The sequence below is a fragment of the Lepus europaeus genome, chromosome 13 (genome assembly GCF_033115175.1).
Source record: "Lepus europaeus isolate LE1 chromosome 13, mLepTim1.pri, whole genome shotgun sequence".
Taxonomy (NCBI): Eukaryota; Metazoa; Chordata; class Mammalia; order Lagomorpha; family Leporidae; genus Lepus; species Lepus europaeus.
Genome location: NC_084839.1, coordinates 56515520 through 56657768, shown reverse-complemented (window position 1 = coordinate 56657768; position 142249 = coordinate 56515520). Strand labels below are relative to the sequence as shown.

Genomic DNA, 142249 nt, shown 5'->3' with positions numbered 1-142249 from the left:
GTCATTGTTTCCTTAACAATACAGCATCACAACTATGTATTGACATGACATTTGCATTGCATTAGGTATGCTAAATAATCTAGACAGGATTTAAAATATACAGGAGGATGTGCCTGGGTTATATGCAAAATCCCCATTTTCTGGAAGGGACTTGCCTGTCTGTGGAGTTTGGTAATATGAGGGCATCCTGCAACCAATCCCCCCGCAGCTACCTGCGGACAATTGTACATGCCTGTCGCCTGGACAGCTTCTCTCAGGAAGTGGACTCCTTACTGTTGCTAGTTCCTACCCCATCAGAAGCAGGGGCCTTGGTAATCAAGGCAGGTCCAAGAGAGACCTCATGGAGGGCTAGAGACCATGGGAGGATGGATGCATCTACCCTGAGTTCTAAGGAAAAAAGAGAAAAGCCTGCAAACCCACCTCATGCCACGCAGTTCTTGGATACACCTGTGCTTCCCTCTCTTGCTGGGAAGGAAATGCTGGACAGGTTCTCCCTGCCCCGCCCACCTCTCCTACCTGTGATACAGAGATTTCTCAACAATCCAGGGCAAGGGCTGGGGTTAGATCCCATGGTTTTGGGACTTGTGTCTGGGCATGGCCGCAAAACAGTGAAGACTGTTTTACTGAAGAAGCTCCCATTCACCTTATGCCTGAATCAGACTCTGCTCCAGGCTGGTGGGCAAAGCGGGGTCCCCAAGTACTCGCCATACACTCATGCCTCTGAGCACTAGTGTGTACACACACACACACTCCCCTCTTCTCAGCCCAAGGCCTTGCCTTCCCAGCCCTCATTGCGCTCCTTGCTGCAGGACTCCAGCTGTGCTAACTTAGCTTGCAGGTTAAATCTTCATGATCAGGAGAGACTTTCAGGTAGGTCCTGGGGCCTAGGCTTGTACCAGCTCAACGGGATGCTGAAATTCCTGCCTCATCATTTTCTGTGACCCGCAGAGCACCTCCGGGGTAGGGACAAGTGCAGAGCTCAGTGATTACCATGTCAGGCACCCGTGCAGGCTGGTGGCGGGGTCCCTGCCTGGAGGAGCTCCACTGATCCAGTGCATTTTGCCTTGAATTAATGCTCCCGGGGCCATGCATAACCAGGCCCATCTTACAAAGCCCAGCTCTGAGAATACGTCACAGATCTAGGTTCAGGCAAGAGGCTTGAATGTAACGAATTCTAACTTGCTCAAGTGGTCTTGTAGGTTAAATTGGTTAGAATGCTTCGGAGCTGCTGGAAGACAGGGCTGGGTGGTTAGGAGGGGAGGCTGGCTTAGAAGGAGATGGAGCATCATTTCTGAGAGCTGCTGCTATATTTTGGTTTTAAAAATAAGCCAGACAGTAAATGCTTCTTTTGCTTATCTTCTCTGGGTAAGCATTTTCTGGAACAAAAACCATACCCAGAGCAGTTTGGTCAACAAAGTGAGGACACAAACATATTTTCCACCCTCTCTAAGACTGCAAGAGCCTTGCATGCTAAACAGGGTGATTTGAGCTAGAAAAACCTCTTTCGACCGACATGGTAGGAAGTACGGTCTCAATCCATCTCTGTAACTGGTCAGCTTGTTGGTGGACTCAGGGTCCCTGGGGCATGGGCCCCACATGTTTATTTACCTGTTCTTGGCTCCAGCCACAGCTCCACACAATGCACACCGCGGGAACATTTTACTGAAGATATATTTCAATTACTCAACACTTTCCTTTTGAGCAAGTAATACACATAACAGTGCACAAAGTTAAAAGGACCAGGAGACAGCCTCCTGCCCCTGTGGTCCTCCTGGGCTTAGGTCCCCGGTGCAGGGACAGTAAGCAGTTTCTTTTGTGACGTCCCAGAGATGTTCCCTGCATAGGCAAGCGGCTATATTAATACATATTCTTGATCACTGCTATATGGTGGTTTTTATTCGTTATCCGTAGACAGATATGTCGACTTTTTCTCCTGGCGTTGCTCAGTTGCCTTGATCAGAAGTGGGCTGTGTCTCTGCCTAACACACAGCACACCTAACAGCATGCATCGTAAGCAAAGCGGTTGCAGCTGCGTTGACACCAGGGTCCCCGCGAAGATCCAGAGCCCAGCTCGGCGGTTCGCCGAGCGTTGCCTCGGGGGCCGCAGTGCCGGGCTCGGGCCGCACGATGGCGCCCGCTTCCTGCGGACCCGGCGCGCCGCGGCAGCGTAGACAAAGGCGGGCGCCGAGCCTCCCCAGCGGGGCGGTGGAAGCGGCGGGCGCCCCGGGTGGCCGCGGCCGCCCCAGCGCGCCAAGCTGGGCAGCTGCCGCGGAAGCCTTTGTCCTGTGCTGCCCGCCCTCGTGCTGGGAGACAAGGCGAGAGAACGCTGGGTCCGGGCGGCCGCAGCCGGGCTCTCCTACTCCAAAGCCCGGCTCGCGCGCGCTTGGCTGGAAAACAAGAGGCTGGCAGCCCCACAGGGGGAAGGGCCCCGGACGCCTGCCCAGGAAGCTTCCATCCCTTGCCACCCCTTGGCAAAGACTTTGCTCCAGGATCCCGGCCCGTGGGGACTTTTCAGCACGGAAAGGCTCTGTCCTGTCCAGCAGTCCCGTAGAACTTTCTGTCATGATGGGAATGTGCTGTGTGCTCCGTGGCCCAGAGGGTAGCCGCCGCCGCCTGAAATGGGGCCTAAGGACAGACTTCTTCATTGTATTTCATTGTAATGAACTTGCCTGTAAGTAGCCACACAACTGCTACGTGGCTAAGCGGCTATATATAGTATGGGACCCCCAAGCCTTAAAGGGCTCAAGTTGACCTGAGCAGTTGAACATGTAGTTAAGTCGGTGGCAGCAAAATTTTATAAAGATTCACTGAAACATGGAGCATGTGCCTGTTGCAACTGGTGGTGGTGTCAGCTGTCTCTGCTTTTGGCCCTTGGAGGAGAGGGGTAGGGGTGCCCTATGTGGGCTAAGGTAGCCTGCGAGAGGAGATAACTTCTTAGAAGCTCTGGCTATCCCTGCAAATGGGACTGCCTGGCTCTTCGGTCTGTCTTTAGAGAAAGGTTGGCACATGATCATCGGTATCTGTCCAGTGGCCAAGTGTGCACATGCCACGTGCTGGGTTTCTTGGGACAAGATAATCAGGCCCAGAAACAGCATTGTTTGGACTTGACCTTCTGTGTGCTAGGGAACTGCGGGGAGGAGGGCCTGTGTCTGCATCAGCTCTGAGCCAGGCTGGGGTTACCTCCCTGCCGTTTCCTCTAGACATGTGATAAGGGTTAAACCAAGGCACTATCACTGTGTGTCAGAGGGCAGATTGTGGTGGGATAGACACAGTTGTGGGTAGGAGACCCAAAGCTTAGCGGTGTTTTTGCCTGGATCAGAACGTCTCTGGTGGCAAGCTGGCTTCCCGTCATCCGAGCAGAAGTTGAGAGGGAAGCTCACAAAATACCTGGGGCAGTGACCGACAGATTTCCCAGTGACGTGTCTCCTCCAGGACTGTAAACTGACCAACCACTTCCGATACTTCTATTGGGAATACACGTGTATGCTGTCTGTAGGTTCTTTAGTCTAGTGTCACTTAGTTCCCAGTATGCAACACCACTGTATGGTTGTTCTCCGGAGTCTATGATGGACACTCCCTTTTGATTCTGCACTACGTTTTCTGGCTGGTGCGGTGGTAGAAGTCAGTGGTGGGAAAGGGGCAAAGAGGGACCAGGAAATCTTGTATGATCCTTGCAGATTCAGCATACCCTTTTGCTTCCTCTGAAGTGTCCAGAAATAGACCTGTGAAGGCTGACATCTTGTTTGAGCTAAAGCTGACGGAGGCCACAGTAGGCATTCAATAAATATTTGGTGAGTTTTAAGTGAGAAGGGAAAGTGGGCCATGATTCCATCTGCAAGCTGTCTTTGCGGGCTGTCCACCCCTTTGTGTTTCTTCCCCTGGAGATGTTCCCGATCACAAATAAAGAACAAGGGGGAAAATAGTTAAGCACACCTAGAGCTGCGTCCAAACAAAAGAGGAAAGAGACTAAACAAACCCAAGGTTTTCTATTTCTCCCTGAGCCAAGTAATCCCTTTGATTACATCTAATACCTGCCAAAACCCAGATGGTGTGCCCACCCATCTCCCGTGTGATAATGCCACATTGTGAAATCTACCCATTAATATTAATTGTCAGCTAGAGGATCCGTCTGAACTACTAAAGCTTGAGATTGCCTTGAGAAAGCAGGCCCTGCGTTAGCAGGGATTTTAAGATAATTCTCATTCTTTCATTCTGTATCTCACATATGTAGAATGTTAAATAATAGCCCGAGAACGCTTTGCTAATTTCAGCACATGCCTGCCTCTTACAATCCAGGTCTTAAGCCACTGTTCATTTGGGGTCTACACCTGCTGACCAAAATATTACCTTAAACTGCTGTGGGCTTGCCAGTGACATGCAGGCACACACTGCTCACCATACAGAGAGAATTTTAACTCCCTGGGAGCTGTTTGAATTGAATGTGCCCTAGCTCACGACGACGCTCACTCAACTATTTCCTTTTTCTTTTTCTCCATCTCAGTAATTGACTTGGTAATCCTTGAAAAGTATTACAAAATCTCAGGTTTTTTTTTTTTTGTTTTTTGTTTTAAGTATTGTGTGGGCCTGCTAGAGGCAGGACAGAAAAAGGCCTGGGAAGAGAACTTGAGGTCCATGTTAAGATGCCGGGCGCTGGGCCACAGACCCTGCTGGGGTGCAGCTCCTGGCTGGTTATCCCGGCCATGAGGTAGAGGTGGACTGTGGTCCTAAACAAGCCTGGATCAGCCCTGCCGCTGAGCTGTGTCTCCAGACTCTGCAGAGAAATGTCTCAGCCTTGCCATTGCTTCTGTGTTCCCTGAACTTTTTTTTTTTTTTTTCCCAAAGCCACAAAATTTTAGAATCCACTTACTCCTGAACTGGAGATGAAAGTTTAGTAGGTATGAGATTGAGTTTTTCCTACGGAGTCTCCCCCTTTTATTGTCAGGGGTTCAGGCACAATCGCCTTTTGACAGTTTTTCTAAGAGCCAACACCTTAAGCTTGATGAGTAAATGCAGAATCCAGCCTACACGCTGTCTTTGTTTTTGCCAGGAGTATACAGGGCTGGTAAAATGAAGTCGAGATTCTATGTTCCTTGTTCAAGGAGATGGCACTTTGTCATCTTGAACTTGATGTCCAGCTGTGGCCAGAGCTGCAGCCCTGCTAGATGACTGACTGACTGGGACGGAGGGACACTGTGCAAATAAAAACGAAATACTGTGTTCTTTTGGGGACATAATTGACTGTTTACTTCAAAGTCTTGACAGTTATTTTATTAGCAAATATTAATTTTGATTTAAAAAATCAGAAGACCTTGCTGGTGCGGCACGTTTAAATAGACACTGAGATAATTTTAAAAACACCTATTGGTATGTAAAGCAAGCTTCCTCATGAAAAGAAGCAACTGCACAAGTGGCAGAAGCCAGTTTATACAGCTAAATATTTTGATTATTTAATTTATTCCCATTATTTTACAAAGTGTAGAAAAAAAGCAATGGAAATGCAATTTTGCTCCCACTCCTGGCCAGCTTTGCAATTCTGTTTTCTATGAGTGCTGCTTTTGGAAAGAGGTGAGGAATGAGACACTAAATGGCTGGCTGCAGAGGGAGAGGTAGATGCTCTTAGCCACATAGCCTTCTGGGTGTGTAGGGTGGGCCCAGGTGAGTGTGACGGTGGGTGTGCCCCGTAGGAGCTGTGGAATGGTAGTGCACTGTACTTCTGTCCCGCCCATGGGTCTTTGCTAATCGTTTTTCTTGACCTCCATCAAGGACAGTGGCAGAGCAGAGGCATATATGGGGGGGACCTGGCACCCCCTTTGCTTGCCTCCCCTCTCACTGGAAAGTTGCTTTAGAATGCCAAAGGTGGGGACGTGTTGCTCTAAGGGCACTCGGCAGGCAGAAGTTGGTGCTTTTAAACTGCAGGTGAATCATGTGTCTTTCTGCTTCCAGCACTTCTGTTCAACCACTAAAAAGACCAAAAGTCACTTTTAAACACACCCATTTTAGGCACAAATAAGAGTGGGAGGTGCACTGGATCATTTTGTAAAGCAAAATCCCTCTGGGAGTTTCTGTTTGATGAGTGTGTGTTTTTTGGTGATCCCAAATCAGGTTATTGTGGTGTTCAAAGGAGTTCGCTTGAAGAATGAGACCTTACCATTCCAAGTCAAGCTCTGAGCAAATTTTTCATGACTGGTTGAGAGACCTTGGAAAAATGCACTTCATTATAACAGGGCAGCACTGTGCAGACATGCCAGGGTGCTGTTTACACTGCCTCATTCTTATCAGTTAGAAGAAACAACAAAAATATTAAAGAGCAAACAAGCCAAAATCAGAAAAGAGATGAAATTGGGCTTAATTGAAAAAAAGAGACTGCATGTGAAAATACTGTAGAAATTTCAAAATATCACCGCACATAGGTCATCTTTCCATTATCATAATTATCTCCAATCCTTAAAAGATAGCACAGCTCCAGTAAAACCATTTCCTAGTGTGCTGGAGCTGTCTGATGTTTCGTGTATTTCTATATTTAAGTTGCTGGGTAGTGAGCCGCCCTAAACCTCCATGTCAGCTGGTTTCTGCCTTCTCTTCAATCTGTGTTACCTCCAGGGAAACTGCAGAAACCTACAAACGTGTCCAGTGTTCCTCAGGAGCTCTCTGTCTGTCGAAGTCAGACTAGAATCACAGGTAGCTCCAACTAAACACTCATTCTCAAGGAATAGTGTAACTTTGGAGATGATAAGATCAATTTAAAAAACAGTATGGGGCGATATGAGGGTACTTCAAAAAGTTTATGAAAAATGAAATTAAAGATAGTTTATTTTGGTGCAAGAAAATGAACATGCATACAAAGAGGCTTCAAAACATTAATGCAAAGTGTGTCATGAAAAACAATATGGGTTTCAAGCAATTTTCATATCCAAATAAATGTATTGTTTGATTCTTTTTTCCCATGAACTTTTGGAACTGCCCTCATGTACAGTACCAGAGTCGGTGTAATTCCTGAGTCCATGGGTATCATTTAAGCACCTTCCCCCCAGGCTAGATTGCTTCAACCTATGGGGGTTACCTACCTTGAGGCAAGACTAACCCCTGGGGCCGGTACTATGGCTTAGTGGGCTAGGCCTCTGCCTGTGGCACCAGCATCCCATATAGGTGCCAGTTCAAGTCCCGGCTACTCCACTTTTGATCCAGTTCCCTGCTGATAGCCTGGGAAAGCAGTGAAGGATGGTCCAAGTGTTTAGATCCCTGCACCCACATGGTGGACCCAGAGGAGGCTCCTGGCTCCTGACTCCGGCAGTTGGGGAGTGAACCAGTGGATGGAAGACCTCTCTTTCCATGTCTCTCCCTCTCTCTGTCTGTAACTCTGCCTTTCAAATAAATATTTAAACAGCAACAGCAACAACAAAAGACTAACCCTTGCTCACCTCCACCTGCTGCCCTGAAGCCAGAATCCAAGTAGCAAAAGTCAGTGTGCTTGGAGGCCTTGAGTCTTGAACTGGGTTCCTTGCACTTCCCAGTCAGGTTGAGGAAGAACCCAGACACTCTGAGATGACAACCTAGGGGCTCCAGGGGCTCACCCCTCCAGCTCTGAGCTGCTGCTACCTTCTTATAAACACAGATGGAAAGGAATCTCTTTGGTGTCTAATCTGTAGTATCTGAAACCAAGTTCCCCTTTGTATGAATAAATAGGGGAGTAAAAACTTTGAAAATAACCTACTTCTTCTCAAATCAGAAAAACAAACAGACATGAAACAGACGTCTAGATTTCATTGCCTAGGACCTTGAACATTTTAATTGGCTAGCAGAAAGTTATTTAAAAATAACGGGCAGGGCAAAATAAATGTGTACTTTGATAGCCTGTTAGCAATTCCTTCTACTTATCACAAGCAGAACATTTTCTAATTTTCCCTTTGATTGTAAATAGGAATCTAGTTTATTAAGCAGAAACATAGATTATTAATACATAAACCACTTGATGCCTGTAAAGCACTTTGAGGGTGAAAAGCCCCTACTAAATGGTAAATATTATTATTTTTATTACAAGCTAACGGGAGGAAACTAAGCTAATGAATGCTTACAGAGCTGGGAAGTAGTCATCAGACTGAAATTGCCACATACAGTAAACTATTAAACTTGTTTCGTAGATGGAGATGCGTTTACATTTTCAGTTGATACTTTTTAATTTTTGCCAAGGATGAAAAGCGACAGCGCTTATGGGTCTGTAATTTAAGTAAAAATAACTCAAGGGAATAATCAGTTTTTACATTTAACTAGAAGTTGCCTAAAAAGATAAAACATTTTTTGAAAGTATGGCTAAGAAAAACAGAAAATGAAAAGACCAAGATGAGTTTTCTGAGTTAAACCTTCACTGAGAATATAGCTATTTATAAGTTTCACTTCCCTTGAATAATATCACATCCATACACCAATCTGCATTAAAATGATACCCTAACCAGATAAAGAGGCTCCTGACACTTTACGACTGGGCTGACAGCTTTCTTATGCTGGAACTCTTTGGCACTTGGCCTTGACACTGTGGTATGTGTATGAATGAAATCTTTTTCTGATATTTGAAGTAGGTAACAATACAAAAATAATACCAAGTCATAATGGAATAATTAAGAATGGAAGTAAGGATTTAAGTCTAATTTCCTATCATTTTAAAAAGACCATAAGTATTCAATTCTTGTTAAGGAAAACATACTGCATATTTCCACGTATTGTGAAATTTGCTATTACTCATGTGAATTATATAAATGGAATCCATACTTTTTCCTCATTTTTATTGAGAGATTTTATTTAAACCCAAATAATTCAAGAGAGAAATAGGTAACAATGGTAAACAGAATGATAGGAACAACTTTGATTAAATCTCACATAAATGTGTACATTTTCACTAAATCATAAAATATCTGAGAAATGCATGAGTTTACCTGTGATTTGCCTCATTAGGAATGTCAAAACAGTCTTCCTGCTCAAGACAAGTTGGTTCTGATCTGGGATCACAGCTAAGGTGTGCTGAGAAGAAAACATTTAAGGTCAATTTTCCTGTCCCCCCTTCCCCACTGTCCTCCCCCTCTGACATACATATGCATTCCAGGCATTTAGAAATGACACTGTTGTGCTCCATGTCCAAGGCTAGAAAACAAAGTCTCCTCCTGTTCGACAAGATTCAGCCTGCAGTGGTTTTAGCAGCCAAGATACAAGATTTTTAAATTAGGGCCCTCAGAATGGAATATTAGCAGATCCGTATGAAAACAATGCTGGCAGCCCTTATGATGATGCAGGGTAATTTTCTAATTAGCAGAAGGCTATTTGAAATGCAGCATAGTGTCCCATTTTTCATACTGTTATTTTCTACTGGATGGAACTAGAGAAATAAAACGAAAGCCATGAAATCTCATAGTTAAAGTTCTGTAAGTTGATCTCTCCAATGTGTAAAGACAGCATCTATCTCTAAAGGGTTAAAAGTTAGCTCTGTTGCCCCAGATGTGTGAGGCTACCCACCAGCTCGTTATCTAACCAGTTAATAAATCACAATTGCTACCCTTCAGGAATTTGATTTTAGATTATATTTTAAAAATGTAGAATGGTATGTTTTATTTGTCCATTTTAAAAAGATTTATTTATGTATTTGAAAGGCAGAGTTGCAGATAGTGAGGGAGAGACAGAGAGAAAGGTCTTCTCCCCAAATGCCTACAACCTCCTGAGCTGGGCCAATCTGAAGCCAGGACCCAGGAACTTCTTCATCTCCCACATGGGTGCGGGGCCTAAGCACTTGGGCCATCTTCTACTGCTTTACTAGCCATTAGCAGAGAGCTGGATTGGAAGAGGAGCTGTCAGGACACAAACTGGCACCCATATGGGATGCCAGTGCTGCAGGTGGCAGCTTTACCCTCAATGCTACAGCATTGGCCCCCTGTTTTCTTTTCTTTTCTTAATATTTTATTTATTTATTTGAGAGGTAGAGTTACAGACAGTGAGAGAAAGAGACAGAGAGAAAGGTCTTCCATTCACTGATTCACTCACCAAATGGCTGCAATGGCAAGAGCTGGGCTGATCCAAAGCCAGGAGCCAGGATCTTCCTCTGGGTCTCCCACACAGGTGCAGGGGCCCATGCACTTGGGCCGTTTTCCACTGCTTTCCCAGGCCATAGCAGGAGCTGGATCAGAAGTGGAGCAAGGGGAACTAGAACCTACACCCACATGGGATGCCAGCACTGCAGGCAGAGTATTAACCTACTGCGCCACAGCGCCGGCCCTATGTTTTCTTAATACCTATTTTGGGTTTAGTGAAGAACTGTGTATATAGTGAATACTGAATAAAGGTGATTATACACTAGAGTTAGAAGGCTTAGGTATCTTCAAGGGTTTGTTCTTAGAGGAATAAAGAGAGAAGAAAGGTTTCCTTCATGAATTTGGATCTTCTCTTTTGGCAATTTGGGTTAAGGGAAGGGGTGAGGGTTGGAGGTCAGAACTTTTGGGACCCACCCAGAGAAGGAAGAGTTAGGTTCTTAAGCATGAAAATTCCAAATAGAGACGCATTTGAAGGGCTGACTTGATATGTGACGATTCCGAAAGCCAGCCACCCTGTGATGTAAATAGGAATCACTGTCAGAAGCATCATCTTCCATCATGAAGGGGAAAGCAATGAATATTCCATCCCTGGTAAGGTCCAAGTCGCTTCATTTGCACATGGACCACTTTTTCTGCAGATTGGCAAACAGAAAAATAGGTTGAATGGCAGAACACAACTTGCTTCAAGCCATCCTCCCAACTGTCTTCAGGTTTTGTTTTTTAAAGAGCATATGATCCACCTCCCCTGTTCAAAAACCTCAAATGATTTTCCATGGCCTACAGAGTCAGGCAGGACTGTGAGCATGAGATTAAGAATGTCAATCTCCCTCTCCAGACATCTTCCTGTCATCCCATTCTGAGCTTTAGCGACACCAGGCAGCTTGTAGCCCCCAAGTCCCCAAACTTGGTGCTGTCACCAGTCTTGTCTCAGGCCAGCACTTCCCCCTTGAGTGCTCTTCACACGGTTCCCATCCAGTCCAGCGCTGCCTGTCCTTTCGTTCTTTCCCGGCAGCTTACTGCCATCCTCCCGTCTGACTTGTGTTGTAACCAGGTGTATCTGAGTCCCTGCCCTGGACGCTGATCCTCCAATTTACAGACCCTTCTGTTGCTGCAGAGAGAGAGAGAGAGGTCTTCCGTCTGCTGGCTCACTCCCCAGATGGCTGCAAAGGCCAGAGCTGCACCAATCTGAAGCCTGGAGCTTCTTCCGGGTCTCCCACATGGGTGCAGGGGCCCAAGGACTTGGGCCGTTTTCTACTTCTCTCTCAGGCTGGGACTTGAAGCAGTGTCCATATGGGATGTCAACACTGCAGGCAGCAGCTTTACCTGCTATGCTGCAGCACCACCTCCCCACCTTGGCTTTAAAAAAAAATTGTATTTGGCTGGCGCCTCAGCTCACTAGGCTAATCCTCCGCCTGCGGTGCCGACACCCTGGGTTCTAGTCCTGGTTGGGGCGCCGGTTCTGTCCTGGTTGCTCCTCTTCCAGTCCAGCTCTCTGTTGTGGCCCGGGAAGGCAGTGGAGGATGGCCCAAGTCCTTGAGCCCTGCACCCGCATGGGAGACCAGGAGGAAGCACCTGGCTCCTGGCTTCAGATCGGCCATGACGGCCATTTGGGGGGTGAACCAACAGAAGGAAGACCTTTCTCTCTGTCTCTCTCTCTCTCACTGTCTAACTCTGCCTGTCAAAATAAATAAATAAATAAATAAATAAATAAATAAAAATTGTATTTACTCCGGTCGGGGCGCCGGATTCTATCCCGGTTGCCCCTCTTCCAGGCCAGCTCTCTGCTGTGGCCCGGGAAGGCAGTGGAGGATGGCCCAAGTCCTTGGGCCCTGCACCCGCATGGGAGACCAGGAGAAGCACCTGGCTCCTGGCTTCGGATCAGCGCGATGTGCTGGCCGTGGTGGCCATTGGAGGGTGAACCAACGGCAAAAAGGAAGACCTTTCTCTCTGTCTCTCTCCCTCACCGTCCACTCTGCCTGGCAAAAAAAAAAAAAAAATTGTATTTACTTATTTTCATTTTATTTGAAGGGGGTGGATAGGAGAGAGACAGAGAGACAGATCAAATGATCTTCCATCCTCTAGTTTACTCCCCAAATGCCTACGACAGCTAGGGTTGAGCCATGTCAAAACTGGGAGCCTGGAACTCCATCCAGATCTCCTGCATGGATGGCAGGGATCCAAGTACTTGAACCATCATCACTTGCTGCCTCCTAGGTTATGTATTAGCAGAAAGCTGGAGGTGGAGGCAGAACCAGGACTCAGATCCAGGTGCTCCAGTATGATGGGCATCCCAAACGGTGTCAACTCCTGCACCAAACACCTGCCTCAAGTTTTAGCTTTTTGATCATAGTACCAGTGTCTCTTTACTCAATAAATCAATAAATCATTAAATCAAGGTACTGCTCCACTTTCCAGCACAGTCAGGCTTTTAAAAAAGAAAAGAAGGGGGCCAGTGCTGTGGCACAGCGGGTTGTGCTGCCCCCTGCGGCACTGGCCTCCCATATGGGCGCAGGTTTGGTTTTGAGTCCCTGTTGCTCCACTTCTGACCAAGCTCCCTGCTAATGTGCCTGGAAAAGCAGCAGAAGTTGGCCCAAGTTCCTGGGCCCCTGCTAACCACATGGGAGACCCATAAGAAGCTCCTGGCTCCTGGCTTTGACCTGGTGCAACCCTCATCTTTGCCGCCATTTGGGGAGTGAACCAGCAGATGGAAAAGTGTGCACTGTCTCTCTCTTTCCTTCTCACTGTGTAACTTAATATTTAAGAAAACAAGAAAGACAAAAATGCATCTTATTATTCTGTGATTAATAGAATTAGATTTCTTCATTCTTAGAATGATTGAAAATCATTTGGTTTATCTCCCATGTCCAAGCCTGGGATGTAGTTTAAAAAGAAGTACAATTGACTCTCTATTGGATCTCCTATTAGACTCCTTACACTGCTGGCTTCTCATCTTTGCTGTGTGAATGCCAGTGATTTAGTGCACTCTAGATAAATTTTCAGTGTTTCTGTTGGAGGAATAGTAAATGCCACTGGATCTTGATACCAGGCCATCAGCCGCTGCTTACCCTAGCCATGTATGGTGGACCCATCTACCTACTTTCTTTCCCACAAAAGATAAAGCAAAATGGTTAATTAGAATTTTTTTTTATATCTTTGGATACTGTGTGTCTGTTAGTGGGTTCTGCGTTTTCCTCCAAGTCTGGATTCATAGAGATATTTTTTCTTTTTAATCTCCAGAGTATTCTCTGAGTGTTCTTTCAGGTTTCTGACAGAGTTGACATACAGGATGAAGTTAGGGTTATTGCACGATACAGTCTACATTATTATATCAACACAGGGGCTTATAGTGTGAATAGACAGCACTAAACAGATTTGCACAATACACAGGAAATGCACTAGGATCTGAATCTTTTGCTAGCACATATGTAAGTAATTAAGAAAAAAATAATTGCACGTTTGAGAAGGTGGACTCACCAAGCAGTTGTTGCACTATAAAAATGCATTACATATAATCAGTTTCTTTTTTTAATTATTCAGGAATGTTGTTTATGTTATCATGAAAAAAAAGAGGTGAGAAAATATATTCGGCAATTTCTGGTTTTTCCTCCATTTGAGCAGATGGCAATTCGTAGTTCAAAATTTGTAACTCAAATTATTTCACATTTTTATTAATCAGTACAATATGTTTTTAAAACAACAAACTGCACTTAGAAATATCAGTGTAAGTTCCCCAATTTGCCTAGCCCCATCAGAGAGCAGTTTGGGGATGAGAGATTTTGCTAGCAATATTGGGAAGCAGGGCCTTCCAGCTCAGAATTTCAGTAGTAATTATTTTTATTCTAGTGTTCAAAGTATCGCATCTGAGGGAGGGGGCAGTTGAAAATAGTACAGAAAATTGCAATGGGGAGCTGTAAAATGCTGGGAGAAACTGTTTCAAGATGTTTGCTTTTTTTGGTAGAACAAAAAGTGCATTTTGTTAGAGACAAATATTTTTGTGATAAAAAATGTTTGATGTGAAGTGTAGATTGGACTTTTAATATAAAAAAGAAATGTTAAACCATGCTATTTTAGGAAGGTTTGGCGTCTTAGAGTGAAAGCTGTTAGAACTGCATATATTGGAATGTTCTCACAACTGTTCTCCTCCTATGTCCCTCTCCAAACCTGTTAAATTACATGAGTGTAGAAAGAAGGGAGCTTTTTTATTATTATTAATTGACACTCATCTTTAGCTGGCATGTGCTGGCAGGTCTTTTCCAGACAAACCTCATACGGTATGAGGCAGAGCTTCAATCTGTAAGTTTGGGGAGTATTCTAAAGCTCTGTAATATGGAAGCTAGGAAGTGTAATATTAAAGTGATAAACATCTTATATTCAGTGTAATTCGCAGTTTCTTTCATTCTTTTTACTATCTATAGATCTAAATCAAAACAAATTCCATAAAAGAGGGGGTTATTTTCAAGCACATTTTTCTTCAGAGCTCTTGAATATTTTATCATATCTATTTCTATACATATGCTATACATTTCTAGATCCCTGTTGAACAAAATCCAAGGTGATGATAAAAAAAAAAAACCAACAACAACAACAACAAAAACCCACACAAGACTATGACATTAGAATTCCAAGGGGATATAAAGTTAGCCCTTGTAAATGAAATAAACTTTGTCTTGGCAATTAAGGAAAGCACAGAGATATTAAGTCAAAGAACTATATGTCTGAACTATTAAATTGTTTTTTTCAGGAGGTTATTAAAAATGTATTTCAAATTACCAGAGTGGCAGAAAAAATAACAAATAATAACTTAAAAGCAGTTCCATATTCCTAGGCTCCTGAGAAGGCATATTGGATTTCCTACAATGTGATTTCCAAGGAGAGTGATGGTGAGCACCAAAGATCCGTGGTAGGACGTGTCAGCCGCTCAGCGCTCAGCCCCTTCCCGAGGGGGGCACCTTTGAGCCCGTTACTGGGGCAAGCTGTGAATGGGTGAGCGCCTCCACTGTCCCGGGGCGGTGGGAGCAAGTGGATTCTCCGGCTGTCCGTCCAGCGGCGCAGAACCCGGAGATGGAGACAAGCTCTTCACGAGGTCGAGCAAAAATCAGACCCGGATCCCGGCGCTGCCCAGGAGCGAGCGGGGGCAGGAGGTGTACGCTGATGGTGCCAGGAGGCAGCCTCTGCTGTCTGTGTGACAGCGCCACAGACCTCAAATGGTTAATCCCCTCAGGCTGTCATATTGCATAAACAGATCCTCCTTTAATAAAATTAATTAGGTTCTGAGCTTTATAGGGTGATGCCCACTGACCCTTTACATGCCTATTGTTCCCAGATCCAAGGGAAAGCAAAAAAAGAGAGGCTGCCCAGTGGAAGAGAGAGAGGGGGAGAGAGAGAGAGAGAGAAAGAGACACCAAGTTGAAAGATTTGAAAGCCCAAGTAGGTGACGAGAGAGGGCGTGGAGGAAGCTAGGTAGTGTTTGCTTCCGCACAGAACTTAAGGGGGGAAAAAACACACACACAGAAAAACCAACAGCGCGGTGGTGGTGGGGTTTTGTTAATTTCGCTCTTTTGCATGCGCCACGGAATTCTGGCAGCGCGAGCTCCTGAGAGTCATCAGAGTAATTGCAGATCGCAGGGACGCACGGCTCCAGTTCAGAAAAGACCCGAGGCTCAGGGGCAGGGTGAGGTGGAGGGCAGCAGAGGTCCGCGAGAGGAGAGCCGGCACCTGCCGGCCCGCAGAGGTCCCCGCCACGTCCCTCCCTTCTCTTCGGGCTGCCCACCCAGCGCCACCAGGGCCATTTCACGGCACACGTTGCTTCTGGTATTCTTTTTTAAGTTTGCTAAGGGCATTCCTCGAGGGTGGGAGCTGGGCCGGGGCCGGGACCGCAGACCCGAGGACCCTGGTCTTTCCCGTTTTTTCTTGATCACAAGGGGCTTGAAGTCTCCGTCCCGGGGACTACGTGAGTGCATCCCGGGCGCCTCTTGTCGTTGGAAGTCTGAGGCACGACAGCAAATACTGCCCGGTTTTGTTAGGAAAAAAAATGTTTTAAAGGAGAAAGAAAAGGAAGAAAGAAAAAAAAAAAAAAAAACACCGTCAACCGGATGTTTCCAATTACAGGGGAACCAGGGAGCAGAAAGTTGGGGGTGGGGGCGGCTGGAGAGGACTGGGCATGGTTTGGAGAGGGTGTAGGTTGAAGGTGGGAAGGGACAGGGCAGGGCAAAATGCAAGGAATGCGACTTGTGCGAGGAGCAGGGGAAAATAGGAAAATGAAGCAGAACTAGAAAAATGACAAAGTGTTGAGTGCTGATTTATTGCGGAAGCCTCTGGTCATTTCCATATATTGAAATGCGCCCAAGCGGCCAGTCAGTCAATTTCCTTGGAGCTGCCGCCGCTGCCGCTGCCCACGGGCTGCCCACGTGACTCCCCCTCAGTCAGCCTCTTCACCACCCAGCCCCTGGTAGCAGAGGGAAAAGGGGGGGTGAAGAGAGGGAGCGAGGCAGGGGAGGCATCTGTGCGCTCTCCTGGGTGACTTGGAGAAGGAGACGCCGGGGTGGGTCCTCTGGAGAGGAGGAGGAGAGCGCTGGGTTCCAAGCTGCAGCCCAGTGTCGCCTCCGTCGCTCTGTCTGGCATCTTTCCATCTGTCTCTCCACCCCCCCCCCCGCCCCCACCTTACTCTCTTCTTAGCCTCTTTATCTCTCCCCTTTTCGTGATTAAGAAAGGGGACAGAATACAGAGATAGAAAAACTGATCTGTCTACAGAGACATAATGGGGACATAATGGGGATGGGTGTGGAGATGTAGGCTATTCGTCAGATTTTATTTTGGTATCTTTGATACTATCCATTGCTTTGGTAGATTTTTCTTAAAGAAAGGCACACGTGAACACACACACACACACACAAATCCTAGATAAAAGCCAGTGGGTTGTTAAAAATGAATTTGCAGCATTAGAGCTGTTAGCATCATTCAGCAAGCAGCAAGCTTGATAATTTCCAGGTGTTGGGGAAAGCCGTTGTCCAGGAGCTCTTACAGAGCTTATAAATCCCTGTTGGGAGGGAGGAAAAATCTTTGGAGGTGAATGAAATATCAAATCACAAGACTCCTATGTAGATTTATGATTGCATAAGAGGCTTGATCATTTCCATATACTGAGATGTGCTGTCCTCCTGAGTCGGCCCAGCCCTTCCAGGAGACGAAGCGCTCCGTTCTGCCTTGATCAATGTTGACTATGAAGCAAGAAAGGAGGGGGGGGTGGAGTGGAAAGCAGGCTGGCACCAGATGGAGCGGGGTCTCGGGAAAGGTCAAGGTTAGCCCAGGCTGCTATTGAGTCGGTAGCAGCCTCACAGATAGATCTCTGCCTCGAAGGCACCCACTGGGGCTTCTCAAAATCAAATCTAATAGAAAAGGCAGTCACAGAATGAAATCGCTTCATCTGAATGCTAAAATTGTTATTAGGCTACATTAGAGAGATATCAGGCACGTGGTTACCAAAAAAGGGAGCATGCCCAGCGGTTTGTGTCTGAAAGAAAAGCTATGAATATGTTGATAACATCAGTAATGGGCAAGTAGAAGAGATGGATATATCTTTTCTTCATTTTTGTCAGAAGACCAGATTAACATATTAAATGAACATTTTATTTTTCCTTCTTTAGCAGGACTATACTTTGAATTGCTTATACTCCTCTGGGGTAGAGGGGTGAAAAATCATTCATTCCAGAAATAGGTGATTCCTTATTGATCTGGAAGTTGGACTCAAGGAATTTGGGAGTGTTGGTCCCCCCCCCCCCCATTACCACCACCAGATGTGTGCCTTTGGACATTTATTCTTCAGGCATTACATTCAGGGGTTGACACTGCCTTGGAAATTGGTCTTCCTAGCTTTAGACCACTGGAAAGCTGTCAGAGGGTCGTGTCGTCGTCGTCGTGGTGTCGTCCCCCCCCCCCCCCCCCCCCGCTTTCTCCCTTTGCATTATTTTTAGAGACAGAGCTGTTTCTGGAGAACACTTCATTTCGCAGGCAAACCTCAGCCTAGCAGAGTGCCTGGGACCAGACGTATGTAACCTGTTAGGGTAGCCACACTAGCATTTTTCTGACAGTCTCTCCCCCAATTATCATAATGAAACCCATATTAGCTGTTTTTAACCTACAGCACTACCATATCTGAAAGAAGGATGTAGTCTTGTAAAATAAATGTGGGCTACACTAGATTAAACATGATGACTGCACTCCAAGGGTTAATAAATTTAGAATTAACAGATCATCCCAGCTTGATACAGCTACTATAGATGATTTAATATGCAGCCTAAGCAGGTTGACAGTCAGCTCACAGATGCAGATAAGATCAAACAGTCTCTTGATTCAATAGATTGAATGGTTGTACTGAGAGTCTGGAAGGTGAGTGACAGAACATATATGGTAGGGGTTCTGGGGAGAGGAGCCTCCATGCTCAACTGCTGTTTTGTGCACTGATTTTTCTTTTTCTAACAGTTTGCCTTCTGTGGCAATAAAACCTGGAGTGGGTGTTTTAACAGTTCCCCTCATCATAAGGGTGACGGGTGCTTGTTTAAGTTTTGAGTGATGAAGAGATGGATACCTTTAATATCAAGATATATTTCTAATTAGTTCTGCCTGGTAAATAGTATCCAGCAGGCCCCTCTCCCTCTGCTTCCTCCTGGGCTCCCAGGTCAGAGCTCCACAGACAGGGAGCAGGATTCCTGGATGATGCAGAGAACGGCAGTCTCACTGCTCAGATTATATACAATTTCCTCAGTTCTCTATTTTGCTCTAGCTGTGCAGATCCGAACATGGAAAGGAGGTGCAGAGACAGCTGAAATTCCAACCCCAGTACACAGCCACTGAGAAACGTCTACCCGAGGAGCGAGCTTGCCTTTCTGAAAGTGATGTTAAAAAATAGCAAAACTGGGGGCTTGTGACATTGGGGAAGATTGGGGAAAGTCCAACAGAAAAAGTTCAGAGTGTCTGCCATCAAGATTTGCTGGTGGCTCTGATCTAGAGTTCCTAAAAGTCTACCTGGCTGAAGTTTTTCTTTTCTTTTTGTCTTTTTTTTTTTTTTTTGTAGGTCTAAGTTCCTTTTATCCATTTCAACTTCAGTATTTAACCAGAAAACAAAAAAACAATTTTGATAGAAGTGTGTGTGATTTGATGTGATAGATAAGTTTATAACAGTTTTTATGATCTGATCAAGAGCAAGGGTTCCTCCTAAACCCATTAGATTCTGCCATGTGAATATATATTCAGGCAATTAAAAATGCATATTATGTACTCAATAGACCGTCACGGGCCTGAATCATATCAAGTCATTCTGTCCTATCAGCTCCCTCCCATCCCAGTCTTAATATGAAAATCTGTGCTAGAGTGACTAGAGAGCTACGATAACCAGTCTCCCCATGTTCCCAACTTGGTTGTTTCATTTATTTATTGAATTTCATTTTATTTTGAATACCAAAATGTCCAGTCCACACTATGGGATAATGGCCCATAAAAATTTTCTTTAATAAATAAAGCCATTTAAAACTGGGTAATAGCTCTACACACTGTTAAGACAAACTTTTCCCTTTCCACTCAGATATCCTGGGGAGTAGCAGGATATTCTTCTAATTCAGAACTTATTATCATCAGGTAACCACTAGGAAATTCTGAAAACATCTTCTTTAAAAGGCTGTTCCTCATCTTCTGAGGTGTATTTTTTTGAGAAAACTCTGTCTATGTAACCTGCTTATTTAAAGGTTTGGAGATGAAGTCCAAGCGTTCCAGGAGGAGGGTGAGTAAAGTGGAATTGTGGCAGGCAGGAGGATTGCTGAACTCGGCCATGACTATTCCTGAAGCAGGGTAGCGGGCCTTAATTTCTCATATTAACCAGATCTAAATGCTCCCGAATTTTATTCTCCCTTTCTTGGACAACCTGTGATTGCAGCAGGGGGCACCACCAACATACGAATTACTCGGAGGTAGGCAGTGCTGCCTCTCCTGTTTCCTTACTACTTGGAGGCATAACCACTGAAAACAGTTATCTCTCAGAAATTTGCATATTTATGGTGCCTCCTGCAGGTTCTTGTGATTGCTTTACAGTCAGGAAAGGTAACAGAAAAATATATATCCTCCTTTAAAACATGAAAAAAGATCATATAGGAACAGTGACTTTAATGGGAGACTAATCCTTGCAAAGCCCATGGCATGACATTTGTTTCCTGAACATTTTTGCTTTGGTTTTGTTTTAGGATTTGAAGGGAATGTTTTGCAAGTTACAAGGCTACATCCCTGATTGCTTGAAAATAAATACAGGAAAATAGTTAGTGTTTGAGGGGGCAAAAAATAATCAGCAGAGACTTCCTTATTCATTGAGTGACTGCCTCTACAGATCAGAAAATTCCTTACAGGCAAGGAAAAGCCACCCAATCGATCATTTCAAAGCCTTGTTCCATGGCACATATATTTTGTTAGTCCTCATCTTAAGCAATGAACAAATGTGCAGTGCACCTTTGGGTATAAAAGTTAATTAGGTCTCAGAAGAGAATAGTTTCATTTTTATTGGCTCTGAGTTCCAAGGATACTGTTGGTGCTCCTTTGCTTCTAGCCCTTTTTGACCTTCTTTGTGGAAACTACATGGTCCCGATGTTCAGCTTGTTTGGTTCTGGATGCCGGATTTCTGTTCCTCTGCTCGTTCTTCTGAAAAGCACTCCACTGAAGTCAGCATCATAATGGAAATTACACCCCCCAAAAAAATCCAGTCTCATCTCTAACTCAGGCCCAAGATGCAGTTCTTGTACTGTTTTATCAAGGGGGGTTTAGTTTAGGGAGAGATTTCCTGTACTTGTGAGATGGTGATACCTGAACGCAGGAATAGTCCGGAAAGATGGGGACTGATGCATTCGTTCTGAGTCGTGCTGCGTCCCTGTATCTTCATCAGCACCTCATCCTTATTCTATCACAAGACTATTGCACTTAGTGTCCTTTCCTCTTCAAAGGACAGTCTGCAGGGTTCACAGGGTTTGGATCTGTACCCATCAGCAAACATGCTTAGTGACCCTGGTATTCTGTAATGCACAGCCTTGTCTGTATCGCACCCTTTCTGTGGTGATGCCTATCAAAATCCAAAGGATAAAAATAATTTTGCCTGCAATTAGACTTTATGTAATAAAGACACCATGTAGTAAAAATAATACGTGCTATCAATAATACATGGTGACATAAATGCCCAAACTGTGAGCAGAGGATTCTCTCATCATGTATTAGTCATCACAGCAGTGTGTGAACGTGTATACTACCTTTCAGTGTAACATTAGGTGATATATCTGTTTGTTATTCTGGCTGGGGAAAATTCTCATTAAAATAATTGCTGCCATCATCTTAAATTTCAGAGCAAGTTAGTTTATTCACAACGTTTAGGCATTTGGTCTTATGCTAACATGTATATATGCTTCAGGATTAATATTTATTTCCTTGCTGCTCTCTCATCTCTAAAAAATGAGGAAAAGATATCAACTGAAACCAGGGGCTCTTTTACCCATTTTAACTCCCATTGTGAAAATCTGCTTCCTTCTGGAATGTTTAAAAATCAGAAGTAACAAATCACAACTTTTTAGCATTGTCCTAACGGTATTAATTTTAGATATTTCTACAAGACAGATATCATATCAGTCTTACTGAAGGTAAAATATCTGAAAACACAAACCTGGACCCTTTGTCATGGGAATTTTAAGAGACTGAAACCCTTAAAAGGGGGGGAATAAACAACCCATCTCAAAATTCTAAAGAGATTGCTAAAGCCAAAGTCGCGTCAGTGTTAAAAAGAGTAGTTCCTTCTGGGTTTGAGGCTGCTTCTCAGTTTGATTTACTTATGCTAAAACAAGAGGAAAATTGAGAGTTACAAGTTCCTATTAAGGAGAGTTGACTTGTAAAACATATGTTTTAAAATGAGCGTGTTTAAAATTTCTAGAACGTTTAAATCAACACATGCAAAAGATAGGAAATCTTTAGCAAAACTTCTTTATGTGCCTAATGTCAAGCAATTAATGTATATGCTTACCCTCTCGATTTACAGTCAGAAACTGGGTTAATTTTAAAAATCCACAAATTTCATGTGTTCTACGAATAAGCTCTGAGTTCAAGATTCACTACTTTGAGAAGAGAGAGTCGTGACTCCTTTCCCATTGTATTTGAAGAGCGTAGACTGATATGCCTCTTCCACGCGGAGCCAGGCCACAGAAATCACTGTTTGGGGATGGAGGGGAGGGGGGTTGCCTCCCCTATGTGCTCTGTGAGCTTTTCTTGCTTCAAAGGAGAGCCTACCAGAACAGGCCTTGATATTTAAAGGAGGTAGTGTCTGGAGAATCAGGCTCCAGAATTAATCTCTCAGAGTTACTCTGGGGTACAATGTACTTGGAATTTGACTGTTTGAAAACTTTATTGCATTTCAGAATCTGAGGATTGAAAACAATAAAAAGGAGATTTTACCAATGGCAGATAGGATTTAGAAGTTTCTGGAAACCTAAGAGGTTTACTGTGTAAGTCTTTATCCATGTATCAGACATTTTCCTAATGTCCTACTCTGTGCTGAGGGGAAACGGGATGCAAATGACAGAGGTGTGCCCCATAGGCACCACCATCTCAGGATATGGGTAATGTGGCAGGTTTCATGACATAAGTTGCTAAATGAAATATACACAGAAAGGAAAGCAATTGCTTCTGCCTGATGCTAACGGACATGCAGTCTGTGTCAGAGAGTAGTGCAGGTGACCATACTTCTTCACTACTTGGAAGTGAAATAATATAATTTTCTATTATGTGAGTAGTTAATGCATTAGTGAGAAGACATAAATACCTTTTTCACCAACAGTAGAAACTGAAAATTCATTCGCCGAATTGATTCCTTGGTTCCACAAATGTAGTAAATGCCTACTATGTGTTCAGGAAATGAGACAATGTCATTTTAAGCATGATACATTCGTACACGCATGCTAGACTTTGTCTGGAAGAAGACTATACATCAAATGGTAATACCAAAAGCTCCTTTCTCAAAAGTAACTGTTAAGCTATTTGATAATATTACAAAAACTGAGAAGATACTAGATGATCATAGATATCCATGATCAAATTACTTGTTACTATTCTCACTTCTGGGAAACTAAGTTTTTTCTTTTGAGAAAAAGAAAAAAAAATCTAGTGTGAGAAATGACCTGGGCTGTGTTGCCTCACCCAGACCCTGGTCACAGGCTGAGAACCCTTCAGCTCAGCCAGGGAAGCCTAGGCTCTGCAAGGCAAGGGGAGCAATGTGCACCGTGGTGGCCTTTGGCATAAGTAACTCTGAACTTTACGTGATGTGTTCGTATATGTGTGTTTTGGTGCCTTAAACATAAAAAAAATCCAAAAGCAGGGACCATGTCTCATATTTTCTCAGTGGGCTGCTCCATAAAGAAAGAAGAAATAACAGTTCTTCGTTTTATAGGAATCTGGAGAGTTAGATAACTGACCTTGTACAAGGAGTTGCTTTAAAAAAGGAGGAAAAAAAAAAACCCAGGCAAATTACACATAAAAAAGAATAGAATAGAGAAATTTGCTTATTCATCACCAAGCTGCCAAAGAAAGATGAGAAAAGAGGAGGCATTTTCTATCAGAAAAGGTTCCCTTGCTGAATCTGACAGGAAGGGGAAAAAGAAAACCAATGTAACTGATGATTTATCAGGGGAAAAAGGTGTTTTTATCTCTGGAAAAGGGAGCAGAGTAGCCCCAGCTATTAAGAGCCCTCTGGGCATGACTGGCATCTGCCTGGCTGGTCGTGGGGCCAGCCATGGTGAAATTTAGGAGGTGCTGGCACAGAAAGAACTTGAGCTGGGTGACATGACTTTTGTCACCCAGCTAATTCCAGAGGAGAACAGCTGAAGCTATTGTGATGTTAGAATTATCAAAGCTGGGCCAGCGCCATGGCTCACTTGGTTAATCCTCCGCCTGCAGTGCCGGCATCCCATATGGGCGCCAGGTTCTAGTCCCGGTTGCTCCTCTTCCAGTCCAGCTCTCTGCTGTGGCCTGGGAAGGCAGTGGAGGATGGCCCAAGTGCCTGGGCCCCTGTACCCGCATGGGAGACCGTGAAGAAGCACCTGGTTCCTGGCTTTGGATCAGCGCAGCGCCAGCTGTGGCAGCCATTTGGGGAGTGAACCAGCAGAGAAAAGACCTTTCTCTCTGTCTCTCTCTCACTGTCTGTAACTCTACCTGTCAGATAAATAAATAAATAAAAATATTAAAAAATAAATGGGAGCTGAGATAAAAAAAAAAGAATTATCAAAGCCTTATGATACTTAGTGGTCTGATCCCAGTGAGGGAGAACAGAGAAAAGGAACTGTTCCTCTGGAATTGAAACGGTTTCTAAATAGAGATGTGGTTGCTGCACAGCTCAGGGCGCATCTGTGGAAGTCAGTGACCTTAGGGTCTGTCAACAATGCCCAGCCAAGGCTGTATCTTGAGGCAGGGGATAGGGAGAGGGGTGCACTGCAAGGGGCTGCATGCATTTGAAAACTTCTCTTTATCTCGTCTTCCACTTGATTTTAAAGGAATGTTCTTTCTAAAGTGGCAGAAGTTGGAGAAGCAAGTGTTTGAGCTTCTTACCTTACTCTACCTTTCATCCTATTTCTACTGCCCTCTAGTGGTCATGTTAATTAGAGAAATCACCACCACCATTACCACTATCATCACCACCATCACCAGCACCATTCATGTTTTCCTCAGGCACAGAATCAACATCAGCCACATCATCACTAATAAACATTAATTACATGTTATGGTGGTGACAGACCAGGTTAATTGTACATATTCCAAAACTCTGGTCCAGGGGGTATTTGGCTTAGCAGTTAAGACACAGCTTGGGACACCCTCATCCCACTATCAGCCTGGGTTTGAGTCCCGGCTTTGCTGCTCATTCCAGCTTCCTGCTAATGAAGAGGCGTATGTGACGGTTCAAGTGTTTGGGAGGCGTAGGTGATGGTTCAAGTACTTGGGTCCTTGCCAGCCATGTGGGAGACCTGGACTGAATTCTAGGCTTCTGGCTTTGGCTTGATCCATCCCTGGCTGTTGTGGACATGCAGGGAGTGAACTAGTGGATAGATCTCTGTCTGTCTGTCTCTCTGTGTCTTTCCGCTTTTCAAGTAAATAAATAAACAAAAATTATTAAAGAAAACTCTGGCCCATTAGATAATCCAAGGTAAATTCTTCATCCGTTTGTCAACAATTGAAGCCAAGTAGAGCAATCTCTGACATTGTTGTACAAGCGCTGGGTAGTTTGGTACACACTGTACCATGCTAGCTGTCGCTTTCTTAGCATTCTAAGTGATGTGAGCACAGTACAGCTTTTATGAAGTAAGCTGTTAATACCAATTCTTTTATTTCAGCTTCACACTTGACAAACAAGATGTGGAAGTTGGGAGGTGCTTTATTTCTCTGCTTTTATAAATTCATACTTTTCCATCAGAATGTAACACACTTGTATGTGTGTATGAGGTTGCAACATTTCCTGGCGTACAGTCTTGATGTTTAAATTGTTTCTTCCTCTGTGTGTGCCTGTATGCATATACACACACACATATACACACACACCCCATATATACACACTCCAAGATAATAGAACAATAAAAACTTATAATAATAGTAAGGAGTACTTGTCTAAATAAAGGACTAACTGCCTATAAAATTTCCTTTTAGACAGTGAAGTCATAGCTAGAAGTTGGCAATACGACCATCTGAAACCACTAAAAATCATTTCTGCAGTGCTCTCTAGCAGAGAGAGGGAGCGCTCCCCAAAGCTTCCTCAGCGGAGTTATTCTGCCTTGTATAACACAACCTCACATCTGGACTGATAACTTGAATTCCACCCAGTGCCATTTAAATAGCCCAAGTTATAAACCTCTTAAACTTGGGGTTTATAATAGAAACACTGACAGACCCTTAACTATAGTGCCTCTATAGTAATGAAAGCACAACTATTTCATTATAGCAGTGTCTGGCAAGGCTGCTATAATTAAGAGTCTGTCAGCGTTTCCATTATAAACCCAAATTTTAAGAGGTTTTTAAACTCACATTGTTTTAAATCACATTGAGCTGAAACTGGCTGTACAAAATGTCAGACCAGATGTGTGTGCGTGTGTGTGTGTTGCTTTCCCTTTTATTTACAAAAAAAAAAAAAAAAAAAAAAAAGCAAATAGGTGAAGGTTGTTTTTAAGATTGGGAGAAACAAGTATTGAAAAAATTACTCCCTTGCTCAAAGCCCAAGATTCATGGTGGTGGGTGGGCATGCGGTGGGGGCACAGAGAATGAAGTTTGAGATATCTTTTATTTTTGATTGTGCTGATTGCATTTTTTTCTTGAGAAGTGCTCTCATGTAGGAAAGCAGGTTTATACATATGCAAAAAGCAATGTTGAAAACGTGAATCATTTGATACTGAGTTCTTGATATTGGCTTATTTGGAAGCTATATGATGATGTAGGCTGCTGGGGATATGGAAATACCTTGCACTGTGTTGTTAATGGTTCAGCTGCTCTGGTATTTGGGATCATCTGTTTTGAGCTCACCATCCTTGGTGGGAACTAGTTTTGGGTTTAAGTGCACTGTTAGAATTGGGTTTCCAGACCAAAGTGTTACTAGGGCAATGGATAGCATTTGGATGGTTATGTTGGCTTCATGTATATGAGGATAGGGTCTATTTATTCAAGGACCATTTATTGAGCATCTACTGTGTACTCAGCATTGCACTGAGAAGTCTCTAATGCAGTACACTCATTGGGCAGGGAGCTGATCCCAGCACCTATGTGTCTTTGATGTCAGTGTTAGGAAGCTAAATTAAGTATTTCACCCAGCAGTGTTCTAACTGGATTCCAGTCTCTTCAAAGGGGCCCCTTAAGCGGTGAGACTGCAGTTCCTCCCTCCCCATACATTATAGAGGCAGTACACAGCAGCTGGGGCTAGAGGCAGGCAGAGACTTGCCTAGAGCACAAGCAGCCCTCCCTGCTGCCCTCCCTGCTGCCCTTCCTTCCTTCCTTCCTTCCTCCCTCCCTCCCTCCCTCCCTCCCTCCCTCTCTCCTTCCTCCCCTCTTTCTCTCTCTCCTTCCTTCCCTCCCTCCCTCTCTCCTTCCTTCCTCCATTCTCCTCTCCCTCCCTCCCTCCCTTTTTTCTTGCCTGCCTTTCTTTTGGATGGGTCCATCCAGGCATGGGAAGCAGCCAGCTAAAGGCCCAGGGAGCCTCTAAGGCATCACCCAGGAACCACCTTGGGGGAAGTTTGTGCCTTGCCAGCGGTATAGACTCTGTCCTCCAGGGGCCTCCCCAGGTGCCAGGCTCTGGGCCAGCGCTGGGACTGGAGGAGGAAGCAGCCTGCCCCTTTCTTCCAGTACAGCCCCCTGCTTTTGAATTCACTTTCCATCCTCTTAACACCCCAGCACCCCTACTCCCAAGAACTCTAGATGCCAAGTGCAGACCTCAGTTTTATTTTTATGAAGCTCAGTCTGCATCCTTGATTTTCTGATTACCGATTAGGAAAAATTAAAAATAAGAAAGAAAAGAGAGGAAAAGGATGAAAAAGTGGAACTGATTGTGTTTTTAATCATTCATTCATTCATTTATTTATCTTTAAGTCTAGAACAGCATTTCCCCCTTAAGGCAGACAGTGAATATTTTATTTTAATCTGTAGTTTCCATCGAGACAGACCTTTTAACCCTTCCTTCTCCAGCTCAGCCAGGAGATCCCGGCTCCAGGGCTGGGGCTACATCGAGTCTCCCTCTTGGAGCTGTTTGTTGACCACATTCACGTTCAGAGCCTGGAGCCAAAAGCACTTTACACCATAAAATAAAAGCACTGTCTTTTTTTCTAAAAGGTTACGTCTGGAGGCCACGCGGCTCATACTTCATACCGAAAACTACTGAAAGGACTATGAAATCCTCTATGATTTACACTCTCTTGCTGCATTAGGGTATAGATCTACTCGACTCTAAAAATACGGTGGGTTTCTAACCGACGTGAATATATGTGCATTATTTCAGAAAGTCTGTTAGAAAACTTGTCAACACATTATAAAGCATAAACCAGGACTTGGCTATTAAGTACGGAGATCAGAGGCGCATTATATACAGCAGGAAGTCCTGGGGAGGCTCCTCAGCGGGTAAGATAAAGAGGCGAGGCGGGGAGGGCAGGGGGCGTCTGCTGGCCTGCAGCTTGCTTGCGGTGTGGTCACCAAAGCTTCGGGAAGGAGCCCCGGAGCGTCTTCGCCCTTCCCCGTAGAAGCAGCCAAGGGTCCACAGCCCCCAAACGAAGTTAACTGCATGGCCACAAAATCATTTCGACGTGGTCATAATTTATGACTTTCTAAAAGCCACTTCTGGAAAGGTAAATATACTTATTGTGTAGCCAAGTGTGCGCGTTTCCAGTGACCTTTCACCCCGTCCACAAAACCACCTGCATCATTAATCAATACTTAGGTAATATTTTCAAATCTCCTAAAACAACACTTTTTAAGAAATTTTCTTTACACACACACACACATACACACAGATCTCCCCTCCCCCACGTGGGGCTTTTCCGAGAGCATCCCGCGGGGATGAGGGAGGGGGGCATCCCTGTGGGCAAGGGCGTGGGGACCAGGGAGGGTCCGTGCCGGGTGGGGCTCAAATGCCGAAGCCTCGGGTTCCAGGTCTGGGTGAAATCTGGCTGGGGGAGGGGCAAGGGTGGAGGGCAGTTCCCATTCCACCCTGGGCATTTTATGATGGCGAAATTAAATATATGTTAATGCTGCTTCCCTCTGCATGGGCACCCAGGGAAAGCAGCTGCAAAACTGGCTTTTTAATGTATGTTTTAAGATGTGGTTTCGGAAGGAACCCCCCTGGAATCTGAAACAAGTGCAGTAACATAGCAGACCTACTTGTAACTAAGTGCTTAATTTCCTATGATTTTTTTAAAAAGAAAATCAATAAAATGTTGCCAGTTATTTATTGGAAATAACCACAGATAGCGGCCCTGATAGGGTGCCGGTTTTAGAGAGCACACAATTGTGTAATGAATTGTAATTCAGAAGACTGTTAAATGTGAACCACAGAACCTTTCAGAGGCAATAAAGTCATTACCTTTTACACTACAGGCAACCCTGAAAAGCTTTATACACGCCATTCTATATAAATCATGCGCATCTAGTATATATTTCCACAACCCAAGTCGTCCACTTAGATTTCTTCCCCGTCCGTGGACGGCTGTGGATGGATGGGGACACTCCTGAAACCCGCAAAGCCCGGTTCCGAGAGGATCCGGCTCACTATTGTTACCTGCAGGAGCCTTGATTTCATTATTTATTCTCCAAGGCCTCCTCCCGGTCGCACTGTCTTCCTCCCTCTCCTCACCTTCCCTCAGAGCCCCCACCCCCACCCCCGCCGACCCGCCCCGCCCCTCCCCCGCGGGGACACTCATTCAGTTGGTGGCTCCGAGGCTGGTTGAACACGACAAAAACCAGACCGTGGTGGCGGAGCGCTGACCTGCTCCGAGGAACTCGATGAAAAGGGGAAATGGTGTCACGCACACGCTACAGCGCTCAACTGCAAGGGAATCTTCCTGGCTCCCAGACAGAATTTGAGCTTCTCACCCCCCCTTTAACGGGGCAGGGGGCTTGGGGGGGGGGGAGACCATCACCACCACAACAGACCCATTTCCACGAACCCAGGCCAGCCCGCCCCTCTCCCGACGTTGAGCATCCAAGCCCTCCCTGCCTTGCTGAGAGGGGCCCGAAGCTGCGCCGAGCGAGCGAGCGAGCCAGCCACTCATTTTCGAATGGGTCTGAAACTTTGCTGAGACCACCCCGGGCTAAACAGCCGCTGGCCGGCGGGGCTGGGCGGTGGGTGAGCGCGCGCACGCCCGGGGCCCTGGCTTAAAACAATGAGGCACCCCCCAGCCCCGGACGGGCAGATGAAATTTGCGGACACCGGGCCCCTTGGCCCGCGAAGGGGCCGTGCAGCCGCGCGAGGGGAGCGCGGCTCGGGCTCGCAGATCCACACTCACGCACGTCCACCTGCAGCGCGGCGACTGGCGGTCGGGCCGGCTCACCCAGCGCCCTGCGCGCAGCGCGCAGCCCCGGGTGCACGTCCGCCCCCCGCACCCGGCCCTTCCCGCTCGGGATGGCAGCGCAGTCTCCCCCGGCGGCGGCGGCGGCGGCGGCGGCGGCGGCAGGGTGGCGCAGGCAGGCGGGGAGGCTGGGAGGCGGGAGCCGCCCGGGGACTTTGCAGGCACGTTTCTGAATAAACTTTCCAATCGCAGGGGGTGCTGTTGCTGTACATTTTACGTAAAACTGAAAGTATCCCACGCCAGAGTGAAGCCCGCTTTTTGACAGCGGCAGCGCGCGCGTGTGTGCTTGTGTGCATTAAAGAGACAGGGGTTTATTTCCAACAGGTCTTCCCCTAATTTCCAGGGAACCTGGGCAGACAGGCGAGAGGGGGCTGCGGGCTCCGGGCTGCGCGCCCCGGCCGCGGGCACTGACCCCGGGGCGGTCAGCTCACCGCCGTGGCCTCCGCTCTGTTCCTGCGGAGCCGGCCGCTCGCTTTCCTTTCCCCATTTTTTCCTTCCCCGGGTAACAACGCAGGAACAGTTGGGCTCTGCCCGTAGGAAACATTTTCTTTCCGCCCTTCTGTACGTTCACGGTGGCTCTGGAGTGGGAGGGGGGTGTGTCCCTCCCCGGGACCGGAGTCGGGGACCTCCTGCGGCCCCAGGAACAGCTTCCCAGGGGCCGGGACTCCCGGGACTGCCCGCGCTTTGTCCTTCGGCCCTCGGCCGCTCGGAGAGGTGGACCTCTCCGCGCCTCCCTCGCCCCAGCCCCCGGCGCCCCCCTCTCGGGGCTGGATCGAGCCCTGACTCCGGCTCCCCGTCCTTTATTCCTCGGCCTCTCTCTCTTTCTTTCGGCGACCCCGGGGGAGCCGGGGACCCGGTGCTTCCAGTTACATTCAGACCCCGCCGCTTGTAGGGGCGCTTAGATCCCTGATCCCAGGCTCGGCTTTGGGGGCGCCCTCTCGGCCCTCGGGCCCGGGCCTGCGCCGCCTCCCTCGTCCCAGCTCCCTCTCTCTAGGTTGCTCTGGCTCCAGGGAGGCCCGGGCGCTGCCCTTCCGGACCCTCAACCCTCTAAACTTGGGCTGGATCGCGCCTCGCCGCGCGCTCCCTCTTGTCTCCCCTCGCCCGCTGCGGAGCTCCAACTTGGAGGCTCAGCTCTCAACTTCGGGTGATTTTTCTCTGCTAGCTTCTCCTCCGGCAAAGTTTCCTGAGCGCAGCCGCGGGCTCGGGGCTTTCACTGGGGCCCCGGGAGTCTGCACGCGGGGCGCGAGCGCGGCGGCGGGGAGGGGAAGTGGGTGTGCGCACGGAGGAGGGTGTCCGAGAGCAACTCTACCTGGCTTCCCTCCGCCCGCGCTTCCCCGGCCCCGGGCTGCAGCCTCCTGGTGCACTCCTTTTATTATTTTTTCTTTCTTTCTTTTAAAAATAATCTTTCTTTTGGGATCCGCGTATGGGGGGGGAGCAGGGCGCACGTCTTGCTCCCCCCTACTCCTCCCTCCCACCCCCGCCGCCCCTTTCTTCTCTCCCGGCCACGCCACCGCCGCGGCGCTCGCTGTGGCCACTGGTGAGCCAGCGGCCCCAAAGCCCCCTCCCCTCTGCCCGCCCCTCCCCCAGGGGCCGCGTCTGGCGTCTGCAGAGCCCCCCGCCCCGCACCTCCCCCGCCCCGCACTGGCCATTGGCTTGTCCTGGTCTCTTTTTCATGTCCAGCCCCTGATGTGTGTCCATTGGTGTGAGCTTCCCCTTCCCTCCTCCCCTTCTCTCCTGCTCGCCCTGCCCATGTTTTGTGTGTCTCTGTCCATCCAGACTCCTGACGTTCAAGTTCGCAGGGACGTCACGTCCGCACTTGAACTTGCAGCTCAGGGGGGCTTTTGCCATTTTTTTCATCTCTCTCTCTCTCTCCCTCTATCTCTCTTCTCTCTCTCTCTCTCTTTTTTTTTTTTTTTTGCTTTAAAAAAAAAGCCATGACGGCTCTCCCACAATTCATCTTCCCTGCGCCATCTTTGTATTATTTCTAATTTATTTTGGATGTCAAAAGGCACTGATGAAGATATTTTCTCTGGAGTCTCCTTCTTTCTAACCCGGCTCTCCCGATGTGAACCGAGCCGTCGTCCGCCCGCCGCCGCCGCCGCCGCCGCCGCCGCCCGCCCGCCCCGCAGCTCACCATGTCTCGCCGCAAGCAAGGCAAACCCCAGCACTTAAGCAAACGGGAATTCTCGCGTAAGTAACCCAATAATAGTAATAATAATTATTAATAATCACGAGAGTGCGCAGGACGAGGAGCAAGAGCAAGGGGGAGAGAGGGGTGTGTGCATGCATTTTTAAATTTTAACGAGAAAAACCTCTGAGAGTCGAGTAAAAGAGATTAAAAGGGGGGGGACCCCTCATCCGATCTCGAAACAGAGCTGTGTGTGCACTTTTGAGGTAGCACATACCTTTTACATTTTATTTAATTTTACAAAAATGGGGCTCCTCCTCCTTTCCGCCGCTTTATTTCTTTTCGAAAGGGAATGAAATGATCCCTCCCTCCCCAGTTTTGCAAAAATAATGAACAATGCTAAGGATGCGGACAACTCACATGCAAACCTGGAGGTGGAAGCTGGGGGGGGGGGGGGAAGGGGGTTGCTTCCACTCGCCGCAGGAAAATGGAGGGGTCCGAGTGAGTTCAAGTCTCACAAACAATTCCTGGGGAGAGAAGTGCGACTGGCCCTTGCACACCAGCGCGCTCACTGGCGAGTGTGCACGGGGAGCAAAGTAGTCATCCCCACAATAGTGAGAAAGTGGGACTGAGCGAAGGGCCTCCGGAGCTCCCGAGTCTGCCGAGTCGGGAGAGGGGCCGCGGTCGCGGCCGCGGGGAGAACGGGGTGACCGGGAAGCACGGGGGAGGCGGCCGGCGCTGCCGCCTTTTGTTCCGGCCTGAGGTGGGTGTTTGTCCCGCTTGCCTTTTGTGCCGGCTCCTCGAGCTGGCCCTCCTGCGCCGCCGCCGCCGCCGGCGAAGGGCAGGAGCAAGGGCCAGGGGAGGAGGCGGCCAGGGGCACGCGGGAGCTGGAGAGAGCGAGCCCGGGCCACCGCCGCCCGGGTGGCCACTGCCCGCCCCTCCCCGCCGAACCCCAGAGGTGGCGAGAAGGCATGCAAAATAAACAAACAAAATAAAGAAAAAATAGAAAAAAAAAAAAAAAAAGGCAAGAGAATGTAGTTTCTTGCTCCCAAACAGATGCCAGACGCTCCGCCAGTCCTCCTGCAACGCTTTCCTCTTTGACTCCCCCCCAAAAAATCTTGCAATCTCTGATTGAGGAAAAAAAAAAAACACCCCTTTCCCCAAACCCTCTCAGTTGCAAACTTAGAGCGCCAGCGGCGCAGAGAGGGAGCGAGGAACTCCCTCCTCTTACTATTTTTTGGAAGATTTTCAAAAAAAGTGGAAGTGGATTTTGATTGGGAAAAATCTCGTGTCTGAATGTTTACAAGCACCGCGTGTGCGGTAGCCTCCTGCCAACAAACAGACAGAGGACCGAGCGCGGCACGGCAGCCCCGGAGCAGGCGGCCGCGGCGGCCCGGCCTCGCCCGGGCCTCGCCCGACCTCGCCGCGCCCAGCCCAGCCCGGGATCGCCCACCGGGCACCCGCCGCCCACCCGCGGGGCACAGCAGCAGGCCGCGCTGCGACTCCCGCGCCAGCCTGGCCCGCGGTCGGAGTCCGCCCCAGCACAATGCCCAGGGCTCCATCCCGACCTCGCAGGCTGGGAGATCTGCTGGGTGAAACTCGGCTTTGGAAAGCATTTTTTTTTTTTTTTTAATTTTGCAAAGCAGCTGTAGAAGCACGTTCGCGCCCCCTCCCCTCGGCCCAGGGTACTCTCAGACTCCTCTTGTCCACGGCTCGGGACGGCCGGGAGGTCACCACGTGCTTTCCCGCCCCCACCCCCACCCCACCCCGGCCAGCTGCCCACAGCTTCGGACTTCGGCCAGGCCAGGTAAGGGGGGGGGGGCGCAGAGAAGTGTGTTCGAGTATGCATTTTAGGAGCGCTGGTTCCTGACACCCCACGCACCCCACTCCAGTATTCTTGTCCTTTACCCTGGGCCTGGCTCGGTCAGAGGTCCTTGCGAGTCTATATAAGGGGTAGTGGCTACGGTGGCTGTCCGGACGAGCGCGCCTGGAATGGCGAGCGGTGGGCACTTGGGAAAGTTTGTCCTCCAGGGAGAGAAAGGCGTGAGAGGGCCCGCATTGACCCCCCCCCCATTCATGACTGTTATTCTAGTTTTTGATGCAATTTTTAAGGACCACCTATACTCAATTCTGTATTTCTTTTTTTAAAGGGGGAGGGTGGGCACAGAGGAGCGAATTTTTCACTGGGCCCTGGAACTTGTCACACACTTCCGAAGCTCCCCCGCCCCGGCACATCGCGGGGCCCTCCCTCTCCCCACCCCCGCGCATCCCTCCCTCGCCGCTCTTCCCCGCCCCCCACTCCCCCGGCCGCGCCGGATGCGGAGCAGACGCGGCGCTCGGCGGTGTGAAGTTACAGCCCGGCCAGGTACCGGCGGGAAGGAAGGGCAGTGTTCGCAGGACTCGGGAAAGCCCGGCCCTTCTTGCGAAGGATGCACTGGGGGCTCGAAGGACAGACGGGCGCGCAGTGCGGGCTGCTCGCTCTGCTCCCTTGTCCATCTCGGGACACTCCGGGCTGGGAGGGTTAGCGGCCCCCTTCCCACCCCCCCCACCCCCCGGCCTGCCCCGGGCTCTGGGTGCGGGCACCGGGAGGGCAGAGGTCACTGCTTGCCTCGTTTTCTGGATGCGCAGAGGGGGGCGGGAGCCATCCTGTGCCTCGGGACCCCCCACCCCCACCCCCTGCTTTCGCTACGTGGGCTGAATGAGCCGTTCGGTCGCTAGGAGGCAGAACAAGATCAAGAAAGCTCAGCGAACTTGAACCTGTACCAGAACCCCCCCCCCCAACCCCCCGCTCGGCTTTTCTCGGCCAGGGAGGGACCAACGTTGCGAGGGTGGGGGTGGGGGGGAAGCGAACGGTTAGGCAGAATTCCCTCCCCTCCATCACCCCTTATGTCTTTGTTCTTCATTTTGACTTTTAAAATGCGCCTGGCCAGGGCCGCGGAGAAGCGCCCGGGCGCGCGGCCGGCACCCCCGCGCTCCAGCCGAGGGGAGCCGTGCGCTCCTGGAGCGGCTCGGGGTGCAGTTGTCGCTGGCTTTCGGGCAGGCGTTTTGGGGAGGGCGGGCGCGCGCTCGGGCGTCCGGGCACGGCCGAAGGCAAGGCTGTGGCAAGTTTGCACTTGGTCTCCAGGTTCACTTCCTGCACCACCTCACCCCCGCGCCAAAGCACAGACTTCGGCGGCCGCCGAGGGCTCGGCGAGCGGCTCTCGCTGCGCGGCCACCCCTCCCCTCCCCGCCTCCCGCCGCTGTGCCTGCGAGTCCGAAATCACAACAATAGTAATAGTTATCATCATAATGATGCGGGCAAGCAGCGTCATTAATAATGGATAACCGCAGCCGCCGCGCGCACGCCGGCGCCCGGGATTGCGGGGAGACTCATTGGCACAGATTCCCTAAAGTAAAAGGGGTAAGCGTGTGGACACAGAGTGGGTCTCAGGACCCGCGCCCGGGGTGCACGCGGTGATACCAAGACTGCAAGCCCGCTGAACCAGCCGAGTTTCCCACAACCTCACTTCCTTTTTCACCAACTGGCGGGCCCGGCGCGCCGTCCTCCCGCGGCCGGGCTGGATGGGCGTGGAGGCCCCTGGCTGCCCGCCGCCTCCGGGCCCCGGAACCCAAGGCCCCGCGGCCGCTGCTGCACGTGCTCGCAGCCGGCGCAGCCCGAGTCTGCAGCCCGCAAGCCGCTCGCTTTGTGCTGCACGAGTCCCGGCGCCCAACTTCACTTTGGGCACGGCGCACCCCCGCCCGGACCCCTGCCCCGAGCCTGCAGCCCCCTGGCTTCGCTTTTGTCTCCTGGCTCCCCCCTCCCCCCGCGCATTTCAGCCTGCGGTGGCTCCTTTGCCGCGCGCTCAGACTATCCAGGGGAAGCACTTGCGAAGCAAACTTGGAGACCCATCTCCGGTACCCTCCCCTCCCCCACCCCTGCAGCTCGCACTTCCCCTGCTCCTTCCCCACACGTCTTATAAGGTTGTTTTTTTGTTTGTTTGTTTTGTTTTTTTGTTTTTTTTTTAAATAATTCTTTTGCAACTACGGAGAGAGGAAAGGGATCTCAGGCTGCCTCTGGGACGCTGAGACCTTTCAGGCTGTCTTGCTATGAGAACGCAGAAGCGTTTTGTTTTCTGTTTCTTCCTCCCCTGGTGGAGAGGATTCGCGGCTAATTATTCTGATGATTTGCCCACTCCCTTCCACTTCAATGGAGCCCTCCCCGCTTTGTAGCCGGAGTTTAGGCCGAAGCTCAGAAATGATGGTGGTGTTGGGGGCGAGGGCGGCTGGAGTTGAATTGAGGGGAGGGGGTAAAATGGCTGAGGCCAGGAATGTTTTTAGGGGAGGAGGAATTTGCATTAAAATACCGAGAAATTATCAGATGCCCAGAAAGGCAGTGCTGACTGCCACCGAGAAGAGATGTCACTGCACCTCGGCGGGCTGCACCCAGAGAACTGTGTTTTCATATTTCCTTTGTGCCTCACTTCGTCTGATTTTTAATAATGGAGCAGCAGCAGGAGAAACACATTTCGGTATTTCTCGGAACACCACTAGCAAATGTTTTGCAAGGAGGACGATGTTACACGTATTTCATACATTAGGATATAATTCTTGTTAATTAGCAATAATTTACGTTAAGAGCATAGAAAATGTTGAGGTTACAGGTTTTATATCTGTACATTTGATCATCTTGTTATTTTCAAGAACTTTGCCTCCTATAAAATTAATTAGGTGAAGTGTGGAGGTGTAATCAGTAACCTCTGAATTACCACTTCATTTCCTGGTTGTGAGTGTAAATCACTTCAGTCACTACATCTACGAGACTTTAACCAAGTCTGTTTTGTACAGAATTTCCTTTAACTATTGGAAACCTAGGCATTTCCTTTTGCTCCTAAGTAATATTCCCACTTTGAGACATGTGTCAGGCCTTGGGAATAAATGAGAGAGATGGAATTTTAACGGTGGAATTTATAAAAATGTTTTTGAAAATGTTCCATGTACTATTAACTTTAATAAAATAAAATATTTTTTCTTGGGTCTTCTTTCGATGCATAAACCTAAGAACTTGTAGTTCATGCTAAACAAAAAAAAATTCCACGTTTGTCAATATGTACTTAAAATCCTTAATTCAAATAGTGTAAAGAGATCTTGGAGAATGACTTCCCTGTTCAATTTCTCACTTGGGCAAAACGAAAGCAAATGTAGGAGAAACAAATGACATTTAGGTACAATGCAGAAGCACTTCCGTTTGTCTCCATTTATTTGAAAGTATGCTTGTGTATTCTGTATTTATCTTTTGGTCAGAATGTTGGGCAAAGAAACAAGTGCTTACTTTGCTGTCTTTATTAGTAGGGATATAACCTTCATATTCCTGTGGTGACCTTATGTTAAATTAGGAGGAGGACCAGAGGCTAGAAATTATGACATGTCCTATTTGAGCACAGGTGCAGCTAGGCAGGGCTCTCTCAATATTATTTCACCCAGCACATCTGGGAGTTACTCCAGATCTTCCCCCTCAATATGCAGCCTGGGTAGGGTTGAAATAAATTTAACCTGAGTTCACTGGATTTTTGCACTTTATCAAAATCTGTTCCAATATTCTACACTCAAATTAAAATCTATTTTTTGATTCTCTGTGGCTTTAAGTTCATTAAATGTGAAATTGGCAGCTTGCTAAAGAAGGTCAGACTGATTAACTGTTTAAGACTTGTACATTTTCTGCTTCAGTTTTATTAACTGGCAGCATCCTGGAGGTGTTTTGTATTTTGTGATTTTTTTTTTTTTTTTGGATGGAGTAAGCAAAAGGTTTATGAGCAAAGCCTTTTCAACTCCCTTTTTCCCTTTGGGAGGTTAAAAAAGGATAGAAGCTGTTCAGATAGATGCTGGAGTATTTTGGTGCAAAGTTTTTAAAAAAGCAGAACAGGGAAGAAAGACATGTCTACCTTGTTTTACCATGCGCTGGTGGCTGTGTGCAGAAATAGTCCCATAATGAAGCGTTTTGGAGCTCATTCAGAAAATTAGTCAACTTTGACAACATTAGGCCAAGTATTTCCAATCTAAAGAAAGGATTTCTCAGTCTGGTTCTGAAAGGTGCTGTTGGCCTGACCATTTTGATTTTTATGTCCTGGATGCCACCAAGTGCAAACATGTTTAGAATATTTTAGGCATTCCTGTCTTGAGAATGAAAAAATGACTAATTGGCTTATTTTCTTAAGTACTCAGAAGTATCCTATTTAGTTAATGTGTCTGAGAAGAATTGCCAGTGAATTTGGTATTTCTTTGATTTTTGTGGCACTGCGGAGTGTGAGCTCAGAAAGGGTTTTGCTTGTGTGAATTATGCTGCGTTATGATGATTATTTAGATCCGTTTCACAGGTGAATGCAGGGGTTTTCTTGTTACAGTGGTGTAAATGGGGCACATTTGCTGTGTGATGTGGTAGCTTTCTAATTTATGAAGCTGTGTGTGTACAGTTAGGATGTCTGCAGTCACACACAAAGGGTGTGTGTTTATTCACATCTCCTTTTATTGTTTGGCACAATAGACAACTTAGTGTATAGGAAAAAAGGAAACAATTTTGGTTTTAATCCATGTTTTCATCAGGTTGCTCTGTAGTTCTTATTTAAGCTTTCTTATTGTCCCCTGCCTTAACTATTTAAGTCACATTCTTTCTGAAGTTACAAATCAGGCATATTTATAATGTGTGTGTGTGTGTGTGTGCGTGCTTATGTATCTCTGGAGTTAGGCAGGTCAGTTTTCTAAAAATACTCAACAATTCGCCTCATTGACAAATGCGCCTTTTTGTGGACAACCTGCACATCCTCACACACGCTGTGTGCTCACATTTTCTGGGTGTTAACACTGAGAAGCCTAGAACTGCTCTCTACAATATGGTGGGATGGGGTGAGGTGGAGAGTGTGGCTCCCCCTTTTCTTGCCTCGCTGGCATTCTAATAATTGTGCTTTTGTTTCTCCAACCACAGCCGAACCTCTTGAAGCCATTCTTACAGATGATGAACCAGACCACGGCCCGTTGGGAGCTCCGGAAGGGGACCATGACCTCCTCACCTGTGGGCAGTGCCAGATGAACTTCCCATTGGGGGACATTCTTATTTTTATCGAGCACAAACGGAAACAATGCAATGGCAGCCTCTGCTTAGAAAAAGCTGTGGATAAGCCACCTTCCCCTTCACCCATCGAGATGAAAAAAGCATCCAATCCCGTGGAGGTTGGCATCCAGGTCACGCCAGAGGATGACGATTGTTTATCAACGTCATCTAGAGGAATTTGCCCCAAACAGGAACACATAGCAGGTAAATGAGAAGCGAGGAGGAAAGCTGTTTGCATGTTTTCTTTTCATTTTCAGAGGCGTTGGAGCCCAGCAGTAAGGAGTGGCGAAGTGCTTTCTGTATTTCTCCATGGGGCTGTCATGTTAAAATAATCATGCCTATTGCTTACGTCCAGAATAGAGAAGAATAAATATTTCCCATCCCTCGGAGTCAGCTGTAGGCGGAGTAGGTACACACACCTGACAGCCCCTCTCTGGCTCTCCTGGGTCTGAATTTCTTCCCTCTCCTGACCTGCTCGTTTGAAAGTGTTGAACCTGACTACACCTAGCCCGGTTTCCAGTGCCCACTTTCAGCCTTGGTGATGTGTCAGAGGCAAAGCGGCCTTCCTGGTCAGCAGGGTACCTGTTCTACTCGGAGTCCCTGGCCAGGCCTTCCCAGAGGTGCAGTTAGTTCTGCAGGCTTCCTTGGAGTGAGGTGGCCTGATAGGGTGGTCTGGAGGAGGTGGAAGGAGTTAACTGAGCTTCGGGGCTAGCCTTGGATCCATATTGGCTGTCAGCCCATATGGGGCTGTAATTAAACACAGCCCCGCGGTGGGATGACACTGTGACCTTGACTTTAAGATGCCATTTTCGACTGGCCAGGCCAGAGTAGAGAGGGCAGTTGCTGAAGCGCACAGACATGCTTACTCGAAAAGTTTAAGGGCATGTTGGAAATTTCAAAAGGTTGGTTTGACAGGAACGGCTGCTCCCTGCAGCCTGCCGCTTCAGCTAAATGATAAATGCTCTCCATGCTCTCTCTTGTCTCTGATGTGGTTTTGACAGATGTATCTCGATTTTGTTTGTGGTTTACACAACCACATGTCACCCTTACAAATGTCCAGTCCAGGCTCCTCTGTTGCTGCTTTAACACTAGGTGCAAGTTGTCCTGCAACGATGGGTGTGCATCCAGAGCAGCGCTCCTTCCTGGGGTTCCTCAGAGCAGGGAGGGAGCGGGGTATGTGGGTTCCTTGGTTGCTCAAGGGAACAGGCATTGAAGGCCACCAGAGGGACTTAGGTCCTCCACTCCGAGTGATAAACAGCAGCGCTGGGTGCTGACTCTCCCCACGGCTTCTGATTGAACACTCGACACAGTGAGCACGGATTCTGCGGTGTGGCACTGCTGGGCCCGGCAGTGGGTGCGTTCCTCCCGCGTCTCCCTGAGCCCCTGACGGGCAGGTTGGCTGGGTTTTGGGGAAGGCACTGCCTAGAATCCATTGATTCTTTGGAACTTGTTTCTCCAACTGAGTCTGTTCACAAAGTTGAACCGTAGTAGGTCAGTTGTCCAGAGGGGATTAAATGTCATATTATTTCTCCTTACCCCCTCTGGAATTTGATCATTAAAATCAAATGTGACATTTTCTTCCTTTTTTTTTTTTTTTAAACCGCTTCCTGTAATACCCTTCAGATACTTTTCCTTTAGTGAAATGAGAGATCTGCCACCAACAAAGGCGTTTGCCAAGTCTTAGCCTGCGCCCCCACCTTTGGCTTCTGGGCGGCAGGCGAAGGTTTTTATCTTCCCCAGCTCAGGAGCAGGACATGGCAGTGACCATTTCCATGTGCTGTCTTGTGGCTGGAAGGAAAACGAACAGAAGTGTAAGGCGTGATTAATGAAGCAAGAGCAGGCGGAAGGGGATTTGTCCTCTTGCTAAATCACCAAATATGGAGTAACACTTGCGTGATGTAACATCGTATTTACATATCGGGCTGCTCTCGTTTAAAAGACAAAACACAGTGTCTGTCAAGCAGGAATTAAAACCACACTTCTTGCTGAGGTCCCAGATAGGTTATTCAGGCTCAGATTAACCAGCTCTGTGCATAGAGGAGGGATCTAAAAGCTGGGGGAATACCTCATACAAGCAGTTAAGTTGCAGCTGGGAATCTACATAGGGAAAGACCTTAGCTCCCTGATGGGCATAAGGGTCCTATTATTATTATTATTATTATTTTTAAAGAACGAGGACAAGAGCAGAGCCTAGGGATGCAAAAGCAAAGCAAAAACAAACAACAAATTTTAAACACATTTTATGGGTGAATGCTAGATCAGTTCACTGAGATGAAAAGCTATCTAAGGTGGCTAAGCAACCTGGTGGGTGCATAAGGGCCACGACCCAGGTGAGGCAGACCTTTCATGCACGGATAATTACAAAGTCTTGATTCCTTTCATTGTGTTTAATCACCTGTTCCCACCCTGGAATTGACTGAACATAAATAGCCTGGTCACATCTCAAAGCGAGATGTCAGTAACTAGAATCACGACTTCTCATAATTCACAGTAATGAATTAAGAGTTTCCTATGGTGAAATTAACATTCTACCGTTGCACGTAAATTATGATGCCGCGGCCCTCAGGTGCGCCTGAAGCGGTTCCGGAAGACGGCGGTTGTAGTCCCAGCCCGCTGCTCCAAAGCACACATCTCCACAATTCCAAGTCTGCTTTCCTTTTTTTTTTTTTTTTTTTTTTTTTTTTTATATGATGAGGAAGGAAACAATAACAGTCGTCATTCAATAGATATTTGAATGGTGGCAAAAAGAAAGGGGAAGCACTGCTCTGTATCGGGAAAGAGATATATTGAGGAATCTCTAGGAGGGTGCGTTTGGTGACCACATAAGACGTAGTTATTTAAGCGTGCTGGGTTGGAAAGGCTTTGTTAAAGTGATGTAAGTTGGGTTTGAGTTCACTGAGTGCTCCGTGCCATTTTACAGGCAGGGAGCAGGAATGAAACAGTGACAGATCCTCCTAAGAGAAATAGAGCTTAGAATTTGGGGCCTTCCAAATAAAGTCGAGCTCTTTGCATGAGCAGTAAAATGGTGTGCATTGCACTGTGCATAGCACCCCCACCCCCACCCGGAGCTGAGCAGTTTTCAGAGATGGTTCTTACCTGGAAAACGGATGAGTCTGTGTGCCTGCACTTCATCAATGGATGTGTGGTGATTAGACACATAAGACATCGATCAGGTTGGTTCTTCCACCTTATTCAAAATACGGTGTGATTGTGGTCTGTTGAGACCACTGAAATAGTATTAATTTGACTGGAAATTAGCAACTTACATTGTCTGAGCCCAGTGTATCAAGATGTGTGTCAAACACCCACTCCTGGATGTGAGCAGCCTTTGACTGCAAGTCAGAGCATTCCACAAGGGTTGTGTTTTGTTTTCTAGTCTCATATTCGATGTGTGGGGGGAGAATATTCATGGAAGATTCCTGCTGTTCCTTTATAGGAAAAGGCAAAAATGTGATCCCACAGTGTCAGATTTGAGGTTTAGGGTGCCTTGCACATAGGGACTCTTTAAATCAGGGTTGTGCTATCCTAAAGTGAGTGTGTTGAGAGAATGAGGAAGAATATGACAGGTCCTATAAAATGTAGTCAAGTCTGCTGCTGTGGACACATAACTTTGTTCTCCTTGAAATCATGGACCCAGACATTGATATCCAGGTACTTAAATGTTTTTTGTCTAGATAATACAGTGCAAATCCAGATAATGATATGTAAGGCAGATTCCCTAATGAAGGGAGCAATGGTAATTCACAATGGAAATCCATGAGCGTGTTACAGGGAAATCAAGGATAACATGCTTATGCTTTTCATAATTTAGAAAGTCAACTTGCCTTTTCCTTTTGTACCCATTCTCATTCTCTCTTAGACTGAACTGGAGGATGTGTTTGTGTACGCTATGCTGTAACTGTCAGTGAGACTGTAAATTAGAGTATCCTATTATGACTACCTGTTTTTCATTTCTCTTTATCTGTGTGATTCTGAATAAAAACTACTGACCTCTGAAGCGAATTCTCAGCGTAGCAGCTGAAACAAAACAAAACAAAAACCCGTTACCACCAAGAGAAACAATATACTGATGAACATTCTGTTATCTCCAGAATCCTCAAAGTAGAAAAGTATCGTTTCTCTAATAAATACCTAGGATTTTCCTCCAGAGCCTGTGTTTGCCAGGCCATGACGCAAAGACTCATGTGCATGAAAGTGGGAGTCCTATATACAAGCTGTATTTGTAAATAAGACAGAGAAAGGTTGTGAACTGGCAGCTTGGATGTTTTGTCAAAGTACAATGTCAGAGAAACTCTTTCTAAGACAAATTGTAAATAGAACTGTCACAGTGATTGCATGATGGGGCCGCAGAAGTGTCCTACAATTGTTGGCATTGTCAGAGGACTTTTGAAAGCTTAATTAAACACCATGGCCCGCATGACTGCTAAATTTACTTCGGAAAGCCAAAAAGGAAAAAAAAAAAGAAAGAGAGAGAGAGATCTAAAAAACCTAAAATGTAGAGGATCCCAAGGATCCTAAAGTTAGCCTTTTGGTGACACAGAAAGAAGGCATTGTGCCGCCTTTTATAAATAATGGTTGTGAGAATAGGTCCACGTGGTATGAAGAGCATCCTGTGTGTGATGTGGAGATTGTGTTAGTTTTTCTGTCTCCTGCTGTTACAGACAGTTAATGTAAAAATGGCCTTTTATTGGAAACACAAATATGTATTCACTTCAAGAACAGGAGCCGAGGGGGACAGAGTTTCCCTCCCATTCTCTGTGTTTATTCTGTGAAAGCTTAAAAAAACAGAGCTGTCATTTCTGAAATCACTCCATTCCTTGTGGTGTGGGAAGTTGTGCCTTTGACTTTAAGGGACCTGAACCCTGTTTTGCACACCCTTCTGCTGGTGGAGGTGGCACTTAACTGAGGCTGCCCGTGGGCTGGAAAGGCGACTGGGTGGAGACAGGGTCAGGACCGGCAGCCTTCAGCTCAGGGAGGAGGCCAGTGGGATGCATATTAATGGCACATGCTAGCCTCCTGGAAAATCATTAATTTCACACGGCAGCCTCCACGTCGTTGGGCTGATCTGGGAGGGCTGAATTGGGAGACATTTTTCGGATTTTCAGGATTTCTTAATTGAAAGTGTTTAATAAGGGCAACGGGTGAAGGGTGGCTTCGGCAGTATTCCTCAGTGAGCCAGGAAGAAAGTTTGGCTTTCCTTTGGGGGAGAATATGAAATTTAACCAAAGTAGTAGGCACAGCTAGGGAGATGCACCGAGCCTGCTTGCGTCACTGGGTGTTGGTTTCATCTACTTTGGTTGGTCTGTTCACACCCTTATTGCACAAAGAAATCACTGGACAGAATTTACCCTAAGCCCAGATCTGTTTCTAACATAGAGTAGTACAAGCTCTGTGCAGTAGAAAGCACTTAGCATCAGGCTGGGCCCAGCCTGGCATCTTGCCACTTTTTTAGCATGAGATTTAATCACCAAGGATCTTTAGTACCTGTCTGCTTGTTCAGATTTCATTTGGGTCATGACTGTGTCAGCAGTGTTGTTATTTCAAGAATTAAAAAGGGGGGAAAAAAGATTTCTAACTTAGGGCCTGTTTTGACATTAGTTCAGAGCAAGCAGGTTTTTTATTTTATGTGTCAGTTTGGAGGACATTGTGTAAAGTTCATAAAATATGTGCAGACTATATAATTCAATGGCTGATATTGATATTTGTAGTACAAACAGAAAATTGACCACTGTATCCCTCCTCCTTCTCCTCTTCTTTCCCAGCCAGATAAATAAGCATCCTTAAACTGCTTCTCCCCTTCTCTGCCAGGGGAGAGAGCACTGGCCAGTATCAGCACATTTACCTCTGTAATTTGCCATGTAGTTTTTACAACAATGACCTAATTAATTTGAGCACGAACCATATTATTGCTACTGAAGTCATTTTCCGTCACAAACTTAATTTCCAGGAAATGCAACCTGACGAATAAGAATTCTTTAACTCTCCCAATGTGCTCCTAGAGACCAAAGGCAGATTTAAAATAATAATAATAATAATAATAATAAAATGCTAGCATTATTAAAGCCAGTATGCCTGATGCCAGAGTCCATTGGAAGCCAGTAAACACGGGGCTTTCTCATCAGTTCTAGACTGTAACGTACTCCATATTGGGTTCACTGGAATTTGTGCTCCTGCATTTTACTGGCCAGCTGCACTGCCTATGCATTTTTAAAACATTTCAGCAAAGCCTTTTGCTGTCCTTAGCAGGGTGAGTAACTTGAGGTCTATTTCTGAGCTCATTCGTCATTCTGCAGTGGCACGGAGTTAGGTTGGCAAGGGAAGGATTTGAGGCATGGGGGGTGGCGAGGTCACTTGTGATCCCAGCAGGGAATAGGTGAGCTTCATTTGCCTTTACAATAGGCGCACAGTCCCTGCACCTTGGAGGAGCTCTCCGGTGCCGCTCAGATGGGCGCATGTAAATGCCCTGTCAGATGCAGAGCCCAGTAGTCATGCTTCTTCCAGCACCGCTCAGTAATAAAGCTGTACACGGCGAGCTTAATATGCAGCCAGTCTGGGGAATTGTATAAACGTAGATAGCCCAGTGTGAAAGACAGCAGTGGAAAAGTGCTTGCTAGGCCACACTTCCCATCCTTGTTCTCTTTTGATCAATAGCAGAATGAAAACATCATTCTTTCCTTCTCTTGGAGTAGTCTCCCCAACTCTGCCACCTCCAATCCACTGGCAGGATTTTTTTTTTTTTGCATGTGCCTGTATGAAGAAATGCGCCATAATTTGTTTCATATGGTTAATTACAGGCGTTTGAATATTTAAAATTTTAAATAGCCACAGTTCCAGCTTTTCCTGTTAAAAGTATGTGATATGAACAAAGGGATTACAGTGTAAATATTTGTGGTGATTTGCAGCACTCCTCTTTCCCCATTCAACACACACACACACACACACTGACATTTGGTTTAAATCCAGTGCTGACTTGAAGGGCCTTGTTGTACCTTCGTTTGTACTTCTATTTATTTTTTTTAAGCAACTCTTCACTGGAACTCCATTAAAATATTTTTCCATTATATTTTTGAGTTCACTGTTGCTAGAGGTTTTAAACAGGATTTTTATAATGTGTTCATTTAACAGAATCAACAGCTGTCAGATCCAGTTGTGGTAAATCCACACAAACGTACACAGAAAAAAAAAAATACACTCGTTTTCTGAAGCAAAAACACTTGGAGAAATGAGCTGCCAAGAACTGGCGAGTGAGAAGTTTGCAGACGGGCAGGCAAAGCGTCTCCCACCTGGGTTCACCCCAGAGACTGATCGGTGAGGATCTGATGCAATAAGGCCGCTGGCAGGGCCACCTGAGCGGGTGTGCTGCACCTGAGCGGCCTGGGCCCCAGCCCACTCCCTCTTCCCCTCTCCTTTTCTCAGTTCCATCTCCTGAGATAGATAAACCGCCAGGTTCTTGGAGTGCTAAAGGACAAGTTCCATCCACCTACAGGTGAGCTGATCAGGTTGAAACTTCCTGTGAGAGAGCTGAGAAGGAGCCTGGCACGCCCTCTCCCAGATAGGCTTGGCCGAACGCAGTAGCTCTCCGCCAGGAAATTCCCACCGGGGCCCTGGAGCAGGGCTGCTGATGAAGGGGATACCTGGGGACCTTTGGTCACTCACAATGAGTTTTTGTTTGTATCCTTGCTGTTGTTAGCGCTGCCGCTGAACAATTACACCTACAATTTGATCTTCGTTTTAGATAGCGGTGGATCCACTGATTAAAAACTCCCATGAAAATAAAGAATGGAATTATTGTGGGACTTGCAGAGGGGCTTTCAGACAGAACACAGGTGCTGCTGTGTACCCCCTGCCCTTGCTGTTTTCTTTTTGGACTTTCTGGAAAAACAAGGCAGCCGCCTGCCAGGCATCAGGGCATTTGTATTTCTGTCCATCAGTTGTTCATTTTCTTAAATGTAGTGATGCATTGAGAAAGCTGCAGAAAAACCAGTCACCTCTGTTAATTGGCAGGGAAATAAGATAAAGTGTGGGTTCTTACCTTAGCTGGAGCACAAGGCTCCACGTGCCAAGTCTGATCTTTTATGTTTTAAATGTGGAGTTTCTCTTTGGGCAAAACAAAAAAACCCCATACAAACAACCGCCCCCCCCCCAAAAAAAAAAAAAAAAAGAAAAGAAAAGGAAGAAACCTGAAGCATTTCCCCTCACCAGCTCAAGGTATATGAGGATCTCATGACAGAGTTCCTGTTAGGGGCATGTCTACAATGTGTAGCCATGTGCTGCCCATGCCAACTCCCCCATTGCAAATCCTCTGAGTTCACAGTTAAAACAATGCATTAACCCATGTTAAATTTTAAATCTCCTGAGTTTCTCTCCCCTACTTCATCCCACCCTGAGATTTTTTTTAATTATTCCTTTACATTTAAAAGTGAACATTGGCTACTGAAGAACGATTGAAAGGCTGAAAAAATTTTAATAATACATCGTAACCTTCTCATGTTATGTTTTTGTTATGTTAAGGGGAAAAAATCAATAAGGAAAAATTTAATTCTGATAAAGATACTCTTGGATCTTTGAAAACAACTGCTGTCCTTTTAACTAAAACATTTGAGCAGCTTCAAAGACCATGTATTTCTTCTGATCTTGGAGCTGTGTGACTGGTAGCAAGAAAGAAAAAAAATTCTTATTCTACATACAAGTGGATTGCTTAACAAGTCAGCACAGACACGTACTTGTTTGTACAATAGAGATAAAAATTCCTGTATAAAAATAAGTCAGCTGTTGACAGCAGGCATTGTTGTTGGACCTGTCTTTTGTGCTAGTCCCAGCTCCCGGGCCTCCTCCCCTCCTATCTGCTTGGGGCAGCCTGCTGCCTGCAGACTCCTGACCAGAAGTTAATTGCTGGATATTAAATCTATAGGTATTGCATTTAAAGAGGAGCGTCCCAAGCCTTCGTGCACTCTGCTTTCTGCCGTGCCAGCAGGGGGGTGCCAGGCAGCTGCTCTAATGGGGAGAACGACTTGAAGGCAGTTAGGGGGAAATTTGGCCTTCAGGTCCCATTTGCTCTGCAGTGTAGCATCGGCTTCTAAACTTTTGTTTTTAATCTAATTCTGATCTACCCTGTCACATCCCATATCAACCCTCATTGAACCCTGCTCATGGGGAGTAACATTAGTGTCAGATGGAATCCGTCCAGACTGTGGGGCTGTGGCTCCTGCAGGTGGTGCTGGATGTGGGCTTCGTGCAGCTCTGCACCCCATCCTTCTTCATAAAGCGAGAATGTGGCACATATCTGAGCAGAGAGGGAGGCCACAGCCATAGCACCTGAAGTTCCCTCCCCTCCCTCTCTGCCCCCTTCCCACTTCCACCCACGTTTCAGGTAAGATCCGCTGCCACAGAAAGTCCCAGGCTTCGGAGGTGGAGGGGCAGGAGTGTGGCAGCGAGAAGTCACTAGGATATATTACTGTGAGAGTTTCAGCAGAATCCCTCTAGCAGGGAGCCTTGGGCCCAGCAGTGCAGCAGGAAGCACTGACACGTGGCCCTCCAAGCTGTTATCCTCGGTCCGACTTGTTCTCCAGCTGGGATCCGACTTCCCTGTGCTTTTGTGCTTTCACCTGGGTGCTTGGGGTGGGGGGACGGGAGGGGTTCATTGGGAATTCTGTCCCTGGAATTTTTAACACGGTCAGGTTAGTAAGGTGCCAGTTAGCATTCAGGGGAAGGCTGCTGCTGCAGACTGGCAACTGGGAAGCGTGAAAGCCCCAATTCCCAGGATACTCTAATAACTGAGATGGGATGATGGTGTGTGTGTAGGGGGTGGGCGCCACAACTTTCTTAGCCTCAGCTGATGTCTGCACGGCCCCTTCCTCTTGGACTCCTCACTGTCGGTGCAGAATGGGGGCCATCAGAAAGACACACCAAGGTCAGGCCCCTCCCTCCTCAGACCTCACTCCCCGGCCTGCTGTGCCTCTCCTGTCTTGCTCTTTTTCCCTTCGTGCCCATGAAAAAGCTGTTTTTATACCACAGTGGATGTTTACACGGGAGAGGCAACTTGAGGGGAGAAAGGCTCTTTTTGGGGGGTGGAGGGGTGTTAATCTGTTCTGTTGGAGGGCTGTGCAGTGCTGCCTGCAAGCAACCCTGGGCTGTTTTTGATAAATTACCATGTTTAGAGATAGGTTTGGCTCTTAAGGGCTTAGTTTTATGAACAAAGTCCGTAACGATGTTTGCAGCCTCTGTTTGTCTGCGTCGCCCCTTTGGCTTGACTGGAAGCTCTATGTTTAGTTTAAGCTCAGTCTGGAAGATATAACAATTTTGCATTAAAAAAATGAGGAAATCATAGGAAGAAAAACCCTTTGCTTTTTGGATGAATCTTACTGATAATTTGCTAAAGCTCATTTGAATTTTAAGCACTTCTTTAATCTTCAAAGGCTAAATTGCTTTATGAATATGCATGGTGTGGGCAGACTTCAGTTCATTACCTAGTTGTAAATTCTAATGACCATTAGGTCCTTCCAGTAATTGCGAATTGTTTTGCATTTTTGATTGGCCTATTAACATGTACATTCGGTGCACATCAGGCCGGCCTGTCAGCCTGCTGAAGGAGAAAAAAAAGGTGAAAATTGTTTATAGCACCAAGATTCTTAGATTTTCAATCTTGCAAAATTGATGATGTAAAAAAATTAAAGCAGTGTTTTTTCTTCTCAAGATTGAAAGTTCACCAAGAGATTTGACATATTTAATTTACATGATGACTTTGCACTCCTTCATTAATGCAATTTGCATATGAAGCTGTTGTTAATCACTTTTGATCATGTTTTGTGTATTAGCTGCCTCAGTGGCTCTCCTCCTCAGATGCCCCAGTAGAAAGGAGCAAAATGAGGCATCTTCTTGCCAAGTTTCCTTTAGTGAATTGAGGAATTAGAAGTCTAACCTTGAGTAATTACATATGTTTTATCCGTTTTCTTTTAACGTTAAGTACAGTTTGTGGACGTGTTGGCTGGAAACCGTTCTCATTTGGGGAGAAGACTGTGAAACTGAAGCCTGGGAGTGAGGCATATCCAGAGACGGACAGAGGTCTGGGTCGCCTGTCTCTTAGGTTCCCCCACGAGCACTGCTGGGCACTCTCATTGTTCGCAGGCTGATGGCAGGGAGGCTTGGATATTCCGGAGTATTAAGACATCAGGCTCCCGCTCTGGAGGAGAGAAGGCTACAGAATTAACAAATCTTTCCAACAATGGCTAAGGCTGCCTCTCTCGCTGTAGGGTTAGCACCTGAATGTCCTGGGCCAGGGTCTGGCTGCCTTGTTTGTTGTTGAGATCAAGCAAGTTTTTCTGTTCAGCTCCAGCTCTAAGCTACTCAGCATCCTCCTCTGGGCATTAAAGCAAACCGCCCCGCTCCCAGGGCCTCCCTCCAGGTACAGGAGTGCCCTGCTTGTGGAAACAAGGTGCTAACTCACTGTTTCCGATTTTTGAGAGCCTGTGATTTGGTGTTTGCCTTTGCTGTTGAATAGCCTGTGCTGTATTATTGATGTTCGTCTTCGGTTTATGGGTTTATCACTGGTTAACAAGCAGAATCAGAACACTGAAACTGATGTTCTGATTAAAAGGAATGTTTAATGAAAGAAAATAAATTGTGATGGCAACTGAACAGTGTGTAAGAAACATAACTATAATTTTAACCTCCGAGGGACCTAGCGTTGCCCTACCGTGACTTCCATCCATACCATGCTAAAAGCATGCTTCAGTTCAAAGTTGTTAATATTCAGCTGGGAAACAGTATCCAGAACACAAATAAATTATTAAGTGCATGAACTTTTTAGGCAGTAAGATGAACTGATGGGGTCCATCTGTGAGATCCAGGGGCTTTTTATTTGTGTGTGTCGAGCGGTTCTGCCCTCTCCGACTTCACAGCCTTTGGTCTCTGGCCAACTGCATGCATAATTGATTCCACACGCACTATCATTTTCTTGATGTAATTGCTTTACTAAGATATGATGAAATCTAATGGATAATTTGCTATTTGAAAATGGGCAAAAATATCTTCATACTTTATATTGGGGGGTGGGTGGGGAATGGAGAAGGGGGTATTCAGATGGCCTGGTATTTGAACACAGAGAGCAAAACAGGCAGGACTAACCTGGACAAGGCTGCTTCAATTGTGTGGACTGTGGCTAGGAAGGCCTTTGTGACATATGGAGACCAGTGTATAAATCTCTCTCTCTCCCTCTCCCCCTCTCTCTCTCTCTGTCCGTCTCTATCTCTTCTCATCCTCCTATGTTCCTTCTCTGTCTCTCCCCCAAACTTTACGAGGAAGGGATCCTAACAAGGTAAAAAGTAAACAGTTTCATCATCACAAGCCTTATTATTCAGTCTATCCAGGAGTTTTGCCATGTCGGTTTATTTAACTTCCAGGAATGTAAACACTGACACAGCCCTTAGAAGCAGCAAGAAAGATTACAGTATTAGAGTTAAAAACGTGAGCATGGAGTAGCTGTGCTTCGTCCTCAGCTATAATAACACTGCACAGCAAAACATAATGGTAAGTCAAAACCCACTGGCAACTTCTGCTTATATGAAGTGCAAATTTCCTTCTAATAGATTGGCATAATCTAGTGTACCCAGGGTGGATTGTTATATAATGGAGAAACTGTATAAATGTCAAGTACACAAATAATTCTGCAGGAAGTAAATGAAAAGTATTAGAATTTCTTAAATCACCATTAAATTTTGTTGGTGGGACAATCTCATTAGTTCCCTCAAAATCATGTGTGGCTTTGCATAAGTCTGGAAAATGTACTTTGAGGGAATTTACACACGTTGAAGCATTGTTTTAATCCAAACCAGCTCATGCTTTCCATGCACCTTAAAAAAATGATAATGTTTTTTCAAAGTCCTTAAAGGGAGTGAAGGGGTAGGCAGAGAAAGTGAATCCATCTCACTGTGGCACGCTGTTTCTCAGGGAAAGTCATAATAATGAACAACACATGATCTGAAATTTGATCAGCAAACATATACTTATGCCAAGGAATTTTCTTTCTTTTCCTTTTCTTTTCTTTGCCATTCACATACCAGGGTTCTGTAAATCAGTAAACCAGGCAGACTAACTCTTCCAAGGGGAGCCAGATCCTCACGCACAGAATGGCACAGAGCTGTCTTTTAGAAGTCACACTAGCCACCTCTGCCACAACCCACAAAAAACCCTCCTTACAAAGCTGGAAATGACAGAAGAGTTTTAAAGGACGGGGGAGCCCCACCTTCTGACTCCCAACTTCCAACTATTAGCAGACCACCAGTGAGAGAGACTGTCTTTGTGCCTTGAAATGCAAAATGAGGGAAATAATTAGCAGAGGAACAAAATTCTGGAAATTTGAAGAACTTCTGTGATTACTGGGTGTGCAGTGCAAAGAAAATGCAGATTTCTTTCTGATCTTAATGAGATTGAATTGTGCGGTGGCTGCCTTGGACTTGGTGGGCAGGGTGGGGCAGGGGGTACTGGAGGAGTGGCGACAGCGGCTGGGGGCGCCGGGACAGGTGGGCAGGGGCCTGGCCGGCCGGCGGGAACAAAAGCGCGTTCCAGCGCTGGTGCTGGTGTGCGGGGTGATGTCTTAACCCAGATGCTGGGGGTGCCGGAATGCCGAGCCCTTGGGAGTCGCCTGGGCTCCTTTCCCATTTGGGGCTGGGGGTTTTAATTTGTCCTGTGAGGGGCGGGACGGAGACGCTGACAAAACCTCCCCGGCTGGCCTAGAATGGGGAGGCAGCCTGTGGCGAACTTTTGCCGGCCCCACGGGAAAGCCCGGGCGGGGGTGGGGGGCGGTGAACACTAAGGACCCGCGGCCCGGGGCTGCCTGTGGCCCCGCCGCCTGCACGGAGCCGGTCCCCCGGGCCACGGCCAGGCCCGATCTTGAGTGGTGGTTTGGTCAGGGTCCTGCCAAAGTGTGTGCAGCAAGTTTCCTTGGCTGGAGTTCCGCTCGCGTGAAATAATAAAAGCCCTGGCCAAGGCTTAGGAATCTATTTTTGTTTCATTAATATTATTTATTATGTATTTTATTAATATTTTTAGGAGGGACTGTGCTCTCATTTGACCATTTGTAGTTATAATTAATACATTCCGTACGGGTTGTAAAAAGTGTACTTGCATTTAATTGCAAGTCAGGATAAATTAATGGATCTGATTTAAAACAAAACTCACTTAAAATATTCTTGCAGGGAGCAAAGGAGGGGGCAGCCCCTGCATTTCATTTGTTTCTCTGGGTGAGTGTCTGCGGGTGTGGGGGTGGAAGGGATCCTGGGGGTCTAAGGGAATCAGGTTGTGGGTGTGCAGGACCAAGAGGGGGCAATGGGGGGTGGGGGGGGGGGAGGGGGCGTGTGCAGGAGGGAGGGGCAGCCGGGAGCCCTTTTCTTTAATTTCTGAGCTTGCCAGGAGGGACTTCAGCAAAGTGGTCAAGTCCATCTGCTCCGGAGAAGGTGGTAAAGAAAAGAGGTTAGTGGCAAGAGGGAAGGAGCACAAAGGGAAAATTGTACGTTGGGAGTGTTGCTCTCCCTGGCCGTGGTGTAGCCAGACTGGTTTAGCAGACAGAATGATAGATTGTTTTGTCAAGGGTCCCAGGGTGCGCCCTGAACTTGAAGCACTTTGTTTATCTTGAATAGAAAGGGAAAAGCCCAGACATAATCGATGTCTAGTTTTTAGGAGCTGGAAAGAGGTAGGAGAACAGAGAAGACTTGGGGAGGGGCCGGGGAGGTGGGGGAGGGGCAGGCCCTGGTTGTGGCTGTCCATTAACAGATGAACTTGGCGGAGGGCCAGGCTTTAGATGGGAGCGTGGCAGGCTCCAGTGCAGCCAGGCCTTTTCAGTGTTTTTTTTTGTTTTGTTTTGTTTTTGTTAGTTTGTTTTGTTTTCCCTCATTTTTCTTCTATTTTTTACAAAGTACCTGCTGACTATACATCAAATACTCCCAGGTCTTTTGGCTAAAGGCAAAAATAATAAAAAGACACACACAGTTCAATTTTTTCCCCCCTTTGAGCCAGTTGAGGCCAATCTTTCGGCTGCAGATGCGGGTTCTATCATCTTTCCTGGCGTGCCATTGGGGAGAGGAGAAGACTTGTGACAATAACGCCAGTCACCCAGGGCCCCTCGGGGTGGGCAGGTGAGGGCTGCCAGGTGTCCAGGAGGCCAGCCTCTGAGCCCCTGGGTGCAGCTGGCTGGGGCATGGTTAGGGGGCCTGCTGTGCAGGTAGGAAATCTGGGGAAATTTTTTTTTTTAAACGGCTGAAGTTTAACTTGTTGGAAAGGGCCTGTGAGTTAATGTGTTGGTGGCTGAGAGAGATTATGTGTAGGAAAAGCAGGGGTGGGCAGGAGGCACCCTTGGTTTGGGGGAAGCACAGCCTTTCCCCTGCAGGGCTGATGGCAAGCCCCTGTGTTTGGGCTTGTTTTGTTCTCGATTATCTTCTGTTCTCGGGTCTGTGCGTGCGCGCTTTCTGTGTTTTCTAGTTTATTGTGACATTATGCATTCACATACGAGTGTTGGCAAGCAGGAGTCATCAGCCCAGGAACTTCCTGACATTTTTAGTTCTTTTAATGTGCCGGCTTTGCCCTTCTGCCATAAGTGGCCAGGTAATTGAATTTCCCTGTTACTTCCTGGCAGGAGGCATGTTCTGGTTCCCACCAGAGGGGCTGCTGGGGCTAGAGCCAGGTGCATAGCATTGCACCTGGGGGACAAGAGGGCTTCCAAGTGGTTTGAGGCGCTGTCTACAACGCGATTCACACACTAACACATTTTCCCCCACCATAGTCTTCAAAAGCTGCCGTTGAGAACATCCGTACACAAGGGGAAAAATCACGCTTACTTCTCCAGGCTGGAGCCTCATCAGGGAGCTGGGTTTTCTTCCTCCTAATCTGGTAGCAAAGAGAAACTGAGAAAATTTGGGGTCCTCTGATCTGCAAGTAAATTACACAACTAAGCCGAGCTTTCATTTAAAACGTTTTTTATTTCTTTTCATTGAAAGGCAGAGAGACAGGGGAGACACACACATACACACACACAGATCCTCCCATCTGCTGGTTCACTCTCCAAATGCTCACAACAACCGGAGCTGGACCAGGCCAACGCTAGAAGCCTGGAACTCAATCCAGGTCTCCCACATGGGTGGTAGAGACTAAAGTATTTGAGCCATCACCCACTGCCTCCTGGGGTGTGCATCAGCAGGAGGCTGGAATCAGAAGCAGGACCAGGACTCCAATCAGGAATTCCCCTGATATGGGAGGGGGGGTGTCCCAGGTGGGAACTTAACCACTGTGCCGAGTGCTGGCCTCCTCCTAGCATGATTAATGCAGTCATCTCCTTCACATAGGTGTTTATAACTTGAGCTGCTGAGAAAGGGAAGAGGGGCTATAACTGTGGAATTATGCCCTTGAAAAGGTGTTTTATACTCTGTCTTTGGCTCTTCAGCCTCCAACTACATGGAATGCGACGGTTTTGGCTGAAGGTTAAGAGGTAGTGCTATTTCTAGTTGTGCAAACTTGGGCAGATTTCATGTCTAAGCCTCAGTTTCCTCATCTGTAAAGTGGGAGGAGTCCTAAGCCCCTCCCTTCCCCCCACAGGGCCTTGAGCCTCAGATGAGAGCACTTGGTGCCTGCAGCTCACTGCTGGACACGAGGTAAGCATCCAACCAAAGCCAGTTACTGTTAGGGCTGTGACAGCTGGCTTGGAGCTTTCTTCTCCTGGAAGAACTGAGGTCTCAGTGTGGTGCCCTTGTGTGTGGGGGGAGTGGGTTGGGATGAGAGGAGAGCTCAGTCTCTATGTCTCAGAGTGGGCTTCTTCCTGTCTGAGCCAGAGTGGGGTGTGCGGGGTGCATGGGTAGAGAGATCTGGGGAGGTGGGGTGATTGGGGCTGGCTGGCAGCTCCTGGGATTGCCCTCTCCCCATAGCTGCCCCCTGCCCCAGGAGTGTGTTCCTGGGTGCATGATGTAGTCACTCTGGTTTCAGATTGCTGCCTCACCACTACCTGGTTGGTGGAGGTTGGGGCAGTCATTTAACTCTGTGGAGTGGAGGCAGCCCAAGGCCTCTGCCTTCCAGGATGGAGGGAGGCAGCACCGAAGTCACTTGCCACACAGGGTGTGAGGGTTGCTGTCATCGTTCTTGGGTGTCTGGCGTGTTCTTACTCCATTCCTCCATAACCCCAGGAGGGAAATACCCCCACAGTGGAGGTGGAAATTGAGGTTCAGGAAGGGCTAAATAACTTTCTGAGTGTCCACGGTTGTTAAGGATTCAGGCCTTCAGCCGCCAGCATCCCCTTCTGCTACCTCGTCAAAAGATTTGCTGCTTTCTGTGTTGGGGCTGGGCACCGATTGGGCAGGAACCTGTGGCGCTGGACAGCAGTCCCTCTCGTGAGTTCTGCGGTCAGATTCTTGAGTAGTCTGGGAGAGAAGAATGTTCCCATCGAGCCCCTGGGCAGTTCTGGGCATATTGGAGGAGGCTGGGAGCTTTGGAACAGTTACAGTGTAAGGGATCCTGCTTTGCACGTAGTCACTTCCCCATCTGTTCTCCAGGAGCCAGAGACTAGGCATGGGTCTCGTGAAGAAGAGGGAGGAGGTGTGACTTGGAGAGAGCAGTGGGCTGAGCAGGAGACCAGGAGAAGAACAGTGGGCTGAGCAGGAGACCAGGCCAAGGCTTTGAAGGGCTGGGCAGGGCTGGGCTGGCTTCCCACAGCTCTGTGTGCTTCTCTGGCCACACCTGTCAAGGGTGGGGTTGAGTCCCAGGATGAGTGTGTTGGGGACGAAGGGTGCCAGGGGTCGGGATCTGTTTTCATTTCTGACCGAGCAAGCCCTGTGGTGAGGCGGGTCTGGAAGGGGCAGGAGACTCGGGAGTGTGGCGTCTACAACTCCTTAGGAACCACATGTGGCTTTCCCAGGGGCGAGTTTTCAGCCACTGGCCTCCCACAGCACCCCCACCTCCACTCCCGCCCCCGGGCTGACACTGGTGACATTTGCTGCATCAAGACCTGAGGGTCGTTGCTGAGGGACTACATCAGGGGCCCCCATACCAAATGTCCCTCCCTCCCACACCCAGTCCTCGTCCTTTCCAGCTGGCCAGCTCCGCCCACCGCAGACACAGCTTCAGGGGTTAGGAAGGCCCTTACTGTGTGCAGAGGTGTCAGGAGGAGCCAGGCCGCTTGGGGCCACCACCGAGAGACTGGCCATGGCGTGGGGCCAGCAGGTTTCCGGCCTGCAGGTGGCCGCTGGGAAGACAAGCAAAGAGCTAGAGACCTTCAGTTCCCATGCTGCCCCGGACATGCGTGTCCAGCGTATGTCCACCTCCGCGGATTTTGTTCAGGACCTAGCCTTCTCCTTCCCTCCTTCCCCTCTGACTCTGCCCCGTGTCTCTCCGTACCCCTGGTTTGAGATCTCCCTGGAAGAGAACTCTTGGTTTCGATTGCTGGGACTCCCGGACCCGGAAGCTGACATGATAAAAGGAACACCATTGCTTTAGAACCCTTATGTGTCTCTCTTTCCCTGCGTTTTCCTTCTGTTCCCTTGAAAATCAGGCCAGCTCTCTGATGGTGGCCTTTTGTTTCTTTTTCTGGTTCTGCCTTCGTTAAGGTAAGCAGGAATTTAATGTCCCAGGGGGCAGGCTGGTGACCCTTCAGTCCAAGTGCCTGGATGTGGCAAAGCTACAATAAATATCGAATGGTGAGAGCAATGGGAATTTAACAAAGCCATGACTGAGGAGACCTCCGAGGGCCAGCCGACTGGTTAAGAGGCTGTTGGATGAGCTGGGTAGTATTTCTACTTCAACCTGATTGAAATGTCGACTAAAAATCAATGCTGTTGACTAGTGATAATTTACAGCGTTGCCGGTGCTAAGTAGATCTCCGCTTAGGAATGCCTTGGCTGGGCAGAGATTAGTGTAGGGAGCTGTGTGTGTCACAATGAGTCAGACGCATTATGGGTCAGCCCTTTATTTGTTTCATCATGACTTTTACACAGTTGTCATGTAATTTATGGCTGCTTTCACGTTGTCAAACATTTTCATTGCGTCTTCTTCTTTAGCACACTCCTGCCACGGACACGCTGCCTTTGAAGGCTTGGCATTGTTTGCTAATCCGAGAAGAAGCCTGTAAACCATCAAATTACACTATCTCCAGGCTAATCTAAGCGTGCTGCAGATTAGAATCAGGGCTCATTTGTCCCTGATGCCAGTTATTAAGTTCTCATTATAAATATCCATTTAATTACCCCATACATTTTTATTTTGGGGACCCTTTTGAGCACGGCTGTCTGGAATGGCCGGGAGGGGGGCGGGATGCCTAGGAGACAATCCATGGCAGTTAATGTACACTTCCCAAATGGTAAAGGGTAAACACATGCTGCTTTGTTTGTCTGGTTGATTGATTGATGGATTGGTTAGACGTATAGAGACTTTGGCATTGGCACAGTCCAAAGTTGAAATCTTTTTAAATGTGAAAACTATTTCAAAATCTTTTTTGGGGGGTTGGGAGGAAAGAGCCAAAATATAGCCAACCAAGAGCTTCCTGCCAGAAATTATCATCCTGAACTGTGCGGTTCTGAATGCACTCAGATCGCCACTGAATTTGGGGAGATTCAGACTTGGCACAAGTTAAGGGGGAAAGGACTCAGACCTGTTTTGTACCTAGGATGTGAAGTAGTTCTTGCAGAGAATACCTAATGGTGTTGGAGAAAAATTGCATCCTTTTTCCTAGCCCTGCTGTCAGTGCCTACTAGAACATCCGCCTATATGTGAAGACTGAGCGTTATGATAAACTGTTACTTATCAAGCAGTAAAATAAAAATTAGTACGGGCCTTACAGCTAGATATTTACCTTTCCATGGGAGAAGTAGAAAAATTACCCAGATTGGTTGGGAGGAGTTGAGGGCTTTTGGGGTATTACAGAATTTGCTAGAACCAAACTGTGACTTTGAATGACAGCGAAAAGGCACGTGGTCTGAGAACCAAGGTGCCTGGGTTGTGACCCTGACTGCGTTGGGCTGTGAGACCTTCACGTGTTGGCATGTTGGTTTCCTCATCTGTAAAACAGATCAGACAGGTAGCCTGGCCTGGGCGGGTCTCTGAGCTCCCGCCGTGTATCAGTGTACTGTCAGCACCTCGGCCCCCTTCCACTTTGCTCTCCCAGGAACCTGCTGGCCAAATGGGGCTCACCTGCAAAGAAAGCAGGGTAATTGTTTTTTTATTTGCTTCAAACATGGCAGCTGTGGTGGAGATAACTAGGCTGGGCTCATGGTCCCCTGCAGAAAGCTTAACGAAGTCTTGCAAATTGCTGGAAGCAAAGTTGAAGCGCAGTATAATGGAATGGTGATGCTTCACAGGCGTTTCAAGCCTTACGAGATTTCTCCATCTTTTAATTGTCGCAAGCTGTTTTTTTGATAAACTCCAAAAAATGTAATGTGTATTTTTCTCCCAGCTTGCTTTTTTTGGGCAACTGTAACTATGTCAAAATAGAAATATGTTTGAAAAAGAAATCGGTTGGATTCCAACACCCAGGTATTTTAAATTCAAGTAACTGACCAAACGCAGTGATATTTTCCGCCTGCCTCCTCCCCAGAGCTGGTTTCCCGGTCTGGACGTAGCGTGCATATGCCGAGTTCGTGGAGTTACCGATCCCTGCTTGTCACAGGCATCCGAGGCAGCATGTTTAGGAGAGCTCTCCCTCTGTTAGTGTTGAAGACGGCATAAATTGAGGGGAAGCGTTCTTTTTTTATTCGTCATGTAGGTAAAAGCATATGGCCTCTTCTGGGACATGCAGTCTTTGCAATCCATGTTCTAAACTTGGTGTTTACCATGGACTTTGAGCACGGAAGTTTCTGTTTTCCTCACCGTCCGGCAGATACCATTTATATGCGGCGTTAAATTAGATGATGTTCTGAGAAGCATACTGAAAAAGAGCATTCACAGTTACTCCAGGGATAATGATTGTCTAAAACTTTCTTTTATTATCCCATGGGCTCCGAGTAAGGGGAAAATGAATCATGTGTTCCTTGTAGGACACAGGCACTCTTGAGATCTATAGCTTCAATAAAAAAGTAATTTATTTAAATTACTGCCTCTTTAATTTATAATGTTTTGGGGATTTTTATTAGGAGTGCTCTATCAGGGCACTGATAATCAGCTGTTTCAGACTTTGGATGTTCTTCTCTCACTGGCGAAAATAAGAGCCCTCCCAAATAGGAAAGCACAAGGAAAGCTTAGCCCCCACCCAACCCAAATGAAGACGACGGACAGACCGAATGAGTGGCAGCCACCAGAGGTTCTGCCTGAAATCAGAGTTTGGAGATGAAGTAGGTGCGCAGACATGAAGTTTAGGATTTCCTAGCCAGATATTCCCCAGCCCCTTGGCATTGTGCTAATGTATCAGCCTTTGTATTGTTAATGTGTGGTGGGAAGCCGCTGCCCGGACAGTCGTGGCTCACTAATGGGGTCAGCCGTGTCACCATGTGATATATGGATTATGTTTACCGTGGCGTATTTTGTTTGTGAGCTGGGCTGTGAGATGGGAGCAGATGATAAATGAGGATACCCTACAGTTTTCACACTCGTTCCTGTGATCCCCAGTCTTTAAAACAATGAGGCAGCCCTGATAACGAAGAGGTGGTTATGGCTATGTAATTTACTGAAGTTTTAGATCCCTGGCCGAAGTTTCAGATGTGAATGTCCGTTATATTAATATCTTTGCCTGAAGCTCCTGTTTGACTTAAATAAATTATTTAGGGCTTCTTGCTAAAACCTTGGTAAATTCGTGAGCCTTCAGGCTAAGTAACTTTCCAGTGGCTTTCTGTGCCTTGGTACTCCATTCGCTTGAGCCCCTGTGTGTTTGTATGTTTTTATATTTACTTCTCAAGTATCTCCTGGCTAAGAATGATTTTTCTTACTAGCGTATTATGTGGCACACAAATAAAAGGCGTATTATCTCTTTTCAAAAAAAAAAAGAAACTTCAGCATGCCAGCACTGTCATTGTTAAGATACAGCACACACACACACACATATCCATACAGATAGGAATAGACCGCTACTATCTATAGACACACATGGATGTATAATGTATAGATGTGTAAGTATATATGCATACATACTGAGAGATAGAGAATAGGAAAATATTTAGCATTTAGCATGATTCCATTAATTCACTGTAGAAGCTTAAAAAAAATTGTCCGTGTACAAGGGGTCCACAAAATGCTCATGGAAAACGTGTACTGCGAAAAAACTATACATGGATTTCAATTTTTTTTGGCCCCAATATAAACTCTGTCAATTGTATTTTCCACAAACTTTCTGAAGGGCCCTAGCAGATACTATTTTTTGTCAGATCACCATCGACTCCCTCTTGGCCAGATCTGACCGACCGTCTGCTCCTCCCACAGCCCCGGGCAGTGGCCTGTGCTCCGTGCCTTCCCTGAGCCGAGCGGGCTCCTCCGGGTTCCTTCTTCGCTGCTTCCCTCCTGTAACGGTCCACCATGACTGTGCTTCCTGTGAGCCGCCCCTGCATCTGGTTAAGTGAACTTCAGTAACCTGTCCACTGCTCCTTCTTACTTGTTGTATATCCTGAAAGATATTAAGTCCAACAAGCTTTTTACCCACCGAATCTGCAGAGAAAACGGCCAGGCAATTTTTGTTTCAATCTCTGTGTCTCTCTGGAGCACTAGTTCCAGAGACTGATCAATAGGTTTTATTGTAGACCTCACTGTCTCTAAAAGCTATGTGACCTTATCCTGTCTAAAAATAGTATTTGCTCTTGCCTGCAGAACCTTGACCTGTGAAAACCCATTTGGAACATAACTGACATATCTAGTCAGCTGTATATCCAAGACATGCTCTTTGAATGAAATTCTGTGCAGAGCCGTCCAGGAGAACGCTTGCTTGGAAGAAAAATAAATACCAGTTCTGAACACTGGGAGTGCACCTGCCCATCCTGGGTGGTCATGGGCCATGTGGTGGGGAGTGGGGAAGGCTTGGGACCTGCCAGGAAGTCCAGAAGTGTGAGGACTGTCTCAGAGGACTCCCAGAGGGTGCATTTGGCCCTAAATAGGACAAAGCCCGCTGCAAGGGGCAGGAGCTAGGGCTGAGTGCGGAGTGGCTTCCCATGAGGTCCACGGCCCCGCCAGGGCATGTGCTTCTCTGAGGCTGTCCTTGGCAGCCGCAGTCTTGAAGGAGAGACCTGGAGGAGAGGAAGAGTTGTCCCCACCCCCAAAGCATGGCCCAAAGGGAAGAAGCATTTCTGAGTTTAAAGTCACTCTCCGATTTGATGATAAGACATTATTGTCATTGTATATTTTCTTAGGTGTGATAATAGTTTTGCGGTTGTGCTTAAGAGGGGAAAAAAAGGAGTTCTTATCTTTTTGAAATACATACTGAAGTATTTACTGATGAAATGATAGGATGTCTGGGATCAGCTTAAATAATGTAGTGGGCAGCGGAGGCGATAGGGTGATAGATAAGAGTGGCTGAGTTGCTGGTGGTTGAAGCTGTGTTATGTGTGCTGGGGGATGGATTTTAAACATACTCTCCTTCTGTATATATTTGAGATCTTTCCAGAAAATAACGATACTGTGTGATGGGTCAAGAGCGAATGGCCTTGTCCAGTGGGAGCTGTTTTCTTTCCCAAGGGTTCAGCTGGGAGGGAGTGAGGAGATCCATGGACATCCTGTGGGGAAGAAAGTTCCCGAGTGCTTAGGCATTGGATCGGCAAGGCTTCTGGTCAAGGGAATCGTTGCAAGGTCTGTATGGTGCACCGTACTTTGCTCTCCTAGAAGAGGAGGTCCTGTGACTTTCTCAGTGTGTGAGGAAGAGTTGGAGAGGGGAGATTGGTGCTTCTTTTGGGGGGTGTGGGTGTTGGGAAGAAGCAGGAGGGAGACACCCACTTGGCCGAGGGTGTCGATGGAGACATGGTCATTTGGGCTCTGTGCCTTGAAGGAAGATGACTACCTGAGAAGATGCCGGCCACCCTCTGAAAACGAAGGCGCAAAGAACACAGTTGGGATAACACAGGGTCTCCTCCAGTGGACAACTGGAGCACAGCCCAGGCAGAGGAAAGGGAGCTGTGCAGCCGTGGCTGAGCTGGAGAAGGGCATGGTGTTCTCCTGGTGGCCAAGGCCAAGGCCAGGGCCACCCTTGGGCTTTGCACAGCTATGTCCTGGGAGCCTGTGGGCCTGGTGTCTGCCAGAGCTGCCGCCTAGAAGCTGAGACTCTGGGTTCCCAAAATGTCTGCTCCGTTCGCTTCCTGCAGGGGCTATTATTAGCAAGTGTCACTCAGTTATCTGAGAGTGTTGCTTTTTAGCTGCCATCTAAGTGTCTGACACTGGGGCTTACAGCGGATTAAATTAAATTCTAGGTTGGTTTAGCTTCACTGGTAGTAGACAGTAGGAGCAGCTGTTGTGGGAATGGAAGCTGGCACCTCCAGGATCAGTGTGAGTGTGTATGTGCGTGGACACACATGTGTGAGTGTGTGTGTGTGTGCACATGCTTGCATCTGGGAGTTGTGAGCCTGCAGGTGACTTTCGAGAGATTAGGGAGCTGTCTAAGCAGCTACTCACCAGTTCCTCTGTTGTGGCAGTGGGGAAGGCACCATTGTCTGGGCATGACCACTAGGCCACATCTCCTGGCGTCTCTTCTCCTGGTGTCATTCCTTCCTTAGATTTGCTCTGGTGACTTGCTTCTCAACTTGGCTTCATCATGCCTGGTTGACAAAGGAAGTGTACAAAGCTGGAGTCATTCTTCCTTCTTTTATTCTTTGTGCGTCCATGTCAGTGCTTTTCTGCCAAGGAGGGTTAACTTGCATGAAAAACACCAATGGAATCCAGTTGGAGGAAGGTGTAGACGGTTTGGCTCCGGGCTGTGTGGCCACCGAGTTGATGTGATGGTGGTGCTGGTGGACACACCTCCAGGTTCATCAGGCAGACACAAGGAGGAAATGGAGATGGGCTGCCCTTTCGGATGCAAATATCTGCACTGGCCTTGGAGCTCCGTGCCTTTCTGCCTTACCGGGTTGAGTCAGAGCAAAGCAGTGCACATCAAAGGCTACTGATTTAAAATTCTTCAGAAAACTCGGGGTACTTTCTCCTTCTTATAAATGGAATGCAAATGTGGGCATTATTCCACCAAAGGGCGATGCTCTTTACTTTTCTAATCGAGATTTTTAGAAATTTCTGTGGCACCTGATTTCAGTTCCTCAGATTCCAGAATTTATACTCACTGATTAGTAATGCATTATGCAAATCATTCAGTTTACATATCCAAATACTGTTTTGCATCATTCACACCTCATGTCTTGGAAAAAAAAGTGAAATGTTTCCTCAAAATAAACAAAACCTGTAGAAGAGTTTATTGTAAGGGTGAAATTAAAGAGGCACCCATTTGCCTGGGAACTTTTGAGGAAATTTTTAATATTCCTACATAAGTAATTGTGCAAGGCTTTTTTTTTTTTTTTTTTTTTTTTTGGCTTCTACCCATAGGACATGCCATTCAAGCTATATTATATTATCTTTGGCCTTCTGAATTTTTCAAGTTTTTTGAAAAAAGAAACTAACACCATGTTCTATACACATTTGTGAGCAATAAATTAAAATCCAGGCTGGGTTATTTGAAGAGGGTCTCATGATTGTTTACCAGTGACGTGATCCTCTTGCCAGGGAGGGGCAGGAGTTAGCAGGTGGAAACCCAGCTCTGTGTTGAGAGTGAGCCAAGCCAGGAATTCTTAAGCTGCAAGCTGGCAAATGGCAGTGCCCTAGGAAAAGCCTCTCTTTCCTCTCAGTGGGTTATTTATTTAACTATCAGAGAGGCAGAGCAAGAAAGAAACAGAGCTCAGTGTCTTATTTATTTATGTTAGGGACAAGGAGAGGGAGGGAGGTAGGGAAGGAGAGAGAGAGTGAGAGAGAGAGTACTCGAGCAAGCTTCCATCTGCTGGTTCACTCCCCAGATTGCCTGCAATAGCTGGGACTGAGCCAAACCACAGCTGGGAGCTTGGGAACTCCATCCAGGTCTCCCACGTGGGAGGCAGGGACCCAACTCCTTGGCTGTCACCTGCTGCCTCCCAGGGTGTGCATTAGCAGGAAGCTGGAATGAGGAGCAGAGCCAGGACTCATATACCTAGATACCGGGGTGTGGGATGTGCCCACCCCTACAGTGGGTTTTTGTTGTCACTGGAGTGTTGCTGGAGAATACAGGATGCGACTGGAGCCCTTGTGTGAGTGAGCGTGCTCCCGTGCCCATGTGCAGGCCCGCACCAGCGGCCCCCCACTCTTGTGTGAAAGCAGAATTGGCCTCCGGAATCTGCACAGGATTCCGGTGGTTCCAGCCCCCGTCTCTGGAGCGGTCGACCTTACTACTGGTGCAGAGCATGTAAGATTTCAGGAGCAATTTCCCTCAGGAGGAAGGAAGGAAGGGAGAAGGAAGGAAGGGAAGAAAGCCAAGTGAGGACCTTCTGTCTCTCCGCGGCAAGTGCAGGCGTCTTTCTCGTTCGCTGCTCCACACCCATCTCTCCTTACAGGTTCTGGACACATTTTTGGCACGGCATGAAGTAAGCGTTCCAACATGTTTTTAATCTTTAGCTTTCACATCATTAAAAGTCTGATGTACTGACTTTCAGCTGCCTGGAGACAGTTCAGGGCGCAGCACCTGACAGGTGTAATGGTCTGTGTTTTATGTTTCTCAATATGGAGGTTATAGAATCAAAAAGGCCGCAAAATGCCTTAAAGATGTTGATAGCATAGATGGAGCAAGCGTGGTCGGCAGGTCTCCCTCCTCGCTCCCCTTTCACACTTTCTTCTCCTCCTTCCCCTTCTCCCCCTTCTCTCCTCCTCCTCCTCCACTCCCCTCACCCCCCGCTACTTGTAGCACCTGTATTTGAAAGGAGCCATTGGTATACTTGAGCAAAAAGAAACTTCCTGCCTTGGTACTACCCACTACGGCACCCTGCCTCCTGCTAGGGTCAAGACTGAACATTTCCACTTCTCTTCCTTTTTCTCTCGCGCCTTGAGAGATGTGTATTGTAGCTCTTTTAAAGAATGAGCTCCCCTTTTGCTGTGGATGGTAGGGAGACAGGTTTGTTGCTTACTGTGACTTCAAGTCCCAACTTGAATGACAGGCAGCCCCAGGAAATTCAGCTGTGAGTGACTGCGTGTTGATCTTCGCCCATGAAACAGCTTCACTTGAACTGCCTGGGTCCTTAGAATGGCCCCTCCCCCAGAAAATCTTGTGACACCCTCTCTGACATTCTGATGATTTTAAAATAATTTATGTAATTCAAAGAGAGAGGGATAGAGAGAAAGAGAGAAAGCGAGGGAGCAAGAGGGCGAGATCTCCCATCTGCTGGTGCACTCTCCAGATCCCTGCAGCAGCTAGGGCTGGACCAGGCCGAAGCCAGGAACTCAGCCCAGGCCTCTCATGGAGGCGACAGGGACTCAACTACTTGAGCCATCAGCTGCTGCCTCTCGGTGCTGGCTCTCGGCGTACACATTAGCAGGAAGCTGAAATTGGGAGTGGAGCCAGGACTCAAACCCAGGTGCTCCAGTACGGGCTGTGGGTGTCCCAAGTGGCGTCTTAACTCCTGTGCCAAGTGTCTGTCCCACATTCTAATTTTAGAGGGACTTTGAGGGGAACTCTGTGATGACGAGTAGGCTCTCAAAACCCAGATGTCCTCAACTCTGTCTGTTGGGTTTGTGTGCTAAGCCTGGGCCTCTCTGGGTGGAGTGATTCTCAGGTCTCTACGAAGCTTCTTGCCCTTGCCCCTGTGCCCATGCACGTAAGGAGCTGGCAGTGGCCGGTGCATTGCTGTTCCCTGGGCAGCTTTTGCTCAGTGCCCCTCTCTTACTTCCCAACCCAGCAAGCTCCCTGCAGTTCAGGTGTGGAGGTGTGTTGGGATGTCATGTACTCTAACACAGACATTGAAAAAGCAAGTAGTTGTCAAGCCGCAGCCCTGAGCTGCCACAGCGCTCTGCGGGTCCACTTGAGGACAGGCCATCCCACGCTGGGGTGGATCCGTGGACCGATTTGCTGCCTCCTTCCGCAGTGATGTTTTCTGGAGGGTGGGAGTTAGCAGTGACTAGGGGAGCCAGGCAAGAGGATTTCAGCCCTGGGCTTGTTGGAGAGAATCTGAATCCAGAAAAAAACAGAGCCTAATTCTTTTACATTAAGATAGCTAAATCTCAGTATAACTAAAGAGTCTTTCTTCCCCTAAAATGGACTTTTAGGGTGAGGCTCTTGTCTGACAAGAGCTATCTGAGGGATCGCAGAAGATAGAATAGGTCTCTGAACAGAGGCACTGTCCTTTGTGGGAGAGCAGAGGACGTTGGTATTGGGAATCTTCTGTAGGCAGAACCCGGAAGTCCTGTCGTTGACCCTCTCATTTTACAGGTGAGAAGGGTTGAGGCTGGGGAGAAACCGTGTGCCAGGGGCCACTTGCTAGGCTGTGACAGAATTGGCCCCGAGCCTGGGGCTCCACACTTCCACTCCTGGGTGGCTGTGCCAGCTCTCACAGCCTCCCCTGGCCAGCAGGGACCAGGGTGCCCTTTGGGGCTGTGCTGGTGAGTGTGTGCCAGTATTTGGACGTGTGATGGCCGGGTCCTTCTCCAAGTGGGAGCTTTGCTGATACAGAGCATGGGGCTCTCGCAGTGTGCTGACCTCAGAGCCGCCTCTGCTGTTGCCCTTGGCCCAGGCCTTCATTGTCCTGTCTTCGAGCCTCTTGTGGGGCTTCCATCCTGCCGCAGGCCTGAGGCTTGCAGTGGATGGTGTGCCTTTTGGATCCAGCTAACCTGACGTTTGGGGTAAACGGAGCCAGCGGGGTGGAGCAACCTGTACCTTCTCAGGGGCAGACTGACAAGTCCTGAGACTTGGCCAGCCCAACCTCTTGCACACCACACGGGTTCTATTTTTAAAGACGGCTCTCAATCGCAGGAAATCCTTCCTTTCGTCTATCTTCAATCCCTCGTGCTTCAGTTTAAACCCATTTCCTCTTCATTGCAGAAAAGACAAAGTATCCCATTACCAACTTTGGGCTAAAACTCCTCAGATTTTGGAATTCTTTGCTCTGCCACTGCCTCCTGAATAACCTCTCTTCCCTGAACTTGAACTGATGGATCTATTCTCTGGGCCCCCTTAGCGTTTCTGTGCCCCTCTTTAGAACCTGCTGGTTTCCCAGATTCTTCCCTCATAATCGCTAGCCTGATTAGCAGAGGACAATGGCAAGATACTTCCATGTTTTCCACCTTCCTCACTCTTCTCTCTGCACCCCTCTGTCCTGCTGGCCTTTTAACAAAAACAGTGCTTCTTTGGTGACTGCTGCTTGGATTGAGGTCCACTGGGAATCCTAGATCTTCTTCGGCCAGGTTGAGTGCAGTTCAGTTGTCACTCCCAGCTGCAACGATGCCACATGGCTCCCCAGACGTCCCTCTCTGTCCTTGTCCATCTTGGACACAAGTTCCCCGACTCTGTCTCTCCCCTTCACTGGGTGATGGAGAGTTACGATCCCATCTCCAAAGGTGCCTCCTTCCTCTTGGCTCTTTGCCCAGTGACAACTTTCTAGAGGCTGAGAAATGCAGTAAGTGGCCTATCTTGCCTCACTTACTGCTCAGTAACTTAGCTCGGGGGTTGAGGGCGGCGGTGTGGCGAGCTGTTCATAACTTTCCTCTGACATCTGGAGAACAAAGGTTTTGGAGGAGCGGAGCCCAGATTCCCCGCGAGCCAGCAGGGCCAAGTCTTTTTGAGTTTCCGAAAACCTGTGTTAAAATGCTAGCAGTTGGTCATTGTGTTTAACAGTACAGCAGAACCCGCGTGCATGTAATAAGCACATCCTTTCTGTGTGCCGGGGTGAGGAGAGGTGACAGCGAGTGTGTAGGACGATCTGAAAAGCATTGCAGACATGGAAAAGCATTTCACAGAACACCAATGTGGCATGAGTAATCACAGGCTCATAGCCACAGGCTAGATTTCCAGTCCCTGCCTCCTTTTTTTTTTTTTTTTTTTGTACTCCTTAGTGAAGACTTTGCAGTGGTGAGATGGGGGGCCACCTGCCCTTGAGAACCCAAGGTGTTTGCACCCCCAGGACCCCTTCCTTGTGGTGTTGGCCCAGCAGTGCCCAGACGACAACCCTGCTTGCTCCTCTCTCAGACTGGCCTGCTCACTCCCCATCCTGCCCAGCCCAGCGGCCACTTGGTAATCCCCACAGTGTGACCTCACGTTGGGCTGGGGTGATGGGAACTTCTGCCTCAAGTCTCAGGTCAGGAGCAGAAATGGGGAAGCTGGGGAATTGGACGATCAAGAGTCATTAGGAAACCCCTGTGTCTATGTCAGACCTTGCTTACGCCTGCCCCCTGCCTGAGAGCTTGGGGCTGTGTTTCAAAGAGGTACCCGGCTGGGGCTGGATGCTTGGTGAGTGGTTAAGATGCTGCTTGGGGCACTGGCCTCCCGTATCTGAGTGCCTGGGTTTGAGTCCTAGATCCTCCACTTCCAATCCGGCATCCTGCTAATGTGCACCCTAGGAAGCAGCAGGTGGTGGCTCAAGTACGTGGGTACCTTCCACCCATGTGGGAGACCCGGTTTAAGTGCCAGGCTCCTGGTTTCAGCCTGATCCAGCCCTGGCCATTGCAGGCATTTGGAGAGTAGATTAGTGGCTGGGAGATCTCTGTCTCTCCTCCATTCAAATAAAGTGGAAAAATAAAATTCAAAGAGGTACCTCATCCCAAAGACATTTATTAAATGCTTGCTTCTATATAAAGATACTTCAAAAAGTTCATGGAAAATGGAATTAAAAGCTAAGTTTATTTTGGTGCATAAAGTTTTGAAATGTATGCCTGAGAGGGGTCTTCTAAAGGTTCATAGGAAATATGTGGCATGAAAAAATTATGCATGGATTTAAAAAATGTTCTGCACCAGACTGCACTCCCGGTATCTCCTGGTGGGCCAGATCTCCCCAGGCTATTTGTCTAGGTGACTGAGAGTCTCTGGGTGGTGGCCCAGCCAAGGCCTGACTCTGCCAGCACGTTGCTTCCTTAGGAGGGGTGTCACTCTGGGACTAGTGAAAGGGGCTCAGTGGTGGTCAGGTGGCCTCGGGGCTGCTGATATTTTCTGCTTCCAAAACGATAACCTTTTTGAGGGTGAGGGTCACAGTGTGTTTATTGTATCTTCATGGTGTCCACTATACGCACGTTGATATGGGTTGGGCTGGCTTTGGATCCGAGTCCCTGGCTCTGTGTCCTGGGGAGGTGGGGGGCTGTGAGTTGATTTCCCTCCTTTCTCCTGGTGGAGAAGACAGCCGGGTGGAGGGGTGGGGTATGGGGCGAGGATGGGACACGTCCTTTGTGATCTGTCCTCCGTGGCCAGGCAGGGAGCTCGCCTGTAGCTTCTGCCCTTCTCACCTGGAAGTCGGTGTGGGGGAGGCTCCTCAGTGCTGGGCAGACACTAGGGAGCAGGGGATCCCCTGGGGTGCGGGAAGCTGGGAGCAGCATCCCGTGAACAGCCCAGAACCTGTCTCAGTGGAGGGAATGTGGCCAGGTGCAGGAGGGTTTATGTCTTTTCATTTCTTTCCAAGGAAAAGCCACCCAAACTTCATGTATATGTACGTGGCTTCTCCCCTGGGTCCCAGGACTGCCGTCCAGTAGTGCCTAGGGTGGCCCACAGCTATGACCTTTTCTGCTTCCACTTCTTTCCAAGCTGGAGGTGGCCCCAAGCCTTGTGCAATAGCTCTTAACTCAGCCCAAGCCCTGGCCAGCCAGCTTCCCACCTGCCCTCTTGTGAGCCTGTGCTCCCTCTTGGAGACTTGGGAGTTGGAGGACCACGGGCTTAGGAATTCAAGATGGTGGAGCTGGAGAACAAGGCTCTTGACATGGCCCAGGTGTTCTGCCCCGCGCAGGCCAGGAAGTAGCTTTTCTCCCCATGGAGGTGCCTGCGTGCAGAAAGGGGGCCACTGCCCTTCACACCCCTGTGTTTGTGTATTTGTAGCCTCACACCCCATGGCAGGTTGGCACGTGCCATAGCTCTAGAGTTCCACCGGCAGCGCTCGGTTCTCATCTCGCGGATGGTGAGGCCGTGGCAGCGTTCGTTGTGGCAGAAGCCTTTTCCTGGCCAGAGATGAGTCGGACCTATTGGGGGTGGGAATGGGGAGACCGAGCAGGCAATTCGGCCCCTGGAGAAGTGGGAGGTCCCAGAAGGGAGAAGGAAAGACAGAGAAGATCCTGGCAGGACGTGAACGCGTGCTCCAAAAAGAGTAGAGCAGGAGTGGCGCTCAGGGCTTACCCAGTACCACACCTGGCGAGAGTGCGTGCACGCTGATTGGCTGCAGAGCACCTGGGCTCTGGCCCCTGCTGCACGCAGCCTCGTGCGGGCGTGGACACGGCTTCTCCTTCACCACCTGGCACTGGCAGCCCCTGCGGAGTGCAGGCACCCACCAGGGCAAGGACCCCATGTAGTGCCACTCCTGGGACTGAATTCCTTGTCCCACGACCCACCGGCTTGGGGCAGTGTCAGCGGCAGAGACAATGGGCTGAGCTGGGGTGTGATAGGGGTGTACTGGGAACCCAGCTGGTGCCTGAGTCCCCTGGTCTGTTCATCCCTTTCTCAGGGGGAGCCGTGGCGGGTGGTGTGGCCCAGTGTGACCTGTCTGTCACATGTTGCCCTGGGTGTCTGTGTCAGGGTCAAGTTCATCTCTGAGATGTCCGAGGTAAAACTCCTTTCTGCAAATGGACGCCATGTGGGGGTGAAGATCTTTTCATCCGTTTGAGGCGTATCACATAGTAAAACCTGCCTGTTCCCGCACCCCTTGTCAAAGATGACTCACAGCCGAGAAACTGAAAGGGAGTGAACTGTCTTTGCCAGACTGTGAGCCAGCATCAAGTACTGCAGGGAAGCCCCGGTATTTGCACCGTTGAAGCCATCTTAAGTGACAAGCACATAAGCAAAACGGTACTTCCTGGGGGCCTTGGTTTCCTTTAGACCAGAGGATTTAGAGCTGAAGGGAAGACACCATCTAATCTCACTTTTGAAAAAACTTCAGCATGTGTTTGTTGAGTCTTTACTCTGTGCCGGGCCCCTGATGGGTGTTGGAAAGGAGGTGAGGGTGGCGAGGCAGCTCACTTTCTCATCTGAGACGTGGGTGGGTGGGGTAGCAGGGGTGGGTGGAAGGAGAGAAAGACCTGGAGGTGGGAAAGCCAAAGGACCCAGGCCAAGGTGCCACCCAGCTGCCTGGCAGAGCTTGGGCACAAACCCATGTAAATTTTTCTGAGTCCCAGAGCTATGCTTTTTTTTTCTTTCTTTCTTTTTTTTTTAGATTTATTTATTTATATGAACGGCAGAGTTACAGAGAGACAGAGAGAGAAGTGTCCTCCATCTACTGGTTCACTCCCCAGATGGCCATGATGGCTGGAGCCATGTTGATCTGAAACCAGGAGCTTCTTCTGGGTCTCCTGCGTGGGTGCAGGGGCCACAAGGACTTGGGTCATCTTCCACTGCTTTCCCAGGCCATAGCAGAGAGCTGGTTTGGAAGTGGAGCAGCCGAGACTTGAACCAGTGCCTATAGGGGATGCCGGCACTGCAGGTGGTGGCTTTACCTGCTGCGTCACAGCACCGGCCCCAGAGCTCTGGGTTTTTCTAGCACATCAGGCAGCTACTTGGAGCAGCTCCATAGAACTTGTAGGCAGGGCTTTAGGTGGCTTCTGAGTTGTCCCCTTTCAAAAACTCCAGGTAAGCAGACTTGCTGTCCAGGGCTGGTGGAGACACACAGATCCTTTCTGGTGCCCCAGCTTCAGTGTTTCTTAGCCCCGCAGCTTGCTAGAATAAAGTTGGAGCTGCCATGGAGATGTGTGACACTTGCATTCCCTGGAAGAGTTCCGTGTCTTTGGCTCTGTTAGTCCTAAGCCCTGAGCCCCTCTCCTGTGGCCTGGGAACACCTACCTGCCCCATCACACCTCCAGTTGCTAGGGCAACCTGGCCAGTCTGTGCTGCTGGCTGTAAGAGATGGAGCACCTCCCAGTCCTACTGATGGATTTGAAAGACAACCGTTCTTTTCCCCACTTGCTTGACAGTTCCTCTTCTTCTCGCCTTCTTAGCCAGAGTTCCCATAAGCGTGGAGAATGAACGGCAGCCCCCCGCCCCCCTGCTGCCACCGTGGCCTGCACCCCAGTGTCTTACACTACGAGCTGCTGCTTTGCCTGCTGCATTTTCAACTATTCTGTGGCTTGGAAAATACGTTGACTGAGTGATGATTGTTTTCGTGAAATGGTGCAACATGTAAAGCCACGGTTGTCATTAATAGTGCAGTTATGTAGAGAGTAGGTCTTTAAGTCTTCAGTTTCGAATCAGATTAGTGCTGTTAACTCAAAATAGCCCCAAAAAAGAAGAAAGAGAAAAAAAAAGAACTGTCGGAAATCAGAGGGAAATATTAGCATTATGAAACATGTTAACAAGTGGCCATTAGCACTTTATGTCCGCATGAATGGCATCTTTAAGTGTTTTATTGGTAACAGAATAGAGTGGAGTCACAGAGAATGGCATTACTTTCCAAATTGGCAAGTTCTTTTTAATTCAGACTTCTCCTTGTTATTGCCTACTGGGGAGCATTTATTCACCTGTCAAAATGTATGCCAAGGCCGGAAAGAGGGCTTCCGTGTTTCTGGCTGTGTGCTGGGCTCTCAGGTGTGAGGGGTTTCTCTCTTTCTCCCCACCACTTTGCTCCTGCCGCCCCTCCCCCTGACAGAGGGACCAGCCCTGCCAGGCCAGGGGGCGGCTGGCATCACTGGGGTTTAGGCTGCCCTGGGTGTGAGGGGGGCCTCCCAGTGTGCTGGCCATGCAGCGGGCTGCATGGGGGCGCGCCAGCACCACCAGCCCGGAGGAGCTGCTGGGCTAGGCATCCCCTAGGCTCTCAGCCTCTCCTGCTGCAGGCTCCCCGGAAGCCTCAGGAAGGAGCTTCTGCTCTGGTTCTCCCTGGCTCCTGTCAAGGGTGCCCCCTTTTTTCCCTTCCCCCAAACCAGCCAAACCCCTCCCTGTGTCTCTGTGTCCCTAAATTACAACACAAGGGGCTCTTTCCCCGGGGCCTCAGGGCCTGTGGAGAAGATGGGATTTGGCTCAAACCCAGGCTCCCAAGCTAAGCGCCCTGGGTCGGGCCGCCTGGCAGTTTTATAGACCCGTTGCTGAGCGGCTGCCTGGCAGGTGCGAGTTGTGAAGGTTTGTGTGCTCATTTCTCAACAAATATTTTGAACAGCTGCCATGTGCCGGGAACTGTTTTTGGAGGTGGGCATACGGCAGTGGTCAAAGCATCCCAAAGCCCCTGCCCTTGGGACGCCCCCATTCTGGCTAGGAGAGCCAAGGACGCAGAGGCGCAGTGGGTGTGGGTGGTGGTCACACGGCCTCACCGAGGAAGAGGCACGGGGCACGTGTGGCCGGCATGCTCTCTGACGGGACGGCGGGGAAGGCCCCCGTGGAGGTGAGGAAGTAGGAGGGAGGGTTCTGAGCAGGTGCAGAGGCGGTGCCATCACAGGTCTGGTTGTTGGAGGCAGCAGGTGGGGGAGGGCCTGTGCTGGGACAGGGCAGCTCCTTGAAGGCCATGGGGAGGACCCTGGCTTTGACCCCCAGGGAGATGGGAGCCACTGGACGAGTGATGTCACAGGAGTTTGGCTGTGTTCTGAGACTCGAGCGTGGGGGGAGGTGAGGCGAGAGCAGTTAGGAGGTGCTGCCAAAATCCAGGCGAGATGATGAAGCAGGGTGCTGGGGAAGTGGGAAGGGACTTGCTGACAGGTAGGATGTGGGGTAGGAGAGGAAGGGAGCGGTCCAGGGGGACCCTCGGGGGCTTGCTGACAGAGAGCCTGGGACTGCTGTTCACTGGGAGGAGCTGGAGGGGCTGAGCATAGCTGGGCTCCTCCCACTTCTCCTCCCCTTCTGGGGGCCTTAGGGTGCTAGACTGGCACCCCTGTTCAGGAGCGACCCTCGGGAAGGAGAGCGCCAGCTGACTGCCCCCGGCTGGATTTGGGTCAGACTGTCCCTGCTGTTCTTCAGCAAAGGCTGGTGCCCCCTCCCCAGCCTCTTCATTCGCTGCCAAAGACCACCCGGGGGCTGCTGGTGACGGTTGGGGCACAGAGGTGAACACGGGAGCTGCGTGTGTCCCTGCACTTGCTGCGCCCCGGGTCCTGTCCCGGCCAAGAGTCCTTCGCCCAGGAGGTCTTCTTGGCTGGGCTGTGCTGGGGTCAGCCCGCGGGTTGGACTTGCTTATGGAAATCCCTTCCTCCAACCCCCACGGCCGCCTCCTCCCGCTCCCCATTCCTGGAAAGAAGTGGGCTGGCACAGAGAGCCTTTTTCCTTGAAAGGAGACTGGAGAGCCCTCTAATGGAAAAGTGAAATAATTCTTGGAATCCTCCAGACACCCAAGGCAGCCAGAGCTGAGCTCAAGTGAATCATTTGGGGGGTAGTTTGCAAGGACCTGACTCAGGCAAGTGGCCGTCTTGCTCGGACCCGGGCTTCCGTCTTTGGCTCAGCAGCCCAGGATTTGAGGAGTGTGGTGACATTTTCATCTGGACCTCTTTGCTTTTGAGAGAGGAGCTCTTGGGGGTGTTGGGGTTCGCCAGTGAGCCAGTGGAGCAGGAGAGCACTGGGGTCCTGGGGTCTCAACAGGACCCTCGGTAGCACAGTTGCAGCTGTCCTCCAGGGGGGCCCTGGTTTCCGCTCTGTCCCCTCTATGCTTCTGGCTTCGTCGCAGGCAGCACAGATTATTTGGGAATTGCTTTGTGACCCAGAGAGAGTCCCTCTGAAGAGTCCAGCTCCCAGCCCTGAGGCCCAGCTGCATCGTCAGGGAGACCCCCAGGGAAATGCGAGGCCTCCAGCCAGTCCCAGGCTCCTCCTGTGCCCAAAGCCAGCCCCTCCTCGAGAGCCAGGCTGGGTCTTCTTAGGGCTCTGCCTCTCTTAGTTTGCTGTAGTTCCAGCAAATTTTCATTTTCTACTTACCTATTTTTACCTATTTGTGAGGTAGGGAAAGGGGGAGAGAGAGAGAGAGAGAGAGAGCGCTCCTCATCTGTTGGCTTACTCCCTAGAAGCTGCAACTGTGGGAGCCAGGAGCGGGGAACTCAATCTGAGTCTCCCACATGGGTGGCAGAGACCCAAGTACCTGAGCCCTCGCCTGCCGCCTCCCAGGGTGTGCGTCAGCAGGAAGTCGGAATGGGAGCGGAGCGTTTGGATTTGGGGATGCGTTCCGCTAGGTCAGGGGCCTGCTGCGCTGAGCTGAGTGTTCAGCCTTCACATCCCGGTGGGCAGTGGAGCCCTCTCAGAATGGGGGGAACCCAGAGCAGTGCTGACAGTCACATCCCTTTGCAAACGTGTTGGGGATGTCTGTGTCCAGGTCAGACGCCTGGGCCTGGGGCCTGGGACTAGGGCCTGGGACTAGGGCCTCGGCGTGATTCTGCAGACCCGGGACCGTTTTCTCAGACCCTTCTTTCTGGTCCAGTCTTCTCCAGGGTCTGAGCCCTGTGCGCCCCCCGGGGTGAGCCTCCTCCTGTGAGTTCTGGGTGGTTGTTGGGGGCGGGGCAGACAACCATGGGCTGTCAGCAGCTTAGGTTGATTCTGCTGGAAGAGTGAGTTCTTAGCCGCTGCTCAGCTACTTTTGTTTATGAAATAAAGGGCGCCAGCACCCAGACAGGAGAGAAATCCAGGTTGATGGTGTTTGCATCTGTCCCGCTCACTTAGGGCACTATCTGTGACCCCATTGGAACCCAATGGAGGCCATGGGAGTTTAAAGCGGTAGAAGTCTGTGTGTGTCGTCCGCCGTCAGTGACTTTTTCTGGTTCTTTTGTTGTAGAAACTGTAGTAATAATCCACAGTAATCACCCCATAGTATGCTGTGCTTTGTTATAGGAGCGTTAGATTAGTGTGCAAACGTGGCCTGTGTACACTTGCAACAGCTTGGTGTTGCTGCTTGCTCCCCCCCGGCTCTGTCTGTCTGGTGCTGTTTGGGAGGCAGTTCCTGCATTTCGGCCGCATGTCTTAGCCGGGCCCCAGCGCAGGGAGCCGTGGCACCTGTGCATTCCGCACAGGGAGCCAGTTCAGGTGGGGGGCGGCCGGCCCTGCAGGCGGGCTGTGCACGGAGGAGCGCTTCCCTCACCCAAGCACTGCACCAGGCTTTCACTCTCCTGGCTGGAAACAGAAGCAGCTTCAAGTCACCCGGGCTGCAGCAGACTTGGGAGGTGTTGTACACTCTTTCCAGCTTTTCGAGAAAGACGAATGCTTTCTCTTCTTCTGGTCTTCTTCCTTCCTTCCTTTATTTTTTTCTTTTGTTTTGCATTCTGCTGAACTGGAAGACCATTTAATCCCTGGCCTCCTGTCTGCTGGGATATTATGTTTTTTTAATAGTGCTTGTTTATGACTAAGGTCAAAGACAGTATTTCAGAACAAAAATTAGAGTTAGTTCATAATTGAGCACACATGTATGTTACTGTTTATTTTTATAGTTTGCTAATTTATTTTTAAACAGCTCGGTTCCGCCATCATGTTTATAGCCCTGTTCATCATGTGCCTTTCCCGTCAGGGGGTTAAAAGGCACATGCTTTTCAATAGTTTGGATCCCAAGTTAAATTAGATAATGCCATCAGGTAGCAATTTAATTACATTAATTGAATGTTTAGGTGGAAAGGTAGTTTTGCAGGGGCTATAATGAAATAACATTTATAAGTACACATGTATAAATCTCGGCATTGTAGACATTATTTGAGGTGGCTGACAGAAAAATGCATATATATCAGGTGTTTTGGAGGCAGCGTGAGGGCGTCTCTCATCAGTGGTAAATGCTGCCTCGGTAATTGAGGAGGCTGCAGGCACACCATTCCCTTCTGAGCCGCCTGAGTCGTTAGCCCCCTGAGTGGTGCTGCACCAGGCACGTGGGTGCTGCACTCAATACAGCCAGGGCTTTCCTGGGAGGCAGAGGCCAGCCTGGGCCGGCTCCCTGGGGCTGAAGAGAGCAGTCTGGTGAGGTCCTCGTCACTTTGCGGGGTCTGAGTGTTGGGGCACTTGGGCACCCCAAGCCAGCTCTGCCCTGAACCTGTCTTGTGGTTCTGTGGGAGCAGAGGGTTTACCGACCAGAATGGAAGAGCCCTGGGCAGGGCCTTGTGGCTTCGGGTGTGGCTCGTCAGAGCCAGCCTGCTTTCCTGTGATGCAGAGGGGGTTACAGGAACAGGCCAGAGCCCACCAGTCATGCCACCTTCCCCCACAGGCCTTTCAGACTGAGGGAGAGCACTTGGTGACCAGGACAGGTGAACCTGTCTTCTTTGCCACTCCCTGTGGCTTACTGTGGGGGATGTCAAAGGACACAGTTGGAAAGAGGGGTTCCCGGGTGTGTTAAGGACAGGTCTCTGGCCTGTGAGTGAGTCAGTGCCGTCTCACGCCGTCTGGTCGTCCCTGGGCTGCAAGGCTAGCTTGCGTCCCGTGCCTGGCAAGTCCTGCTTGGAGTTGTTCACCAGCTGCCACCCTGTCTGGCAGGTGAACCCGCTGGACCTGTGGCTGCTCCTGGGCAGCCTTGCTTTGCCAGGCCCTCTGCCCCTCCTTCAGGTACAGTTGTCCTTGGTGGAGCCTGTCATGAAGAACGCAATCTAACATTGCAGGTCCACATCCGGGGTGGCACACTCTGGTCAGAGCGGCCAGCTGGAGCCGCTTTCGTCACACTCCTCCCTCGGCGGCCTGGAGGGCTGTCTGTCCCCTGAGCCAGGGCTTAGGGGGCCTCGGCTGGACGAGAAGGGAGAGCAGGGTTGGTGTGGCAGAGGAGGGAAGGGCAGGAGAGCTGTGGCTCCCAGTGCCTGGGCAGTGTTTGTCCAGCGGAAAGCAGCCGTGTGCGGCTGACTACCTGCTGAGTGATTTCCCCCGAGCTGACAGCTGCTCCGGCACGTTGCACCTGCAAGTCCTGACAAAGTGCTCTAAGTTCTTTTGGGGCTGTTGCTGCCGCAGCAGGCATTTGAGAAACTGCTAGAAGGGCTCTCTAGAAGGGCTCCCTGGAAGGGCTGTTGGAAGCAGCTTCTGAGTCTTGATCCTTCCCCTCCCTGCAACCCCTTAGCTTTTTTCCTTTTTTCTTTAATTTATGAGAAAGAAATGGGGCCCATCCCTTGCCAATGTCCATTGTGCTGTGTCTAAGGAAGGTAGTGATAAAAATCACCGTGTGTTTTTATGGGTCTTGAGGAAGCTTTTTGACAGCCTTGTCGTATTTGAGCCTCATCTGATGAGTAGCCTTTTGAAAGAGGCATAAGAAGGTGGTCTCTTAACCAAGGGAGTCAGACAGCATCTCTGGTCACCCAGCTGCAGGGGTAGACTGGGGATTCCAACTCAGGCTGCCTCCCTCGGGGGGACCCCCACACCTCCTGCAGCCTGGCCTGGGGTGGAGTCTCAACTTGCCAAAGGCTGGTTTTTACAGTGGAAGATGTATTGCAGCTGGTAGGAGTGGGGCAGCGGGTTGGGGAAGCTGGTAGGTGAGGCAGGTGATGGGGATTACAATCTTTTTAGGGTTTGGGGGGACAGGGGTGCCTGACGTTCAGTCTCTTAATGTAGTCTCAAGGCTTTATTGCCATAGTCCTTAAGCACCAATGTCAGTGTTAACTTGGAGACGCTGTTTGCTCCGCTTCCAGGTGAGCAGCATTGCCTGTTTCTTGGGCTTCCGGCTGTCCTGCGGACATGCTGAGAGAGGGCTGGAAGAAGAGGATTTGGGGGACGCAGACATGCCACTGGCTGGTTCAGCAAACTCACTCTGCCATTTGCTCTTTGCCTTGTACTTTGCTTTCCCTGTTGAGCTCCCTTTTAAGAAGAACATTAGTATAAATACAAAGACCACAGGTCATCAGAGTGGACTTTCTCTATTTTATCCTACCCTCCCCGGGGGAGCAGGCCAGCAGTGGCTGGAAGGTTCAGGTGTGTGTAATATTCTAGCACTCATGTCCGTGCCTCCTCTGCCTTCGAAGTGGGTGACTGGGCCAGGTGGAGCCCCGCGGTGATTAGCAAGGGTGGGATGGACCCAGACTGACCTCCGGAAGACTGTGCGTCTTCATCACGGCCCCTGTGTGTGTGCCCGTGGACAGCAGGTCTGGAGTCGCAGAGGAAGCCACCGTGCGGTGTGGGTCCTCTCTGTGAGAGCTCAGCTGAGTGCTTCTGTGGTGGGGAAAGTCCTGCCCTGCCAGGCAAGAGCCCTGTGGCACGGGGCGGTGTAGGCTGAAGGTTTTTTAGAGTTCTCAGTGTGTCACCCAGAGCCACGGTGCTTCCAGAAGGCATTGGGATTTGGCTTGAGTGGTTCTTAACACAATGTGTCTTTCCCTCCCTCCCTCCCCTCCCTTCCTCTGTCCATCCATCTGTCCTTCCTCCCTTCCTTCATCAGTGAAGCAGCCAATAAAGTTTTCAGGTGGTTTAGATGAATGCCAGTTACAGTTTAATTGTAGAAGTTTTATAAACAGAATTAAACTCTGACAAGAGGTGCAGAGTCCCAGCCCTTTCCATGGGCGCTGGGTTTGCGCCTCATCCCCCGGATCTCCCAGACAGGTCCAGTTCATCCTCATGCAGTGTCACATTTTCCTGGCCAGAGCTCTGGGTCTCCAGGAGGGTGAAGCAGGGTCATCCGGGCGTTTGATGAAGGCTCTTCAGTTCTGGGTAGGGCGTGGAACCGTCCAGGCTTTGAGAAGCTGGAAACAGGCCCCGGTGTCGGGAGCTTGGGCAGCACTCAGCGCTGAGCCTGGCCGTGGGCAGTGTGGGGGCGGTCTCACCCGGAGCTGCAAGGGTTGTGCCCTGGCCTGGGAACAGGAGGAGAGGGTACAGAGAAAGTGTTGCAGGACTGTAAGGAAGTGAGAGCCAGCTGTCTCCCAGCGGGAAGGCCGGTTCCTGGAGTGCCTGCCGGGCTGGGGTGGGTGGCATGAGCGAGGGTTTGAGGATGAAATCAGAATCACCAGAGAAGTGAGCGTCCTTTGGGACTCCTGGTTGGACTTCAGTGTGTCCCTGCACCTGCCCAAAGACTGCCGAGGCTTCCGAGTGGGTCGGTGATGGGGGGCAGGGGGCTGAGTGGCCTCCTTCCTGGGACTGAGAGGGACTGGATATGGAGGAAGTGGCTTCCTTTCCTGCTCTCACCACCTAGGCAAGTGCAGGGAGTGGGTCTGCTCCCACCCTTCCCCAGGGACCTTCATGACTGCCTTGATCTTTAGTTCAAGTATTATATCCTGTGTGTGTTCAGATGAGTTTGCTCCAAGCCAGCAGCCATCCCCACTAGCTGGGCCCTGGGCCTCCCGGACAGCGAGGTGTTGGGGAGAGGGTAGACAAGAAGCCTCCTGTGTCTCTCGGAGCCCAGGTGGCCCCTGGGTCTTTCCCACTTTACCCTTAGAAGGGAATCGGCCCCTCCTGGCCACAGAGCTTCTGAGTGACAGCTCCAGAACTCATGTCCATGTCACCAGCTGAGTACCCCCCGTTCCTTCTGATGATTAAAAAAAACATAGTAAGAACATCAGAACTCAGGACTTTGTTGTTTAGAAAACCCTATTTTACTGGTATTTCTACACTTGTATTTTACTGTAAGAAAGCATGACCCTGGTGCAAGCGAGAGTTTTTGATCGAGCAGGAAGATGCAGAAAGGAAGCCAACTGGGGACAATTCTGGATGCAGAATTGTCTTGTGTGCAAAGTGTGTTGGCACAGCTCAGATAGAGGGAGTTTTTGAAAAATTGGTGGAAAATACGTATAATGAAGAAAAACGGTGCGTGGGTCTCAAAATTCTTTGTGTCAAAGTAAACTTATCATGTAATTCCATTTTCAGGAGTTGTAAACAATTACTTGAGAGGCAGTGAGATAGAGAGTTTCCGTCTGCTGGGTCACTCCTCAGAGGCCTGATATGGCTGGGGACTGAAGCCTGGAGTGGGGGACTTGGAACTCGATCCAGCTCTCCCAGATGGGTGGCAGGCACCCAGTTACCTGAGTCGTCACCTCTGCCTCCCAGAGTTGGTGTCAGCAGGAAGCTGGAATTGGGAGTCGATCCGAGGATCAAAGCCAGGCGCTCCGATGTGGGACGCAGGTATCCCAAGTGGTGTCCTAACTGCTGGGCCAACCTTAACCTGCCCCTCCACGGACTTTTTGAAGTCCCCTCCTATGTGCTAGCGCGACTCAGTATACGACTGCCGAATTCCAAAGAGAAGTTCCTCCGCCTGTGTACTCTCATTAGGCTCAGGCTTTTAGCCCGTGGTTTATTTTTCCGTTTGCTCACAGCCTGTAGGAGGGCCGGGGAGGGAGCCGACGGGTTTGCACTGCTTACCTACTCTCTGACTTTGGAGCTCAGCAGATCTGTGCAGTGTTTTGTATCGTTGACTTTGACAAATCAGGACAGTAAACCATACTCGCAGCAGCTCATTTGGAGGGACCTGAGCTCTGATGGATGCTTGGATCAGGGTGTGCACAAATATTTCTCTGATTCGGGTAGTCTGGAGCTGTGTTGTTGCAACAGGCAGGACGGACAGCCTTCCAGAACTCCTGGTGGTCCCGTTGCTCTGTGCACTGAGGGATGTTTCTTTCCCGTGTGGCCCGCCCTCCCCGCAGCTCTGCGAGCCTGGGATTTCACCTACCGTAGAGAGAAACATAAAATGATGTGGTTCCTTCCTTCCCTAGTAACAATAATTAGAATCAGAGGTCGTCCTGGAATGCAGAGAGGCAGAGAGGCCAGCCTAACGTCTCAGGAAATGTGCTCCCACTCCCGCTTCTTGACTTTGATGTGAGATGAGCACATGGCTGAAATGAAGAACGCATTGTAAGCGCTTGCGAAAGGCCTTTGTCTCTGGCCACTCAGGTGAGCACCTGAACGAGAACTTACAAACCAGGTACACGACTTGGAAGGTTTTAATCCGATTACAGAAGTGTCCTCCTTTTCCCTGAAGGACCCAGGGCTTCCTGGGACACGTACACATGTATTTACGGATCAGTGAAGTTGGAGCCACTAGACGGGGAGCTCCCGGAGGGCAAGGAACAAGGCTCAGTGCCTCAGGTTCTCCCTCCTGTGAGCAGAACACGAGTGGACTACATATCAAGCCGAATGAAGGTCGTGTTTCTGAAGTGAGGGTATAGACAGGGGCAGAATCCCAGTGCTCCCAAGGTGTTGAGTGGGGAAGGGCTCCTGTGGCCCCTGGGAGACCTGTGATGCTGACTCGGTCAGCTCTGAGCTGGGTCCAGCCCCGCCAGCTGGGTTCCTGAGTTCCGAGGGTCCCTGTGCTCCTGCTGGGAGCCGAGTGCACACACAGCACATGCAGCACTCCCCAGGAGGCTGGCGGTACAAGATCGCCACGCTCTGTTTTACCAGTGAGGAAACCGAGGCTGGGAGAGGCTCAGGACCGCCATGGGCTCCCAGCCAGGACGAGATGGTAGGTGAAGGTTCCTGTCCAGGTACCTCATGTTCACCTACTGACCCGTCTCAGCAGGAAGCCTGTGCCCCGACTCTAGGTTGCTGTTCGAGGCCCATCAGCCTTGCATCTTGGCTGCTGGCTGGTTTTGTCCCCGCCATGGTGCCTGGCTCTGGATCTTGTCCCCACAAGTTGGGAAGTGTGGGGTGTCTGGTTCATCCCCTGCCTACACTTTGTCCCTTCCCTGCTTCTCCTGGTTTGCACAGGGCCTTACCTCTCCTCCCGCCCCTGGCTCCTGGGTGGGGTGCCTGCCCCCGTGCACATTCCTGCCTGGGTGACTGCACTGGCCAGGCCACCGGCCGCACCCCACCCTGCTCTGGAGGCACGTCTGTGAGCCCACAGAGGCGTGGTGCAGGGCGTCCTGGGGAACTAGTCCCAGGGCACCTCACTTGCCCCCAGTCCCCTCCTCTGCCTGGGCTGGTCTTGAGGAACCCCATCCTCAGGACCACCCTGGAACACAAGCCCCTGTGCTGCCCCAGACCTGGACAGAGCAACAGGAGGCCGAGAGCCCAGCCCCCAGTGCCCGGGGCATAGCCCTGACATGCAATCACTCTGGCAAGCAGCCTCAGGCAGGCCTGGGCAGAGACCGGAGAGGAGGCGAAGGAGGGAAGGGAGCTGCAGAGAGCAGACAGGAGACAAAAGCCAGCTTAAGAGTAAACAGCCTGGTGGTGGGGTGGGTGCCCTGGCTGGAGGGCTGGCCTGGGCTGGCCTGACCTGGGAGCCGGCAGATTGACGCCTGCTCTGAGTCTCAGTTGCTCCCGAGGCCCTGCCAGCTCTGGAGCTTGCCGGCTGGGCTGGGAGGAAGAGGGGCGGGAACAGAGATGACAGAGGCCCGAGCAGCTTCAGTACCCCTTCCCCCAAACACCCCGCTGCCCCGGAGCTGCAAAGGTAGATCTAGATCGTAGGCTCCAGAGCCAGGTGCATCTGAGCGTTTTACCTGCTGGCCGGGTGGCCTTTGATGGGTTGATCAACCCCTGTGGGCCTTGGGCTCGTTATCTGTCGGATGGGGCTAATTGCCTTTCTTGCCCGTGGGAAGAGCTGCTCCTCTGGACTCTCACTCCTGCCCTGTTGCAGGATGTGCGGCTTCCACTGGAGGAGCAAGCCCTGGTGCTTCCTGGACTGCAGCCTTCAGCGTGACTGGCCGAGTGTGCGGCAGGGGCCGAGGTGTGACGGGCACGGCCTGTTCACCCTGCACGCGGCTCACCTGGCCCCACTCGCCTTCCCAGGCTCCGTGGCGGAGCATCGCTCTCCAGGTCATTGCCTTGGGCTCCAAAGATGGGAGGAGATAGCAGCAGCCCCAGAAAGCCTGAGTACCAAGGGGCACGTCCCAGGGTCCTCTCTCAGCAGAGACAAAGATAAATGGCTGTGGCTGTAGTATCCTTCCTTTGGATGTCTGTGTGTGGACAGGGGCTGGGGTGGGGGTGGGGGCACAGAAGGGAAGGGACACTGCCCCTGCCTTCACCCCGTACCCCGCCTGATGCTTCCTGTTCTATTATGTCGCTTCTGGCTGCCTCAGACAGCCATCTCTGCTCGGTCAGGGTTTACGGGTGACTCATGTATGTGTATATATAAGGCACACACAGTGATGTATAAATCCAGGGGGCTTCCCCCCGCCACAAAGTCTCCAGGCTTCTCAGAAGATCAGCAGCCAGCAGTGGAGTGGCTCTGGGTGACCTTGGACGTGCAGGTGACCTCTCTGGCTTGTGGCCTCTTCACCTCATCCGCCTGCTTCCACCCCTTAACTGATCGTATGTGTGGCAAGTAGATGCAGAGATCGGATCTATTCAGCACGCTCAGCCTATTTGCTGTTAAAATTTGGAAAACAAACGCAGGTGCCAGAGGTGGCTGGATTTTGAATGTCCCTAACCACTTCTAGGAACGAAGTAGGTATGGGGAGCCCGGTGCCTTCCTGATACCACGATGATGCAATAGGTGGAGGCTGGGGCCTCCTCAGGGCACACCCTGCAACCTTTTAGGGACCCCCTCTGTCCAGCCCAGCCTGGGTGTGTGTCTTGTGCACTTGCTCGGCACTGATAGGGGTCACTGGTGGGGAGGAGTCCTCCGAGCACGTGGCTGCGTGTCCCGTGAGCTGTCCCCGAGGCTGTGCCCAGCCTGCAGTGTCCAGGGCCTCCTCTGCCAGGGCCCTGCTGATTATCGTTGTGGGCATTATCTCTGCTCACCACCACTGTATCCAGGGCTGGGGTGTCCCCGCACACTCGTTTACCCAAGGGCCCTTGTTTGGAGTCTGACTCAACCTCCGCCCGCCCAACGTTTGACTCATCCAGCCCTGCTCAGAGCCAGTGTCCTTACCCAAAGGACGACCTGGCTCCCTAGGGCCTGCCTGGTCCCTCACTGGCAGCAGTCTCTGCAGCACCATGAGTGGCTCTCGGCTGATGGAGCCGTGGGCCCAGGCCCCTCCTTCATCACCTCCACCATCCCACTGTGCAGGGGAAGCTTGGCTTCTGTTAGGACCACACCAGACCCCTTTAGTGGTTTTCCTGCTAGATCGTGGTCCTCCCATTAGCAAAGGGAGAAAGGAGACCAAAGAGGCCATGGAAGGAAAGGTGGTATTGTTCTCTAAGCTGCAAGGTGCTGTCCAGTGGAAACTGTTGTCATCACCTTCATGGTCATTGTCGTCATTGCCGTAGGATATGGCAGTGCCATACATGGTCACTGGTGAGCACAGATCAAGTTTCCAGCCAGTTCCTGATGTTAGAGGTCATGGAGTGAGGGTTTGAGTCCAGACCTAAAAGCTTTCCAGTATGCATCCCCGGCCTGCTAAGTTGAAGGTTAGTTTCTACAGATTGATTTGAAGGCAATTGGTATTGAACACTAATCATTCCTATACTGAAAAATTTAAATTTATTAACCACAGCAGTTAAAAGGTGGTGTTTCATGTTGTAGATTCTTTTTTTTTTCACCCTGCAAAAGGATCCACAGTGGTATTTTTGATGGATGTTTATCTCTCTGTAAGTGTTAACAGGTCATTAATGACTCAGTAGCTGGACTTTTGAGAAAAGGCAGGCTGTAAACTCCAGCTCAGGGGTGCTGGTTAAGGAGAATTAGAAGTGCACGGCCAACAGGTGCCTGCTGAGTTCTCCCTGTGCCCTCATCCCTGGGCCGTGAGTGGAGAGCAGGCTTCCTCCATCTGAGAACTCACACTCTCTTTGGAATCCAGACTTACCATGAAGACAGAGTTTAAGTGCTAAGGTCTTGCTTTCCAGAAATCCAGGGTGTACACTGCTTTTTGAGGAATGCTGCTGTCGCATACAGCAAAGGAAAGGAGAGGAAGGAGCTGACCTACGGCTCCTCTCAGGAGTACGGTGCGCACTTACGCTGGCCTCCAGAGGGTAATACTGACTGGCTGACTTGGAATGTAAGTCTGTGCGGTCAGGGTTTGCTTTTGATAATGGCCAGGCCCCCGTGGCTGCTGCAGCAGGGAGAGAAGGAGGAGCAAGGGTTGTGACAGACAGGGGTGGTGCCCTCAGCAGGCTCCTCCAGGAGGGGTCGCCGGCTCGAATCCAGGTTTGAACCTGTGGCCAAGTGGAAGATGGATGTCATCATCTTCTCCCTGCTCCTGCTGGCGGCTCCTGGAGCCTCACCATCACCATGCGTGCAGACCTGGCCAGGGGCCGATGGTGACCTCTGTTAGACTGTCTCTACCTGGAAAACTTTTAAAAACCATTCTTCCCTGAACACCTGCCTCCTAGGGTAGCCTCACTGCCCCTCGGTCGCACCCATGTCATTTGGTCCCCTGGCCCTGAGGCCCGCACTCCTTGGCTAGGCAAACCACTGTTTAGGTCATGCTTGGTTTTGCCTGCTCCTGATATTCCGGTCTCCTAACCCATTTCCTTTGTTGTATGCATAGCTTTCAATCATTTCCCCTCTTGCTAGGGTTAAAGCCTTTCTCCTTGATGATGTTGCAGATGTGGGTGTCCTCTGGACCCCTGCTTTTGGTGTGTACTCACCCCCCACACTCCAGCCAGGTGCAGTCTTCCCCACACCTACAGGATGCTTCTAAGAAGAATGGCAACATCCTTGTACCTTGGAGACACTCAGAGCAGTGGCTGCACCATTGAGAGCAGGCACTGCAGTTTGCCCTAACTGTGCCCTCTCTGCTCCAGGCTCCCATGGGGCAAGGTCTGTGGGTTGCAGGTGTGTTAAATGGCCTGTGTGTGAACAGGAAGGGAATTGGGGGTTTGCCAGACACCACTTATGTGTGTGACAGATTGAGGGTCCCTTTTGAACACTCTGACTTTCAGGGAAGCCCCAAATTGTCCAGCCTTGGGGGCCACAGCACATGCGTGTGTCTGTGCCCCGGCCCAGAAGGCAGCTGACTGTTGCCACTGGCTGAGCCAGACGTGTTCTAGGGGGTTTCCGCTCTCAGATACTGGCAGACCCTGCTGTCATCCCTGTGAACAAGGAGGGAAGCTGGGTGGGACTTGAGAGTTCGTTACAGTGGCTACAACCGAAGAGCCACATGGGGCTGAGTCTCTGCCAGGTATGGGTAAGTAAGGGCAGGTAGCTGATGGCAGTGCAGATCAGACCCTGACCAGCCGGAGATAGGGCACCCACTCGCAGACACAGTGCACTGGGATCAGCGCAGCCCTAGCGCTGGGCTGCTGCTGGCTCAGTCACTTTTATCACGGAAGGCCCCAGGGAAGCTGTTTTGCTGGTGGAGAATTAGATTTGATTTCTCAATGGAGATGAAGTGATGAGTACGCCAGGCCAGGTGGGCTGGATCGTCCCTCCCTCAATTGCAAAGGACGTGAAGGTTCCCCTGTCTGTGCTCTCCCGCCCTCTTCCCTGTCCATTGCCTCCAGTTTTCATCCGCTGTCTGTCCAGCTGTCCCTCACACAGAAGCACCTATCAGGTACCAGCCACTGCATGAAAATCTGCATTCCCAGTCAACTTTGCTCCCCTCCCTTCCCCTCTTATCTTTCCCTCTTCCCTATTCTCTTGACCCCAGCTTGCTCCTGAGAAAGGGCCTGAAAACCTCATTGTTGCCGAGGTGTAACTAATAAACACCAGAAGGCAGGGGTTTTATTTCACCAGTGCAGAGCCCTGACTCTGCCCTGAGAACGGTACAGATATGAGCTAGTTTGCCTAACAACACTGTGCAGCAGACAGTTCTCATTTTACCGATGAGTCCATGTTTTGAAATTCCAGCTGAAGAAGTGAAGCCGGTGGTGACTCCTTCGGAGTGGGCCAGGAGTCCCTGTCGCCCCAGAGCTGTCCACCGTGGCTCCTGAGTGGCAGTGCCCCCTGGAAGGAGAGGAGGGGGCTGTGGAGCACTTCTCCTCCCCTTTCTGGTCTCACTGCAGTGAGCTCTGAGCTACTTCCACTCTCTTTTCCCCGTATCCCATCTCTGCACAAGTGGCACAAGATGTAGAAGACATTAGGGTATTACAGATAATATATTCCAACTTCCTTTTTTAATTAAAAATATTTTTTTAAAAATTTATTTGCAAGGCAGAAAGACAGAGAACTCCCACCTGCTGGTTTGCTCTCCAAATGCCTGGAAGCCTGGAACTCTATCCAGGTCTCCCATGTGGGTGGCAGGGATCCAACTACTTGAGCCATCACCTGCTGCATTAGCAGGCAACTAGGATTGGAAGCCAGAGCTGGAACTCAAGACACTCTGATATGGGGTGTGGACACGCTAATTGCTAGACCAGGTGCCCACCCCTCGACCTATCTGTTGACAGTAGGATGCGTGAGGTTCAGAGTGGTGAGGAGTCCTGTTTGTGGCCACCACCAGTTTAGGGACAGCGCAAGATGAGCAGCCAAGACCCCCAGCCCCAGCCCACACATCGCTCCTGCCCCTCTGTCACCACGGTGCTCTTTGCCTGCTGCTTCCTGGTCTAGTTCACTTCAGGATCTGTTGCTGCAGGTGTCTTATGGGGCTTTGCTTACTGTTTCCAGTTTATTGCCAGAAGCCGTCTCTCTTCCGTTTTCTGCGGCTTGTTTTCTTTCTATTAAGTGGCTGCCCCTGTTTTGTCCCCTTCCGCCCCTCCCCATGTCCTCCCATATTGAGGCTGGGCTGCAGCAGCTCCAGTCCCAAGGCCCTAGCTCCTCCAGGGGTCCTCCTGCTTCCTGCTCGCCTCTGGTCCCCCAGCCCTGCCCTGCGAGAGCTGAGGAGGGGTGGCCACGGGAAGAGGGCAACTCTTCATGTCCAGCCCCAAGTCTGCTTTCCACAGCGCTGGGCAGGTTCCTCCTGGGGTGTTACCTGAGACCTGGGCGCTAACTTTCTTCCCAGGGCCTTTTGGCAAGGTAGACATTCTGTCTGGGAGCCATGGCTGACCTGCTAAGGGGCAGGTCCACCACCCTGTCTCCCACCAGATGCGGACTCTGAAGGTTCTCACCATCGCATTTGACTATGACTGCTGACCCAGAGGGAGCCTCTGTCCAGACAAGTGTTCATTACAACAGTGTTTTGGGTTTTTTTCCCATCGTTTCCTTAGCGTAGTGGAGAGGTTTCTGCACAGAATAAGGTGACATTTGGTGGTTGAGCCAAACAGATGGCTGGGACGCTGACTTTGGAGTTGCACTCCCTGGGGAATGAAGTGGAAGTGGGGCAGGCTGCAGGATGACAATATGCAATATGGGGGCTCTCTGGACTCTCAAAACCTGTCCTGTGTTTCCAAATGCCTTAGAAATTCTCCTAAGAGAAGTGAAGATGTAAACGCATATACACAGGGGTGGGCCTTCAGCTTAGACATTAGTATGTCTGTTAAAGAGCTCATGTTTCCCATTAGGGTGCCTGAGTTCAAGTCCCGTCTCTGGCTCTTGACTCCAGCTTCCTGCTAGTGTGCATCCTGGGAGGCAGTGGTGATGGCTCAAGTACTTGAATTCCTGCCATCGGTGTGGAAGACCTGGATTGAATTCCCATCTTCTGCCTTCAGCCCCCAGCCATTGAAGGCCTTTGGGGAGTGATCTGGTGGATATGAGCTTGCTCCCTCTGTGTCTTGTCTCTATCTCTCTGCCTCTCAAATTTTTTTTTTAAAGATTTATTTATTTGAAAGTCAGAGTTACACAGAAAGAGAAGGAGAGGCAGAGAGAGAGAGGTCTTCCATCCACTGATTCACTCCCCAATTGGGTGCAATGGTCAGAGCTGCTCTGATCCAAAGCCAGGAACCAGGAGTTTCTTGCAGGTCTCCCACATGAGTGCAGGGGCCCAAACACCTGGGCCATCTTCTCCTGCTTTCCCAGACCATAGCGGAGAGCTGGATTGGAAGTGGAGCAGCCAGCAGTCGAACTGGCACCTAGATAGGATGCTGGCACTGCAAGCAGTGGCTTTACCTGCCACGCCACAGCATTGGCCTCTCAAATATCTTTTAAAACTCACATATAGGCAGTATTCATTGTTCTTTGTTCATTATAATAAAAAAGTGTTCAGTTTAAAAATAATAAAAAAAAAAAACACCAAATGCCTACCAGTAGGTGAATGGCTAGTCAACCCTGTGACAGAATATAACTCACCAGTAAAGGAATGAAAAGTTAGCAAGAGGGTGCTTCAACCAGTCCATGGGAAATGGAATTAAAAGCTAAGTTTCTTTGGCTGCAAAATTTTTTGAAATCCATTCACAGTTTTAAATAATACAAACATGTTTCCATGGACTTTTAAAAACGATTCCATCTATACAAAATTCTGAAGCACTCCAGAAGTATAGTGGGCAAGAAGCAGATGTCGGGTAGTAAAGGGTCAGAGGGTTAGGGAAGGAGGAGACTTAAGGGGGGCGCGAGTCCTCCTGTCTTGGTTTCGGTGGCAGTTACAAGGCTGCAGTATTCATCAGGCTGCACAGTTAAAAGGACTGACCGTTGTTGTATGTAAATTGTGCCCTGCAAAAGCCAACAAAAACGAAGCACCAACCACTTGGATTGGACCAGCATGGAAGGCTGGCTGCCTATCCACAGGTGTTCTTAGGGCTCCCCTGGCTTCTGGGGTTGGGGAGGACACTAAAGTGCATTTCAGGGAAATAAGGGGGCTCTTTGGGTTCTCAGCAGATTCCACAGTGGCTTACTGAGATGGGGTTCCCCACCATGAGCAGAGCACGTGTGTCGGTGAGAAACGAGGGAGCCCTTGTGAGTGTGTGAGGGCGAGGGGAAGCAAAGGGAGGGAATGTACCCCATGGGATTCCAGTGGGGTCCGAAAATAAATAGAAGGGTACGCAACTCAGTCCTGATCTCTGATGATTTCTCTAGGTGGGGACCCTCACTGTGTGACGGTCGGGTGAGTGCCCTGTAAGGTGGGAGCTGTTTATTTGTAACACCTGTCTTCTCCCCAGCACAAATGGGAGATCTGAACTCATTGACTTGGCAGACTCGTGTGGAGTGCTTTTCTGAGCTCCGTGGTGCTAAGAGCTGTGTAGATGTAGGTGCTGACCAAGGGAAACCTCTGTGCTGTGTGTGTGCAGTGTTGGGACTCACCTGGCCACACACCTCACTTGAGGTCTTGGCGCTCTGGGTGGAAGGAGGATGCCGGGGGTGCTTTGATAGAACAGCCAGCCCCATCTGAGAATCGTAGGTAACATTTCAAATAGTAGCTAAACTAGCTTGTAGGATTTCCCTTTACCACACCCAATAGCTCACGGAGGCCAAGATGTCTATGTTAGCTGCTCCTTGGCAACCAAATGGAATTCTTTTTAGTGGTGCTGGATTTAAGAGTGTTAAAAATAGATTTTTTAAGAACTTAGCTTTTTGCATTCAGGATGTCCTCAGGCTGAGCCTGGCTTCACAGATGACCATGGCTGAAACACAACACAGCTACCGAGCTACACAGCCAACTCTGAAGGCAGTGGCAGATTTTGGTAGCTCCGACAGTCAGACTTGATCGACCTGGTGCATGAACTTCACGTTTGCTCTTCTGCAGGGGGTGGAGAGGGTGGGTATTAATGCTAATCTTGGTGTAGCATAACATGTTACTGCCACATGCCTTTTTTTTTTTAATCTGGAAGTTCAAGCAGATATCAGAAGGAACTGTTTGTGGGTACTGAGAAGGTTAAAATGACCATTTCAAACAGAAATGATACTTGGAAAAATGACTTCCCTTTTAGGAAGGTAAATCAGCCATTTAACCACTATTTGTTAAATTCTTTAGGATTTCTGAATATCATATGTGACATGTGTGCTGGGTGCTTTAGAATAAATGAAAACAAGTAGAAGACAGAGTCCCTGCACTTGAGAAGTGCATTGAGAAGACTTGGAATTGACCAAGGACTAGAGAGGTACCTAGCCGTGTAAGGCCCAGACCCGTGGTTAGGTGCACTGTGCAGTGTGAGGGCTCTGTGAAGCTGGAGAAGGTTGAAGGTGATTCTTCTTGCCAAGGAAGACCTTCCACAAAGCCCTGGAGCATGAACAGGATCCAGGAAGTGAGAGAGGAAGAAGAAAAGCCGGAAAGGAAATGAGATTTTTTTCACTTGAGCAGAATATTTTTTGTTGTAGGTAGAGGGGCCTAAGACTGGAATAGAAATTCAGAGGTCTTTCGCTGGAACTCTGGACTTGAGGCTTAAGGAGTTGGAGCTCATTCTGGAGTATGAGGGGAGTTGTTGAAATGCTCATTTGCTTAAGGCAGCATTCTGGGAGCCCCAGGCTGAAGGCTGTGTGCTGTGGAGAGTCTGTGTAATGTCCTCGCGCTGAGTTCCAAGTTCTGGAGGTAGATGTGATTGATGGCCAGGTGTTCCTTTCACAAGTGAACCGGAACTAAACACTGTAGGGCACTAGCACGTGGGTGTGTCACTAATGCAGAGGCAAGCCGGATCTTGGAAAGCTTTCATTTGGCATCTATTGATGCTGTGGAGTGGGCAGGAGTGAAGTCGAGAGGAGAGAGCCCATCAGGCTCTGTGCTGGTCCCCTCTCCAGCTCCTCCAGTGCATCTATGCCTGGAGGATTGTTCAGGGCACGGACGGGTCTTCCTGATGACACGTACTATTCAGGTGGCCTGTGAGGAAACAATGCAGCCACCAAAATTCGTTTCCTTATGGACTCTGTTAGTAGCACCTCTCTATTTTTGGAGGTTATTAAATGTGCCTGAATTTGAATGAACTTTTTGGGTGGGGTCAATAAACCAGATAGTGAGTTGGCAGTTGGAAAGGAAAGAGGGTCTGGGGACCAGGAGATTAGCTGGAGAACATGGCAAGCAGGGATCCAGCATGTTCTAGAGAGACCTAGACTCTTTGGGGTGTGAAACGTCAGAATTTTTTCCAGTTTCCTTCCTGGTACTTCCTTTTCCAGCCAGAATTCTCTTTTGACACTGGTGTTGGTCATTCAAACTGTAGCTGTTCAACGTGGCATGGCCTGGCTCCTTGTCCTGGACAATGAGAAGGCTGTTTTAATGACGGCAGGGCGGCCATGTGTTCACTGCAGAGGAATAGTGGCTTCCAGAAGACCTGGAGGCTTTGGAGACAACTCCCAGTGGCAGAAATTAGTTAGAAAGTAGAGTAGAACTGGGTTCCAAAGACTTACAGTACATGGATTTGGATGTGCTGTGGGCAAACTGACATACAGGAGATAAAACGAGACCTAATATGGGGGATTGACAAAGCCCTGAGGCAGGTAGGCTAGTGCTGACTCGTTGCCCCTGTTCTATTTACTTAGATGTTTCTATTTTATCTGCCCAAACTCTGCATGGCTGTGGTCTCACTGGGGCCCAAGGTATCTTTCAGAGACCTTGGCTACCTGTTGTGTGTGGCCAACAGCAGTGTTTTCTTTCTTTCTTGATAATTTCATTTTGGGTATACTTCAGGCTATTTTTGAATCTTTGGCTATTGATTTGAGGTCTTTTTGTTATTTTTACATCAACTGATAGCAGAAAGTTTCACTGAGTTCCCTGCTCTATAGTAAGTGTTTCCTTTCGTTGTAGAAGCAAACTGTTCACAGCCCTAACAGGGTTTGCAACGGATTGTATAAGTGATACTGACTTCTGTGTCAGCAAAAAAGGAAACAAAAACTGATCGTAGATGACATTACCTAAATGACAGTACCTCCGTGGGTCCTTTTTTTCACATTTGCTGTAATCCCGTTATGGCATTGTCCTATTACCTCAAGTACTGTCATCTTTAAATGCTGTCAAATCGTAACTGGATTGCCAAGGACAGAGGACAAGAATCAGGAAGAACGCTGTGGCGTTTCCCAACACACCAAAGAGACAGTCACCCCCTCTCATCCACTGACTTGTCGAGAAATTGTTCTGTTAAAAATCATAACTCAGGTATCCTTTGCAAACTTTGATGAGATAGCCCTATTTACTGCTCAAGTTCCTAGAAGGAAAGAGACGCTGTCTTTTAACAGCCAATGAGATAAACTCTTCCAGGATGATATTATTATTTCTGCATAGTGAGAATGACTGTAAGTATTATTACTGTGTTTTTAAAACCAAGGTCAAAAGTAATGGCAGGGGCTGGCGTTGTGGTGCAGGGCATTAAGCCGCCACTTGCAATTCTGCATCCCATATCAGAGTGCCGGTTTGAGTCCCAGCTGGCCCACGTCATGTCCAGCTTCCTGCTAGTGTGCCTCCTGGGAAGCAGTGGAGGATGGCCCACGTATTTGGGCTCCTGCCACCCATGTGGGACACTCAAATGGAGTTCTGACCTCCTGGCTTTGGCCTGGCCCAGATCTGACTGTTGTGGCCATTTGGGGAGTAAACCAGCAACTGGACAACTCTGTCAGTCTGCCTTTCAAATAAATAAATTAATCTTCCTTTAAAAAAAAAAAAAAAGTAAAGGCAGAAAGAGAGCTCTGTCTAGGAGTTTGACATCTAAGTATTCCTCATGCTCGCCCAGACTTACTTAGGGGGCTCCTTTCTAGAGCTGAGGAAATGGAGCCAGGAGATGTGAGAGGCCAGCAGTGTCAGCCACTGGGTTTCGCAGTTGTGCCACCTGTTCACATTCCTCCTCCTGGGTGTAGACCAAATTCTTACCCAGATTGCCCATGGTAAGTTTGTCCATCTCCACTCTTCATCTTCCTGCAGCTTCCTTAGATAGGCTGGTTGTTGGGAAAGTCAACAGGTTCAAGCCGGGCCTCTTGTTTTAATGTCCCCTTCCTCATAAATAAGAGTGAGAAATAGTTACTTGAATGCCCTCATGAACGGCTGGCTTGGTTGCCAGAGAATGGGACTAGCATAAGAGGGATGGGCTAAGACCTCTATTCCATGCCTTTTTTGGTTTTGCTTTAGGTTTTGTAAGGGCATCGTTTAGTTTTTCCTTAATCTGATTCTGCATTCATTTTTACCGTCTACTGGGGATTAGTGTGTTCTATTATTCATGCTCTAGAAGAATCCCAAGGGAAGATAATCTCCATTCGAGGAGACGACAGAGATGACGCAAGAGCGACTGCCCACTGCACTGCTCCCCTGTGGAGGGTTCTCCCCAGGCGCTCGGTGTGTGCCATTGTGGGGCGCAGACACCCGAAGGCCTGGCTGGAGATGCAGCAGGGGCCGTGCTGACGTTAGTGCCAAGAGCTTGGCTAATTGACTTGCAAAATATAGGTTAGGGAGTTTTATGGGATACCAAATTATCTTACACTTTCTTTGATTAAAGACAAAATATACGAAGTAAATCATTATGTGGCAAAAGGTTAGCACTTAGGGATGCCGTGCTGCCTTCCCTCTGCTGCTCTGTGGGAAATAACTGGTCAAAGCAGGGAAAACTCGCTGCTCACAAGCTCCGAGACGTCTGAACAGGGGAGGTAGGTGATAGGAGAGACACTTGCCTTAGCTTTGAGTTTCCCAAGTCTAGATTTGATGTACCCATTTTCTTTCAATATCTTAGATGGGTAAGTCTTAGAAATTCTCTCTTAAAGTGTGTGTGTGTGTGTGTGTCTTAAGTATGGGTTTCTTGAATTTCTCACTGACATCAGTACTTAACTACACATATGTGCCTGAAAGGAACTCTCACAATTTGGCCACCCCTTCTCTCTCAGTGTGTGAGGAGGAGGCATGGGTGCCAAATTGGAGGTGGGGCAGAGTGGGCTAGTGGAGCTGTGATTGGTGTCTCGACTTGATGTGTGGGGAAGAGAACAAATCAGAAGTCTTCTCGGAAATGAGATGAGGTCCACCCACAGAGCAGTGATCCTCAAAGCACCAGTACCAGGCTGCTTGGGGCGTCTTGGCCCTCAACACTTTTTTAGTCAAATCCATTTCTGAGTGAAGAACAGCTTGTCTACTCTTGACCTGCTGACAGGGCAGGGGTCTTTGTGATTTTGGCTAGATGTGGAAATAGATCCTTAACTAAACTAATGAAATCTTTTTCTTCTTCTTCTTCATGTGGTTGGGAGAAAAGAGAGCCAGAGCAGAATGTTGGAGAAAGAAAGTTAGGGAGAGAGACACTAAAATGTGCAGCCTCATTCCCCAGCCTTCGTGTCGAACATGGGAGTCAGACGTGGCAGGATGTGTTTCCAAAAGCAGACAAAGCCACCTACTTGGTGGAAGATGGATCTGAGGGGCCTGGAATTGCAGTGTAACCTTAGGGAAACCCTGTCCTTCTGGGATGAGCTCAGCCCATTGTTCACAGGGGGCATTGCTGGTATTTATAGCCTATGCCTGCCGGTCCCAGTGAAAGGCGCTTAACTTCTCACCCAGAATAGCAAGCATTGTTTCCCATATCTAGGTTGCTGGGGCAGCTTCTGAGGAACCTAGGAGTCGGTAGCTTTGTGACGTGGCACAGAGGGTTTTTCTTAAATGACTTGATTGGGTTTTGCCACATTTCATGTTATTTTTCAGATCTAGGTTTATTTTCCCTTTACACACAGGACCTAAAAGATTTGGAGATCTGGCTCATGCAGTCCTGTTTTCCCCATCAGCTTAGAAGACTTTCCTGGGCCTGCTTTCTGGAAGCAGCTGACCAGGCTGATAGAAGCAAGGAGGCCCGGGCCTCTCTGGAGTCCTCTTGTTTCACACTGCCTGGTCTCTGTGTCATAGTGCATTCTGGGTTTGTGTGCATGCATGGTCTGGCTTATGACATCTACCCAACCCCATCCTGTTGCCTTTCGTAAGCTAGCAACTGTAAGGCCAGACTGCCATCACCTTCTGCCCACTCTCTTGTTTGCAGGGACCTCAAGGAAAAAGGGGCCTGCTTAGGGAATTGGGTTCTGGCCTGTGATGAGGTGAGTCAGCTTGGAACTGTGGTTGCAAGGGACAGTTTGTTCTCCCAGGGCCATGCCTCGGTGGTGGCGATGGCAAGTAGTTTTCTTTTCTTTTCCTTTTTTTTTTTTTTAAGATTTACTTTATTTTACTTAAAAGTCACAGTAACACAGAGAGAGGAGAGGCAGAAAGAGAGAGAGAGGTCTTCTATCCACTGGTTCACTCCCCATATGGCTGCAACGACCGGAGCTGTGTGGATCCAAAGCCAGGAGCCAGAAGCTTCTTCCAGATCTCCTATATGGATGAAGGGCCCAAGGACTTGGGCCATCTTCTACTGCTATCCCAGGCCACAGCAGAGAGCTGGATTGGAAGTGGAGTAGCTGGGACTAGAACCAGTGCCCATATGGGGTGCTGGCACCGCAGGTGGCGGCTTTACTTGCTATGCTACAGCGCCGGCCCCAGCAAGTAGTTTTCATAGTTCCTATTTTGATTTAAATATTAGTCTGTCTTGCTCTTGGTCAAGTCCTAGGCAAGTGCCACAGAGGATTTCTTTTTTGGCTTGAACCAGATGAAATATAGAGCACACAAGTACCCCATGGTCCTGGACACACAGCGCCCCACCCCAGAGCAAATGTCCCATGACGAGCTGTTCCCAGGTGAGAATTCCTAGCACGTGGAGATGTTACAGTGGTGGTGAGGGCTGGAAACCTCAGCCCCCTGTGCTTCCCCCCGATACACACACACACAATGTACACCTTCACTTAAGAAAAACAAGTGCACCATGCTGGAAGTATAGACTTGACCTCAGCTCACCAGGTGCAACTGCTGACCGGCACAAAATAATAGGAAATATTTTTTAAGAGGAGTGGGGGAGGGAGTTTCTGTTCCACCCTCACTGCTATTTCAATACAAGGCAACCTGGTGCATCTGTGGAACTCACTTCCCTTTCTCGTTTCCAGTAGCCCCGGCCCCTGGGGGCTGGAGGAGGGAAGGTGGGAGCTGGGAGGAGAGGATGGAAGGAGAGGTGGGGAGGAGAAGCACAGGGCAAGAGAGAAACTTGAGCTGTCCCTAGCGGAACGGGAGTGCAGATCTCGTCAGGCTTCTTGGCCAGGGAGAAGCGGCCGGACCTTGCTGTGACTTCCCGCGCGGCGGCCGCGGTGACTGGCTCCGCCGACACTGTCGCCGTCTGGACAACCCTGCCAGCTCCTGGAAGGGCGCCTTGACAACCGTCACAGGCGAGACATCGAAAGCAGGAGCTGTCGATAGTGACCTGCGTTTGCAGCAGATCTGAGGGCCTTCTAATTAATGGAGGAGCTCTACGCGAGAGTAGAGCTGTTCGACAAGCCCCTCGCACGCGGGCAGTGTCACCATGCAGATCCTGGTCACGTGTAACAAGCTTCTGGCTCCTAGCAGAAGCCGTGCCACCAGCGCGCTCGTGAGGGTTCAGTTTCAAGGGGGTGGGAAGGGTGGGAGGGGAAGCAACCCAGAAAGAAAAAGAAAGAGGAACAAGAAGAAAAGGAAATAGGAAAGAGAAACGAAAAGAAGCCCTCACGGCAGTGCTCGGGCAAGGGGCTCAGAGCCCATCCCCGAATGCCCCCTTCGCTGCCGGCCGAAGCGTTCGGAACCTTCTTGCCTTTGAGGCTTTCCTGACTGTACTCTCGCTGCTAATATGCCAGCTCATTCATCCCGTGTTTCCTGGAGACGAGCGTCCTCTGTGAGTTATTTCTGACCACTGCAGCGTTCCACGGGGCCTGAATTGTTCAACGCAGTGCCCCAACTTCAGTGTTACAATCAAAGCATGCGGCAGAGACATCCACCTCGCTGGGTCCTTCCTTGGAGGGAGGAACAGATGGGGGCTAAGGGAACTGCAGCAGCACCCTGGGCCTTGCCTGAGGTCACCTGGACTTGCCTGGACTTAGACCTCCTGACCCTGGCCTGGCTTCCTCTGGGAAGACCACCTCTCTGTCCCGGCATACGAGTTAGAGGGGTCGGTGCTGGGCACCCTGAAGGCCGGCCGGCCGGTCTTGTTCACGAAGTAGCAGCACACTCTTGCCTGTATTGATTCTCCCCGAGCTCCCCGCACTATCCTGGCAATTATTCATGGGAAATAAAATAATATAAATCATGCTGCCCGATTCTTCTCAAACATCTCACAAAGTAATCACAGGGTGAGATGCAGGTTTCCTTGCGGTGCCTTTATCAGTAAATCAGATTCTGAGCATTTATCAGCAAAAGTTAGATTTAAGCATCATTCCTGTAATGTTTGAAAGAAAGAAGATTTGTTTCGGTGGGGACTCTGCCAATCAATGATCTTCCAGCCTGACTCTGCTATCAATTATTGCTGCAATTATTTGTCTAGTTGGATATTTAAAATGTCATCAGAAAGAGATGATTACATATTCCAGAAAGCAAGGCACTGTATAATCAGATGAACTGAATCCAGTTAAATGTAGTGTAGTCCCAACCTGTCCTTCAAAGTAGAATTTCTGAGCTACAGCTGAAGCCGCAGCCTTCGGCCTGCTTTTAGGAAGCTCGTCTTAACCTTGGGATGCAGTATGCTGCTGGGGTCGGGCGATACTCAATTATGGAGAACTTTCCAACTCTGAAAATGGAATTGCTCCTTCAGATACACGAGAAGTGCATTTTGGTTATCTCATTCAATTCATCTGCAAGTCTATAAATAAGCAGTCCCTCTATTCTTCTTGCTTCCTGTGCATGTAAATGCCAAATCCTGATTTGTGGTGAAGTTGTCACATGCCCCTTTCCCACTCTCCGAGCCTGGTGCCCAGGAACTAAGCAATGGCAGTAGAAATTACAACTGTTTGGAAGCCAAGAAAAAGCTCCGTTTCTCACTTTTCTCCAGTTCCGGATATTCTCGGCTCTGCTCCATCTCTCAGCCTCCTCCCCACACACCACCTCCACTGCACACCCTCCTTCTGTCCGCTCCACGAACAGGAAACAGAAATTCAGCTCCAATTTCTTTTTGCATGGAGGAAAAGAAACCACAACCTGAAAAACAACCCAGAAATTTCCAGCCAAACTCGGCTCCCAGATAGAATGGTCCCAAATGTACTAAACTCATAGAAAAGCTCCAGTTTAAGAGGTCTGTCTCTCTGACGAGCTGAATGCCACCTCTGAAAGGGGCAGAGGCCATCCCCATCTTTTTTTTTTTTTTTTTTTTTTTTTGACTCTGGATGAGAACCAGGCAGAGGTTCTAAGGTCTCCGTATCTAGATAGGGTTCACGAGTGTGAGAACGGTCTGTAGGACCACCTGTCGAGGGTTTTCTCAGAGGGCGGGCAGGGCTCTTACCAGTCCTGGACACTGTGCTGGTCCAAAGACTGTCCCACGAGGACATAAGACGTATTCAGTGTCTGGGCTTTTGGTGCAGCCCTGCATCCCCTGTATCGGTGTGCTTGGGTTTGAGGTAGAGCTCCACTCCTTATTCCAGCGTCTTGCTAATGCACACCCTAGGAGATAGCAGGTGATGATGGCTCCAGTAGTTGGGTTCCTGCCACCCATGTGGGAACCCTGGATGGAGTTCCTAACTCCTGGCTTCAGCCTGGCCCAGCTGGTGGGGATTTGAGGAGTGAATCAACGGATGGGAGATCTCTGGCTGGCTGTCTCTTGTCCCTTTACCTTTCCAATACATAAGATCAAAAAAACTTTTTAAAGAAAAGTAATCTCATCTATAAAAAGCTTTTGGAGATGGCAGGGCTCTGGGTTGTGTGTGCCGGAAGCTACAGGAGAGAGAGAAGATGAGAATGAGAATTTTCCATCTGCTAGTTCACTTCCCAAATGACCACAATAGCCGAGCCAGGCTGGAGCCAGGAGCCTAGATCTCCATCAGTGCCTTCCACGGGGGTGGGTGGCATGGGCCCAAATACTTAGGCCATCCTCCACTGCCTTCCCTGGGGCGTGCGCAGGAATCTGGATCAGAAGCTCAGCAGCCAGGACTCGAACCAGCGCCCCGATATGGTATGCCAGCATTGCATGTGGCGGCTTAGCTCACTGTGCCACAACACTGGCTCCTCAGGAAACTTTAAAATACTCATAATGCAACAAAATGGAGAAGAAACAGTGTCCCTGCCATAGTTGCTCGTAGCTAGGGGCCAGCCACGAGTAGCCTTGTCCCCACTTCTTCACTGTCCTTGCTTAGAGACTCCCCCAACTGGTGCCTGGGGGACTCACTTGCAGCCCGTGGTGACCTGGGTCAGCTGATCACACTGCCTTATTGGGGTTGGGGGGATGTTGAAATTACTTTGATCCTTGCGAGCATGTTTATATGCTTGTGGTGGGTGAAGTGTAGCGTGTGAAAACCACAAAACAGAGGCATGAAGGACTCGGTTTAACTCTTGGGAGACATAAGTGAGGCCCCAAGTTCTGAATGTCTTTGCTTTTTCTGTATTTGTTTCTCTTCCTACATCTTGCAGCATGTCCCATGCAGAGCCGTGCTGGTGTATGTGTGTATGTAGGGGTTGGAGGTCCTGCAAGTCCATGGCCATGGTTTCCCACTCCAGGGCCCCTACAGGTCATTTGGCTGGGATTCCCCAGCCTCCCAGAGCATGCGGGGGCTTTGCATTCCTTCTTATCTGGGCTGTGGCTCAGCCGGGATCTGGTGCAACTTGGACTGCCAGGTGTAGGTTGCTGCAAATGCTCCCCCTGCATCTGAGGCAGACAGGGGCATCCAGCCAACTTTGACTGCACCTTCCATGCCCAGAGTCCTGGCCTGATTTTAAAGCCCTTTGAATGGAGCAAACCATTATATGAATGAATGGTCGTCACAATGTTCTTTCTTTTGGGGTAGAAAGCTGGGGGTGCAGGTGGGGGATGAGAATAAAGGAAAAGGAATGATTGCTTAAAAAGTCAAGAGGGAAAGAGGAACAGGACCCAGACTAGTAATTGTGACCAATTCATCAGAAGACTTAAGGAAATCTGACATCCATTGTAGCTCTTCTAACTGTAATTGCACAGCATTTGGAAAGTGAATGATTAACCTGATTGTCTATAACAACCATTGAGTAAATATACAATTACAGATTGCCAAAATAGTACAGTGAACCGTGGACCAGCAGCCACTTCCAAGAGGCTGTAATCATCTGGTTCAAGGCTGACCCAGAGGCTCCTTGGTTAGTGAATCATTTACCAGGCAGACCTGGATGACTTGGGAAAGGGAAGGTTTTCCCTGGGCACCGCTGGCTCCATGGCCCTGTCCTTCCAGTAGGTCATTCAGCATAGCTCTCCAACAGGAAGAAAAGTCCACTGCACAGCCCTTGACTTCTGAGTTTTTATTGACGGGCTCTTGTTTGTCTAACACGGTGCTAGGCAATCCGAGTTCTCCTAAGGCTCAGAGGGCCTGAACTTCAGCTGGGGAACCGGTGGTAGATGCACACCAGTTCCATGGAGAGCCGGGGGTACGTGTGTCCTTTGTGGCCTTACTGGCCCCAGCCCTGTGTCCCGCAGTGCTGGCCACCTTTGGTGCAGAGAGAGCAGTCATCCCAGTGGGGCCTGGGCCCGGGGAAGTCCACAGCCTGCTCTGTGCTGGAGCAGCTGCCAGAGTCAGCCAAGAGCCGCAGGCCTTAAATGCAAAGTATGATTTAACAAAAGCAGCTTTTGAGTGAGAAAGCTGAGTGGAGTTGTCCCAACCTGTCAACTTCAGATTTCTTTCCTCCTCTCCATAAATCAAACAACGGTTGGTGGAAGGGAGGGACAGAAGCGTTTCATTTTCAGATTTTGTAAGAAAATAAAATCAAATCAAAAGAACCTGTCCCACGCTGATACCTTACATGCCAGGTTAGAGCCTGAGGCAGATTTTTGTGGCCATGTAATAAGCCTCTTTAAGATGGTGACAGACCCTTGACTCCTTGCCTTGAATTACGTTGATAAAAGACATTTATTGCATTAGAGCCGGGCAGGAGTACAGGATGGTTCTTGCCTGGTCGGCCCCTTTGAAACCGCGTCAGCCCTGCTGTCCACGCTCCCCTCCACCTGACAGGGTTTGAGTGCCACGGCACGGAGATCTGTGGGCAGGGACGGAGTGGCGGGGGTGGGGGCTTTCTTCCCAGCAGTTGAAGGTGGAGGCTCTGGAAGCAAAAGGATTTCAGCCTGAGGGGCTTGTTAGGGGAGACAGGAGACCTTCCACATTCCTGGTAGACCTGAGACATTGGTGGCCTCAGATCAGCTTTGCATCCGGGACCGTGAGGCTGGGGATGCTGCACTTCCGGGGTGTCATGTCCCAGGCTGGCCGAGAGAGGTCGGAAGCAAAAAGATGACAGCATGGGGTCCCCTGATTGGCCCTCCCCACCACCACCACCATGCCCAGGGAGCATGGCCCCTTTGCCCAGAGAGGCTTGCTTCTCCACGGGCCGGCTTCCCAAGAGCACCTGTCCAGGGGAGTGGAAGGTCGTGGTGATGGTGCAGGCCAGGCTTGAGGCATGGGAACAGAGGCGCTGTCTCTGCTGTTGAGTCACCAGACCTAGTCACGCTGGGGGCAGCCGGCAGCTCCACACCCCACGGCCACATAGGGCCTCTCGGGTGAGCACGGAGTACTCGTGCCTGTGGGCATCTCCTTTTTGTCCAAGGAACAGATTCTTCCTGGATCAGTCAGCAGTGGAAAAGGGAGGATTAGGAGCTGGAATAAAAGCCAGGAAAATCACTGTGCAGCCCAGAAAGCAGGCCTGGCTTTTGTTCTGCGGGACTCTGTCGGGAGAGGTCGGGGCTGCTGTGCGCCTGGGAGGCGGGAGGTGCCGAGGGACAGCGGGACGGGAGCGATGGCCGCCTGCCCGGGGCAGAGGCCTGCTTCCGAAAGAAGGACTCACCGTCGAGGGACGAGCCCTCCGCACAGCTCCGGCACCCTGCTTGTCTCGGCTCACCTCAGGCGAGAGGGCAGCCTAGTTTTGTTCCTGAAGAGATGTCAGAGCCTGACCTGCTAGACCATTTTCATTTTTTGAGCGCTTTGAAGCCTTAAATTAGTTCTGGTAATTTCTGAGCAGTTCTGTGTTAGCCACAGGACGGGACAGGTTTCATTTCTGGAGAGTGGCCAGTTCTTTTTTTTTTTTTATTTTTTATTTTTTTTATTTTTGACAGGCAGAGTGGACAGTGAGAGAGAGAGAGAGAGACAGAGAGAAAGGTCTTCCTTTGCCGTTGGTTCACCCTCCAATGGCCGCCGCGGTAGCGCGCTGCGGCTGGCGCACCGCGCTGTTCCGATGGCGGGAGCCAGGTGCTTCTCCTGGTCTCCAATGGGGTGCAGAGCCCAAGGACTTGGGCCATCCTCCACTGCACTCCCTGGCCACAGCAGAGAGCTGGCCTGGAAGAGGGGCAACCGGGACAGGATCGGTGCCCCGACCGGGACTAGAACCCGGTGTGCCGGCGCCGCAAGGCGGAGGATTAGCCTGTTGAGCCACGGCGCCGGCCATCATTTCTGGAGAGTGGCCAGTTCTGACTCTGAGAATCTCTGGCCAGGGCTGCGTGTGTGGTGTGGCAGTGAGGACCTTGCTTGGTCCCATAGGCGAGTGCCTGGGTTCGAGTCCTGGCTCTGCTTTCTATTCTAGCTTTCTGCTGATGTGTACCCTGGGAGGCAGCAGTGATGGTTCAGTGTTGGGCCCCTGTCACCCATGCAGGAAACCTGGATTGAGTTCTAGGCTCCTGACTGCGCCTGGCCCAGCCCCAGCTGTTGTAGGCATCGGAGGGAGTGAACCAGCAGATGGAAGATCTCTCTCTCTCTCTCTCTCTCTCTCTCTCTCTCTCTCTGCCTTTCAAATAAATAAGTGAAACTTTTTAAAAATTGCATCTCTTGGCCTGGAATATTTGAATCTGAGCCCCATGGGCTGTGCCTCCCTCTCTCCACATACCCTCTCCCTGTAGGATGGTCGCAGAAGGGCAAGTGGTTACCTGGTTGTGGCCCCAAGTGCAGTGTGCAGACCACACACTGCGCCGGCCCCTGCTCGGGGGCTTCTGAGGTGAGTGGTAAGGAGCAGTGTCCACAGCCGGACACCAGAGGCAGGCCGGATGCTGGGGTCCAGCCCTGTGCCCTGCATCCTTCCAATCCCCTGCAGCAAGGAAAGGAAGACGCTCTCCTGCGGCACAGGGTGAGGAGCTCACGCCTACCACCCCGGCCGGGATCCCCTGCCTCAAGACGGGTGAGCCCTGGGCCGGAGCCTGCCTGGGCTGCTCTGCTCCTGGCTCCTTCTCCATGGTCCGTTGTGGGCGGCAAGACCAGAAAGGGCTCCAGCTGTCTGTGCGGCCTGTGTCCCTCTCCCTCGCCCCCCCCCCCCCCCCGGCAGCCCAGAACACAAGCATCGAGTGTCCTCTAGAACTGCCATGCTTGATGCTTGATTTTCTTTAGCTGCTCCTTGTGTTGTCTCAAGGCGGATCACGATGGCGATAGAGAGGCCTGCGTTACTGTTCGTTGTGAGCTGACATAGATAAAACGGCCAGGGGTGGCCTCTTCAGAGTAATGTGGGAGTTTCGTGTTCTGTTGGCTTTGATAGACGAGCCTTCTCTGCCCTGGCAGGTGTTATCAGAATCGACGTTTGCCAGGCGCCTGGTCACTCCTGGGGCTCCATCTTCACAGCCCAAGTGCCTCCCCCACCCCCAGTTCCTCGGGCACCTGCTACTGAGTCTGGGAGACACTGAGGTGTGGGTTGCAAGGCTGGTGCTGTGGACGTCTGGGGTTGTGGCTTTCCGTCCACCTCATCTACCTGGGAGGGAGGGAAGGGGGGAGGCATGAGTATTTTCTGGGAACAACTTCCGGTGAGCCTGGACGCTGAGTGACAGAAGTGTGCTTAGGGCCCCCCCCCCTTTTTTTTTTTTTATTTAGTCGTTTGTCCTTCTCAGCACAAAGGCATCCGGCTGCAGTTGAGCCTCACCTTGAGAAGGCCCCAAGACACACAAAAATCTCATCAATGGAAACTGATAAATTAGAGGGTGATTTTTCACATTACCCAAAGATTGTTAACTTTTCAAAAGGTTTCACCACGGGGTTCAGCTCCCCCACTGAATTTAAAGTGTTTGTTTACAGATCATTAGCTACTTGACAGAGAGGAGGGCGGGAGAGCAGGGCGCTCTTACAAGGTACAATATTGGAAGCCCTGCCGGATTTTCCGAGTGTCTGGAAGGGTGAGGCACGCGCTCTGGGGATGGTCAGTTGGTCGGTGTGATTCGGGTTATGGAAAGGGCTTTCCAGGAACTCAGGCCGGGACCACGGAGCCTTCCCTTGGAGCCCTGCATGCGCCGTGGGTGCCAGGCCCTGGCGCGAGGCTGAGCCTCGCCACTGGCCCTTCTGGCACTGGCCGTGGAGACCTTTTCCCTTGACATTTAGCCTGGGCTTGCGGGAAGTCTCTTCCTGGTTCTCTGACCTTCCGTGTCATTGGCTTCAGGCCTTGCTGAAGCCCGGGCGTGCCCCAGGAGGGTGAAATCCCCCGACAGGCTCACTCTCCAAGCCTGGTGGTGGAACCCCGCTGCTCCACACTCTGCAGCTTCCTCCTCATTGCTGGCGGGGTCACAGCCATGCAGGCCTGTCCAGGCTGGCTTCCAGCGTGGCCACGGAGCCTTGGAGAGAGGTGGAGGAGAGAGAGGTGTCTCCCGTGCAATGCAGTCTGGGGACCAGAGAGGGGAAGGAAGGAACTGAAAGTCCCAAACAAGTGGTGAGGACCAGAGTTAGGCTTAAAAATGGGGACTTCGCTTCCTGATGGAGGCAGCCTTGGGGTGACTGCAGTGCGACTCACCAGGCAAGGGTGTCTACACCTTAGCTGATGCTTCCAAACTTGCCCCAGCTAACCTGGGAAATACCTCAGGCACCCTCCTCCCAGCCCCAAATCCACAAATGAAGACAGAATGCTGGGGAAGGTTACGCCCACCCTCCCCATGGCTTTGAAGAGGAGAAAGAGGGGAAGTTTGGTGGGGAGGTCAAGTGGCTGATTGAAGAGCCCAGGCAGTAGAGGAAAATCTCAACATTTCCTACACAGTCATTTGTCGACAGTGTGTCAGCAAGGGCAAGCCCGTCTCTAAAGTCACACGCGTGACTGCAGCCAGGCCGTGGGGCTGCTCCCAGGAAGAAAAAAAGCAGAGAGCAGTTAGCAGCCCACCCACCCTTCAGTGAGGAGGGGGAGCAAAGCCAGGACGCAGGAGCTTTCCTTGAGTCTCACAACAGTCCACCTGCCTGTGCCCCTGGCTTTAGGGAGGTGTTGCATTTGCACCTGTGAGCATGGGAGACTCCATGAATCCTCAGTGGACTGATTGAGGTGCACTGCACTACCTGGTGGGCAGCCTGTGCTGTGCAGGTGCTGTGGGCGTGGCTTCTTTCTGACCAGGCTTTTTCCTTTTGTCTGTAATGTCCTTCCTCTTGGCCCTGCAGGTCCAGCTCAGAGTTGCGTCTCCCCTACAGCCTCTCCTCCCTTCCAAATGCCAGTGCAGTTAGCCCCTGCCTTGTCCGCTGGCTCCACATCCAAGGATCCAACCGACTGCGGATTGGAAATACACATCTAGTTTAATTGCGTCTGCACTGGACATGTACAGACTTCTCTTGTCATTGGTCCCTAGACAACACGGTGTAAGAACTGTTTACACAGCATTGACACTGTGTTAGGTGTTATAAGCAATCTAGAGACGATGTGACGTGTACAGGTGTACAGGAAGATATGCCTTGGTTCTATGCAAATACCATGCCCTTTTTATACAGTTGGCCTGAGCATCCTCAGATTTTGGGGTCCCTGGGCATCCTGGAGCCAGTCCCCCACCACAGCAGCCGTCATTTCTGTTCATTCAGATTTCCATAGCAGTCTGCATGTGTCTCACGACACACTTCCTGCATTGCAGTGAGGCAGGTTCTGCGAGGGCTCCTGTGGGGAGGCTTGTGCCTGAGTTCTCTGTGTGCTACCCACAGAAGCTGGCCTCTTGTTTTGGGCATTGTAAGCACTTGGTAAATATTTGTTGAATGAATGCATGAAAGAATGAATGAATGGAATTTATCCTGGGAACACACATTTTGCATAGTGAGGTACATGGTTAAACAAACAAGGCAAAACTACGGTCCTAAGACAATTTGTCTTTTTATGCAGCTGCCCTTCCAGTCTCCTAGACAAGTGCCACCATTCTACAGCAAAAAGCTTAAAGTGTAATAAAAATTTATCTAATTCACACGATCAAGTGAAAATACTTTGGGCCCAGAGCCAGAGAATATTATTGGAGTGAACTTTTTTCAACACCCTAAATTTAACCAGCTGGAATTCTTTTTTTAAGTACCATCCTATTCAACCTTTTGAAATGAAGGATTTGCCTTTTAGTGGGAAATCTGCATTTCAACACAAAGATGGAACACAATGTCTCTAGCTTAGTTATTCTTCAGAGAAGCAAGCCTTTTTTTTTTTTTTTTTTGAATTATATGCTTTGCTTATGTTAAAGACACAGATTGCAGAAATTTTTGTTTAGGCCTGACAGATTGGTGGGTTGCAGTTTTCACATTTTTATAGATGAAGGGGCATTAAAGATGTCATCCCTCTCCTCCTCCCTTATGAGAGAAGACCTAGGATGAGAACTCTTAAAAGGTGAAATTAGACACCTGCTTGGATAATTAAGGTTCTGAGAGCTTAGAATTGGTCAAAAAGAAGGAAAAAGAGTTTTTTATATGAGCAAGTGATGTGGTTAAAGTCACCGTTGAGATATCCCGTAATGCAAGGACCAGGAGCAAGTTTCAGAAAAAAAAAAAAGAAAAAAAAAAAAACAAAGAGAAGAAAAAGACCAAAAAAACCTCTTACTTTCGTTTTTGCAGAATGCACCCTTTCCATGAGTATCATGATTTCGTTAAACTTTCACCAATGAAAGACGCCATGAAGGAAAAAAAATGCTCATGTAAACGCTCATTTCTGGAACAAAAGGCAGTGAGACTTTGACAATATCAGGAGGTTAATTAAGAGGTCTGTTAGCAATGATCAAGCCTGGCACAGTCTCAGTGCAGACTGACACAACTCAAGACACAGGCCTGGCTACTGTTTGCTCTCTAATGCTCTGATCAGTCGTGGAACTCAAGGGAGGAGCTGGCAACTGTGGGAAACAGAGGGTCAAGAGCTAAGACGCCTCTGACTAGAAATGACATTTCCATGGGCTGCTGTCCCGTGAAGAGAAAGAAGCTTCCAGCCCAGACCATAGGCACATTATTTGTGTGGCTGGAATCCAGTAATTGGATTCAGAACTGTGATTGGGTACTCCCCGGGTGCAGAGGCTGGCCGCGTGGAGGGGGAGGAAGGGCCTGAAGGGAGTGCTCTGGTTTTGGCTGGTCACCGGTGCAGGGGTTGCCCTGCCATTGCTGAGTCGCCATCACTCTGTCTTGAAGACCCGAGATGCAAGAGAGGCTGCAGCTGTACATGATAGTTCATTCTAGTGTTTGTGCCACGGCCCTCTGAAAGAACAGGGCCATTATCTGAAGACAGCTGTTTAAGAGAAAAGCGTATCTGAAAGTGCCTTCAGACATTCATGGAATAATGGAATTAGAAGATGCATTTATTTTAGTTAAGAAATTTTACAAAAGTCAACATAGTTTTGTCATAATACACATTTCCGTGAAATTTTGAAGACCCCCCCCCCCATAGGCATGGATTTCAAGAAGCTTTTGCATCAAAATATATGAATCTTTAACCCCATTTCCTGCAAACTTTTTCAAGTGCTCTTCCTTACACACACACACACACACTCCAGTGAATAGCATGCATCTGTGTACTCCTGTAGAGAGTTTTAATAACCTGAAAAAAGTTGGGCTCCGAAGCCATCATTAAATGTGTTGGAAGCGATGCCTTGTGCATTGCTGTTTCGGCATATTTGGAGATCAGCAGTATTACTTGCTGATTAGCAGACAGTGTGCCTGGATTACATGCCCAGTGATTAGTTTCAGATGCAAATAGCATGTTAATAGTCGAGGATTCTTTGGGATGTTCTTGAGGAAACCAAAAACTTGATTTCTTGACCTTACATTCCAGCGACATCCACTTGGGCTTCTGGAGCTCTGTTAGAAGTTGGTACCCAGCGTATGCAGATATGTAAAGTGCCCAACCCCGAACACTCAATCAAAACCCTTCCCAATTTGTTGCAGGTTTTTTAATGAGACCTGGACATGATTCATCATTTTATTCAGCCATTAGGCAGCTTTGCAACCTTCCAATGCGCGATGCATTTCAGAGGCTCCAAGGGAAACCTGGGTCTAGAGAGCGCTTCCTGGCACAGAACAGGTTACAGGGAGCCCAAGGCATTAGAGGAGGCCGATTCAGAAAGGGCACATCTGAAGGTCCAGAGAGGCAGAGTAGAGCCCAGGTCTTGCTCCATCTGAGCTGAGGGCCTCGGCTCCTTTCTGCAGCTTGTGTGGCCGCACTGAGGACACCACCTGCCGGACCTAAGCTGGCTTGGGTGTTGTCCTGATGCTTGATAGAGACTGGCCTGTCCCTGTCTTGGTCAGTGACAGGCAAAAGGAGGCTGGACCACGAATTCCACATGGAAGGATGCCTGGAGGTTCCCCACGTTTGTGACTGAAGGGGCAGAACCTGGGCGTCTCTGCTGGGAACACCAGCACTTCTGGCTCCCCCACCCCCACCAAGGCAGGGCTTACTGAACTTGGTTGTGCAGCAGAATCTCCTGGAGGGCTCACGCCACAGCGACTGTTGCTTCCCATAGGCCCCTCCGCCCTAGTTTCTTGTTCGGTAAGTCTGAGGTGGGGCCCAAGCATTTGCCCTTCCAACAAGCTCCCAGGGTGATGCTGCTGCGGAGCCCAGATCTGTGCTCTGAGAGCATTTTGCTGAAGCACCAGAAAAGAGGGCAGAAGTAGACACCCGCTTCCCAGCCGGCAGCTGGGGAGAATGAAAGGCGTGGGGTCAGCAAGAGCACCCAGCCAGGGCCGCACCTCCCAATCCCCAACCTCGGAAGGCAGAGCTGCTCCTTGAGTTTGATCCTTGGAAGCGTTCATTGTGACAACTTTGCTTGGCCTAGGCCATGATGAAATGATTGAAGGCAACATAGCAGGAAGTTAAACCCTAGGGAGGCTATTCACAATTTACATTTCCAGTCCTCGTGGGAACTCCCATTCTACTTCCCGAGGAGACGGTTAGGAACACGTTTGGTGGAAGAAACAGCAGAATAAGCCGGGTGCGCATGTAGCTTTGCTTTGTCCCTCTTCCTGGAGGGAGATCAAGGCCGGCCTCAGCTTCTGCACAGTCTGCTTATGTGAACGGCTTGTCAGGCTGAGACATGGTTTGTTTTCCTTCAGAGGGCTAATTCTGCAGGGGAAGCAGTTAGAGGAGGAGGACTGTGGGAGTGAGCTCAGGGGCTCCAAGGCGGCAGAACAGGCATTGTTTTCCGGTTGTGAAACCCAGTTCATTGGAATCTTTTTTTTTTTTATTTCAGTCCTTTCTTTTCCCCCAGAAACATTTTATTTAAGGTATACAAACTTCATAAACACAAATTTAGGAACATAGTGATTCTCCCCCCCCAGCCCTCCCACCACCCCACTTGCACTCCCACCCTTCTTCCTCCTCCTCCTCCTATTCCATGGGGACCTTTGGAAGGCCCCACTGGACACTCCTGGGCTGGACTGCTCTTCCTTCCGCTGAGAGGTGAATGGATGAGTAGATGGAGAAGCCTCCTTGGTGGCATTTCTTGGGCAATGAGGACCAAGGCAGGGTCAGCAGAGGGTGGAGTAGATGCTCTGGGAGAGAGCAGTGGAGCAGGAGTCAGAGACCGGGTTTAACCTTCACTTGGTGATGAACTGTCAGTACAGCCACTGGCACGTCACTTGATTTCTCAAGACCCCGTTCCCCACTTGTGAAACCAGGCACAGATTGGAGGAGCACTAAGGTGTGTGTGTGTGTGTGTGTGTGTGTTTTCAAACAACATTTAAAAAAAAACAAAAAACAGTAGGCATTGTAGAGCTGCCTCTTGGGACTCCCCCAACCCATATTGGAGTCCCTAGTTTGAGTCCCGCCTCCGCTTCTGATCCAGCTTCCTGCCAATGCACCTGGGATACACCAGACAATCGCCCAAGGACATGGATCCCTGCCACCCACATGGAGGGCTCAGATGGAGCTCCTGGCTCCTGGCTTTGGCCTGGCTCAGCCTCAGCTGTTGTGGGCATTTGGGAAGTGACACAGTGGATGGAGGATCTCTCTGTCACTTTTGTGTTTCAAATAAATAAATACAGTAAATCTTTAGAAAGAAAGAAAGCTGTGAAGACAGATGTGGAGCTGCTCTCAAGGGTGAGGCCGCCCTTTGCTGCGTGATCAGGCGGCTGCAGCCGCTCAGGGTGCAGATGAGTTTGCCAGTTGGAGAGCCATGCTAATGGCTGAGCTGGGTAGGTTAGCAGTTCTCGCAGGAGGCCTTTTGAAGCACCTTAGGGTCCTCTGGCGTGGTTAAGTGGCAGGGAATTTGCAATTAGACTCTCCCCATGCAGGATGTCTAAGGACCTTAAGCTGAGGTCACAGAGATACCTCAGTTGCATGGGTTTCCTAAGAAAAGGATTTCAGTCTTGGCAGCAAGCAAACTTATTAAACAGCCAAGGCAAGAACAAGTGCAAAAATGGATTCTCAGATTTCTTGTTGAAAACTACTAGGACTAAATCTGTCGTTAATTTTACTGCGTACTCTGAATTCATTTAACATGGATAGTCAGATGTAGACACACTTGGTCTCTGAGTCTGGTTTTCCTTCATTTGCTGGTTCCTTTTGTGGTTGTTATTGTGTGCTGGGTCGGGGCGGAGGAAATGCCTCTCTAGATGGTCTCAGGCTGGGTCGTGCCTCCACTGCAGGTCTGCTAACAATAGATTTATGCTTTCTGTACTGTAAGAGCTGTCTCGAGCAACACACTGCTGTTAGCCACCGGCTGCTCATGAAAGGAAACCTTGTCCCAACTGCCCTGGCTGCACTTGGCATTGAGGTGTGTATAAGGAGAACAGGATGTGGTTTTACACCGGACACCTGCTATCCTGGAGCACAACAACACACTTCGAAGTTCTCTTAATATTAAGCTAATGAAAAACATACTCTCTGCTCACCCTCGAAATCTGTTTTTCTTCTCCCTCACCTCTCCCAGTCATCACACACTGCAGGCCTCCAGAACATAGGGAGTGTCCCCTCCCCTGTCCACCCTCCACTCCTCCTCACAGTGGATATCCACTTGGTCAGTTTGTGGAAGCTGGATTTGGAAAAACCAGGACCTCAGGGGGCACAAACCAAACACTTCCCTTACAAATAAATAGATCAGTGCCGGAAACGCTTGTTTGATTGCCAGGTTCATGACTGTTAGTGCAAGAAGTCACCTGTCCTAACCAGAGTGCACCAGGAGCCGAGGACCTGGGACGGTAGGCTGTGGTTTCTGGATGTGACTGTTCCTGCACATGGGTTCTTGCTTTATTCTTTAATGCTTTAATTCCTCACTCTCAAGGGGGTCCTGGGCCAAAGCTATGTTAATCCTTTATTCTCCAGTGCTGTGTGTTGTGAGAAGTGATGCCTACACCCACTACCCCGTGTGTAGGATTCTAGAAGGTGACCTTCCAACTCCTAAAATGCCCAAATTTCCTTGCCACTGAAGGTCATATCATAAATATAGTTTGGGGGGGAGCGGGCAATGTGTTGGGGAAGGGAGAGTGGGACTTGATCCTATTAAAAAAATGGTTGGTAAATCCACTCATTTTATGAGCATATTGTTCTTTGCTTGTGTTTGTCTTTAAAGTAATGTATGCCTGTGAACCAGCCTTGCAGGGAGGTCTCCCCATTTTGCCGACCTACCTGTGGTATCCCCCACTTTCTCCTTGCTGTTTATGCATCTCTTACCGTAAGAGAATAATCAAACAGCCACAAACAGATGAACCAAAGACTTCCCCACCATACCTATAAGAAGCCTGTTTCCTTTAGCCAAAAAAGGCCAGGGTTGAAAACAAAACAAAAACTGGGGGAAGTCACTCACCTCTGTTCTTTTGTTCAGGCTTTGGGCCTGTTCACTATGTGCAAGGCTGTTTGATGATGTTACTCTGTGTTGATGGAACTGAGATGTGCTATCCTGTAGTTTGTGTGTTGTTTGTGGCTGCAGCTCCTGATGTTGGGTTTCTTTCACAGATAAACTTCTGCACTGGAGGGGCCTGGCTTCCCCTCGGTCTGCACACGGAGCTCTAATCCCCACGCCCGGGATGAGCGCAGAGTACGCCACGCAGGGTATTTGTAAGTTGAGCATTATTTCTTCTACAAATGTCCGTGTGTACAGAGATGGGAGTTCTGGAAATTACCCTTACTTTTTAAGTACTGAAGGGAGTTACTTCCAAAATAGGCTGGCACCCGCAGATGCATTATTCCATTACTCACTTGGCACCCGCTCCCTGGCTCCACTCAGCCCCAAGAGTGACTTTTCCCTTCTCCTTTTTCCCTCTGCTCACTGAAGGCAGGGAGCTGACAGCAGCTCTCCCTTGTGGGTCTGCTCCCCAGGGTCTCGGCTGGCTCCAGGCTGGGGACTGGATACAGCTGTGTGTGCAGAGTCTGTGTTATAGCTGGACAGTCATTCCCAGGGCCTCACGGAGGACTTGGGATTATTCCACGGTGCCCACCTCCAGCAGACTCCAGACCCAAAAGGAGTCCGTTGGCAGTCACTCTGCTGCATTTTATTGATGCATTTACATTTGTATTTGAACATGGCATACATATACCTGGCGCATCACGTATGTGCAAGTATAAGCATATACAGGCAGCCCTCTGTATCTGTGGGCTCAGCATCTGCACAGTAACCCATCAGGGATCGAAAATATTCAGAAAAAAAAGGAATGACCTCTGTACTGAACATGAACAGACTTGCTGTTGTCACTCCCTAAACAACACAGCCTCACAACCATTTATTGAGCATTTACATTGTGCGTGGTATTATAAGTAGTTTAGAGGTAATTTAAAGTATGCAGGAGGATGTGCGTGGGTTGTAAGAAAATACTATGCCATTTTATGTAAGGGATCTGAGCACCCATGGATTCTGTATCCAAGAGGTCCTAGAACCGATCCCCTGCAGATACTGCGGGATGACGATACACATACATACATGTGTACATACACATGTAGGCATAACACACAGACATGATTTCTACCCATTTTCTCCTAGTTTTGGAGAAAATTACACAGCACTGTAGTTAAAATGTAAAGATACCACCACCACCATCATCCATTCACTTGTTGAAGCCAACGTTGATAGTGAGGACTTTTCTAGGAAATTGGGAACCTTTTATGACATTTAGATTTGCATGTTTATAACAGCGATGTTGGAAAGGTGCTGTTTGGGGAGGTCGTACAGTGTGCTTCTCTGGGTGGGAACACATGGTATGAATCATGCATGGCTAAAATATGGAGGGGGGAGAGCGGCTGCTTCTACCCTCAGCAGAACAAAGCAAGTTCAAAGGGAGAAAAGAAGCGTGGCCGTCTAGTTGTTATTTGGAAAGTAAGTGGAAAGGAAACAAGAAAAGATGGGGAAAGGGTCACGGGAAGAGAGTGCCCACAAGCAAGAGGCAAGAGTTAAGGCTGCGCAGGGGCTGGCTTTCCATGGGAGGGAAACTAGACTCACCCATCTCGTGAGTGGCGTCTGCAGGGCACGCACCCTGAGACCCAGTGCAAAGCCAGTTGTTTATTTGTGCTAACTCCTAGGTAATCCCAGGTAACAAAGAGTTATTGTGTGAATTTCACAAGGCCTTGAGCCCTGAGGGCTGGGTGGTGCAGGGGTTAAAAGCACCTCACCTGCCCTCCTCCTCCCCTCCAGCTGGGCCTAAGCCTGGCTTAGGTCACAGATTGCAAAGAGTTTAGGGGATTGCACTCAGGGTTTCGAGTCCCTACATGCTGGCTGGGTGGGGAGCGCTCTCCTCCTCTCGCTGGGGGTGCCTGGGGCCTGCACTGGGCTGTGGGAACAATGCCACCCTTGGAGGGAAGAGGAGGGAAGGCAGTGGGCTAGCTGAGAGGAGGGTGGAGTCCAGAAGCCAAGGGCTGCTGGCCCGGGACACAGTTTAGCTCTCTTTCTTCAACTTGGCCTTTCTGAGGGTGGGGAGTTGGAGCCGGATATGGAGCCGGTGCCCTCTCCCCTCTACCCACAGAGGGAGGGTGCGTGGTTCTGCTGGTGCCCATGGCTGGCATATCCACTTTAGGAATGACCAGAACAAGGTATGTGGACATGGGTTGTGGGGTTCCAGAAAGCTCCAGAACAAAGCTGGTGCCCACTGCACCACAGTAGCCAGCCCAGCCCCCCCCCCCCCCCCCCCGGCTTTCAGAGTCCTCAGGCCCCGACCTGGGGGCCTCCTGCTTGTGAACCAGGCATCCGACTTAAAAGTCGCCCCCTCCCGCCTCTCTAAGCAGAGCCTGGCTGCTGGGAGCTGGGGGTAAGGCCTGGACCTTCCTCTGGAAGCCGTTCTGGGCGTGTCGTGTGGTTAGTCATTACCCTGGGTCATTAATCACACCTGGTAGTCATGAAAACTCACAGGCACGTTGGCGATAGTTTACAGAGGGCTTTTATGTGCTTCTGTCATTTGAACCCCACAACAGTTCTTCAAAGGTACTGTCTTTATGCTCACGTCACACATAGGCATCCTAAGACTTGGCGACATTAAGTGACTGTCCCAGGGTTGCAAGTTAGTACATAACAGAGCTTCAGACCACCTCCTTGTTCTCCATCGGAAGGCTTAGATCACGGGCATTGGCGACACATTAGAGATAGGGGTTATTCTTTCCCATAAAATGAAATGAAACAAAAGCCAGTAGGTGGGCTAATGCTGCGTTTAACCCTTTCACTGCCTCACGTTCCTATCAATGGGGACTGGTTTATTGCTTTAAATCAAGACAATCCCCGTGAATGCCCAACGAGGCTCTCGAATTGAGAAGTTGATTTTCATCAGAGTAAATGAAGAATATTATTATATTTTACACGTCAATAAATCAATGTAGCCCTAATTTTGCCACGCAGGAAATCAATTCTGGTCTTTCTCAACCATCAAAGATGTTATGAACAAAGTAATTTCACAAATTATGGCAAGTAACACATTTATTGATGACTGCAGTTTAGGAATTTAGAATCGGTGAGCACTGTAATATAATATGGCGCACCAGCGTGAGCTGAGTGAAATACAGATTATATGGTGAAATTGTAATGCATCATTTGCTATTAGCGGACTGGTAATAATTACCAGTTTCAAAGCAGCTCTTTCCATGTAATCTTTAGTCTCAATCGTAACAGCCCTTCTCATTGACATTATGATTACACTGGCTGCCCTCATGATCTACAATATCTAGTTGATGGGAATACTAAAATGCGGTAGTGAAAACTGTATGTTGTGCGCTCATTAGAAGATGAAATGCCATTTTCTCTGACCTGATGTAGGAGAGAGGGGAAGAGCGTCACAGTGTTAACATACTGTAGTATGATCACATAACCGGCTCGCTCGGGGAAAAAAACGTGAGGAAGCGCAGGGCAGCAAAATAAAATACACTTTGCTCATTTAAGCCGTTTTGAAAGGACACAAACGAGATCCTTGACGTAGCAGTGCCGTGTGCCGCAGATGTCGGCATTTAGCAATGGCCGGATTCATGGTGCCTGCAAAACCAGCGGCCCTACTGAAGGGACCAGCTCTGGGTTTCGATAGAATATTAGAAGGTAAACATGATTTTAAGGCATTTGGACCGATGAAAAGTGTTAAGGACTTGCTTCAGCTAATAAATCACCTTTCTTATTGCCCAGTTCTGATTGTCGGGCTAAAAGTGTGATCACACCCAAGTCCCAAGCAGGCACAGGAGAAAGCCACTGAGGGTCACTGTCATTGGAAACACATAGTTTTTTCCTGCCCATTTGGGACCCAAATCATTGTTCCACAACAACAAAAAATTTATGAAAATACTCTCAGTGAAGCTTTTTATTTCCCTTTGGAGAGAGGCGGCAAACAAAAATAGGCAGATAATGTGATACTAATGTCAGCGTTTTCTTTCAAAATCTTGCTGCTCCCCCCACCCCCCACTTCCACATTAGACAAATGTTTGAAACCTAATTTTGGTATCTTACCATCTAATCTCGTTGAAGAGATTTGCCCAGGAGTGGGATATATTGAGTGAGATTATAAATGCATTGTAAAGTAAATTACAAGGTCAGGGCAGGAGTCCATTACTTGGACAAGTGCTGGAGCAGGGCCGGCTTGTTTTGGAATGTGAGCGCTGGGGCCCGGCCTGAGACAGCTTTGCCTTCCGACTCGCTCGACAGAGGAATCATATAATTGATTCATTCCTCGTTCTCACTCTTGAAGCTCCATGGTCAATTTTGTCCTCTTGAAAAAAGTTGCTGACGAATACTAGCTGTGAGCTTAAGGAAAGCCTTCTAGCCCTGCTTGGAGAAGAGGGAGAGAAGTTTATTTCTTAGTTATTATATTCTAAGCGCTGTTGTTTTGGGGATCACCGGGATATTATCTGTTTTTCTCATCCTTATCCTTTGGCCACCATCACTTTGGCCCTTTTTAATGCTGCAGCTGCCTGGTGAACTGTTGGTTAGTCACCCTCATGGGCTATCTAGCTATATATATTTAAATTTAGCTATCGCCAAAAATGAATGACTTTGTGAAGTCAAGCCGACCCCTCTTTGCCAAAGTGGCATTTACCACTCTGGGGTTCTTTTCAGCAAGAGAGAAATAATGTGACTTAAGCAGGGCCCCTCTCCAGACGGCTTGGCTACTGGCCAACGAGTTGACTAGCTGAACTGTAGCTTTCTGTTTCTTTCTCAACTGGAGTTGAGTCTCGGCCGAGGGCGCGGATGTTGTATAATTTGGTTCACGTTGTTAGCCTCTCAAAATAATGAGGAGAGGCGGGTGTAGCATTTCTCAGCCTGCTGCCTGTCATGGTGCTGGCTGCCGAAAACTGTGCCTTCAACGAGGATGCTATGTCTACTGAGGTTGGCACCAGGCGCTCCCCCTAACTTCTCTAGACTTTGTAGTTACTGCACAAGGGCGATGGCTCCTGGAGATGCGATACAGCCTATCAGTGAGCCCTGAATTAATTAATATTTTCCTTCTGAGATTTTTGCAACTTCCCTTGAGATAAAAATGGTTGTCTTTGTGGGGTGCTGTGGAACCAAAATTGACGCTGACTCTTCCCTCTCTCACACAGACACACATGGGCTGGGATGTGAGAAAGTGGCTAGTCTCTCAAAGAAGTCTTTCCGAATACCTTATTTTAATATAATCAACACTTAACTGTGTTTCGGGCTAGGACGCAAAGCATCGCTAGAGGCATGGGGAATTGTACTGAGTTGAGTCGCCCATCTCTGTTTTGATATCTGGGAAAGCATTGCCTGTTTAGGAAGTTTGCCTGCTCCCCCAGGGGGTACAGCACAAGGGGATTTAGGAAGCACAGGGCTTGGGTTGCCTTGTCCAGGTCCCTCGTTTAACAGAGCTGCAGCAGGTGAGACTGGAAGGTTCAGAAGAGAGTCGAGTGTGGAGATCCTCCTCCTCAAGCTAGAATTCTACTTTGGGGATTGGAGATGAAATCCTTTAGCATGGAGCTCCATGGCCGGAAGAAGCCATGTTGGACAGATTATCACAGGGCACCAGGCACCATGCAGGCATCCCAGGGTTGGGGGGCGGTGGACCGTGGGGTTGGGCCAGGGGGTGGGGGCGGGGGGCAGGAAAGGCTGGAAGCGGAACATAAATAAGCAATTGCTGATGCCCGCCTCGGTGATTAAACATTGATGTTGGTGTTGTATTATTTTGCAGGTAAAGATGAGCCCAGCAGCTACACATGTACAACTTGCAAACAGCCATTCACCAGTGCATGGTTTCTCTTGCAACACGCACAGAACACTCATGGATTAAGAATCTACTTAGAAAGCGAACACGGAAGTCCCCTGACCCCGCGGGTTGGTATCCCTTCAGGACTAGGTGCAGAATGTCCTTCCCAGCCACCTCTCCATGGGATTCATATTGCAGACAATAACCCCTTTAACCTGCTCAGAATACCAGGATCAGTATCCAGAGAGGCTTCCGGCCTGGCAGAAGGGCGCTTTCCACCCACTCCCCCCCTGTTTAGTCCGCCACCGAGACATCACTTGGACCCCCACCGCATAGAGCGCCTGGGGGCGGAAGAGATGGCCCTGGCCACCCATCACCCGAGTGCCTTTGACAGGGTGCTGCGGTTGAATCCGATGGCTATGGAGCCTCCCGCCATGGATTTCTCTAGGAGACTTAGAGAGCTGGCAGGGAACACGTCTAGCCCACCGCTGTCCCCAGGCCGGCCCAGCCCTATGCAAAGGTTACTGCAACCATTCCAGCCAGGTAGCAAGCCGCCCTTCCTGGCGACGCCCCCCCTCCCTCCTCTGCAGTCCGCCCCTCCTCCCTCCCAGCCCCCGGTCAAGTCCAAGTCCTGCGAGTTCTGCGGCAAGACGTTCAAATTTCAGAGCAACCTGGTGGTGCACCGGCGCAGCCACACGGGCGAGAAGCCCTACAAGTGCAACCTGTGCGACCACGCGTGCACGCAGGCCAGCAAGCTGAAGCGCCACATGAAGACGCACATGCACAAGTCGTCCCCCATGACGGTCAAGTCGGACGACGGCCTCTCCACCGCCAGCTCCCCGGAACCCGGCACCAGCGACCTGGTGGGCAGCGCCAGCAGCGCGCTCAAGTCCGTGGTGGCCAAGTTCAAGAGCGAGAACGACCCCAACCTGATCCCGGAGAACGGGGACGAGGAGGAAGAGGAGGACGACGAGGAAGAGGAAGAAGAGGAGGAAGAGGAGGAGGAGGAGCTGACGGAGAGCGAGAGGGTGGACTACGGCTTCGGGCTGAGCCTGGAGGCGGCGCGCCACCACGAGAACAGCTCGCGCGGCGCGGTCGTGGGCGTGGGCGACGAGGGCCGCGCCCTGCCCGACGTCATGCAGGGCATGGTGCTCAGCTCCATGCAGCACTTCAGCGAGGCCTTCCACCAGGTCCTGGGCGAGAAGCATAAGCGCGGCCACCTGGCCGAGGCCGAGGGCCACAGGGACACTTGCGACGAAGACTCGGTGGCCGGCGAGTCGGACCGCATAGACGATGGCACTGTTAATGGCCGTGGCTGCTCCCCGGGCGAGTCGGCCTCGGGGGGCCTGTCCAAAAAGCTGCTGCTGGGCAGCCCCAGCTCGCTGAGCCCCTTCTCCAAGCGCATCAAGCTCGAGAAGGAGTTCGACCTGCCCCCGGCCGCCATGCCCAACACGGAGAACGTGTACTCGCAGTGGCTGGCCGGCTACGCGGCCTCCCGGCAGCTCAAAGATCCCTTCCTCAGCTTCGGAGACTCCCGACAATCGCCTTTTGCCTCCTCGTCGGAGCACTCCTCGGAGAACGGGAGCTTGCGCTTCTCCACGCCGCCCGGGGAGCTGGACGGAGGGATCTCGGGGCGCAGCGGCACGGGAAGTGGAGGGAGCACGCCCCATATTAGTGGTCCGGGCCCGGGCAGGCCCAGCTCAAAAGAGGGCAGACGCAGCGACACTTGTGAGTACTGTGGGAAAGTCTTCAAGAACTGTAGCAATCTCACTGTCCACAGGAGAAGCCACACGGGCGAAAGGCCTTATAAGTGCGAGCTGTGCAACTATGCCTGTGCCCAGAGTAGCAAGCTCACCAGGCACATGAAAACGCATGGCCAGGTGGGGAAGGACGTTTACAAATGTGAAATTTGTAAGATGCCTTTTAGCGTGTACAGTACCCTGGAGAAACACATGAAAAAATGGCACAGTGATCGAGTGTTGAATAATGATATAAAAACTGAATAGAGGTATATTAATACCCCCCACTCCCACCTGACACCCCCTTTCTCACCACCCCCTCCCCCCATCGCCCTCCAGCCCCCTCCCCCTGTAGGATTTTTTTCTAGTCCCCTGTGATTTAAACAAACAAACAAGCAAGCAAGCAGAAGTAACGGAAGCTAAGAATATGAGAGTGCTTGTCACCAGCACACCTGTTTTTTGTTTTTTCTTTTTCTTTCTTTTTCTTTTTCTTTTTTTTTTTTTCTTCTTTTTTCCTTTATGTTCTCACCGTTTGAATGCATGATCTGTACGGGGCAATACTATTGCATTTTACGCAAACTTTGAGCCTTTCTCTTGTGCAATAATTTACATGTTGTGTATGTTTTTTTTTTTTTTTCTGAAACTTAGACAGCATGTATGGTATGTTATGGCTATTTTAAATTGTCCCTAATTCATTGCTAAGCAAACATGTTGCTGTTTCCAGTTCCGTTCTGAGAGAAAAAGAGAGAGAGAGAGAAAAAGTCCATGCTGCATACATTCTGTAATACATATCATGTACAGTTTTATTTTATAATGTGAGGAGGAAAAGCAGTCTTTGGAGTAACCCTCTATAGACAGAATAGACAGCACTGAAATAAAAATCTCTGTGAGCTAAATGTCTGTCTCTAAAGGGTTAAATGTATCAATTGGAGAGGGAAAAAAAAGGCCTTGAATTGACAAATTCAGAGAAAAACAGAAAAGTTTATTCTATCATTTGGTTTTAAAATATGAGTGCCTTGGAGCTATCAAGACCACATTGATGGTTCTTTCTACTTGTTATAAACATGTAGCTGAATTCTGCAGTGGGTGAGGTCATAAACCTTAGGACCTAGCATTTAATTCTATATTGTATTTCTCACAACAAAGGCTACCTAAAAGTATGACCCGTTATGTCCTAGTTAATCATCATTTTCCCTTTAGTTTTAATTTTGTAAACAAAAACTGATTATACCAGTATAAAAGCTACTTTGCTCCTGTTGAGAGCTTAAAAGAAATGGGCTCTTCGGCCCAAAGTTTTATTTTTATTTTTTTAAATGACCATTAAATTGAATGTGTAACATGCAAAAGCCCTGTGACACCATTAAAATGCGTTAGTATGGAGTGTGTTCGATGAAGATGATTTGTTTTAAATACTGTCTTGAGAAAAAAAATTCTGGCACCAAAACAAATAGATCCAGACCCACTTGGTTGTCAAATGGACAATCAAATGATAAACTTTAAGACCTTGTGTACCATATTGAAAAGAGACTGACAATATAAGATTTGACAGAGGGGAACAGAGGAAAAAAAAGGTGTGATTTATTAGCACAACGTGGTAATCTTTGCCATTTTAAACTAGAACAGGTGTATAAGCTAATACTGATACAATGATGATTAACTATGAATTCTTAAGACTTGCGTTTAAATGTGATTCTTTTTTTTTAAAAAAAAAAGAGTTTTAAGAGTAGCAGTATATATGTCTGTGTTCCCTAAAAGTTGTACTTCATTTCTTTTCCATACACTGTGTGCTATTTGTGTTAACATGGAAGAGGATTCATCGTTTTTATTTTATTTTTTTAATTTTTTCTTTTTTATTAAGCTAGCATCTGCCCCAGTTGGTGTTCAAATAGCACTTGACTCTGCCTGTGATATCTGTATCTTTTCTCTAATCAGAGATACAGAGGTTGAGTATAAAATAAACCTGCTCAGATAGGACAATTAAGTGCACTGTACAATTTTCCCAGTTTACAGGTCTATACTTAAGGGAAAAGTTGCAAGAATGCTGAAAAAAAAAAATTGAACACAATCTCATTGATGAGCATTTTTTTAAAAAAAAAACTTAGAAAAAAAAACCTTTGCCAGCCATTTACTTGACTAATGAGCTTACTTACTCGGACGCAACACTGCAAGCGCTGTGAATGGAAACAGGATACACTTAACATAGAAATGAATGATTGCTTTCGCTTCTACAGTGCAAGGATTTTTTTGTACAAAAGTTTTTTAAATATAAATGTTAAGAAAAAATTTTTTAAAAAAACACTTCATTATGTTTAGGGGGGAACTGCATTTTAGGGTTCCATTGTCTTGGTGGTGTTACAAGACTTGTTATCCATTTAAAAATGGTAGTGGAAACTCTATGCCTTGGATACACACCGCTCTTCAGGTTGTAAAAAAAAAAAAACATACATTGGGGAAAGGTTTAAGATTATATAGTAATTAAATATAGGAAAATGCACACTCATGTTGATTCCTATGCTAAAACACATTTATGGTCTTTTTTCTGTATTTCTAGAATGGTATTTGAATTAAATGTTCATCTAGTGTTAGGCACTATAGTATTTATATTGAAGCTTGTATTTTTAACTGTTGCTTGTTCTCTTAAAAGGTATCAATGTACCTTTTTTGGTAGTAGAAAAAAAAAAAAAGACAGGCTGCCACAGTATATTTTTTTAATTTGGCAGGATAATATAGTGCAAATTATTTGTATGCTTCAAAAAAAAAGAGAAACAAAAAAGTGTGACATTGTACAGATGAGAAGCCATATAATGGCGGTTTGGGGGAGCCTGCTAGAATGTCACACCGATGGCTGTCATAGGGGTTGTACATATCCTTTTTTGTTCCTTTTTCCTGCTGCCATACTGTATGCAGTACTGCAAGCTAATAACGTTGGTTTGTTATGTAGTGTGCTTTTTGTCCCTTTCCTTCTATCACCCTACATTCCAGCATCTTACCTTCATATGCAGTAAAAGAAAGAAAGAAAAAAAAAAAGAAAAAAAACAATGTTTTGCAGTTTTTTTCATTGCCAAAAACTAAATGGTGCTTTATATTTAGATTGGAAAGAATTTCATATGCAAAGCATATTAAAGAGAAAGCCCGCTTTAGTCAATACTTTTTTGTAAATGGCAATGCAGAATATTTTGTTATTGGCCTTTTCTATTCCTGTAATGAAAGCTGTTTGTCGTAACTTGAAATTTTATCTTTTACTATGGGAGTCACTATTTATTATTGCTTGTGTGCCCTGTTCAAAACAGAGGCACTGAATTTGATCTTTTATTTTTCTTTGTTTTTGTTTTTTTTTTTTTAATTTGGATGACCAAAGGTCATTACAACCTGGCTTTTTATTGTATTTGTTTCTGGTCTTTGTTAAGTTCTATTGGAAAAACCACTGTCTGTGTTTTTTTGGCAGTTGTCTGCATTAACCTGTTCATACACCCATTTTGTCCCTTTATTGAAAAAAATAAAAAAATTAAAGTACACAATGTCAGCTTCTTGTGTCCTCATTTGACACACTCTGTAAATTACTTCCAAGAAAAATAACAGGTTTTAAGAGAAGGCCAGTCAGTCTTTTTCAGTATTATTTCTATGGGTATTCTGATGCATGTATTATACCCTAAAGGAACATAAAGTACTTACTAATTAAAGTAGACATCACAAACCATGGAAATAGTTTGTAGGCTTTACTGTTCTAGAATAATTTTCAAGAAACTGAAGTTATTTTCAGTCTGATGCTAAGAACTTTCGCTCCATCTCTTAGCAGAAATCCATTCAGGTAGAAGTGAAAAACTTGCTGGTAATAGCGTCTTCAACTTTTATTTCCTTTGGATTTTTTGCTGGTCCTGTCTAAAAGTTCTTTTCTATTCTCCCATTCTTGCCCTATCTTAGAACATCATAGAAAAGAAGGTGTTTGTGTGTGTTTTTTTAATTGGCTCTTTAGTTTCCACGTAAGAATCTTTCTCAAAATAACCCCACTCCTCAAGACAAAGGCACCAGGTTTAAGAGAGAAAGAGAGAGAGAGAGAAAAAAAAAAGAAAAAGAAAAGAAATGGGCAACCAGGGGCAACCAGGCATAGCCAAGTTTCTGGAATAAGCCATTGGTTGATTTCCTGAGACACATGTTGGTCTGCCTTGTGGATCCAGCTACCCTGGATGCTACAGATTGTTTTAGGTGTGTTGGTAGGGTCTTCGTGGCTCACAGCAAGGGAGGATTAGCCCTCAGTTCTCTTTGACCAACAGATTTATGAAGTGTATTTGAAAAGCAAGTTCGGCCTATCTTAAAAACCCCTCCTTAGCAATCTGTGTTGTCAGTTTAACAAATCCTGCATGTTGCAGCATCTATTGGCTTTATGAAAACACACACCTCTGTGATCCTGTCTCCCTGTTTCCAGTGTAGATGAATGGACACAACATTGTTCTTATTTTTTGTAAAAACCAAAACAAAAGCTGTTCTGTTGTCTTGTGGTAGCATTTTTTTGTTGCTCAGTTCTTGTGCCCTAGTGCCTGTGAGGTGACCTTCCATGTAATACCTTTTATCTGCGGCAAGAATAGTTTTTATCTTTCCAAAACATAGTGAAGGTGGGTATTGAAAAAAGTAGGGCAGGGAGAATCCACGAAAGAGAGATTTTGGAGAACATTGCATGGGAGCTGGGATGCGGTGGGGAAGCTGCTGTGGAGAACTTGATGTTGAGAAGAAACATGTGTGTTTTAGATTAGGTTACCCCAGAACTGAACCCGAATCGCTGTTCAAGACAGAGCTATTCCCCAGCACCATTCCCGTTCTAGGTGTGGTAACTCCTGCCCTGCCATATTAAATGTCCATAAAACCTCCATGTGTCCCTATTACTCTTTTATTAGGAGCTATGCGTGCAGCTGTGTAGGCTTTATCTCCAGTATTCATTTTAATTTATCAGTATATGATGCTGTTAGTATAATTAGGTTTTGCATCCTGACAGACAGAATTGATGGTGGATTCTGTATACTTGCATGTTTGGATTTCTTAAATCAAATGGGGAGTGGGAAAGGGTGCAAATATCTGGTGATAAATCACAGATTACGTCTGCTTTACATGGTCTCAAAGTTCAATCACCTTATTGGGAGGCAGTCTTTAGGGCAGTCTCTGACTTACTGAAGCCTCTGATAAAATATCATTTGTGAAGCTGAGTGAACAATAGAAGCTTGAAAACCTAGCCAACAAGGATGTTGACTTGTAAATGACATTTCATATCCGGAAATCCTAGAATTTAAAATCTTTTAAATATAAAACAACAACAATAAAAATACACCCCAATTTTCAAGGTGGAGTGATGATATATTTGTTAAATGAGGAAATACTCAGGACATTAATATCTCTCAATTGTCAAGTTTGGTAACCCTGTTGGTGCACTGATGGAATGTCCTTTCCCTACCTGAACTCCTGATGCTGAAAATGTGCCTTTTTACCTTCAGCTTAATAAACAGGAAGACAGCAACTACCGCTCCTCACAGGTTTTAACCCAGAGTCTCTTCCAGGGCACAGGCCCTCCCCTTGCCAAGGCCCTCTGCTACCCTCTATTTAGGACCTGCAAAAGGACCAAACCCCACACATTTAAAGGTTGCTAAGGAGTGAGGCGAACACGTCTTTCATTTGTACGAGCCATGGCAGGAAGTGTGAAGTAGTCTAGTGTTTCCCAGGGCACTCTGTGGATAGAACTGTTTATTTAAATACCATTTTTTGTATATGCAATAAGTACATATTGTATATATTCATAATGCTTGAAGTGAGAATTTGAGAGGAAGTGGCTGGGGAAGAGTGGATTAGATGTAATTTCCATTGGAGAAGTAAGGAAACGAGGTGCTTTGTTCACAGACACTCCAAGAGTTTGCTAAAAGGGGCCGGATTATTGGGGGACCCACCCTGAAAAGGAGCTGAGAAGCCGCAGGCCCCATCCTGTCCTGCTGCTAGCTAGCACCTGTAAACTCACAGCGTTTCAGGGAGGAAAGACAGTGGGTTTTCCCCTACACACACACACACACACACCCTTAGGACAGTGTTGTCATGGTGTAGCTTCTTTAGGAATTCTGTCACTTCATCGTCCCTGGGCCTGGTGTGTTCTGGAATGTTCTCAACCCAATCTCTCTGTTTTTTTTTTATAAACAACTTCCCATTTTTTAAAAAATATTAAGAACGGGGGACCGAGGCTTTTGTCAGTACGAGGGTGGGATTGGCAGTGTTCTTTTTTAAAGACTGCTAACTTTTAAGTGGCTTGGCATGTTTTCCCAAGTGTCTCCTTAAGGCCCTGCCACTTTCCCGACTGAGAGTAAATGAACTCGTTTCTAGAGGAATGGACATCAGAACACGTGGACACACTTGGGATTCAAGGGCTGCGGCCGCTACAGGTTGTAGACACGTTGCCCCCATCTGATCCCATTAGCCCGCTGTCCGTTCCCTACAGCACATGGCCAGGGCATCAGCCATCACAGGGGCGGGCCCGTTTCTCTCTCTCTCTCTCTGTTTCTCAGTGTCATCTGTGGACATGGAATACAGTAATCCCTCCCTTCCAAATGGCAAAGGAGACCGGCTCAAGTGGGTCCTTTTACTTACCTGCCTAAATTTAGCTAACACAGCTCACCGGTTTATCCAAATACTGTTTTTCCTTTCTGTAAGGTGGCAAAAGCTATGCGAAGGGCGCATATGTGTCAGGTCTTTCATAGCAGACAACAGAAAAGACAAATTAAGCGGTTGCCCCCAAGGACCCTTGGGAGAGGGAGCCCCCACATCCGCAGGGGGCTGTGGTCGGTGCCGGGGCTCTCCTGCTAGGGTGTTGCCATCGGGAGCAGGTCAAAGAGGTTGGACTGGGGAGTCCGCTACAGGGGCTACAACGGCAGGGCCTGGGGAGGGGCACTGGGGATTCCCCAGAGCCCACCTGGACACAGCTGCGAGCCCTCAGCCCAGGTCTCCACGGCTCAGGGTGGGGGATGCGAGAGAGAGCAGCTGAGCGCCAGACCCCAGGCCTCCTGCGGCGGAGGCGCCGAGTCAGGGCAGAGGAGGCCCCAGGCCCCCAGCTTCAGGTCGCCATGGCAACGAGGCCTGGAATGCCACTGTGGCAGCCTCCCCCAGGGCACACCGGACTCTGAGCTCTGCTACTTCAAGTCAATGTCCACAGCCAGAGAGGAACCCGGAGGAAACTGACCACTCCCGCCTCCCCTTTCTCCATTGCCTCCCCCCTTACCAAAAACAAAAATTAAAAAAAAAAAAAACAAAAAACAAAAAAACTGCATGTTGGCAAGAAACTTGCAGGCAGTTTTTGGTGCAATTTGAGAGCAACTATTCTGGGTTCTGGTCTTCTGAGAGATGTGTTCGCCTCTTGTAAACCGTTGGCTGCTTTGACGTTGAACTTGATGACATTTCATGTTTTCGTTGTGCTGCTTTTACATCAATTTTTGAGTTTGTGTTTCTTTATAATTTTATTATTATTTTAAGAAAGTGTCCCGTTCCCCACCTCCCTCCCTCACTCTCCTCCACCAAAGGACTGTTCCCTAAGTTCTCCCAGTCGTAAGGGAAAAGTGTTTCCTGCCAGGTGTATCCAGAGTTCATTAGGGCCATCGCGGGGTGGGGGCGGCGGCGGCGGGGTGGGAGGGAGGGCGGCCTGGGGAAGCCACTCCGGGGTCAGGGCTATGCGGGGAGGGGAGATTGAGTCTGAAACTCACGCCTAAGACACCCGTGGCTCAACCTGTGGCTGGTTGGAGTTGGCGTTTAAAAAAGCTAGTCAGAGAACAGAAAATCGCTGGGCCAAGTCACACCTGTACTTTTTTTTTCCCTCCCCTTCCTCTGTCTCCAACCTCTCTCTAGGTTCTTCACACACCCCCATTCGGCGTAGTACCCAGAGAGCTCAAGATGTGTGGCAGTTTTCGGATGGAAGCTCGAGAGCCCTTAAGTTCTGAGAAAATGTGAAGCCCCCAGGGGCGGGGTGGATGCGCGCCGCCCAGCCGACGCCTGCCGCCTGCCGCCTGCGTGGTCTGTCACCCTGCTAGTTTGTGATGTTTTCCGACAGTAGCCTCCAAGAAGCCGTTGTGCGAAGACAGTCCTGCGGAGTCCTCCCAGCCTGGGCCTGCAGCGCCATTTTATTTATATTTTTTAATAAAAAGTAAAAACACAAAAACAGACCCACATTGGAACAGTGAATCCGTCCCATAGCGAAGGCCCCCGGAGCATCGCCGACCCGAGTGACGTCCCGGCCCTATTGAAGCCAGCCAACCTAACTACCCGTATTGTGGAAATGAGCATGAGTCCCCGGCCCCTTGTTTCTATACATTCTATGTTGTCTTTTAAAAAGTGTGCTTAACATTGACACAATAAATGTTGGAGCTTTAGGTGGTGTCTGCTTGTTCTTTAACTTATCACGCGTCTAAGATGGTGCAGCTGTTTAGGACTTTGTAGCTCTGCTGTTTCCTACAGGCCCCCGTTGGGCGGGGAGGAGGAAGACTTGAGGAGTGGGTAGAAGACCAGGGGAAATAGGTTACCGCGTATCAGATGGTATAAATTTTCGAGAGAATCCAAATGCACAACTTAGGAGTAAATCACAATATCATAATTAATGTAGTAGTAGCGTTGCTGTTTATTAATGCGGAAGTGTGGTTTCCCTGTCTTGACTATAATTTGCATACCATTAAATAATGCATAATACAGCACACTGAATCCTGTTTTTCAAATATATGCTTGTGGTGGCTACAGTGCAGGATTTGAGTTTGTCTTTTAATTTAGCCCAGGAAGGATAACGTCACCGGATGAGTGGTAAATCCTGAGGAAGGTGATGAATGTCAGGAGTTGCTTATTAGATATTCTAATTTTAGGCTCCTGGGCCCTTAGCAAATCATTCTTAATACAGGCAAACAAACGCACATAAAACTTCCTTCACACTTCCATCAGGACATTGGGGGCAGATAGGATACAGGGGAGGGAGGTCACGTCAGACAAGGCCACTGTGATTATAGTAATGCCCCGTTCCTTAGAAGTGAGTGACACAAATAAGTTAGCTCCACACACAGGTACCAGAAACTCACTCTGGCCCAGTTACTTTGCAAAGACCTCTTCTCCATTTGGTGTTTCCTGCTGTGCAGAGATCCAGCAGGGTGTCAGAGACAATACAGCACATTAAATAAGTTTATAAATAATAGAAGTCAAACACCTGTGTATCACAGATTTGCATATTGGCTGTGAACCTAACTGAGAAGCATCTTACCACTCACCCGCAGGCTACATTACCCAGCCTAGTGAAAAGATAGCCCAATAATTGGCATCTGGGTTCTTTCCTGCTTATTCATCACAGATAATGACTCCTTACCCTGGCGCACCCTGTGCAGTTTACCTAGCATTTACGTTATGTCTCCTGGTCCTCTGGGGTGGATTTTACGATGGCCACTTTAGGGACAAGGAGACTGAGGCTCATGAAGGCAAAGGTTTGCTGGGGGCCGGTAAGAGAGCAGCAGAGGAGCCAGGTTTTCCGGTTTCTAGTCCAGAGCTGATGCCACGGACCTCTGTCGAACTCATCAAAGGGATTGCCTCTCCCTAGGGTGCCACTCCCCTGGGTCAGCACCCAAGCCATGCGCTCATAGAAACACCTGTGGCGTACGCAGCCCCGGGCCAAGGGTGCCCATTGGTGCAGCGCACTCCAAGGTCTCTCTGCCACGGGCTGTGTACACTGCAGAAGGGAGCTGGCAGCCAGGTCCTCCTTGCCGGCTTCTTTCCCCTGCGGCTTTTCTATGACCAGAGAACCCAGGTTGCCGAAGTGGCCTTGGGGGTTTCGGAGTGAGGATGGGACTTGTAGATCAGAAGCTGTTGTATGGAGAGCCGGCCCCTTCTGCCTCTGAGAGCAGCTTCCAGAAAGGAGGGGAGCTCCTTGCCGGATGTCTGGAGGGTAACTCCGCCCAGGGGAGCCCCAGGCCTGAAGCAGGGCAGGTCTCGGGCTCTCCCAGCACTCCCACGTGGTAACCAAGCACGTCTCTGGTCCGTGTCTCTCCCCTGTCTCTTATTTCTTCTCAGTTTGTGAGTAAATGGGTTTCTCAAGAACTGGGCCTTTTCAGGGGGGAGGGGAAAATGACAATGGATAAAGGAGATATTTTTCCTCCTCCCTAAAACCAAACATATAAACAGATACACAAACAAGGGAAAAAACACCCAAGCAAAGGAGCAATGACAACCCGAGTTTTTCCTCCACATCCTTTTTAGTTGGAAGAATATAAAAATTCATTTATGGAATTCATTGTGAAACAGCGCTGTGCCAGGGCTGGAGCTGCTGAACCGCTCCCCGGCCCAGGATTTGTGATTTGGGAAGTCATCTCTCTGTGTGTCAAGGTCATGGTTATTCTGCAAGGGCGGAAGTAGGGGAAGGGGCTGACAAATCTGACGCGGGTCTTCACCGTGCCCTCTCTGGAGAGTGGAACTTGAAGTTGCCGGGAGATTAATTGACTGCAGGCGTGTACTGAGCACGGATTGGAGAGCACTGTCCCAGCACCTGGGGTGCGGGGGAGACCATGCGTGGGGCGTGGGTCTTATCCTCCCATGCCTGGCCTGCAAACATCAATTCTGTGCTCTGTCAGGACTGTCACAGATCCAGGAAAAGGTCCTTTGGACATCAACGTCCTGGATGGCAGAGAGAGACTCAGATCTTGGGTACTGAGTGCCCTGCCTGTTGGGGTGAGCACTACTGGTGCCTTGAAAACAATCGTTATCAAACAGTTGATGGTTTGCAAAACACCTTAGGCAAGGAGAGAAAACTTGAGAGCTGCAGGCCTGCTTCGGTGCGCCTAAAACTTGGCGGACTATTGCCTAGGCATTTTGGCTTTGGGTTCTCGGGAACATTTGGGCGGCAGACGAGCCCTCATGTGGGCAGGAACACCTCTCAGGGTTTGTAGATGTGTGTGCACACGATTGGATTGGATTGGAGTTTTGGAGGGCTAGATAGTGAGGCTAACGTTGAAGAGAATAATTATTAATGGACTGGGCTTTTAATGTTAGCGCTGATGCTTATTCCTAGGAAAACATTGCTAATTTTGCAAACGCGAACCCCCAGAAGTAGCAGTGAAGAGGACCGGAACTGAAGTTTGTTGCAGGTCCCGGTCCTCTTCTTACAGCTTGCCACAGACTCTGGCTCCTCGTGGGGCAGAGAGTGAGGGAAACAGACGTGAGGGATTTGGAGTCTGGTGGAAATCCAGCAAGAACACATGTTGCGGGCACATCTTCCGTCTTCAAGAATTCCTGCTGTCTGGGTGCTTCGCTGGCACGGAGGCAAGAGCACTGTGTTCCTTTCCGACTCCCTTGCAGGGACAGCACTCTTTGGGGTGCACTCCTCTGGGGTTATATGAAGCCAAAGAACCTCACACTTCCGGCAAAATTCCAAAGTAATTGTTTTCCTTCCTACCATAGTGGAAATTAAGATACCTTATTGCTAATCCCATTATCTTTCCCATTGCTTTATATTTTTGAAAAATGCTCCTAGGAAATACTTTATTACTGAGTGCTTTCACCGGTACATCCGTGATGGCATCAATTTTCCTTGCGATTCCATAAATTAGGGAGGAAGAGATGAGACTGGAGCTGAGAGGAACCATAGCAATCATTCACTTCACCACAGAGGCCCAAAGCTGCAGTCCCTAAGAACACAAAGGAGGGGAAAAAGGCAGAACCAAGCCCAAAACCACACAGTGGCTGAGCCCATATTGGAGTTCTAGCCTTCCAGCTCCTGTGCGAAGGAATTCAGTCAGCAAACGTCTCCTTTGTGACCCACTAAATTCAGAAACAGGAGTTGCAGAATGGTATGCATTTTTAAATTCACAAGGATTTAAGAATGACATCAGGAGCTCCAGTTCAAGTTCCGGCTGTTCCACTTCAGATCCAGCTCCCCTAATGCACCTGGGAAAGCAGTGGAGATAGCCCAAGTACTTGGGCCCTGGCCACCCATGTAGACCAGGATGGAGTTCCTGGCTCCTGGCTTCAGGCTGGTCCAGCCTTGAACTGTTGTGGCCATTTGGGGCATGAACCAGCCAATGGAAGGAATCTCTCTCTCTCTTCCTCTCTTTTTCTCTTTCAAATAAATAAATCTTTAATAATTTAAAAAAAAGAATGACATCAAAAGCTTGCTTTGTTGGTAGCAGTCCTAGTAGGAGACATGGATGCCTGTCCCCATCCCAAGGGTTCCCAAGTCCTAGCCCTGTGACAGAACATTCAGGTCACTACCTGGAAGGATTCTTCCCGAATTCACCCTCGCAACCGCAGAAAGAAACTTAGGGAGAAAGAATTGCTGAGAGATGGCTTTCAAAGTTAAAAGGGCATAAAAAAGAGCTACTCATCAAACCAAATTCATCTCAAATGACTTAAATAGATCTCACAATCTGTTCCATTCTCTACACAGGATTTAAGAGAAACACCCACTTCATTTGAATTTTGAGGCCACATCACATCCTGTTAGGGAATCCAAATCGCCAATAGCATGGCCTGAATCTTGTTACTGGGGTTGCTTAATTTTGAGGCCTGTGGCGGTGAAGTAGCTGTGAATTAAAGGGAGGGTGGCCAGCAGCGACTCGGGGCTTGCGGCTGCGGGGGGTCAGTCCTCCGCGCAGCAGGAGGCCTCACCCATTTTCTCCTCGGGTCAGTTCAGAGGTGGGCATGTTCCGCCCCCCCCCTCCCCCCCATCAGATCTTCTGTCTGCAGCTCTTCTGCGCGTCTCTCTTCTTGCGGTCACACTTACCTCTTCCAGTGGACACAGGTTGACTTGGAATGCCGAGGGGCCGAGGGGGCTGCAGTCACTGTGCTGTGCCCGGCAGCTGCGCAGAGTACAGCTCCGGGAGCAGCGGGCAGCCTCCCTCACAGCAGCAGATCAGACATCCCTGTTGCGGATGGCCGGAGAGGAAGTGCTAGGCCTGCTTCTCCCCTAGTGATGGGCCCCTGGATTTCCTTAGATGATGACGTGGACAGGCATCTCCTGCAGCCAGCTCTGTCCCTTCTGCTCTTTTCCCTGCTGCGTTGTCCTCTCGTTTTGGATCCAGAGAAAGCCAACGATGAGGGATGTGGACATGACCTTCTGCTGGGCTCCAGGACTCGCAGAGAGCTCTGTCTCCAAGGGCCTGGTTTTTACCTGTTGCTTGCAACAAGAGGCTAAGCCAGGAGGCTAATATTCCTCTTCAGAAATACACCCAAGGCTCAGAACACAGGAGTGCAAGAGATTTGCCTTCAAAGCAGCCCCTGTGCGTGGGTTTGCCTGCATTACTCTGCTTTGTGGTGACGCTCTTCATTTTTCAGCTTCTCTGAGTACATTTCCTGTTCCCTCTGACTCAGGCTGATGGGTCTGGAGTGGCTTTCTCTGCTCTTTGGTCCACTCTGGTGAATGGCGCTGGTTGCTGAACCTGCAGCTCAGCTGGGGATCCTGGCTTCATCACTGCCATGCTGCCCCCTCTGATGTCCCCTGTCTCTGAACTTGACCCCAGTTAATGGCCAGTCCTCCCCCAAAAAAGGAAGGGCACACTCTGCTTCCTACCTCCCACCTGCCAGCAGCACACCATAATCGTGACGGGATGAGGCACTGGAGTGTTTGAGCCCTGTGTGGGGTAAGGGGCCCAGCATCCAGGCTTGATGACGGTGAGGAAGTGGAAACGTAGTCCTAAAAATTTTAGGGCTGGGATTTCCCTCACTGTGGGCTAGTAAGCACATTTGCTGTATACATTTACACCACAGGGGAAAAAAATGTGGCAGTGAGTTTTGTTTGAAAATATGTTCACGTTATAAAAAAATTTATTTTAGAGGCAGAGAAACAGAGAGACAAAGACAGAATCCTCCATCTGCTGGTTCCCACCCAAATACCCACAATGACTGGGGCTGGGCTAGAGCCAGTGCTAAGAACCAGGATCCAAAGTAGGTCTCCCATTGAATAGCAGGAACTCAGCCACTTCGATCACCACTGCTGCCTCCCAGGGTCCCTATCTGCTGGAAGCTGGAGTCAGAAGCCAGAGGCAGGCATCAACCCAGGCACTCTGATGTGGGATTTAGGCTTCTAACCAACAAGCCAAGTGCCTGCCCTGTTTGCAGTTTTAAACAGTTGCGTCCTCAATGCATTTCACTGCTGTGGTTGCACCTTAGGTTTGGAGGTCCTGGAGGACCCTCTCTGCCCCTTGCCCTGCTGGAGGGCAGTGTTGAGGAGAGCCCTCTCCCCTAGGGTCTTGCGTGCCGCCCTGAAGGTGGCAAAAGCTGTTGCACCTTCTGTTGCCTGAAGATCAAGGGCCACAATGGGTTTGAAGCGTAATCTCTGGCTGAGAACCCAGCCCTTCTTTTCCTTGACTGGCGGACTGCATGGAGCTTGGTAAAGAGGAAAATACAGGTTAAAGTAGAACTCACAATGTCAGCTTTGCTCATTGCAAATTTTCTGTGTTCTGGCACAGCAGTATGTGTTTTCCGTGCGTGGAACCAGAACTACCTGGTAGAACGGGTACAGTTATTATTATTCCCATTCTGCCAAAGCGTAAGGAATTAAATGACATGTTCAAGGATATGCAACCATGGCTGGCATTGTGGTGCAGCAGGTTCAGCCGCCGCCTGCCATGCCTGCCTCCCATAATGCCATGCTGACATCCCATATCGGAGTGCAGATTCAGGCTTCCAGTCCAGCACCTTGCTGATGTGCCTGGGAAAGCAGCAGAAGATGGTCCAAGTACTTGGGTCCCTGACACCATGTGGGAGACCCAGATGGAGTTCCAGGCTCCCAGCTTTGGCCTGGACCAGCCCCAACTGTTCCAGCCATTTGAGGAATGAATCAGTGGATGGATGATGTGTGTGTGTGTGCCCCTCTCTTTCTGTCACTCTGCCTTTCAAATAAATAAGTAAATAAAATCTTTTTTAAAGGATATACAACCAGTACTGCCACTGTGATCTGACTCCAGAGTCTTTACTTTTTTTTTTTTTTAAGATTTATTTATTTATTTGAAAGACAGAGTTCCAGAGGGGCAGAGACAGAGAGAGAGAGAGAGAGAAAGAGATATGTGCTGGTTCACTCCCCAAATGGCCACTAAGGCCTGAGCTGGGCCAATCCGAAGCCAGGAGCCAGGAGCCAGGAGCCAGGAGCCAGGAGCCAGGAGCCAGGAGCCAGGAGCTGCTTCTGGGTCTCCCAAGCAGGTGCAGGGACCAAGGCTGAGTGTGCCATATTAAAAGAAATTAACCATGGTGCTGCTATAACTGAGTAAGAAGCCTATTGCAGATGGCTTTGCTTTTAGGGTTCTGGTCCTGTTGCCTGTGGAGCAAGGCTAGTGTCATTATCTCTTGTGGTAGGTGCATTTCTGTCTGTCCTTGGCACTGGGAAGGCTAGTTGGGGCTTTGTGAGGCCTATCTGAGGAATCCACTTTTGAATCTTCTCAATCTACAAGTATTGATTAGGTTTCTGCTATATGCAACCTACTGAGTTAAGTGCTGGGGAAGGGAAGCAAAGAGGTAAAAGGTACAGTCACTGCCCGTCAGAAATTGCCACCAGTGGAGAATGAAATTAATTAGAATCCTACTAAATAACTGGTCTCAGTTAAGCTGATGTGGTGAGAACAGTGAGCCTTTTAAAATGCTAATATGCAATTGACTTTGCCAGTGTGGATAGCAGTCCCAGGCAAGGGGTTTTAGTGCTAGGGAATGAAAAGGAATGTTATTATTTCTTTTAAAATGTTTATCTATTTATTCTTATTTGGAAGGGAGATAGAGAGGGAGGGATGGAAGGAGGGAGAGAGAGAGAAAAGAGAGAGGAGGAGAGATCTTCTATCCACCAGTTCACTCCCCAAATGTTTGCAACACTTAGGGCTTGTTTTGCTGAAGCGAGGAACTCAATCTAGGTCTCCCATGTGGACGGCAAGGAGCCAGCTCTATGGAATCACCTGCCTCTCCTAGGGTGCACATTAGCAGGAAGTTGGGATAGCGAGCGGTGTTAGGACTTGAATCCAGACCCTTCAATTTGGGCTGAGGGTGTCCCAAGCAGTGTCTTTGCTGCTATGCCACGTGCACATCCAGGGAATGTTACTCTTTATAGTTTGTCAGTAGAAGGCACACTTGCTTTTCAAATGTTTGGCACGACTATGCAATGACATTTCCTCACACACTGGGCCCAGTCTTGTAGATAATAACACCAGATGATTTAGAAAGAGGGTAGCACTTGTCATAGGAACAGTCTTTGTCCTGTGATCAAAGACAAGTGACCCGGACAGGGAATGAATCCATGTAGTTTACCCTGTTAGGCTGACCAGTAGCCAATTACCTGTCACTCATTCATTCTAAATGGAATAGACAAATAAATCTATATTTCTCCCATGTGCAGTACTATGATCTCTCTCAGAACATCAGCATGAGCAGAGCTGTCCCCCTTCCAGTGTGCAAGGTGGTGCTCTAGGCACTCTGAGAAAATACGAGGAGATACAGGACCCAAGCTCTGTGCTCAAAGGGTAAGCACACCGCAATGGAAAGTTGCACCAGGATCCACTGACAGAAGAAAGCCACAAACTGGAGGAATACAGAGGAAGCTAATTTCTCTGGGGCCCACAGAGACACTGAGTTTTCTGTTGGTCACCAAAGGTAGACTAGGATTTAGATGATAAAAAGAAAAGATTAGGGAAAGTCTCATCTTTTCTCAAGTTCAAGGCTTGGAGGGCGATGACTAGACTGATGTGGCAGGAAGAGATTTGCCTGCAAAATAAGGGAAGATGATGTTGGAGGAGAATGCAATATGATGGACTTAGGCTCATGTTTCATCTTATAGTCAGTGAAGTTTTAAAAAATCTTAGAGTCAGTAAATGGCTTTTCAAAATCATATCCATAGAACAGTTTTAGGAAGGATGTAGCAGGCCATGGAAGGACTGGACTGAAGGAGTGGCAAAGGAAGCCAGAAGGCCAATGGGCAGTGGGTCCCCTGAAGATGTCGTCACTTACAAAGGAAGGGCTTTCTGCACTCATCCTTGCCACCAGCAAATGGAGAGTGATGTGCTGTTCCACGGTCTGACTGGATTCCCCACCTGCCCTGGTCCAGGTCCATCTGAGACTGTCTTCAGCAGCCAACAAAAGGTCTTCCCTAGGAATGTCTGTTGGAAGCCCAAAGAAGAGTCTAAAGATAAAGCCCTTGAGGCCAACAGGTTTGTTATTTCCTAGAAATTGACTATTTTTACGAAACAAAGGAGGACATTAAGTCTCTTGGAGCAAGATGTCTCAAAGTTAATGTTAAGCCCAACCAGAAAAAGAAGAGAAAGCTACAGTCGCCTTGCAGACAGCTCCAAGGACTTGCTTTTTTTTTAAAGATTTTTTTAATTTGAAAGTCCAGAGTTACACACACACACACACACACAGAGAGAGAGAGAGAGGGAGAGAGAGAGAGAGATCTTCCATCTGCTAATTTACTCCTCAAATGGCCACCACAACAGCCATGGGGCAGTGGCTGAGGCAGACCAAAGCCAGGAGCCAGGAGCTTGTTCCAGGTCTCCCACGTGGGTGCAGGGGCCCAAGCACTTGGACCATCCTCCACTGCTTTCCCAAACCATTAGCAGGGAGCTGGATCGGAAGTGGAATGGCTTTACCCACTATGCCACAAGGCTGGCCCCAGAACTTTTCTTTTTTGGAAGAGAATGTTTAAGAATTTTTAAATTTGTCTGACTATTAGTGAAAGTTGTATGATGTTGAGGTTTTTTTTTTTTTTTTTTTCTTGTTTGCAATATGCTTGCTGGTATAAGTCAAGTCCTGTGATAATATTATTTTATTGTCATTTGCTCAAAGCATTAGATGAATTGTGTAACAAAGGCATGGATTGGAAGTAAGTAAGCATGCCTGATGTAACCAGGAAAGTATTCTCTGCACAAAGGCAGAGCAGGTGGGGGATTGGCTCTCTGGGAGCTTATGTTTAACACATAGAAGCCTTATATTTTTGTAATGCATCCATGAGTTATGTCATCTTGTCTCCTTCTATACCTCCCTCTCCCTGTCTCCCATCCCGTTCCTCCTGGAAGCAGGTTTGCTCCATGACTGTCCAGTGTCCTAGGCCAGTTTAGTGTACATAAAAAATTCATTTGGATGTGGGGTTGTAAACCCCTGCTCCATCCAGAGCCCCCTCCCCGTGCCTGTGTCCTGTCCCAGTAACAGCTGCTCCTCTCAGGACCATGGCCTGGGCCGAGAATGCCAATGCAAGCGCAGCCTTAGTTGTCAGTGCTGGAGTTGCCCGAGGGGTTCAGCACGAGCAGAGACATTCCCCTGAGTGTGGAAACACTGATATTACCAGGATGGCCCATATTTCTCCTTCCGCTGAGATAGAGTAAAGCGTAACAGGAAAAGCTAAGTATCCCCCCCAGACCTTAATGGGGAAGAAGGAGGGAAGTAAGGACTCTGTGAGAAGTCTGTGAGCAGAAGACAAAGCTCCCTTCGCTAGCTGAGCACCCCCAATTCCCTGTCAGCACAAGACTCAATAGGGCCCGGTGCCGAATGAGCCATATACATTTGGACTGGGGAAGCCCAAGTGCACACTCCGAGGGACACTTGGCATTGAATCGCGCTATTTCCCCACGAAGTGGAGTCGCGGTGTATGTACAGGAAGTGTGATATATGCACAGTCGCGCACCTAATTCCTCATGCATGTATTTACAGTACAAGCAAATCCATGTCTTCTTGTGCCGCTTGGACACACACATCTAGGCAGGAAAACCCACCTCATCTCTAGTGACAATGATGCTCTTAATGATGTTACTGGGTCTTGATCTTTGATAGTCACTGCCCCTCGTTTCTTGAGTCTTCTCAGAAACTGTATTCACTCCGTGCTCTTCCTCTTCTTCTACAACGGTTAAGGACAAAGCCTAGAAAGCGAGACTGTGGAAGATTTGCTTATCTTCTTCCAGGCCGAGGGGTCACTGTGCCTGCAGAGCAGCCATAAGGTGCGCAGGCGCAGAGGAAACCTGGCCCATCGCCTGTTGGAAATCGCATTTCATTGTGAGCTGCGGGCCTCCGTGTTGTGAGTGGAGAGGTAATTAAACCGCCAGACTGTGGGGTTTCTTGGAGAAAGAGGGTTCAGTTTTTCACATCCAGGATATTTTTGAAGTGCAGAGGGTGGAGGTCAGAGAGACTCAGGAAGCCTTGAAGAGAACAGAAACAAGACGACAGGTGTGGGGTGCATTGCTGTTAGGAGGTATGGATCAACAGGAAACATATGTAGGGGCAGGCATTTGGTGTGACAGTTGGGTCCCCACTTGGGACGCCTGTACCCTGTATTGGAGTGTTCGGTTTGAGTCCCAGCTTCTCTGCTTCCAATCCGGCTTCCTGCTGATGCACACCCTGGGAGGCAGCACATGATGACTTGAGTACTTGAGTCCCTGCCACCCATGTTGGAGACCTCGACTGAGATCAGAGCTTCTGGCTTTGGCCCCACCCAGCCCTGGCTAATGTGGGCATTTGGGAAGTGAACCAGTGGATGGATACAGAAATTTCTCTGACTCTCTCTGCTGATTCCATTTTTAAAAAGTCTTAAGAATCTTACCAGCATCCTTGACGGTGTGATGGAAGAACAGGGCCGTCAACTTGCCCTGTGAGTGCTGACGGCAAGGAGGGAGTTGGAAAGTTTCACCTGCAGAGACCTGGAGCGAGACCTCGAAGGACAGGCGCCAGCGGCTGGAAACAACACCTGGTTGTTAACCAACACAAGCAAGGACGGAGCCCAGGGCCTAGAGGGAGGTGGCCGAGGAAACCAGTCCCCTGAGGTCCCGTTTCAGCCACTGCGGGAGAGGAGCACTCTGCTTGCTGCTACTCTGTGTGGATTTAGATGATTCCTCCTGGGTGTGTGGCTGTGGTCGAGCCTGGAAAATCTGAGGCAAGTGAGAGCGCTTGAGATTTCCATGTGGGAATGTTGACACCTTCCCGTGTTCAAAGGACATGGTGCGCGCACGTGTGGCTTGGGCTTGC

The 142249-nt window shown here is 49.0% G+C and overlaps 1 protein-coding gene across 10 annotated transcripts; it reads left to right on the top strand.

The window, feature by feature from the left end:
* The first annotated feature begins 32295 nt into the window (after positions 1-32295).
* BCL11A (BCL11 transcription factor A) lies at positions 32296-130258 on the top strand. 10 transcript variants are annotated; one of them, XM_062208685.1, is made up of 6 exons: positions 32296-32350; positions 39244-39573; positions 114895-114996; positions 120540-120682; positions 121220-122282; positions 130157-130248. In XM_062208685.1, exons 1-6 carry the CDS (start codon positions 32296-32298, stop codon positions 130246-130248), a joined length of 1785 nt encoding a protein of 594 aa, XP_062064669.1. The 10 variants fall into 10 exon arrangements, with proteins under 10 accessions (XP_062064669.1, XP_062064671.1, XP_062064663.1 ...); XM_062208687.1 differs by lacking the exon at positions 121220-122282 and having other exon boundaries at positions 130157-130258; XM_062208679.1 differs by having other exon boundaries at positions 120540-122434; positions 130157-130258.
* The last annotated feature ends 11991 nt before the right edge of the window (positions 130259-142249 follow it).

Excerpts from the sequence above, each read along its gene's own strand:
- BCL11A (XM_062208678.1), top strand. The coding sequence starts at position 32,296 with ATGTCTCGCCGCAAGCAAGGCAAACCCCAGCACTTAAGCAAACGGGAA. Across the intron at positions 32,351-39,243 it reads AAGCAAACGGGAATTCTCGC|CCGAACCTCTTGAAGCCATT; the intron begins GTAAGTAACCCA and ends CTCCAACCACAG. Across the intron at positions 39,574-114,894 it reads CAAACAGGAACACATAGCAG|ATAAACTTCTGCACTGGAGG; the intron begins GTAAATGAGAAG and ends TTTCTTTCACAG.